This window comes from Petromyzon marinus, chromosome 14, assembly GCF_048934315.1.
Source record: "Petromyzon marinus isolate PM22_M1 ecotype Great Lakes invasive population chromosome 14, UKy_Petmar_22M1.pri1.0, whole genome shotgun sequence".
In the NCBI taxonomy this organism is placed as follows: Eukaryota; Metazoa; Chordata; class Hyperoartia; order Petromyzontiformes; family Petromyzontidae; genus Petromyzon; species Petromyzon marinus.
The window spans coordinates 10958221-11102399 of NC_133680.1; the positions used below are offsets into that span (position 1 = coordinate 10958221).

General features: G+C 42.5%; 2 protein-coding genes across 2 annotated transcripts in view; both read left to right on the plus strand.

The window, feature by feature from the left end:
* Positions 1 to 6525: 6525 nt before the first annotated feature.
* Positions 6526 to 110215, plus strand: WASHC4 (WASH complex subunit 4). Its single transcript, XM_032954049.2, has 34 exons — positions 6526 to 6626; positions 9101 to 9240; positions 10826 to 10879; positions 10984 to 11049; positions 15074 to 15119; positions 15443 to 15510; positions 17644 to 17726; positions 18364 to 18406; positions 19902 to 20005; positions 22280 to 22400; positions 24670 to 24787; positions 26322 to 26449; positions 29206 to 29369; positions 36302 to 36416; positions 37216 to 37341; positions 43077 to 43184; positions 43711 to 43857; positions 44951 to 45030; positions 46598 to 46703; positions 49818 to 49934; positions 54909 to 55077; positions 60829 to 60983; positions 64924 to 64998; positions 76929 to 77033; positions 78434 to 78568; positions 79401 to 79509; positions 83806 to 83872; positions 88850 to 88936; positions 89452 to 89599; positions 92648 to 92744; positions 100158 to 100354; positions 105827 to 105920; positions 106273 to 106329; positions 109147 to 110215. Exons 1-34 carry the CDS (start codon positions 6578 to 6580, stop codon positions 109236 to 109238), a joined length of 3570 nt encoding a protein of 1189 aa, XP_032809940.1. The 5' UTR covers positions 6526 to 6577; the 3' UTR covers positions 109239 to 110215.
* Positions 110216 to 141910: 31695 nt separating this feature from the next.
* LOC116942315 (oxytocin receptor) overlaps positions 141911 to 144179 on the plus strand; it is a 21769-nt gene continuing 19500 nt past the window's right edge. The window contains exon 1 of the mRNA XM_032954048.2: positions 141911 to 142359. The gene's annotated coding sequence lies outside the window, so the exon portion shown is untranslated. The remainder of the gene's footprint in view (positions 142360 to 144179) is intronic.

Genomic DNA, 144179 nt, shown 5'->3' on the forward strand with positions numbered 1-144179 from the left:
ATTGTCCCACTAAAATGGTGCCCATCTTAGTAATGTGCCATTTCTACCACGTGCTCAGATTTATGTACTACCAATAGAGATGAGCCACAACCTAGTGCTGTTTGAATTGGGAGACTTTATCTTAACAATGGACATGTGCTGCATTCACAGCATAACTAAGCTGGCAATTCCCTCGTCGGTTTAACATCTCAGAAATAATCGAACTTTACATACACAGTATAATATATGCACAGAATAAGAAAGACAATGGCAGAATTGTTTAGTGTGGCCGAAACGTCGTGAGAATTTTATTATGTTTTATTTTTTATTACTTTATTATTTTATTATTTCCCTTCTACGTGACTTTACCGAAAGAACCAAGAATAAAAATGACATCCGTATAACTGTTTCAATAACTTTGGGACAGTATAACCCTGCTGCTCTATGGCCATTCAATAACATTTAAAAAGCCAACATGTGCAATGGGCATATTCTGATGGATTTATTCGTAGACTTAAATACATTCTCGTACGATGTATAAAGTTCATGAAATCTATCATGCACGGTTTATGAACAATATATGCCGATTCCTGTATACATCAATGATATAAAAGAGGACAAACATTTAAAAATTAAACAAGATGGCAAAAATGTGTCAAAAAAATAAACGATTTAGTGAATCATAATTTGTCATATTTCTGTAGGGGAGAGGGGGTATAATTGTTGCTCTGTTTGCTTTATATATTGTAGACACTTTATCGGGATGTACATACTAATAATGAACAAGTGCGTTTCTTCCAAGGAACCTTGCAGCATCAACTTATAATATGTTGAACATGTTATTTTGTCTCAGCCTTCACACATTAAGTATTCTTATTTCCTGAGATGAATCTTATCTGTACACAGTTGTGGTCTGTCTATACTCTATACAGTATGTTATCGCCTCTGCTAATCTAATGCCTGAGAGACGCAGGGTTAATTTACAGAGCTCATAACAATGAGAAGCCATTAAAAACCTGGACGGTTGGATGCAGTTGAGTGGATGTACAGTAAGTGAGAAGTCTATGGATATATTGCCTTCCCACCACGTCCAGAAGACACAGCTTCCCACATTCCTTATTACAATTGGTCTGAATTGCAGATGATGGTGGGTGGGTGATAGGTATTGTAATGAATTTATAATCATGAATCATACTCTTTATTTAGATGCTGGTGGGTGTCCGTCTAGGCATTTTTATGTAATACAGGACCACTATACAAACAATTAACTCATTTATGTCAACCAATTAACATGAAAACATGATACGATGTAAAAAATACGATAATTTGACAATAAAATCTGAGTAAATTGATGTGGACTCAAGTATTATTTAAATAATCATTGCTGTACAGTACTTACAAAAAAGGTTAGCTTACAGAATAGCTAAATGAAATATATGTATGACTGTGCTTATAGTGTGCATGCACATTGGCACTGCCATTTAACTGATATACTAACTAATGACAAGGCAATTACATTTTTCAGAGAAGATAATAATAACAACCAGGATATTGCGCTCATTTGTTATTCATAGGATAATAAAATGAGCATCTACACTAATTTAAATGTATATAGCCTCAAAATGGAACTGCGATCTCAAGATGCCAGTGGTCCCCATAGAAATCTTTCGACTTGCAACGGTTTTGCGTAGACTTCCGACGATTGAGTAAGGTGGTGTTGGCTGACGCGCCTATCCCTTGGGAAAACATTTTCAGTCCCTTGCGACCTCTTTTCTGGATTTTGACAGCTTCTTGTCGATGCAGAGTCCCGATCAAAGATAACCTTTAGGACACCCATGAGACTGCTCTAATTTAACTGTTTGCCCATGGGGCTAATGACGGCTTCCACTACTTTTCAAAGGTTGATGGAATTACGATTAGCAGGTCTCCAGTGAGATACATGGCTCATATCTGGGCAAATTTGATTGTGGTTGGTCGCTCATTCGAGGAGCACCTAGACTGGCTGCGCCTTTACAGACATAAATACATAGTATGTGTAGTGGATTCGAATTAGGTGCACACACAACTCCTTGGGAGGCAACACTTATTTTATTAATGAACACAACAGTTAACTCTTACATTTAGCATAGGGTGGTGACCACCGACCTACTCTAGCTAACACACACTTCTCAGATACTCTAGCGTGACCCAGCCAGGTGGGCTACTGGCAGGTCTGCTGACTGGAGGCTTGACTCTTCTTGGCGTCTTCACGATGCATCTTCATTCTTGATACGGGCAGCAGCCTCGAACCTCGTGAGGAGGCTGCTTATATGGGCCTCGGCGTGCCCGGGCCCCGCCCCGGCCACGCCTCCCTTCGAGAACCCTCTCGAAGCCCCCCTGCTGCTCACATGCCCCCCGAGGTGACCCTAGACCCCCGGCCCCCACTGGGGTCCAGTCACGTGTCCAGCCGGGGTCACAGAGAGTGCCACGACCTCACACCACCCTCGTGGCCTCCCGAGTCCAGAACCGGCCCCGACGTCATTCCCGCCTCCAGCCGGGATGACGTCATGTATGTGTGTAGACTCGCGTGGTCATGAGGCTCCCCCGCATAGTGACGTCACACGTGTGCGTGTGTACGCAGTAGTGATGCTACCATCACTACATCTGCACTGACCACGTGGATATACAATAATACTCGCTTCCAATTGAACAGCCATCATGCTAGATGAAGCAATGGATTGAGCAACTGGAGGAATTTAATTAGGATGTTGTTCTTCGCAAGGGTGCCTGCCATTCAAAGGCAGATGCACTCTCGATTAAGCTCCCCGATAGGGTGTGCGTGTATGACAGGATCTTCATGCTGTGAGGAGACTAACCCAGTAGGGGGCTGGGTTATTGCCCCAGTATCAGCGGGGGCCAGAGGAAGACCAGTCGGCCCTTGGGGACTAAAGGTTGTATTACATTAAGGCCAACTGGATTGAAGGTCACAAGGACAATGCATCCTTAAACCCCATTCGGGACTCCATCAATACAAAGAGGCCTGCATCTAGATCGTCGGTTGTGTTGCACTTTTGTCGTTGTGGGGGTCTTCTGATGCATTGGGACGCAATCTCGCAGTTTTTATGCGTTCATTTTCATTCCCAGTCCGTGGCGCAGGAGGTTGCAAGAAGACATGCGGCAGCTCATGCACTTGGGAGACATAAAATCTAGCGCAGTGTTGAAAATCACTTATCCGCCGGGTATGTTTACGAACGTTCATCGCTGGGTAGCAGTGTGTGAGGATTGTCCAAGACGCAGACCACCCCCTTGTACTCTCAAAATTCCCTTGTAATCCATCGCTGTCTCTATGGTAAATTAGTTAGTTGCCCTATACATCCTGGGTCACTTCCCCACGACTCCGCAAGGGAATTGTTATCTGCGGGTCACGGCAAAATACTTGACCCGTTGGCCTATGGTATGGACTCTCCCAGACCAGACGGCACAATCCATCACTGAGGCCTTTATAAATGTGTATGTTGTGGATAAGGCCCCTCCCCCTTCCCGAACTCGTGTTGCCCAACCAAGGTAATTTTTTTTCATTCCAGTTGCTGAAGGAGGTATGCGCTATTTTGGGCACTAAGAAGCTGAGCACCTTGGCTTACCACCCGCAGACAACGAGGATAGTTGATAAGGCTGAATCACACTATTTCGACCATGCTCTGCCAAGTAGTCAATGAATAACAAACTGCTACGAGATTCTCCCCATTCTACTTGATTTCCGGCCAGGAGCCCACACCCCCGACTGAGCATCAGTTGGCAAAAACACCTGCCTGTGCGAGCTCATGGCCGGCGTCTTTCAGCCACAAGTGAACTTCCCTGCAGGAAGTCAGAGAGGCCAGAAGGGCAACCTCTGCTGCCGCCCAGGCCACAGATGAATGGGCTCGGGCAAAGACCGCTATGTGCACTCAGTGGAAAGTAGAGCATTTGGCAAGGCTGCACTGTTCACAAGTATCATTTTGAACGTTTCCAAAGCTGCAGAGACCATGGAAGGGACCTGTCAAGGTCATCCAGGTTCTGCCACCACAATGTGTATATGTTAAATTGGGAAATCACCATTTGAATGTTCTGCCTTCTCGCTTGAAAAACCTTATGTTCATGATTCATATGTCTCTGAACTCATCGTCACCTGCCTTTAGGGCATAGCAACCTTGAAAAGTTCCGGGGTTGCACCCGTCGCACATCCATCTGTTGGCGCGTCGAGTTTAATTGCACCCGCTCGATCCACAGGGCCAACTGTGAGCGACATCCGGCGACCATCCCCGCATCAGTCAGGAAGATCGACCGCATGGTGTGACGGACTCTCCTGGGCATCCTTGGGAAACCCGCCCCCCCTGAAGCTGAGGGGCTCCCCATTAAATATTTGGTTAAGATATTAAGACCCATTACAATGTTGAAGAGGACTTTTTTTCTCTCTCTCTTCATCCCTCATTACTTCTTCCCCTCTTCCAGTTATTATTGTGCAGTACACGCTATCATTGGAATATCTAATGTTTTTGTTTTATTGTACAGCTTTCCTTTTATTGATTGTTATTTGTATTCTATTTTTTCCACGTTAGGGCATTAGTAGGGTTAAATTCTATGGGACGTTATGCTTCAGTGTAGTTATTAGAGGAGCATGGATTGGCAAAGCCGAAGATGGCTTGGTCTCAAGGTAGGTGATGTGAAGATCAGCGGCGGCATACTGAAGTTAGGTGGAGGGAAAAAGGGAAGGATGAAGGCCTGAGAGGCCCACTGAGCCATATTTCTCTTTTTCAGAAGCGACCTGGCCACCAAATGATAGCTCAATGAAGTGGCTTATCACGCGGAAATCTATAGCAGCCAAATATTGTAAAGGCATGTTTCTAAATTTAGAGGGAAAATTGTGGGCCCCAGAGAAAATCCCACGGGTCAGGATCGAATCCACGACCTCCTGTAGACCAGGCAAGGTAGTTCAGTTTCAGTTTTTTTTTTCAGTTTATTTATTTTTATACAGCCCTGGGAGCCATTCGGCTCTTGAATCGGGTGCAACCACAACAAACAAAAAACACGAACAAGAAAAACATCTTAAAGTGACTATGTGACTGTGCAATCAGAAAATCCATGAAAAAAAACAGCCAAATATTCCTGAAAAAAGCACCGTACACCAACGCTATGTGCAAAAAATCCCAGTGGGATGCAAGTCTAACAACAACCGTGGCGAGACAGCCTGAACAAAGAGCGAGGGAGACAGAGTGCTGCATCAGATGTGGTGTCTATTGATGATTCTTGGCATTGGTGAATCGGAGGTGGTGCTATTGACCTAAAACTAAGTGATCATTCTTAGTATCAGTGAATGTGAAATAATATTGGATCGTTTCCTATACTTTGCACTCCTATCGTGTTTGTTGTATTGTTTGTAACGTTCTGACCCGCTCCTACTGTAGATCAGTGTGTAAAAGAGCTTTAGAGCTCATCGGATTCCTCCGGTGTACATTAACGTAGGGGCGGTTGGTCGCGACTCTGCGGGCATATTCGGTGACGTCACAGAGACCTTTGCCTCGCCTATACCTTACCAAGATGGCGGCCCTTCAACGCGGCAGTCACGTGCCGAGATCTACTCCGCACGTGACCACCGTTGGTCTACTCGCACGTGAGAAGGAGAGGCCACGTGCTAGAGTGCTGGTGGAGCGGTTAGCGCTACGAACCTGACCACCCGGGTTCGATTCCTGCTCACGGACAACACCAGCACACTTTGTCAACCCATACGGTTTAGGGGCCGTGACGTCACGCGATTTTGGCCGATTTTTGACCCCCCCCCTCATCACACGGCGTCACAAAAAGTCAGACCCCCCTCAAATATGACGTCACAAAGCTCTGCCCTCCCCCCAATGGCCGTTGGTTTTCATTCCTAATGATGATCGTTTGTGTTATGGTCGAAACGTCGTGAGAATTTTATTGTTTTATATATATTATTATTTTATTGTTTCCCTTCAACGTGACTTGACCGAAAGAGCTAAGAATATGAATTACTGCAGTCACGAAAGCTTTAAATCATTGATATGCTTCACCCACATGTCCCCTTCAATGTCCCTATGATCTGGGCATGATGTCCCCGTGTTAGCCCCCAGGCTATGGAACGTTCTTCCACGAGACATCAGAGTGATCTCTTGAGTCTTAAAAAAACAATTTTGTACAATTTTGTGTTAATTTAGTAAAAAATTTTTTTTTATAAAAATGTATTCGTAATATTATTTTCATGACGAGTGGCTAATGCTGCTCCTGCTGTTGTGTGTCATGTACAGCGCTTCGATATTTTTTTTCCGTATAAAAAGCCACTATAAATGTAATTATTGTTAAAAGCTCCACGGGGTTATCTTTATATTCTTGGTTCTTTCGGTAAAGTCACGTTGAAGGGAAACAATAAAATAATAATATATATAAAACAATAAAATTCTCACGACGTTTCGACTGCAACGCAAACAGTCATCATCAGGGTTATCTTTGTCTCTGGTCACGTGCGACGCGAGTCACGTGGGTCGGGTTAGGGGGCGTCACGTGGGTCGGGGTGGGGGGCGTCACGTGGGTCGGGGGGGGGGCGTCACGTGCTGCTGCTGCGGCGGCGATGGCGGCTGAGGGTTGGGAGTTTGACCGCTTCGATGACGGCTCCGTCAGTGAGTGCCTTTCTCGTCACCTTCTCCGCCCGATCTTCACTCAAACGCCTCGGACTCTCTCGCTCTCGCCCCGTCGCGCCCAGCCACGTGTAGACGTGTAGCAAAACTGCAGCGCGCAAGAGAAGAGAGGAGAGGGCGGGTCGCGGTGCTGGTTCGGCTCGGCCTCAAACGAGTACAAGTTGCGGTGTGTGTGTGTAGTTCAACGGCGCCACTTGGGGGAGACAAAGGCAGCCGGGCCCTTGCGTGCCGGCGTTCATAGGTTGCTCGCTAACAGCACTTGCCCCAACAGTCTGCGAAGGCTACACGGGGTTGTGACGACCACCTTTGCCTCGGCACTTAGTCCGCGCGTTGTAAGATTGCCGCGGTTGCTGAGACTATTGAGGATGATGTCGCGTAGGATGTCGAAGCAAACTGGGTGTTCTCGTTTGCTCGTATTGCTTCACGTTGCTGTCTTCTTGTTTTGTGTGGCGAGGGCAGATTGCCGCTGCCTCGCTTTGTTAGTCGTGGGCACTTTTTTCTTTTGGGGTGGGGGGTCACGTAACCCTGTCATGCGATGTACATACATAGGTAGGTTTGCCTTTTTTTTTAGGCAAGGCAAGCATTATAATTGGCATTGTGTTTGTCTGCTCACATGCATGTAACCCTCATGTCAATCTACCACTGAATGAGAGGAACTCCTCAAGCCCGTGCGTGTGGTCGTGGGGGGGGGGGGCGCTTATTTGACCCCACTTGCATGTGCGTACAGGTTGGTGAAGATGGGGAGCATAGACGTGGGAGCATAGTACAGTGCTGGACACAAATATACTTTGCTGCATGTGTACGCTCCTTACAACGACGCCCGCAGTCCAGGATTAAATACAGGTTGCATAAAGCAGTTTCAATAGGTGGTGGGTGAACGCAGCAATGGACACAAGTTGGAATTAATGTTCCAAGGATGTAGATATTTCAAGTGTTAACTTTGTCATCTTTTAAGGGTCCATACACTTAGTACCAATTTGTAGGAAAGACATAAGTACTGTACCACCCAACGCTTGCTTCAGCAGGAATACTTTTTTTATTACACGCTTTTTATTTAACTCACTCTGTTGTCGTTGTATCCTCAAATCTTGTAACTCCATTTTAACCCACTTCCCAATGCGGCATCGACTGCAAACTTGGTATACTTATGTCATATTGATGACAATACTATATTCTACCATAAAAATAATAAACAATATTTTTTTAACATTGTTTTTTTTATATGTTATGTTTTCGACTTTGGTCTAATTCTCCACGGTCAACTAACGTTGGCTGTAAATGACCACGGTACCTTACGTTATGGAAAGCTTCGGGCCACTTCCTGGATTCGTGGAGTTCTGCCATTGCTACTAGTACAGTACATTTCATAAAAGCGTGTTTAACAAAAAGCTTTTAAAAAGATTACTTATTATTTGACTAGTGGTCAGATATATGGGCACGGTCACCTGCTGTCATCCCATGTATGCAGTGTGGTCCTCATTGTTTTTTTATCATGATACCTATCACTAAAGCAGTAAATATAGATTAGTCCTCATAGTATTAATCGGTTTCTGTTGACATCTCTGGGTGGAGATCGTAATATGCAGGCAGTCTTAATGTTCAAGAGGTGAACCGCTTGACTATCTGTGTTCAAACGTTTACCAAGTAGTGATCTGTGACTAAGAACTTGCTGCTCTTTGTTAATCTTTAGAGACTGCTTACTGTAAGCCTTTTGTAATGTCATTTAAACTTCAAAGTTGAGCAGCCCATCTTCCCATGCCTCACTTGTCAGCTGTACTTTATAAATGAATTAACTTTTGTGCTGTAGCTGTATTAAAGACTTGAAAATTTGAATTTTCATTAGCGTAGTGCAGAGTCCAGATGCTTTATTACAGGCGACACGTTGCTCATTATATAAAAATTGTCTTGAAAAATGACATTTATTTCAAAGCATTACTCTGATTTCCTGAAATACAGTGAATTTGTAAAACTGCAATTCTCCAAATCATGGCTCCCTTGTCCTAAATATGCAATAAACTTAGAATCAGAATTAGTGTTGCACTCTTTTTTATTCGCGTGTATTTATGACTGTAAATGCCTCGTTTGTTAGTTGTGCAATATTCCTTCGGGAACCTGTACTAATTCTCTACAATATTGATGTTTTCTTTTGTTTTTGCTTAGGAGGATAATCCCTGTGCTCAAGCAGTATCGATTTCCCTTGTAAAATACCTGGGAAAGTAACTAAACGTAATCATCTGTGTAACAAATCACATTAATTCTATACTCAAACTGTTCAAAAACGTTGTTTTCAAAAGCCTTTGGCGAATTGATCTAAATGATTCAATTAGCACAAAACAGACTTATTGTGTTTACTAGCTCCTCATAGGCATTGTCATTTATAAAACTGGTGTGGGGTTTTAATGTGAATTCCGGTCTTGTGAGTTTATGGACACGGACTACCTGTTTTGAATACACAGAGGTGCTCGGGGAGGTACAAGTAAAGAAGTTTGGCCGCTTCCTCGAGGACTATGTGTCGCAGCTGAAGGGGATAGAGGATGCCCTGGATGACTCCATCGGTGACTCTTGGGACTTCACACTCGACCCAGTCGCCTTGCAGGTGTGTGGCTATGTGGGCAAGGTTGTCACCAGAGGAGCCATGTTACTGGCAGATGCATTTTTCACGGTTTTGAATCTGATCCAACGAATGAAAGCACACAATGCTATCCAGGTCAGGTCCAATGTGGTTGTACAGGTAGACAAAAGTTGGTTATTGGAAAATTAAACAATACTTTGCTGAGATAAGGATTAGACATCCTGGCAGGGATGAATGCTACGTTTCTGTACCAGCCACACACATGAAGCACCTGAAGAAGAACACTATATTTGACTTCAGGTAAAAACGAAATTACCTGTATACACAGGTCACCAAAGACGATATAGGGCTATTTTTTTTCTAGGTGTTTTCTCTAAAAGTAAATATTAATCTTTCACATATTAAAAAAAAAATGGAGCTTCATCAGATACTGATGTTTTCCAAATATGCTATTAGTCTTTTCGCCAGTGGATTCACACCATCTCATGGAATACCCCTGAAAGTTATCTTGAATCATCCAATGCATACATTTTTATTACATTACAATAATTTAATGAATATTTCAACGAAGGTTATTAATGTTCTAATTGCATACTTTTGAGTCTTTCGGTAAAGTCACGTAGATAGAAAAATAATAAAATAAAATTACGACGTTTCAATCGCAACACAAGCAGTCGTCTTCAGGTGAAAAATACAGCAGGTGAACTGCTGAGGCAGGAAGAAATATAGACGATTGCTTTGTTGCGATTGAAACGTCGAGATTTTTTATTATTTTATTATTTTTCTATCTACGTGACTACCGAAAGACCCAAAGAGTATGAATTCCTGCAGTCACGAAAGCTTTTAGTCAAGTTATAATTGCATGTACAGTAATATCTCACCGAACGTGTGGGTTTATTTCCTGGAAAATGTAGTTTTGGCCAACACCGGATTTAACAAATACGACCTCATGGGAAAAATAGCGTTTTGTTCCTGGGTCTGAAATTTATATCACTCCTATCCTCTTTGCCTAACTTATAATTCTACAAGATTTATCTCGTTATCACACGAAAAAAACTTACATGGTAATTCACTTCATACATACTATATATTCATCCACAGCATCAACAGTACTGTATAAGCGCACCGCACACTACTTGTCACCGCGGAGATTACAATATTAGCAGCGCCAAACCGTTTAGAGCCGAAACTTCACCCCCGTGTTCTGGAAAACGTACCTCAATAAGTAAAAAGTGTATAGCCAACACATTTCGATTGAAAGCTTTCTTGACTGCAGGGATTCATAATCTTGGTTCTTTCGAAAAAGTCACGTAGAATGGAAATAATAAAAAATAATAAAACAATATAATTCTCACGACGGTTTCGATTGCAACACAAGCAATCATCATCAGGTGTGAAAACCAAATTTTCTTGCTGTGATTTTCACACCTGATGATGATTGCTTGTGTTGCAATCGAAACGTCGTGAGAATTTTATTGTTTTATTTTTTGTTATTTCCCTTCTACGTGACTTTACCGAAAGAACCAAGAATATGAAGCCAACACATGTTTGGTATAACAGCGTTAGGCATGATATAACTGTATTTAAATAACATGTGCTGTGTTTGCAGCTTCTTCCATATGAACAAGCATCACTGTTGGAACTTATAAAGACTGACAACAAGGTACGTCGTTTCATATCACCAACGTGTAGCAATTGACAATTATAATTAAGAGTGCGAATAAGTGACAACTTAACAAACTGTTCCTTTCTGCTTGTCTTATTCAGGTTTTGAATAAAGTTATCACAGTATTTGCAGCCATTTGCTGCGAGATTAACAAGTTGAGGCATGAGGTAAGACAATTTATCATTTACCTTCTTTGGTTCTTTCCGTAAAGTCGCGTAGAATGAGAATAAAATAATAAATTAATAAAAGAAAATAACACAATAATTCTCACGACGTTTCGGCCACAACACAAGTGGCCTTCTTCAGGTGAAAGGAACAGACCTGTCGGGACGACAGAAATTTATCATTTACATACATGTTTTTGGTTCGTGGTTTGTTTGACAGCTTGGATAGCTGCATCTTTGCCATTTTATGACATTAATGTTGGTAATATTGAAACACGAGGCACAATGTTAGTTGATGATGAATTTGTCTTTTCTAGAATCTGATTGGTCGTGTATGTGGTCAATGATATAGACCAGGGGTCGGGAACCTTTTTGACTAAGAGAGCCATGAAAGCAAAAAATTTGGAAATTTATTTCAGTGAGAGCCATATAATATATTTTAAAAGTGAATTCAACTAAATGTCAATATAATAAGCCTCTGAATTTATTCTTTTAAATAATGTTGTTATAACACTCACCATTAATGCGACTTCTGGTGCTGCATGGATTTGCTGATGTCTTTGTAGTCGGGTTGGTACTTGGTGAGGTTAAGCTTCATGCAAGCGTTGAGGCTTTCATCCGTTAAACGTGATCGTAGGTTGGACTTGATGTTTTTAAGATGTGAGAATGACTGCTCACATGCATACGTAGATCCAAACATGGTCAATACAGCAATACTCACACGCTGCAGTGTGTGGTATGTGACAGGAAGCGCGTTCCAAGTTTTGAGAATCAGCTGGTCTTCGGGTTGGAGTTTTTTCATTTCTGTCCACATGTGCTTGCTCGCCAACTCCGCTTTCTGTCGTGTGATTCTTTCCAAATCTTCATTCAGTGACTTGAACTTATTCACCCACATGTCTGAGGCCTTCAGGTCAGCCACTTCTGCTTCAAAATCTCTGACGGAGACACCAGGGATGTAATTCAGGTCGGCTGTGTTCAGTGAACACTCGTTTGGATGGGTGATGAACTTAAAAAGACGAGTGTGCTCACGAAATTCTCCAAAGCGTGCTTTGAAGGACTGTAGGAGACTGGATGTGCAGCCAGCTAGCTGGTGGAGATCAAGGTTTTGAATGGGCTCACTTGCTGTGCATGCATCTTTAAATTGGCTCAGTTTTTCAAAATGTAGTAAACGACCTGTTTCAAGATCCGTGATGAAAAGCTCCAGCTTGTTTTCAAAAGCAAATACAGCTTGTTGAAGGGATAACACTGTATTTCCAATGCCTTGCATTTTCACGTTGAGCTGGTTCAGATGTTCAGTCAGATCTACGAGATAGTAAAACTTGAGGAGCCACTCGGTGTCGGCTAGCTCAGGATGCCCGACGCCTTTCATTTCAAGGAAAGTCCGGATTTCGTTCAGGCAAGCCGCAAAACGGCTAAGCACCTTCCCTCTTGACAACCAACGCACATTGCTGTGCAAAAGCAGACCAGGATAGTTATTTACAACTTCATCCAGCAGTGTTTTAAACTGGCGATCATTTAAGGCTCGGGCAACAATAAAGTTGATCACACGAATGACCAGCGACATCACTTCGCCAAACTGCCTGTCACACATCTGAGCACAAAGTGCCTCCTGGTGTATAATGCAATGGAAACTTAGGATGGGTCTATTTTCATGTTCACGGAGAAGCGCCACAAATCCTTTGTTTTTCCCCACCATACACGGAGCACCATCAGTACACACTGAGAGAAGTTTATCCATAGGTAGACTTTTTTCTTGAGCAAACTCCATGAAAGACTTGACTAAATCCTCACCTCTTGTGGACCCTTTTAATGGCAGAACAGCAAGACTTTCTTCGCGCAGTGTGTCACCAACAGCATATCTTGCAATCACGCTGAACTGCGACAAATGGCTCACGTCTGTTGACTCATCCAAAGCCAGAGAAAAGAACGGCGCTGCATTTATGTCCTTCACTTGCGTTTCCTCCACTTTGTTTGCCATCACGATGGTACGATCATGAACAGTTCTTGCCGACAGAGGCATGTCTTGTATCCGTTTGATTATCTTGTCTTTGTTCGGAAGATCATCAAAAAGTTCATTGGCTACATCCAGCATGAACGTTTTAGCATACTCGCCATCTGTGAATGGTTTTCCGTTCCTCACTATTGCTAAAGAACCAGCAAAGCTAGCCGAATTATAGTCACCTTGCCGGGTCCATACGCGGAGTTGCTGCTGGCTAGCTTGCACCCTGCTCAGAAGCTCTTGGCACGCTTTCTTTCTGCTGTCTCCCGCAGGGTATTTTGATGCAAAGGTAGCGTGGCGCGTGTCGAAGTGCCGCTTTACATTCGACCGTTTCAACGATGTAATTTTGTCATTGCAAATTAGACACACCGCAGAACCCGCTCTCTCCACAAAGGCGAATTCTTCGGTCCATTCGTCCTGAAATGTACGATACTCGTCGTCTTTTTTTCTTTTCGCCATCTTCTTCGTCGAAGGGTTAGCTTTGAGCTAATGACCGAGCAGACGCAGTCTCAGACTGATTCAAAAGGGGGCGTTTACCTGTTTTACCCAGCAACGGCAAACGTAGGCCAGTATCATCCAATTAAAATAATGGACAATTGCTCCTGCAGCCCTGAACAGGACATGCGCAGTGAAAAATCGATGGATGGATTAAAACAAGTGAGAATATTTTGTTTTATCTGCGAGCCATATGCAATCATCAAAAGAGCCACATCTGGCTCGCGAGCCATAGGTTCCCGACCCCTGATATAGACAGATACATATCTAAAAAAAGCGTTGTGGTTGATTGGCCTCTAAATTCATAATTCTTCAGTTCTCTTATGATAATTTTAAAATAATATTTTGCAATCTATGTGTATTTAGAGGCGAATGGGTGTGTACATCTCAAATGACATGGGATAAAAGCTGAAAAATATACAAGTTTAATTGAGAACTGCATACTGTGAGTTCAATTGAGAGGCGTAATGAGATACAGATGGATTATGGAACAAGTGCAAATGAAAGCCATAATACTGGCGATTAAGAAAATGTAAGTGAATTTTGACAGGCCACATTCTTAGAAAGGCCGATATCAGATGGACGAGACTAGTCATGGAATGGCAGTGTAATTTGAGAACATGCCTAGGAGGATAATCAATGCATAGATGACGTGGGCAATTTCCCTTCTTCAAAGCACATCAAAGAAGTGCCATTGCCTCAAACATCACGTATATAGATTTCCTTTTAAGGCAGTGTTATTGAGAAATGCGAGTTTTGTTGTTATTGTTTGTGCATCACTGCCAGCGCACCATCACCAAATAAAATAAGTTAACAACTCGGTGGCCTTTACCTGCTTAAATAAATAATTTGGCTTTATTTCTATGTATATGTTTTAATTTATTTCTTTACCTTTCCTATACGTTGCACTCCTCTAGTGTTTTTGTATTGTTGTTGTAACGTTCTGACCCACCCACCCCCCCCCCGACTGGACATCTGTGAAAAAGAGCTTTACAGCCTCATTGGATTCCTCCATTATAAATACATATTCTGAAATAATTTGTTTCATACTGAAGAGATGGATCGATGAGTAGAGGTCATGTTGAGCAGTGAGATTGTGGTATCGCAGGCTCATAGGGAACGATGAAATCATGGTGGGACCTTTTTCCAGCAGTGTTAAGAACTAATTATTATGATAATAAAGTTGCTTGTCAAAAGCAATATGCCTAAATTATCCAGGCTTTGTGGTATAATTAGTGTTGATTGCCGTAAAGCTTGGTTTAGTGTTTTTTAAAAATAATTATGTTTATTGGATCATCAAAATGTAATGTCTTTTAAGGGGAAAAACCATGCTAATTCTAAAATGAAAAGTAACAATTATTTGTAACTGAAAAATTACGTAATACTGGGTTTGAGCATTTAAATACAGTTTATGCTTTTCCTTGAGACATAATTGTTACTTTTGAATTGTACAGTGTGTGTTTGATCTTTATTAAATGGGTGGCAAAACCTTTCATATTTCATAACCTCATTGCCATATATCCTTGTCCATAGGCAGAAACAACATTCTACAATGGACTTCTGTTCTATGGAGAGGGTTGTAAGTGTGTTTTTATTCCATGTAGCATACTTTAAATACAATTGTATAAATCTCGCACGTTCATTTGACATCCCATCATATTTATAGCTGTGATGTATAGAAGTCTAAATAAATTAAAGGTAATTTGTGCTGTATGTTTTTTCTTTACTCCAAAACTACACTTTCATGGGCTAATGTCCACACCATACCAGTTATTCCCACTGAGATCTTAGTCGTTAATACATGGGAAGGTGAACATCATAATGATCATAATGACAGTTGCATACAAATGTGCACAAGAATGCAATGTCTTACAAACAGTGTGCGGTTGTGTTTTTATCAAGGCCCCGAGGGTGGCATGGAAGAAGGAGATGCACAAATCCAAATGGGACGGATGATAGCTTTCCTGCAGGTGAAGCTCATTTGCATACATATTTTGCCATTAATGAAACTTCACTTTGACTGGCGAGATACGTCCACTTGTATTAAGTGGGACGAGTACAGCGCACAGAACGATTCATTGTAGCTACTTCCATGCGGCTCTTTCAAAATCTAAATGAAAATTCAGCTCTGAGATGGTGTATGCAGAACAGTGCAGCCAGAGTACGTACTTAAAGCTTATTTACCATTCTGGATAAGTTTAGTATTTAATTATCCTGCCAGAATTTCCAACAAATGACATGTGTACCTTCTTGTCTTATGCTTAACAAATGAAATATCAGTGTCTGTGCGCTAATGAGAAAAGCTAATCTCTGTTAGCAGCCCCAAGTCTGTGCTGAGAAAACCTATTCTCAGCACAGACAACCATTGTCGATTTCCTACAAATCTACAGATATAAACTGAATTGCTCTTTGCTTTTTTCAGTAAAGTCACGTAGAAATAAGAAATAATAAAATTACATAATAGCATACTACTAATAGCATACTACATAATAGCATATATGACGTTTCATATGCTACTATGTAATTTTATTATTTCTTATTTCTACGTGACTTTACCGAAAAAACCAGAGTAATTCCTGCAGTCATGAAAGCGCCAAATCAAGTATAAACTGAATTGACCACACAGTCTAGTAAATCAATGTGATATAGACCTATGGGCATCTGAATACAGTACTTTTGTACTTTTTCTCGTTTAAAAACGAGAAATATATGTATTTCATATATGTCATCACAAGCAGCTCTTGTGCATCAAAGAATGCTAACCTACCTTACTGTACATTCTCTTTGTGTTTACTGCTTGTGGAAGGTGAAATTAGAGTTTTTGGCTCTTAAGTGGAGCTTGCTGACATACCAGCCATTTGAAGGGAACTTGATCAATCATTACTTCTCAGGAGCACAGGGGCAGAGCGAGCAGCTCGCAATCGGAAGTTTGCAAGTTTAAATCAGGGTTCACTCAGCCTATCATCCCTCTGCAGTCGATAACATGAGTATAACTTCGCGGAAAGTGAACACCGGTTATCCTGTGGATGATCCTCGCTTCTGTCATATGAATGCGGAATTTTCACCACTGGCTCGGGGCTGTCAACAATAGATGAGCACCACCCCGATGCTCATTTCAGAAGGAAATCGCTTTCATGTTTGACTTATCAGTGCAAAAAATGCAGCCACTTGCCTCATTTGGCATTTATAAGCCAGTGTTGTACATTCCATATTCCCGTGGTGAGAGCAATATGTAAATAATTAAAAACTTCCTGCCAATTTTTTCCCTAAAAACAGTAGCTTTTCTTTTTACCGACGTAGTGCGGAAAGCTTATTGCAATATATACACTAGCCAGACTTTAATATTTGTCCTCAAAGTGAGGAATGATGCTGCCCAGCCAGCGAATTTATATTCATTGTGAGTGTATGCAGACATTCCACTTTAGGTCTTTTGATTTTACCATCTGTTTTGTCTCCATGTTTATGTATCTTTAAGCCGGGCTGCGGTGGCGCTCCTGTAATCCAGCGAAAGTTGGTGAATCACAAAAATGTTGTACAACTTCTTTCCTGTGGGTGTCATGGTGCTATACCGTGGCTGGCCAGGAGAATGCAGTACAGCAATAATGTGGACTCCACTTTTGCCATTTGAATGGGATAGTGTTTCTCCAAGTGTGCATGAGTTTTCGCTGGGTGCTACGGTTTCCTCCCACATGTAAACACTCATTAATGGCTGATAACACCTTGATATATAGAGGGCCACAGAGATTGGGGAATATTTGGCACCGGCTCACTGTGTGGCTGCTTTCCTGTTTGTCTGTGGTTCCTCGTGCCTCTTGATTTTTGAGAGCGAATACTTTGCACATGACAAGTTGATATTATCTTTAAAGCCACTGCCTAATATACAAGATATTATTTTCAGCTGTGCGTTATGAAATGTGTTAACGGCATGAAATGTTAACACATTTATGGGTGTTTCTTTGACACGATTTAAACAATGAGTGCCTTATCAGAGGAGACACCCAGCCAATTGTGCACCTCCGATTAGCACGTTTGACTACGTACTGTGCAAAATAAGTTCAACATACATACATAGCATTGCTACACTCACATGTATTTATTCACAGGAGCTGTCCTGCTTTGTGAATCGCTGCTACGAGGTGGTTATGAACGTCGTGCACCAGATGGCATCGTTGTACTCCTACAGCAAGTAAGAGGGCATTTCTTTCAGTGTAGCCCTATATTTGACACGCTGTTATCAGAGGAGGCACCAAGCCAATTATGCACCATTTTCCACATCACTCAGGCTGTCCTAACCAATTGGACATGCTTTACTGGACAGCTCTTGGCATCTGTGCTTGATATTAAATTGTATTTGATTTGATGAAAAATAGTCTTGATAGTGTATTCATGTGCATCATGTGCCAAAATACATACCTGAATGCTCAAACAAGAATGTGACATGCCACATCTATTTTGGCAGTCCTGAGCCCTTGGTTTATATTCCATATTCCAGTGGAAGTGACCAGTCTCTCCCTCACTGAAGGGCAATTCCAGATAACTGCTCATGAAATGGTCATTGTGGTGTACATTTGATCAACCCCAGTGGGATGATGGGCTGAATAAATTCCTCACTGGAATTTGAATTGGCAACTTTCCAAGTTGAGAATACTGCCAAAGAGCCACCTGGCCATATATGTCTGCCTGTATCCTGGAAGGATTGCAACAAAAACTATTTCAGTTAAGTTGATCTGATTATTTATTAGCTTAAAAACACAGAACAACACAAATGTCAGTGATGAGCACTACATGGTGAAGTATTTAATGTTGCTTTGTATGCTTTTCAGAACCGCACCGAAAATAATCAACGTATCATCAGTACACTTTCAGGTATTTTCTCTTCATTAAAATTTATTTCTGAACACAGCTTTTGATTTGTGTTTAGACATTCAGGTCTTTATCTTGGCTAAATTTAGTGCATGACAAATTTGGTCACGTCAACAGTACAAAATATGATTCAAAGTGATAAATTATATTTTCATGTTTGCAAGGTAGCAGGTGACGAGTTCATTTAGTATTGTTCCTGACATGCATCAGAGAATACTCATTATTGTGAGATGCAGTATACAAACTGTTTAAATATACATAATCATTGCAAATAGGCTGGGTTATAATTTAAAATAGAAATGCATCTGTGAGTTTATACATGCTTCATCATCATCAGCCATGGTCAGGATGAAGGTCTTCCGAAGCAGCTGTCACCTCTCATGTTTCTGGGATATAACACCCCATATAGCTTATTCATTTCCAATTTCATCGCTCCACCACTTCTGGATGTCTTATAGGACGTGCTCCATTCTTTGGCTACTCCATTATAATTCTTAACCATCAGCCATCGTCTCTTTTCGCAACCTATCCTTTACAAGCCTACTTTTCTTAACCATTTGAATTTTACCCTGCATATGTTTTCTAAGCCACGTATTCTCTTACTGTCTTTCAATGTAATTCCATATGGTATGTGTCAATTTTTCTTTTTAGTTTTCTTAAACAGGATTGCAATCACAAACCAAATTTAAAATTTTTTAGGGGTCAGTCATTGGTGACTGGATTTAAGACCCTAAACTCGCAATGATTGAGGAACGATGTCGTTAACCTGTGTTTGTTCTCTTTTACACGTGTTCTTCTTCTGTCTCGTGTAATTGCAAACATGCATCTCCACATTCCTGTTTGTACACTTTTCCGTTTTTGTTCTTTATTTTCCATCGACGACCATGTTTTGTATACATGTATAAAAACTTAAAATATAAGCAAAACTTTGAGGCATGATAAGTATTCATAAGAGGTTTGTTTTGGCTTAAAATGCACGATAAGTAATTTAACAGCATAAATAATATCAGCAGAAAAAAAATAGTTTTATAATGTGTAAATAAAACCTGGTATGGAATTAGCACTCAATATCAAGTCACGTAAACTGCCTCGATATCAAAAGAGCTTGGAGCAGCTTTGGGCAGTGTTCATATCGATTTGCTTTCATTAACTTTCGGGTAATAGTTGAATTGAACTTGTTGGTGGAGATGTGAAATGTTTTAAAAAGATGTGAAAGGAATGTTATTTCCAAAGCAAAGCAATGTGTGAGGTTATGAGGCTATACAAATTAGCTTAAACTCGAAGATAGCACACCAATAATGCAAGCACCTTATTTTTTCAGTGCATATTGAGGCTCGAGTTAATGAACCGGACAGAGCAGGAATATGATTAATATGGCTCGAATGAACTTGCACCCAGTTGCAACGTATAGGCAATGCATAACACGTAGTGTCGTAGTGTTATTATTACAATAGATTGAAATCACTGCTTCAACCGAGGCGCCTGTCTTTTGCTGCAGACTGTGTATGAACACCTTGGGGATCTCCTGATGGTGCTCGTCACATTGGATGAAATAATTGAAAATCAGTCAACCTTGAAGGATCACTGGACAATGTACAAAAGGTAATGAATGTTGTCATTTGCACAGATGGCATTTTCACTTTGGTGCACTTATTAAAGTGTAAATCAAATAGAAACCAGCTGCCAGGTCAGTCCGTTAAGGGAGCCGATCATTTATTAGGGGATTTGACTGCAATTTGATTGGACACACTGCAGCATGCAATCCCACTTACGCACCTTAGGTGCACAAGCTTAAAAACACGCAAGGTGTTCCAATGCATGTGGGAAAACTGTGGGTACACAGCACAGTCTAAATTGTCTTAGAAATAATAATCTATTTGGAGGTATTTCTTGGCCACACTTACCCACAATCTAAACAAACCTATGTATCGGTTTTGGTATTTTGTTGTTGTAAGTTTGGCAGTGATGAGAATTTGTTTTTTGTGGGAGAGTTGGCCAAAATACCATCTGGAGGGGCTCTCTAGAGCTCCTTCTAGTAGATGCCCTTTGGTCAGCAGTGACATGAGGAAATAATTACATGGTAGCAATTGCCTGTTTACCTTTGTTACTGTTCATTTATAATTTTATCAGAATTGACCACTATGGAGCAAATGCACTCTGAATTATGAAAGGATTGTTTATTCGTTGAGTGGCTATTGTTGGGTGGTGCAGCGTGACTAGTAGGTTGAATGCTTTTGTCCCTGCTGTAAACTGCACTCGTGGTAGCACCAATACGTATTTTATTATTTTGGTGAGGCTTATATAGTGTGCATTGTTTTATATTTTAATGATAGGGATATATTTTTGTTGACTATCAACATTATTATCAGTTCTTTAACTTCACACGTGTAGTGAGTCACTTCGGAGACACTATTTAGGAGGCAACAACGTTTATTCTACACTACATAACACCTTTACACATTGGACTACGATGCACCTAACTCTTACACTCGTTACATACGGGACTATAACACGCCTATCTCTTGCGCACACGGGGTAACTATAACCGGGTCAGAACTGCCAAAGTGCTGTCTGACCCACGACGTCGGAGACGGAGACGTAGCACTTGGGTTCCACTTCACCTGCAGACAGCCCCGATATTTGATCGGGCTTCCCTTTTATCCCGCTCGGCGTGGCCTAGCTCCACCCTCGGCCACGCTTCCCTCTGGAACATTCCCGGAGGTTCCAGACTACCTTGCACCTCCCACCTGCCTGGCTCCGCCCTTAACCACGCCCCCTTCGGGAACTCTAGACGAGCAAGGCCACCTTGACAGTATAAGAGGGGCCCCTGTAGGGGACCTCGGGGCTGTTGTTGGAGTGAGATCCCCGTCGTGCTGCTGAAGTCTTCGTCACCGTTCTTCTCGTCGTCTTCACCATCCTTCTTGTCATCGTCTTCGTCTTCACCATCTCGGGGCGCCACCAGTCAGGCAGCCTACCAACTGTCCTGGATGAGTAGCGTCGTCGACAATAGATGGATCAATTAATTAATTAATTAGAGTGTTAACCCCCGATGGTGCTTGTTCATAAAGAAGTGCCTCCAAGTCTTATCGTCTCCAAGTTAGTCACTACACGTGTATTTAGAAACGTTTGAGCGACGGTACTTGAGAGCTTTCAGAGATTATTACACTAAAGAAGGGCCATTAGGTAAAATTTTTGCTTTCGGATATATTTTATCTCAGGTGTTGTTTGAGAATAACTAAGTGTTAAAATATGTTTAGCATTTGCTTCTATAGCACTGCCAACACAGACCCTGAAGCTTTTACACTTCCTTTTGCGCTACCTGTGTTCAAAGCTACAAAAGTGGAGCTTTAAAAAAAGGTACGCATTCCTTGAAAAATTGAAAACTGCATAGCTATCCGTTATAAATCAGCCAATGATGATGACCGTGATGATGTGTGCTCGGCCTGCAAGGGAGCTTCTTTACATGCTGCTCGGTGCCATAGCCAAGCGGTAGTACGCTCACCACTTGTTTCAGAGGCTCATGGTTTAAACCCAGTGGCCACCCTCGTTAATACTATTGGTCTAAAAACCATAAACCTATGTGCCAACTACTTCACAGTGCCTTGACATTCGTCGAAAAAGTAGGTAGACCATGTGTGCTGGCATTATGGACCATGCTTTCCAAATATAAAATAAATCTTCAAATTATTTAATTAGGTAAAACCGCACAGCAACATTGCCCTCTACTAGAATTCTATATCCATCCATGAAACGTACCGCCTCTGTGATAGCCTTGTGTCCTAAGATGGCGCGGATAACAAATGTATTACATAAAGTGTTTCATGTCTATCATTCCGGCCTCTTGTGGGCTGCGTGCGCACGTGTTTGGTGGTGCAGGCTGCTCAAGTCCGTGCATCACAACTCGAGCCGCTTTGAGGTGCATGTGGACAAGCTGCGGCCGCTGGAGAAGCTGCTCATGAAGTTGGAGGCACAGCTCCTGGACGGCCTGATCCTGCAGGTGCCCATGTGCCCCTCTCTGCTGCACTATCCGCACCCACCAAAACGTGCACTCTTCCAGGTCATGAGATTTAAGCTAAATGGTAGCACGGTGGAACACCTGGGTGAAACTTTGAGGATGCAGGGTCATTCTTAGGACCAGTGATGTGGTGCTCAAGTGTAGGATGTCTAACAACAAACACTGTTGAGTGGCAACATGAGTTTAGATACATTTTGATGGACTGAAGCCATCGTTACTATAAGGAACACATACATAACGATATTGTATAGGAATGCAAATTGTGCAGCTGCAAATATGGATAATCATGGCATTAATCTGGGGCACACCTAGTTATTAACAAGTGACATGTTTTAACAACCGTCAGGAGCTCATAGTCATCATTCATCTTTAATATCCCCTCTTTGTCATATCACAACGGTGGGGAAATTGGTAACTGATGGTGACCTTGATTACTTGGCTGTCGTCAGAAGATATCACTTATTAAATAAAAGGCTGGTTTGCCCCAAGTCGTTGTAAAGAATATACAAAATGCATTATATTATATATCCGACCAGTGGGTACTGTGGTTTGAGAAACTGACTTACAGTCGTGGTTGCTCATTCACATCCGAGCCAGTGCTTGACTTTGTCTATGGTCGATTAAATTAAGTAGCCTTTAGTAGCAAGTCATCGATGGTGATGCTATGTAGAGACTCGCTTCTAATTTATGTACGCATGATAGATAATTTCTCATTTTTCATTCTAGGCTCAGTGCTGTCCACAGCGATGATCACTCCTCTTTACTAATTCGAGCCGGGAGATAGAGACTGACGTTTCATATTACCTCTGATGGGATCATCATGTATTTCATGCTGTAGAGGGACACCCATCATTAGTTTTTTTATAACGTAAAGAATTGCTTGGCACTCAATGGCTGTAGGTAGTGATGTATAAAGCTCAGCAGGGGTCATCATTGCCTCAGGAATGCAATTCATAATTTCTGTGCAGAGGTGCACCTTTTATTTTAAGGTTGAGTTGTTCATAGTTCAGTGTGAAAGTGCATCCCCATGCTCAAATTACCATTAAGAAGTGGTGACAATTCCACATTCCTATGGGGAGGACTCTCTCACCACAGTTCACTTTTTAAAGAGTGGTACCCATTTTATCAACCACAGTGGGATGGTCAACTGAATCAATCTCTGACATGACTTTGAAGTCACAACCCATTGTGAGGCAATCACTTTGCCATAATTCCCCTGTCCTGATTTGTTAAAATAATGACATTTAAAAATGTGCCCTTGCCAACTATGATGCTGATTAAAATAGCTGTTTTGAGTCTATTTGCTGAAATCCTACTGAAGGTCATTCAGATCTATTGCCTGGCTAAATCCCCCTTTATGGTTAAATTGACGTCAATCATTCTTCTGCATCTGCTGGGCATGCCTTCAACCATTACGGCATGTGTGTAACCAGAATACAGGCCATCTGAACAGCTTTATACAGTAACAATAGATAGTCTGTTGGTCTGTACACATGCTACTGTGTTAGTCTGCATGGGTGTGACAGTACCATAGCTGCCCATGGCAACAGTGCTTTTTGTAACACTTTAAAGTAGAAGTTTAAGACCCTGAAGCATACATTTAACAAGGGCCATAACAGCAGATGAAGAATTTGATTGTCCACCAAGTTTATTCAGTGTGTTTAAATGGCACTTGTGTTTTCATTGTGTGCTTACAATTAAGGATCATGAAGTTGCTTGTGATTATACATTTTCTGCTTTTAATTAGCACCAGGTGATGTTCCCATTGAGATAAAAAAATGTCTGTTTTAAGGAGACCTTTTCAATAGTTTTCTTTATCATAATCGCATCTCAAACATAATAAAATGCATACTCTTGACATCTCTCATGTTTTATTGAAATCAGTCGTTCCCAAAAACTTTGAACTGAGGATCATTTACAGTTGCTACAAAAGGTTTTTCCAATCCCTTTAATAGCAGCAAGGCAGGATTATGGGTCGTGGATGGGTGCTGGTATGGTCCCAGAGTCACTTATCCATGTGAATCCTGTTGCCTTTGTGAACTCTTTAATAATGCATCTTGACAGTCTAGGGATTCCTTAACTGCAGGTCCAAAACCTCAGGACCGTGTACTAAGGAACCAGTAATAATGCATTATTATGCGAGTCCTGCTAAAAGATAGGCATGCTGACTTTAAACATGCTACACTGAGAATGTGCAGATGTATTGTTTTTAAATGAAATGACGTAACAAATGGTGGTATTTTCCTTACAGAACTGCATCGAGCAGCCCTTCGACAATGGGACAGTTCTTGTCTCAAAAAACAGTGCCTTCGCTGAGGAATTCACCCAGAACATTCGGAACATGTTCGCCGCATTGGAGTCGAAGCTTGGTAAACCATATGCTGTTTCACAGATCACACCCATATTGTGGATATAGTGACTGTACATAAAAGGGCATCTTCTGATAATTACTTTACTTACTTTGGCAAGCAGTGGCCTATGGATGTGTCAAAAACCATTGCTCGATCTTCTAAAAGGGCTTGTTCCAACCAGCTTGCTTTGTACTGTTTGGCTGTGCATATCTGTGAGCAGTTCACTGTGACTCCTATGTCAAACAACTTAAAAAATTTGAGCTCAGTCAAATTAAAAGAAGCTGCAAACCAAGAAACAAATAGCTCTTATTTTGTAGATTCCTACATAGTGAGTTCAAGGCTGTCTGTTTCAAACACTGCAGAAGACTTTAAAATTTACAGCCAAGTTTGCCATAAAAGCACACTCTAACGTCATCATTGACTTAAAAGCCGTACTGTTGTCACCATCGTGAGCATCGCTGTCCTATTATAATGAAATGCCTGAGCTTCACTTTTTTGCTGTGATTGTTCCCACCTGATGACGGATGCTTGTGTTGCATCCGAAATGTCGTGATTTAATTTACTTTTATTTTTTTATTTTTTTTTCATTTTTCACCTACGTGACCTTACCGAAAGAACCAAAGTGTATGGATGCTTGCAGTCACGAAAACTTCAAATCTAGAATTAACTTGATAGTCTTCGTTCGCATTAACAGAGTTGTCAACTCATGTCAGGTAGTCCAGAAATGCAGGCTAGGTATGTATCATCATGAGTAGCTATGTTGGGGGTGACATCTTCCTTTAAGTCCAAATGGAAAGCAATGTTTTGTTAAGACATCAATGACTGCCAAAACCATAACGCATTTTTCAGGATGGAAAGTTATTGAGTAATGGATGGCTGGTGAGATTCAAAGCCGGGATATTATTTGTAGCTCATTGTTCCAGCATGAGGAACCTATGCTTCCTGGCCACCTCTACAACACACCCTTCAACTCTGCTGATGACCCGGGGCTTGGGACTTCATTCTGCCAAATTTTTTGCCTCAGTGCATAGGCTTCCGAGTATGCAATGCATCTATAGTTACAAATAGACTACGTTATGAGACCTCCTTTGCCAGAAACAAGATATAAGAATAGATTTTACCCTTTTAACTGGCACAAAAACTGACACCTTTATTCAAGGCATCATGTTTGCAATAACCACAACACAAGCAGTCAAAATGCAAACAAAAAAGACAACTCTGGCAAAGGAGGTCTCATAATGTTAATGCTCACCCTGAGCCCTCAATACTCTGATAGTGCGCTGTTTTTGAGTTGTACGCCTTTTGGCGTCTTCTGGTCCAACACCAATGGAGACTAGGCTCTAAGAAAAGCTGTCTCGGGTGTGGACCAATCAAATTCAAGGACAGTGCATATTACTATCAGAGTTGTCTTTTTTGTTTGCATTTTGACTGCTTGTGTTGTGGTTATTGCAAACATGATGCCTTGAATAAAGGTGTCAGTTTTTGTGCCAGTTAAAAGGGTAAAATCTATTCTTAAATAGACTACGTGTTGTTGTGTTGTCATGTGTTGCAGGTGAGCCCAATGAGATCGATCCGAGGGAGAGGTACGTCGGCACCTGCTGCCTGTTTGTCCTCAACTTCCAGATCTTCAGGACTGTGGACAAGAAGTTTTTCCGGTCCCTGCTGGATGTCTACAAGAAGGTCGCGTAAACAGTACACCAACGGCGCATTTTGATCATACATGTGTAAGGCATGCTGAGAGGCATACCTTATTAAGGAACTATGGGACCCTTTTTGCCGGTATCAAAATTCTGAAAAAAATAAAAGAGTTTACCCTTTCTGGCAATATATTTCCGGAAAGGGCCTGTTCCTGTTTCATCCTGTTAAGTAAATATATAAACAATTGATGCCCACCTGGGTCTAATGACTCGAGTTGAAATAAGTTGCTTGATTCCTATTGGCGACTTGTCACATGGAGAGCTGACGAATTGAGCACACAATTTGATTGGACGGTGGTGAAACACTCAGATCGGATTGGCGCAGAGATTCATTTGGAAAAGCCCAGGAAAAGTGAAGTGTGAACGCGGGGTTGATTGGAGGACTGTTCGGGGAAATTAAGGGGATTAGTGGAAAGACAGACAAAGTTGATAATGGAGGAGGAGAGGATCAAAGGAGCTGGTAAAGGGAGTTTGTGGCACCTGAACAGTAAATACTTGGAGGTTGGTACGTACTGCGGGTTATACGCGTTGAAGAGTAATAAAGAACGAGTGTTACTAGACTAACCTGACTGGAACTCCTTTACACATGTGCGGTGTTCATCTGTATATTAATTGTATATCTTTATTCTATATTTAGTGACTGTTGCACAAGTGGGCCCTATATATTGCATTACCCATTCTGGTAACAACGTGAACATACAGTGAGGGAAAAAGTATTTGATCCCCTGCTGATTGTGTACGTTTGCCCACTGACAAAGAAATGATCAGTCTATAATTTTAATGGTAGCTTTATTTGAACAGTGAGAGACAGAATAACAACAAAAAAATCCAGAAAAACGCACGTCAAAAATGTTATAAATTGATTTGCATTTTAATGAGGGAAATAAGTATTTGACCCCTCTGCAAAACATGACAGTACTTGGTGGCAAAACCCTTGCTGACAATCACAGAGGTCAGACGTTTCTTGTAGTTGGTCACCAGGTTTGCACACATCTCAGGAGGGATTTTGTCCCACTCCTCTTTGCAGATCTTCTCCAAGTCATTAAGGTTTCGAGGCTGACGTTTGGCAACTCGAACCTTCAGCTCCCTCCAGATTTTCTATGGGATTAAGGTCTGGAGACTGGCTCGGCCACTCCAGGACCTTAATGTGCGTCTTCTTGAGCCACTCCTTTGTTGCCTTGGCCGTGTGTTTTGGGTCATTGTCATGCTGGAATACCCATCCACGACCCATTTTCAATGCCCTGGCTGAGGGAAGGAGGTTCTCACCCAAGATTTGACGGTACATGGCCCCGTCCATCGTCCCTTTGATGCGGTGAAATTGTCCTGTCCCCTCAGCAGAAAAACACCCCCAAAGAATAATGTTTCCACCTCCATGTTTGATGGTGGGGATGGTGTTCTTGGGGCCATAGGCAGCATTCCTCCTCCTCCAAACATGGCGAGTTGAGTTGATGCCAAAGAGCTCCATTTTGGTCTCATCTGACCACAACACTTTCACCCAGTTGTCCTCTGAATCATTCAGATGTTCATTGTGCTTTCTTGAGCAGGGGGACCTTGCGGGTGCCGCAGGATTTCAGTCTTTCACGGCGTAGTGTGTTACCAATTGTTTTCTTGGTGACTATGGTCCCAGCTGTCTTGAGATCATTGACAGGATCCTCACGTGTAGTTCTGGGCTGATTCCTCACCATTTTCATGATCATTGCAACTCCACGAGGTGAGATCTTGCATGACGCCCCAGGCCGAGGGAGATTGACAGTTCTTTTGTGTTTCTTCCATTTGCGAATGATCGCACCAACTGTTGTCACCTTCTCACCAAGCTGCTTGGCAATGGTCTTGTAGCCCATTCCAGCCTTGTGTAGGTCTACAATCTTGTCCCTGACATACTTGGAGAGCTCTTTGGTCTTGGCCATGGTGGAGAGTTTGGAATCTAATTGATTGCTTCTGTGGACAGGTGTCTTTTATACAGGTAACAAGCTGAGATTAGGAGCACTCCCTTTTAGAGTGTGCTCCTAATCTCAGCTCGTTACCTGTATAAAAGACACCTGGGAGCCCGAAATTTTTCTGATTGAGAGGGGGTCAAATACTTATTTCCCTCATTAAAATGCAAATCAATTTATAACATTTTTGACATGCGTTTTTCTGGATTTTGTTGTTATTCTGTCTCTCACTGTTCAAATAAACCTACCATTAAAGTTATAGACTGATAATTTCTTTGTCAGTGGGCAAACGTACAAAATCAGCAGGGGATCAAATACTTTTTTACCCTCACTATAAGACTGGCTTAGTAGTCTGACGCTTGTATTTGACCTGCTCTCCCTCCATCCCCTACCATCTGCTTAGACCGTGTTTAACAATAGATACCTGTAAGGGGATCTAAGAGCAATGAGCCTAACAGCTTCCTGAGAGCAAAACAGGATTTTAAGTGTGCTGAATTGATGGAGATGGCCTGGTGACCAAGCAGGCTAAAAGCCATGTGAGCACACTGAACTAGCATTCCTGATTACACTGTTTTTAAGTAGCAATTTAGTGATGTCACTCCAACATCTAGATTGACTCAGCCTTAAATACATACCTGGTGTGGTGTATGAACATGAATGCTCATGAGATATAGGGGTCAATGTATGCTGCTGGTTATTAAACTTCCTTATGTGCCATGTTGGCCTAAGTAGTAAACGTTAGCTAGTCCTTCTGGTCTACTTGGCTGAACAGTGGGAGTTAAAAAAAAATGCTTGTCTCCTGCAGATGCCAGCAGTGACGCTGGTGGCAAACGTGGTGTGGTTTGCGGACAAATTTCTGCTTCTGCGTGTACAACCGGCTGATAAACAGTTGGTGGAGAAAAAAACTCTGCAGGCGGTGCCAGTGCAGAGAGATGCACACCTGCAGCAGAAGGCTCAGACTCTGCCCAAGTACGCAACCCACTGCTTGCTCGACTGCTGATTTCTGCCACCTTGTATTTGATACACTCATTTGTAAAACATTATTTCGTGATGTTTATTTCATTGACAAATGTTTGCATAATCAATAGGATGACTACAAAGCTGGTATATGACCTTCCAGAACACGAATCCTACACGAAAAGAACATCACAATTTTTCCTTTTAATGTTTTGTAGTAAATACATTTGGAATGCGGAGAATGATAATAAATGTGGAACAAGCTGCACTTGACAAATTCTATCTTGTGAAAAGTTACCTCAAATCAAGGAAGATATTGCAAAAACCATACCTTAATCAGCACACATCAATTAAGTTTTGGGTTGGTTGTTAAGAAGAATAAATTCTGTATTGAAAAATGAAAAGCTAACTTATACAAATCGGACAATTTTAATTTTAACTAGCGGGACGTACCCTGCGTTGCCCGGGTCTTAAAAAGATTTCAAAATAACTCGTAAAAATCTAACAGCAGTGCGTAATGACTCTAGTGGTACCTGCTATGATTACAGCAGTGCATACTGTGGTGGTACCTGCTATGATGACAGCAGTGCATACTGTGGTGGTACCTGCTATGATTACAGCAGTGCATACCGACTGTGGTGGTACCTGCTATCACTACAGTAGTACATGCTGACTCTATAACAGTATAAATTTTGATTTAAAGCTTTCGTTACTGCAGGGATTCATATTCTTGGTTCTTTCGGTAAAGTCACGTAGAAGGGAAACAATAAAATAATAAAAAAATATAAAACAATAAAATTCTCACGACGTTTCGACTGCAACACAAGCAATCATCATCAGGTGTGAAAACCACAGCAAGGAAATTTGAAAAAAAGTGGCGGGTTTTTTTTAAACGTTAGCACCACGGAGAGCGATTTAACAGTTTGTTCAGATGGACGAGTCCATCTATGTTCGGAAAAGAGGAGGGGGGAGACGAAAATTAATGGATGCGGTCTGAAAGCCACCTTAAGCGTGATCAATCAAGACCCGAAATGGTTTATCAAATCCTTCCAATGATTGCTAAGGCAGAATCCATCTTCTCGGTTGAAATTGTCTCTGTGTTTTTTTATGTGGATAGCCTCATGAACGAATCTCTCATGTAGTATTTATCGACTCAATAGCACAAAGTACTCACCTGACAGAGTGGCGTGGTGAGGCATAGTCCCGTGCAGAGCCTCCGGCCTCGCCTAGATTGTCCAGCCGGCCGAGGTGGCACCTTGGCGGGCCAGGGCTGGGCTGCTACCCCTGCCACCCCCCCCCCCCCCTTCTCCAGCGACGATCTCCCTGGCCGCTCTGCAGTAATATCTACGGCCTATAGTGGTAGCATCTAACGACTGTATAGTAGTAATAACTGCACGCATCGGGGTGGGCGGGACATCACACAGTGAAGAATTAACGTCGGCGTTTAGTGTATTTTTATAGCATTTTTAACGCGAAAGAGAATGTCCCCCTCACTCCCACCGAAGGCGTACGACTTGGCATGTACCGTCCCCCCCACCAAAGGCGCGTGAGTTGGTATGGTCGTGCATGCGTAATAATTAAATAAATGATTAATGCATAAAAATCGCACTAAATCGCTAATTAAACAAATTAAAAGTTGACGGATGTGAAAAAGGAATAGCGCTTGCTCGCCGCGGGGCTTACGGCTTGGTACTTGGCTATTTTTTTTACGTAAACCCCACCATTGGAGAGGCAAATCGTTCGCAAGCGCGCAAACAGACACAAACCCACAAACAAACCCACAAACAGACAATGTTTTACTTTTTAATATAGATAGGTTGAGTTATTTCTTCTACTTTATGGAAACTCAGTAAACAGTTGCATTTAATCATCAGACCAGTTATATACCGCTGGATGAAACCCTCCCAGTGATGATACCATCCCTCTATGATGGAAAAGTCTATCTCACCCTTCATAAGACCTAATCTCATCACCCCATCTCTGCGGTAGTTTTCCTCTTGGGCATGTTGCCATCTTTGGCTGCCACTCCGTAGGCAGTTTCATCCATCTGATGCCCTTTCTAGCAGTGTGTCCTGCCCAAACCCTTTTTTTTCTAACAGCCATTATGATGTCTTGATTTTCATTGGTTGTCTGATACATACATTCTACTTTCTCAGTGCAATTAAGAGTATCTATCTTTCCATATGTTTTTTGTGAACTGTCCTATTGTTGTTCCATGTTATTTGTTTTGACCATCTTACATGATGCTGTGATGACCTCTTGACATTGACAGTAAAATGTTAAGGCATGTTCACAAGTCATCTCGGGCTATGTGACACTGCATCATTTCCTTTGAGTCCTGGGTGATGAAACTAAATCATAAGAATAATGAATCTATCTTCGTCGGACATTGGCAACTTGTTGTGACCCATTGGCTCTGAAACACCTCGCATTCTCTGTTGTGTATGGAGCGCATGTCTTATATTGAGTACAAAAGGTATCGATGTATGTTGAACTTCTTTCACACCATACGTTTCCAACTGTGCTAATCAGAGGTGCAAAAAGCAATTCTCAAGAAATGCTTTTCACATGTTTAAACTACACATTTTCCACCTTTTCTTATGGTGCCCCCTTATTGACACTGTAAAATCACAATTAAGTTGGTGCTGGTTCATCTTGACTTTTGATACCACATAGCAGGATTCTTTGTAGTTTAGTATGTGTTATGTATCTCTCTAAATGTGTAACCAAAAACAGCATAATTTTCCTGTGGGATAAACTAAAACGTATCCCGAAAAGCATGTTATGGCTCTGAACTCGCATCGTTTTGAGCAGGCTAACAACTTTACTTTGGATTCAAAACTTTCCAGACTCACATTTACCATATGGCTAAAAAACTAAATTGGATTCCTATGCAGAAATACATTCTGTATTCCATCTCAACTTCGCCTGAATATTGTTAAAGCCACCATTTTGCCCATATTTTATTCTAGTGACACCATCTACCGCCAGGTTTATGGATCTACCTAAAAACATCTCATTCCATTATACCACTCTGATCTCCATTTTTTCCCCCTGTAGAACTCATCTTTGCAACCTGTACATTGACTCAGATCTGTCCCTCCTGCACATCCGGAGAGATCTTTATAGGTCAATTACCTAACGGTCTACTTAGTTCATCCTCTTTCCCATAGCCTTAGAAGTGCTTCCGTATTTCTACTAAAATTTCCATTTGCTTAAACTTGTTTGATAAAAAGTCATTTCGCATTACTGCTCCGCGTTTCTGCTCAACTACAGCTTGGTTCCCCCCCCCCTAAACTCTCCCCCTCTTTACTTCCCTATTAAACCAAAGCACAACATACCTGCACCTAACCTGTCCTGGCACCTCTTGCTCCCACATGCTTGCATTGCCTTTTTACATTTTGTGTGTTTATGTGAGACTGAAATATAGAGCTTACGTGTATCTGTACCTAATTTGTTCATACTACACTTGCGCTGTTTTTGATTCTGACCGTCAATTACCTTGGTTGTTCATTGTCTAATATTCCTTAAGGAGAACCTGTGCTCGTTCTGTGCAACATTAACGTTTTTGTTTTGTTGCTGCTGCTGTGCTCACGGACCACGGATCTCTCTTGTAAAATAAACGGGCAACTGGCTGAACAGGATCATTCGTATAACAAGTTATGGTCATCTTTAATGACGCACATAACTGTTACTGTCTGTATGCATTTGTAGTTGAGGTAGAAAAACTTTCATCTGGGTAGAGAGCTCTGTTAAATTACATCTGTAAGAGGATTAAATTAAGTCGGCTATTACATGTTTTCAGAATGTGGCTTGTGAAAAAATGTCCAAGTTAATAACACGCAAAATTTAATTAACCTAATTTTTGTGCGTCACTCTAAGAGTACTTAAATCTAGCCTTTAAAGTGTCTAAGAGTGCATTGTCTGTGTAATGCTATAGAATAGAAACGTCATACCTATTTAAATGTTGCGAGATTATTCTCAAACACAGATATGAGGAGGAATATTGTCTGATTATTCATTTTGTTACTTACATTCTTCACAACGACAGCAATTATTATCTTGTACCAGCAATAGGTTTGTCAGTGTGTTGAAGCAGTAATAAATTGGCACGATTGTTCACGTGACAACGTTATTAATTGGCTTTGTCGAGTGGAAGACAGTACAGTAAAACCTTGGATTGCAAGTAACTTGGTCTGCGAGTGTTTTGCAAGACGAGCAAAAATTTTAAATAAATATTAATTTGATAAACGAGCGAGGTCTTGCAATTACGAGCAGTGTACGTATACGCTTTGTCTGCCGAGCGTCACGTGATCACAACAGATATACGAGTGCTTTGGATTACAAACACGTTTCCGGAACGAATTATGCTCGCAATCCAAGGTTTTACTGTATAACATCGATGATGAACCTGATTGACTTTACCCTATGGCATGAACTCAAACTCCTTCTGCCATCTCTACTCAAATACCCTTTACAATTTTCTCTGCATATATCCATATATTCAACAGTATCAGATAGTGAGCATCGAAATACCTCCTCATGATTATTGGCCCTGGCTGAAAACCTTATCACTGCTGTCTATCCTCTCAATCATTACGTCTTGCCCTTTGCAATGTCGCCTGGCCTTTGTCATGGTTGATTAAATATGATAACGTCACATACCAAGGATTTTTTTAAGTATATCTCAAACTACGCTTTTTTGCAGGATAATGCAAACATTTTTCCCCTAGTGCGTATAAAAACAACATGAAATTACTTTTGCATCTGTTCTGTGATGATTTTCCCTGCTGTAGGTGTTCCCTGACACAAAGTAGTGTTCTGCTTGTGGTGAATATTCCAAATGGAAATTTCCTCGTCTCTTGATTTAATGCAGAGAACACGTTTGGCAGGAGAGGTGTGGCTTTTTTTTACATTCACTTTGTGTGTACAACAAAGAAAAATACCAAAGTAACAGAAGGAAACTTTGAAAAGATCCCCATTCACCACACACTTTCCTTTTGATTTACCACCATTTCAAAAGCGCTTTTTCGCTTGGACGATTTGCAGGAGCAGTGTGAGTTGGTGCATACAATTTTAAATATGAGAATAAAAATGTCAGGTGCATGGGAGGGGTTATATGCCACAGCTACCACTTTGTCCACAGCATGTGCATTGACTTGCAATTGCCTCATTTAAGAAAAACACTTTGTAGTCTTCCATTTGAGGTGCATCTGTTGCCTACGTACATCAAATTAATAATGCCATTGTGAAAATAGCGAGGACTTTGCGGTTGTACAGAATTCCTTGTGAGTGCTAGAATTGATCGGGTTTGTCCTACTTTGCACCATTTAACCTTTTGTACATTTTTTACGGGTGCTGTTTAGGGCAAGCGGCCCAAATTGGTTTTGTCTTTTAGTCCTGGTAAAACTAGTGCTTGGACTATCTACGTATTATTGGAATAATGTATATGTTATTGTTTTTATGTGGCTGAAATTGTAACAATACATTTTAAGGAGGATCACATGTGATTAATATCTTACCAAAGTTTGTGCAAAGATATTAGTAACATCAGTTAAAAAAATGGTGGGAAATGTGTAGTGAGTTCAACTGAGTCGCAGACGTACACTTGGAGGCAACACAATTATTTAACACCAACACAGTGGGTAACTGCCCCTTAACAGAATAACAACCTATGGTGGCGACCACCAGGCTAACTACACTAATCACACCGTAACTCGCTACGTCACCACCAGGCTAACTGCAATAATTACACCGTAACTTGCTACGTCACCACCAGGCTAACTACACTCATCACAACGTAACTAGCTACAACGGACCGGGACCACAGCTCGGGCCCAGTGCCACGTGTTGGAGACTCGGTAGAACGTAGAATGTATACGAAGGTTTCTTCAGGATGAACAACAGCGCCGGCCCCTCTGGGGGACCCGGCTTATATCCTCTGTGGTGCGGCTGGCTCCGCCCTTGTCCATGACCACCTTCCAGAATCCTCGAGTAGGATCTGGACCCCGACCACGTGACCACCCCCAGCCCCCACTTGGGGCCCCTTTGTAGACTTAACCGGTCACTTGTCCTCTCGGGTCAACCAGAGTGCCATGGCCTTTAGTAACCCCTTTTCCTGCGGCCGGTACTCCCACACCCTATCCTGTAGGGCTGGAATTGCATGGCAAGCGTGATGCCATCCAGCGCTATCAATCAGCGCTGACCGAACCCCTCTAGGGCCGGTACTACACCCACACCACTGTGGTATCCACGATATTAATACACCGCACGCCGTGCCTCTCTCGGGCCGGCACTACACAGTGGCATCCCGCGATGTCACTACAAATGTATTGTGCAGTAAATAATAATCCTTGTACAAATGATATACAGTATTGGAGAAATTTTGCAGCCTTTACTAAGTTCTTCAATAATTATCTTTAATTAATCGTGTTACATTTTTATAATGACTGTCATCCGCAAATCTGAGGTGGTTATAATTTTCTGAATGTATGTTTATTTGGAAACAATTTCGCAGTGACCAACTAATGCAAGAGCCTATCTAGTTGCCTTCCTCTTCAGGTTTTTCTTTTTGTTTCTTTCATTATATAATGCGATGAAGCTGTTCCATCTGTGTAAAAAGTTTTTTTTCCATTATATATTTTTTTGGAAATTGCAATGTCATGGGTTGTGTGCTTTAACCACAGTGCTGCACAGCCAGGGAGAGTGTAAATAAATTGAAAAACAATAAAACTGACAACATGGATATATATACATATTTCCTGGGTTTAGCAATAAGTAGCCGATTTCCTTCCTTAAAAGCCTACATACAAGCATATCCTAATTGACACTGTCAGGCTTAATATGCATGAGTGCTTCTTTTTTGAGGTTCATTTAAGGAATAATATTCGTGAGCATGCATGTTTCTATGTGTTTATATGTTGCTGTTGTCCACTGTCTCACAGAGACGTGCAGTCCTACTACTTGATCGTGAGTGCCTGGATGACAAAGATGGAATCGGTCATGAGCAAAGGACAAGTCTCCAGTGATCTGACGAACCGCTGTTCTCTCTTCATCCAGGTAAAGACAAACCATTCATTATAACAGGAGCAACAACATACGGGATCAAGTCATAGTCTCGAAAGTGTCTGCCTGTGGGGAAGTACTCAATTTAATTTACGGTTCTGAGATAGTGGTGGAAATTCCACTTATTGTGGTTAGCCACTTCATTGGATAAGTGTTGCTTATTTTATTTCCACTGGGAAGGCTGATGGGCTGAGTCGATACTGTGACTTTGCAGTGTTCACTAAATCATCTGATTGTGGCTCATACACGTTTTGGTGGCTACATTTATGCACGAATTAAAAAGTGCACGATACGCAGATAACGGTATTAATTTGCCACTTTTTGTGGATTAATTTTATCTACGCAAAGGCTTGGAAATGGCAGATTACAGAATGAAATTGCCTCCGTGGATTGCACAAACAATCATGATTTCATGATTGTGGAAGTGCTTTGTGGAAAATGCCTATACAGTTTGTGTTTGCGTCTTTGCTTCAGCTACAATCCATAAGGATGCAAGCACATTGTCTACGCACATTGCAATGTCTTAAGCAGCCTTGACAGTGAGTCTATAAACTATAACAAACTTTTTTTATTTTACAAGGTAAGATACACTGAGCTATATAGCTCTTTCTCACAAGCGACCTCGTCACAAATTATAGCTCAACGAAGTGGCTTATCGTACGGTAATTTATAGCAGCCAGATACTCTAAACGCATGTTTCTAAATGTGGAGGGAAAAACCGGAGGACCCGGATAAAAATCTTCATGGCCACATCGTGGCGCCCGAGTCAAGCTGTTGTGTTGTTCTTCCTCAGGGGATTCTCTATGCGTTCAACCTGAGCAACATCGTGCGAACCACCATGAATCTGCATGCCACGCTGCAGAAGCCCATGACGAAAACCACTGTGAAGGCTCTGTGTCGGCTTGTGGAGCTCCTGAAGGTGACGTGGACACTGATCTCTTAACGGGAGAGACTCGTGCACTGCTCAGATCGCTTCCATTGAAGCATCAGTCTCAGCAATGTCCAGCTGCATTTCACATGTAAAATCTCAGACAGGGATTTAAACATTCATACTTCACTTCAAAGATTAACATAATTTAGAATGTTAATTCGCACCTCCTATTAGCTCAGTTAGCTACGTGCGGTGCGAAAGAAGTTCAACATGCATTCCAGTGCATGGAATCATGCTTGTGTATAATAATTGATTATATTCAATCCATACATGTGTAGTGAGCGACTTCCGACACACGTCTAGTAGAAGACTTCTTATTTATAAAGAGCACACAGGGGGCGATTCACTTCGTAACGCGGCTACACCTAGGCTGTCCAAACGCGCAACCCATCTCCGTCCTGCGTAGCTACGCTGGCTGGTTGACGAGCGTAGCGGCGGCGACGGAGCTGGTCTTGGAGAAGAACAGCCACGTGGTCGAAGACGGCAGCGACGCAACCAGGACCCAGACCCCACACTAACAGCCCCGAAGCTTTGGTTCGGTGCTCCTTATATCTGCCTAGCGTGGCCAAGCTCTACCTCTGGCCACGCCCCCTTTCTAGAACCTTCTAGAGTCTAGACCCTTCTGGATGGTTCCCGGAGCTTCTTGACTGATTCAGCCCTTCACTTTTACCCCAGATACGCCGCTTCATAATAAGGCATTATGTAATGCAGCTATAACCGTAATTACACCTTCAGGCCAGCAGGTGTGACCGTGTCATTACACATGTAGCTTTTTTCGATTTAAAGCTTTTGTGACTGCAGGGATTCATCTTCTTGGTTCTTTCGGTAAAGTCACGTAGAATGGAAATAAAATAATTAAAATAAAACAATAAAATAAAATTCTCACGACGTTTCGGCCACAACACAAGTAGCCTTCTTCAGGTGAAGGAACAGAACTGTCGGGACGACAGCGCTCCTTATTTATTAAGAGCACACGGGCGATTGAAGCGCTGTTGTCCCGACAGTTCTGTTCCTTTAGCTGAAGAAGGCTACTTGTGTTGTGGCCGAAACGTCGTGATAATTTTATTTTATTATGTTTTATTTGTGTTATTTTATTTCCCTTCTTTCGTGACTTTACCGAAAGAACCAAGAAGATGTAGCTTTTTGTTAAATTTTCTTTGTCTGTGTAAATGTTGTTGATTCGTATGTTGAAGAAGATAATGTGCACTTTTAAAAACATTTCCTATGTACATTAATATGTTACTTTTCAATACCAATTTCAGTTTTATAACATCACTTTATTTTATCATGTTGATTCTGGTCTTACTTCAATAATTGCCATCGGTATATATGCTCGTTAGTCTTTCCCAATTGTTTCCTCCAACAAATGTGTTCGTTAAAAGACATTGAATAGTGCACAACGAAGTATTGAGCGATGTATGATTAAAATTATAGCTGAGAGATACAAAGTGAAACAAGTGGATCAGAGAACAAATTCAAATTAGAAACATTGATTGTTTAAGTGAGTGTACTTGGGTAGGACACATCACTGGAAGGGATAATGGCCGATGGTTAAATAAGCCTTGAGAGTGGCAGTCACAGGAGAGTACGTGTCTGAGAGGACAAGTCCCATGGAGATGGAGCAATGGTGCACAACGAGGAATGTCTGACTTATTATCTAGCAGTGGACAGATTATGATTGATTATGATGCTAGAGTTCCATAACAGAGATTTTATAGATTCTAAACCTATCATATATGTATGTTGAACGTCTTTCACACCATATGTAGCCAACCGTGCTAATCGGAGGTGCAGGGGAAGGATAAACTTAACGGAAAAAGTAGTTCCATAGGATTTAAAATATTGAAAGGAAGAGCGTTCCGCATGGCCGAAGAAGCGCATGTCAAAGCGCACAATGCAATGACCGTCTTTGTTCGATGGTTGGCCAAAAGCTGCTGCGATTTGATCAATAATAATTGGGTTCCTACACTTGTGAAACACGCATCAAGTTGTACTTGTAAACATTGATTGTGGTGCACCAAAATTATGGAATGCCTTGCCACTTAAAATCAGGCAATCAAGAGTCGGTAAATACATATATAAGTCTGATTTGAAAACCCATCTCTTTAAACTGGCCTTCCCTCTTTTTAGTTTCGTCGGTTGCCCTGGTTCTGTTTTTGTTTTCTGCTTTTCATGCATTGCTTATTGGGATTCTAGGATGGAATGCGCATGATAAATTTGAATTATTATTGTATGATGGTTATATCTCTTGTTTCATTTTGGCAAATGGAGTGAACAAAACTACACAGACAGGAAAAAAATGAGAAAATTACAGAAGAGAGCGGTTCAACACATCCCAACTCTGGACTGAATTTGGCATTCATTTTCTCATCAAGACAGTTAGACTTGCTTGAACCAATGTTGGTGAACTGCCAGTAGTTTTAAGGCAAGGACCCAGTTAGAATGGATTTGCTTATAAGTAACAAAGTATTAATATCCAGCAGTTGACTAGCATTGCTTCAAGCAGAGATGAAGTAAAATTTTGATTTAAAGCTTTCGTGACTACAGGGATTCATATTCTTGGTTCTTTCGGTAAAGTCACGTAGAAGGGAAACAATAAAATAATAAAAATATAAAACAATAAAATTCTCACGACGTTTCGACTGCAACACAAGCAATCATCATCAGGTGTGAAAACCACAACAAGAAAATTTGAAAAAAGTGTTGTGGTTTTCACACCTGATGATGATTGCTTGTGTTGCAGTCGAAACGTCGTGAGAATTTTATTGTTTATATTTTTATTATTTTGTTGTTTCCCTTCGTGACTTTACCGAAAGAACCAAGAATATAAAGATAAAGTTGTTGATGAGATGGTGAATGTCAAAACCGGTCCAGAGTTTCCTTGTGTTAAACCAATGCTGCTAAAATTATGCACTCTTAGAAGGCCACGTGGCTGATGAGATGTGTAAAAATACTTTTATATGGACGGACCGATATGAGCAGATGCATATTGTCTGATTATTTATTTTATTACTTATCTTTTCCACAACGACAGCAATTATTATCTTGTCCCAGTAATCGGTGTTTTTGCTTGTAAACCTGACTATAATGCACCTCTGGGGTAATTGTGCCGTGTTATGAATCATGAAGGTGTGAAGACAACATGCTTGCTTCAGATATTTACAACAGTGACAATTGCTTTTGCACTTCCTGGCGCAGTGGAATGTAACAATGCTCGATGCTTTATGAACATCAGAAGAATGACAAACAAATGGTGTTAATCACCATTCATTTCAAGCTCAATCAACTGATTTTTGTCATTCACTTTCATCAAGATCTATTAGAGTGGCCTCCATAACATGTTTTTAATTAAAATCGCCCCAATCTTATTCACCTGCATATTTTATTGCAATTAAGAGACCTCCACATGATTCTAAAATTGATTGTTCAGTAACCCTAGTGGTTAGAGTCAGCATCAATTAAAATGTCATCACAGCCAATGCCACTGATGCCACCTCAACTCACTTTCACTTAAATTTTGATTTAAAGCTTTCTTGACTGCAGGGATTCATATTCTTGGTTCTTTCGGTAAAGTCAGAAGGGAAATAATAAAATAAGAAAAATATAAAAAAAACAATACAATTCTCACGACGTTTCGACTGCAACACAAGCAATCATCAGGTGTGAAAACCACAGCAAGAAAATTTGAAAAAAGTGGCCGTTTTGATTTAAAGCTTTCGTGACTGCAGTAATTCATATTGTTAGTTCTTTCGGTAAAGTCACGTGACTTTACCGAAAGAACTAAGAATATAGTGGCGGTTTTTTCAAAATTTCTTGCTGAGGTTTTCACACCTGATGATGATTGCTTGTGTTGCAGTCGAAACGTCATGATAATTTTATTGGTTTTTATATTTTTATTATTTGATTGTTTCCCTTCTACGTCACTTTCACTTGCCAATGAAAGATCATCCAGCTATTGCACAGTCAGTAGTCAACTTTCAAGATCTAGTCCTAGAATCCCATTATCATCATCATGTAGGCCTTTGCTCTGGGGACCAACCACTGCGTGCCATTCCAGTGGCTGCCTTAGTCATCTTCCCTCTTCCATGCTGCGCAAATGCCTCTTACATCACAATAATTTCTTCCTGGCTATTTATGGGAAAGTGTGTTGTGGCAGGATGTTAACTACTTCGCCTGGTATACAGGCGGTCATGGGTTCGATCCCGACCCTGACGCATGTGTATTTGGAGTTTGCATGTTCTCTCTTCCCTTGGTCGTGTGGATTTTTCTCGGAGTCCTCCGGTTTTTCCCTCCACGTTTATAAACATGGCTGTTATAAATTTCTGTACGATAAGCCACTTCGTTGAGCTATTATTTGTGGCCAGGTCGCTTCTGAAAAAGAGCTATATAGCTCAGTGGGCCTTACCTGGTAAAAAATAAATAATACAAAAGTTTTAGTATAGTTTTAAATTGTTATCAGTTGAAGTAAATGGGAGTCATTTTTACTTGTGTCTGAAAGTGAGTGGAGAATGGTCTCGACAAATTCAGCAGCCTTGCAAATACGTCACTTACTAGTGATGCATATGTCCACTTGTGTACTCACTTAATGACCTGACCCAAGGTCTTATGCCATTTGAGTTTCAAACCGCAAAGTGGTCTTGCTTTCCTATAGATTAAGCAAAGTCTCGGATTTGTCATGTTATCAATATTTTCAAAAGCATCGACTGCAACCCCGTTATTCTTTCCGACTTCACACTTCCGAGTCTATTGATTCTTGAAGCTTTGTTCGCATTTAATGCTTCACTGATTATATCCAGAATCGAATTGATGACGTCCATTTTGCTTAGATGACGATATTAGTTGTGTTTAAGGTAACGTGAGAAGGTGTAGCAAGTGGACCACAAGAAGGCTACCATCTTCTACACATGGCAAAACAACACAACTCTCTCCCGAAGCCCTCTCCTGGCTAGCAGACCTCGACGTGGCATTTATCTCCTGAACATGTTGCCATGTGCAAGAATAGAATTAAATCCGTATTTAAAAATCATACTTTAGACGTTGAAGCCCATACCCCTAACTATATAATATTTTTATGTTATAAATCATTCATTAACCCCACCCCCCCCACTTCGCACGACAAGGGCTCACAAGTTACGTAATCACATCTATCCCTCGATTTAAGGAACGAAACAGGAGTATTTCTACACAAATCTGGCTGCCGTCTGATGGTGCCGGTTGTAATTACTGACGAAACATCGTACTCAGGTGGTAAATGTTGTGGGTTTACTCTCCAACACACCGGTGTGCCATACGAGTAAAGAAATGGCATGTTTTGTTTACGTGACAAACCTTACTAATTGGCTGTGTCGGGTGGTGGCAGGTTTAACGACGCATTTATATTTACGTGATCGAATCCCAAAAAAAAGACCTGTTATGGATGATAAATTACCTTGGATAATCTAACAATGTATGTGGAACAATCGCTTATCCTGCATTCAAATGGTAACATGTGCTTTCTTGATTGATCGTGGTTTATCGGTAATTTTGAAACAGGGCTACTCGTAACATTGAATAGAGATTCAGAATGCTGAAGCAGTCGAGTTTTCCTGATTGAGCAAATGCTCCTTTAAATTTATGATCGATGGTTTATATTTTATGTGAGAAACATGACCTTTGTTTACTTATTTTATTACCCTGGGCAATCATAGTTGTTCTTAAATAAATGTTTGATCGTTCCTCTACAGGCCATAGAGTTCACCTTTCACCGGCGGACAATGATGGTGGCTGAGTGCGTGTCGCATATAACCCAACACCTGCAGTACCAAGCCCTCACTGCCATTGCGTCTGCTAAGGTACATCTTTACGACGACAACAACAAAAGCCCGCACGTACATCGTAATGCGCGACTGCATAGAAATATTCAGGCATTACGTTGGCAGTGATGTGAATAGAATTTAAATTGTTGCCCTTTTCTCAGCCCTAGAGAAAGGCTGTTGGCCCCAACATGTTAGCTTGATGTACTGAATGTTTTTGAAATGTTTCAAATGTGCTCATTATGAATGTATGCAAGCGTCTTCCCATAGCTGTTCAAAAAGTTCCTTAGTGTCAATCAAAACTGAGGAACATACTTAAAATATAAATCAATTTAACCACTGACGTAAAACTTTGCAATATGATTATTCGTGGCTTGTGCATATTATGTTCGGTTTGACTATTAACCGAATAAGTAATTTGTGCTTAAGCACCGATGCACTCTGCTCACTGCGGTAATGCACTTTTAAATCAAACATCGTTATCATTAACTGCTCTCTCCCGGAATTGGTGATAAATTAGACGATCAGGAAGCACCCCTCTGCATTGACGCCCCCTCGTCTGTAGAAACGCGTCGTCTCGGACAAGAAGTACAGCGAGCGCCGTCTAGACGTCCTGTCGGCGCTCGTCCTTGCAGAAAATGCCCTCAATGGCCCGGGCACCAAGGAGCGACGCCTCATCACTGCGCTGGCTCTGAGCATTGGCACACAGATGGTACGTGCTCACTTTTTAGTGCACCTAATGTTTGGCAGGGCTGGTCAGCCATTGCATTGACACAGTTGGAAGAGTAGTGGCAAGAGTGTCAGAATGTGGGAGTGATGGCCATGGGTTAAGAACATTTGTTGTAAAATGTAATAAGTCAAACGTGTCTCCATGCAATCTGTACCTCCGATTAGTGCAAAAGAAGTTCAACATACATATTGTGTTTATTTTGTTGTCCTTCCCCCGCACCTCTGATTAGCATGGTTAGCTACGTACAGTGCAAAAGAAGTTCAGCAAACATACATACATGCACTGTGAGTCCAAAACCATTATAGAGAAAAAAAATAAAAAGCAAAAAACTGGCCTTAACACCCACTACAGGAAGTCTGGGTGATGCCTAGGTCACCGATATTAATATCGATCGATATTAGTGGCACATGTTCTTGCCCCTTGAGAGATGATGGGTTCAGTCGACCTTTAACCAGCATTTGAATGGTGGACGTTTATTATTAGAATGGAACCCTGCCAAAGTGCTTATCAGCTGGATCCTATGCAGAAAATATGCATTGAGTCGGGTAGAAAAAGCTTTGAACGTAGCTAGCCGTGGAGGATACCAAAATGGTGTACTGTAATTTGGTGAAGAATGCTGAAAGTATTGTATGGGATAAGCAACTGCAAATTTCAGAATACACTGTGGCAGGAAAGTACCATTAAGAGCAGGGTTGCAATGGTGCAGGATCGAGGAAAGCAGGTTCCCAACACACACACTGAGTGGCATCGAGCAAGGGAAATACCTAAAATCACATGTTGGTAGATTTTAAGAGCAGGTTTGGGAGGTCTGGTGTCTCCTGTGCAACAATTTAAAGGATGGCAAAGTATGTGGTGGTATCAAATATTGGGTAGGTGTGGTGGTATCAGTAACAAATTCTCATCAGTCTTTCCCACTGAAAACGTATTTCAAGCTTGCACATCTTCAACAGGAAAACCCAGCTCTCAGAATAAAGCACCAAGAATATAATCAGTAGGATATAGTCAACGTATGCATGTGATGTGATTATTCAGGCATTTGTGTCACGTGTTAACGAGTTTCCAATTTATCTTGTAGAAAATTTTCCGGGAAGATGAGCTGTTGTCCCTGCAGCTTGTGATGAAAAAACTGGATTTGATCAGTGATCTGCGGGAGAGGTAAGGACACATGCCACTCATCGGTCGTGGGGGAACTCTTGCAAATGTTTATTGCTGCGGAGTTGCATTAACACATACCTTCTGTAGTAAACCATGCTTCAAGAGTCTCTGCCCACCCACCACTGGTCACCTAGCCTTGCACATGCGCCTTGGTGACATTACTCTACCAATTAGTGGCAAACGGTGGTTGTTGCTTTTACGTGCTTTTATGTGTTTTTGTCGCGAAGTCGTATTGTTGAGCAGGTTTGGGACGTCTAGTGTCTCCTGTGCAGTCACTCGGTGAAACCCTTGTAATTCACAGTCAATGTGCCCTTAGGGATTGCAGCTTTTTAAACTTTTTTTTTACATTCAAGCTGCAAATTTTAAGTTTTTTTTAAACTGGTTTCTAACCATTAACAGCATCCTTGGGTTTTTTTTATTCCGGAAAACAAAAATATTGTGGGTTCAGTTTTTAGTTTTCACTTGGAAAAAATGACAAAACAAGTTTTTCACTTCATTTTTTGCCTCTGTTCTATTCATGGTTGAAAACTTTGTTGACTAGAAAAGTTTAAAAATGCTTCAGTGATGTTATTGTGCATCACTCCAGGGATATTTTAAGAAATACAGAGGTAACAGAATAACAACACCGGCACACTCGCAGGTCACTTAAAGACACGTTTTCTCATTGACCAGAAAGGCCGAGATATACAAACCTAGGTATATAATAAGAAGACAACAGTTGGTTTCATTTTTTTGGGTTGCAGCTTCCATTTAAAATAATAACATGAATCACCTTTAACTCACGAGGCTACTGCTGAGGAAGGTCCATCTTTGTGTTGTTTCACCAAATCAACCTAAAGTGGCACTTAAAATCCAGTAAAATGTTAATACATATATTAATAGACATTAGGCAGGCGGGCAGGCGGCGGTGGAGTGGACTATGAACATGGCCACCCAAGTTTAAATTCCTGACAACGGCTAAAATCAATGGCAAGTGATATCTGAGCTGGTGTACCCCCCCCACTGCTTCAACAGTCTGCACTACCAGGGGCGTGGAGCGTGATCACACAACTCCCATGATAGAAAAGGCATTCAAGCAGCAGTTGATTGACAAAGGTTGTAAATGCTTAATTACGATTAATAATAATATTTAAAAAATGTACCATGTTACAACTACTCTATGGGTTGGTCAACCACCTGCTGGTCAAGCAAGCATGGTGATCCTCAGCCCATGGTGAAAATTCCACAGTCTTTTTGATCGGGACCAGTTTATTCATGGGCACAACCATTGTGGACTTGCACAATGTGGTACTCGTTTCAAGAGGCCCAGTCATTATGTCAGCACCTCTTCACTAAAGGCAGCAGTTGAATACAAACCATCGTTTTCAGTATTTTCTCTTTCATGATGTGTCTAATCTCAGGCCTGATCATTTGAAAATTAATTTAGAAAGATTTTGGATAAAATGTCTGTTATTTGGCTTAATTGGTTCACAATTCAGATAATTGCAATACTCATGTCCTTGAGATTTCCCTGTTTGAAATTCACAGTGCTTGGAATATATTAACGCATGCTGCTCTCTCCCTTCAGGCTTCATTCACTCTGCGACTGCAGCTTCCTGTACTGGCACAGAAGTGTGATTCCTATCTATCTGGACGACGTGTTTGATGGCGCGAGTGATTCATCGCGTATGCACGTACGTTATAGTAATAATTTTCTAGTGGCTGGATGACTCAATGGGCTCATGCACTTGTCAGAACACAATAAAAACCGCTTAGGATCCTGGGTTACAATTTGAGCAGTAATGTGATTATATAACGTTCTCAGGTCTGATTAGTTGATGGTCTCATCCTGGTCATCAATGGCTGTACAACAAAAAGTCTTCAATTATTTTTTCCCATCTTATTATTTCAGCTCTGAGATGTGATATTTTTATTTGATTGATATGTGACAAAAACAGTCTTTGCAGAGAACACGGTTGTGCTCCATAGCTCTGGGATGTGTCTTCAGGTTGTACTGTGGCTGGGTGTATGGAGGTGGAAAAGGATGGCAAGTTACCATTCTTGAATGTTTTAATCGAAAAGAGACTGAATGGCTCAATGGGACACTGTCTACAGGAAAGCCACCAATACGGATGCCTACCTAAAACCTGACTCCCACCACCATCCATCCCAGAAGAATTCCTTCATCAAAACTCTACACCATAGAGCTCGATGTATTTCCGATCGTCATCACCTGGCCAGTGAACTGGAACACGTACACCAAGCTCTCAAGATGAATGGATATTCAGACTACACAATCCGTAAAGCTATCACCCCAACCGTTGGGAAAGAACCATCTGAGGACCCAATCAAAACCATCACCTTGCCCATACATAGCAGGGGTCACTAAAAATATTTCCAAAATCATGAGCAAACACAAGATCCAGGTTCGCTTTAATACAGTACATAAAATTCGTGATCTGATCCCATCTGTGAAGGGCAAGATTCCTGACATGCAATATCCCGGCAGCAGTTACATTGGGGAAACTAAGCAACGTGTCTTGGACCATGTTTGTGAGCATAAGGCAGATCTGAAACATGGTCGGACCAATACCTCGGCCGTGGCTGATCATTGTTTTAATACGGTGGGCTCACGAAATTGATTTCTCCAAGATGACGGTACTTTGCAAGCCCACTGGCTATCAACAAAGATTCGTTCATGAAGCCATCCATATATATGGACACAGACACAATATAAACCGAGAAGATGGGTACAAACTGAGCAATCATTGTAAGGAGGTTATCAACCAGTTTGTCATAATTGGCTATAATGTCCCCATCCTACCACTTTCCGATGTTAGTTGTGCTTTACGGCCATTTCAAACTTGCGCTGTCACAGTCACTTCACGCGCCGACCCCTTGGTTGTGGCTCTGCGATCTCCCTTTAACATGCTAATCTCTCTTTAACATGCTCATCTCGCTTTAACATGCTAATCTCTCTTTAACATGCTCATCTCGCTTTAACATGCTAATCTCGCTTTAACATGCTAATCTCTCTTTAACATGCTAATCTCTCTTTAACATGCTCATCTCGCTTTAACATGCTAATCTCGCTTTAACACGCTAATCTCTCTTTAACATGCTAATCTCTCTTTAACATGCTCATCTCGCTTTAACATGCTAATCTCGCTTTAACATGCTAATCTCGCTTTAACACGCTAATCTCTCTTTAACATGCTAATCTCCCATTAACATGCTAATCTCTCTTTAACATGCTAATCTCGCTTTAACATGCTAATCTCTCTTTAACATGCTAATCTCTCTTTAACATGCTCATCTCGCTTTAACATGCTAATCTCTCTTTAACATGCTAATCTCTCTTTAACATGCTAATCTCGCTTTAACATGCTCATCTCCCATTAACATGCTAATCTCTCTTTAACATGCTCATGTCGCTTTAACATGCTAATCTCCCATTAACATGCTAATCTCGCTTTAACATGCTCATCTCCCATTAACATGCTCATCTCTCATTAACATGCTCATCTCCCATTAACATGCTACTCTCTCTTTAACATGCTCATCTCGCTTTAACATGCTCATCTCGCTTTAACATGCGAATCTTCCATTAACATGCTAATCTCTCTTTAACATGCTCATCTCCCATTAACATGCTCATCTCTCATTAACATGCTCATCTCCCATTAACATGCTACTCTCTCTTTAACATGCTCATCTCGCTTTAACATGCTAATCTCTCTTTAACATGCTCATCTCCCATTAACATGCTAATCTCTCTTTAACATGCTAATCTCTCTTTAACATGCTAATCTCCCATTAACATGCTAATCTCCCATTAACATGCTAATCTCTCTTTAACATGCTCATCTCGCTTTAACATGCTAATCTTCCATTAACATGATAATCTTCCATTAACATGCTAATCTCTCTTTAACATGCTCATCTCCCATTAACATGCTTATCCCACATTAGCATGCTAATCTCTTGATTTGAAGCTTTCGCGACTGCAGGAATCCGTAATCTTTGGTTCTTTCGGTAAAGTCACGTTATACCTACGTGACTTTGCCGAAAGAACCTAAGAGTATGCTAATCTCTCTTTAACATGCTAATTTTTACCTGGCAGCCCTTTGATTGGTGGAAAACCAACCACCGTCGGGTTGGCTGTCCACCACTTACATTATCATTGGCTGCTGATATTTGGACTACGCCCTATTCAAACCTTTATAAACAGTTTGCCTTAGAAGCTAACCCCTCTTTTCCTGAAGACGACCGCTTGTGTTGCGATCAAAACGTCGTAGTTTTTTGTTATTTTTTGTTATTTTCTTTGAACCTATCTACGTGACTTTACCGAAAGACCCAAGAATATAAACTATTTTAATTTGTTCAAGGCAAGGCCCACTGAGCGATATAGCTTTTTTTCACAAGTGACCTGGCCACAAATGATATCTCAAGAATGATCTCTCAGCAGCCAAATACTCTAAGATGCATGTTTCTGAATGTGGAGGGGAAAAAATGGAGGACACCGAGAAAAATCCACACCACCACGGGGAGAGAGACATGCAAACTCCAAATATACAGGTGTCTGGGTTGGGATTGAACCCACAATCTCCTCCATACCAGGCGAGGAATTTAACACCTTGCCACCGCGGCTCCCCATCATCAGCCATGATCAATCCACTGCTGGATGAAGTCCTCCCAAAGCCCTTGCCACTTTTCACTGTCCTGCATTACAATAATCCATCCATCACCCATACATGAACTGATCTCATCACTCAGTCTCCCTGGTGGATATCCTTTTTTTGTTGCAGTACATGTTTGCAGCTCTGAGAGACTGCGTACCGCCCATGACGTACATCCGTCACCTGGACTCCCCCCAGCCGCTCCTGGACGCCTTCAACAAGGAGATCACCCAAGTCTTCAAGGAGGTAGCTTTGCTTGCATGGTGCCCTGAAAAGTGGAATCCGCATCTTAATGCAATTCTAATCAAATAAATACACAAATAAATAAATAATGGTTGCTGTGTTCAAATCAGCATTCGGAGTATGGCATTGATCCTTAATTGGTTTCTTTTGGTTAGATCGTGTAGGTATTATGTCACTTAGAGATATGCAACCATCACTACCCAACAAAGCCACGCAAATAAAGTTGTCGTATGGGCAAATGTCCCAATTGAATGTGTTTTTCAGCAAGCCTGTCATGTTGAAAAGCAAGTATAAGATTTTACATTTTTTTGTTTCATTAGCAATTAAAACAATCATCATCAGGTGTTAGCAACAGCTCAGATCTTGAGCGAAAGCACTTATTAATGTAGGTCTCTAAGTATATAATTTTACTGTGGTGAGTGGTATTTGAGCACTTAACTAACTTTGTGGTATTTTTGGATTCATATTGTTTGGTTACATGTTTGGGTTTGGCTGAAGCAATCAGTAACTTGGCTGTATGTGTGGATTGTAATATTGTCATCATATTATAACCAATTTCTTTTTAATTATCTGACCAGGTGGTGCTGTGATTACAGTGCCTGTGATGCTTACAGAGTTGAAAATTAATATCCTGGTCAGGGATTGACTTAGCCAACCATCCTTCCTATGTGAGCAAACTGAATACCACTTTCTACGAGGTCAAAGGTAACGTTAGTTAAAGATGCATCCCTGCAATTGCTTATTCACTCCACTGCAGGCAGAAGGGCCTCCACTAGAGGGAGCTCTAAAGAGCCTCTCGAGAACATATTTTGGCCTACTCTTCTACACTTGCCAGATGTCTTGGAAGAGATCGGAGTACCCCCAATCAATGCTCCGGTGTACCCATTTATACTGCTGGGTGTACAGAGATGGCAGAATTTTAACGCGCAAAGTATTCTCTCGTGCTCGTGGAGAGAGAACGACTTAAGGAACATGAGGATTCACAGATTAGGAGGAAGCTAGTCACGCGATGAGCCGGCACCAATAATTGTCCGAGCTCTGCGTTCCTCCTATATTAAGTTATTATCGGCCAATTAATGGGTATTTACATGCGGGAGGAAACAGGAAGACCCGGAGAAAACCCACGCATGTGAGAGGGCAGTACTACCCCATACACACAGAATAGGTGGAGTCCCCATTTGTGCGCTGTTGCATCCTAAAAAGCCAGGATATGGCACCTTGATGTCGACGGGAAGGAAGTTTAGCAACAGTTGTGTGAATTACCAACCCTTGCGCCTCCATTGTACTGGATTACAGACGTGCACCACCACCACTGGGCTTAGTTTTAGTATATTAATTTGTTGCTATTTATTTTATTCGGTGATTTGCTTACCTTTCCTACACTCTGCACACCTGTCGTGTTTTGTATTGACTCGCTCCTACTAGACATCTGTGAAAAAAATTGCTTCATAGTTCATCGGATTTCTCCAGGATAAGTAAAGATTCTCATGCCGATATTATTGTTATCTCTGTTTGGAGACACTGGATCCTGACCTTTTATTTCACAAAAATCTTGAATGAAGATACCTTTCTGAGCCGATACACAGTTAATTTCTTAAAAAAACACATTCCAATGTAAAGTTATTTAATCCTACTATAGCATTTACTGGCAAATGAGTGATTTAATTTGAATTTCCGAAACTCTCCTATGGGTTGTTCACCTCTCGTGTATGCTGGAAATTAGAGCTCAAATTTGCTTTACGTACATACAGGCTAGACGTTTTTTTTGTAATATGCTTACATTATAGCACAGGCATATGTAGCTTATTTTAAATGTGAAAATTATAGTCATGTGGAACACCTCCAGTGATTTCCACTCCTTGCAAATGATCACCTTACATATTACACACAATTCCTTCATTTCTGTGGCACAAAGTACTTTGATCTGTAGGATGCACTCTATCATTAAAATAAACCCTTGGGCTAGCTTTGAGCGAACATTTTAAAACGTAACTCAAAACATATTGAATCCTTCCTGAAATGGAAGTGGTAGAGAGAAACTAAGCTCATTAAGCAATTCCTATCAAACTATTGAAGATGTTTCAAGCCATTGTATATTGCCTGTTAGGATATGGATGTATTGGCAGTACACCGGTGCAGCATAACACTGGTTCTCATAAAACAGTCTTAAAATAAAAATATGAACTAACATTTGTCTTCCGACTGCTTCGACATCACGCAAACTGATTTTAACGCATCTACAAGATTTACTGACCAGGGTTGCTAATCGTGTGAAAATAAATCATTATTGCACAAAAATGTGTTTTTATATTGTGCAAAAATGTGTTTTTATACCGGTGTATCGCCAATACGTTCATATATATGAATCAGAATCATGGATGATTGCAAAAAAAATAGGAAAAATTTACAAATGAGGGTGGAGAGGTACATGCTTGGAATTAAAACTGAGAAACTAGAAGAGGAAAACTTGTAATAGAGCATATCCGCAAGTTAAAGCCGGTGCCGTGGCGTTCTTTTCTTCAAATTTTTCAAAACAACGTTGAAGTGAATCAATGCATACTAAATGAGATGATGTTCCATAATTCGTTGGTGATGTTATAGTGAAACAAGATAAAGAGCAGCAATATAAATTGAGGACTTGCTGTTTGATAGCCACGGCTGACACAGTGGCAAATTATATCTGAATCGGTCCTGGTGCCCTCTCTTCAATAGCCCACACTGACCAGTGTGTTGAAGTAATGTCAAGCTACCTCTATGATCGACGTGGCGTGGGGAGGCCTTCACCCAACAGAGAATTGACATAGTGCTGCAAATTATTAATTTGAAGGTTCTATTCATATAACTTCAAAAGTAGTGCTGTGTTGTCATATTCCAGGGGCTAAAATACATTACAATTTTTTATTTATACAACATCTAAATGCAAATGCATTGTAGGATGCTGTACAGAAAGTGTGGCATGCATCACAAGGGTAAAAGTGAGGTGTTTATATTTTAAAATCGCGGTTTGATGGAAATCACTTAAGTGTGTCCCACAGGCCACATGGTAGTAATAATAGTTGATATTTCTGCTTTGGCTTTCATAAAAAAAACACTGTGAACTGCTATAAAACACCATACACAAAGAGCGCCCACAAACTGAAAAGGTCATACTTTGCAATTGAGAAGGGGTGGGAGGGGGGACAAGCATTTTGACGCACAGCACAACTAACCCAATAATGACTCAACCCTTAACCAGTATTAAGCCTTTCCGCTGACCCGAACCCCAAGTCTCTCCCTGGTTATTTACCAGAATCCCAGTTGTGTCCTTTTTCAGTTTTGGTGTGAACATCACCCTTATTGTAAGATAGTGTAAGATACATCCGAGTGCTTCGCTCCTGGGGACATAGTTTCCGCCATTGGCTCATGGGCCACCAATGAAGATGACCACCACCCAGAACTCTGTTGAATATTGAGTGAAAGCCTGATGAATCTCACTCCACCCCTAACGCCCCCCCCCCCCCCCCCCTTCGACACCATTGATTCAGTTATCATAATTAGAAGTAACAATTCAATTCAGTAATTTGTTTACATTTTTGTCTTGATTTCACTGCCTTGTTTGTCTTATTAACCCATGTTTATGTCTTGTTTTTATTTGCTTAAACATATAATTCGCATACAATTTGCATAAATGATAATACCTTTCATGCACAAATTGATGCATGTATTGTGAATATAAGGCATTCACACTTATTTCTGTCAGTCTCAGTGCTGGAATTTCACTAAATTAAGTGCAGAACCACATTTAATATGATTGGATTTTTGTGCAATCATTGGTGACCGGGCTGAAACCATCAATTTGCTATGTTTCAGAACCCAGTATAATCATAGGTTCTAGTTGTTCGTGCTTGCGTGTCAATTACTTGACGCATACCCGATGCATAATGTGTCGCTACCGATGCATTATGTGTCGCATACTGATGCATTGTGTGTCACGTAGTCATCTCTGCCGTATCCCCACTCCTCTCGGTCCACATACATCCCTTCACACATCAGGTCATCGTGACTGGCTCATTTTTTAACACTGTCCGACATTAACGTTTTTGACAATAAATATTTGTCAGTGTGTCCCCTTTCCCAAAGAGCATGTGACAGTATTGGCAGGCAGCCTTAGTGGGAGTCTAAAAAAGCTACGGCAAGGGCCATTCGAATAACATTTATCCATCTTAACACAAAGACTTTTGCGACCAATGTCATTCGTAATAAAGGTTTTTTGTGGGGTTATATCACCTAAATATAAATGTGTTGTTAACCCACCACCACCCAGCCAATTAGCAAGGTTTGTCACGTGCCACTTATTTACTACTTCAGGACACTGGTGTAATGGAGAGTAAACCCATAACATGTACAATAATGGGCATGTCTTGTTTACGTGACGAACCTTATTTATGGGGTCGGGTAGTGGTGGGTTCATCTTCTTTGGTTCTTTCGGTAAAGTCACGTAGAATGAGAATAAAATAATAAAATAAAACAATAAAATTCTCACGACGTTTCGGCCACAACACAAGTAGCCTTCTTCAGGTAAAGGAACAAAACTGTCGGGACGACAGAGCTTTAATGAGCTTTAATGACAGTTTTGTTCCTTCACCTGAAGAAGGCTACTTGTGTTGTGGCCGAAACGTCGTGAGAATGTTATTGTTTTATTTTATTATTTTATTCTCATTCTACATGACTTTACCGAAAGAACCAAAGAAGATGAATCCTTGCAGTCACGAAAGCTTTAAATCGAAATTTAGTGGTGGGTTAACGACATTTATATTTACTAAATATAACCTAAAAAAAAGTCACGAATTTAGCCATCTGTTGTTTTCTTTTCTTACAACACAATGTTAAGAATTTGTTTGGCTTGGTGTTCTTACTCTGCTGAGATTTTCATTGAAACAGGTGGATAATTTCGTGTTACGTTATAATGCATGTGCTTCCTAATACATCTGCCCACAGCACTTGCTGGACAAGCTGTGCAAGGAAATAGAGAAGGACCTCCGACTGTCCGTGCATACACACCTCAAACTGGACGACCGCAACCCCTTCAAGGTGGGAATGAAGGACCTGGTGCCCTTCCTGGACATCAGGCCCGTGCGCTTCTTTAACCACTTCATCAACATCAAAGGTAGGACTCGTCATCTACTGCATTCATAGCATCGCATCCACACCCAGTGCATGGTGCTGTGGTTATAAACAATGTCATGGAAGTGAAAGTGGGGGCTGATGGCAGTTGGTGGGTTTTTGGTATTTATGTCTCGTCAATTCCATTGATTTGTTTGTGTCTCTCCCCATGTATCTACCACTCCATGTGCTTCTGTGTCTGTGTGTTTCTTTCTGTTTCTATCTTAATTCTTCCTCCCATCTTACGATGGCTATGCGTAGGATGCAAGGGTATTTGTAAAGAGCAGCCCAGATGTGTATAATTGTATGGTGGTGTTGGCAATTTCATGGCTATGCCAAGGCTCTGCCGCTCAAGCGGTCTTTGAAAGAAACTGAGTGAGCAGCTTCACGGCCTAGCTGAGCCGCCGCATTTGATGTCAAGCCAGAGCCTAGGCCAGACTCAGAATACAGTCTGGAGGTAGACAGACTCATCAGTTACTTTTTTTAAAGGGAACAAAAAAGGTTTAAAAATAAGTATATTTTGGTTCTAAACATTAATATTCACAGGAAACGTAAACACGGTGTTTAGTGTTTATCGGAAAAGTAAATAGTGCTGTTTGGTGCACCCCTAATTACCGTATTTTCCTGCATATAGCCCACATACGCATATACCCCGCAAAAATAGCGTTTTGTGTAAAACAAATTTCAGATAGCCCGCATGCCTCCATATACCCCGCATGCATTCATATCTTTAACGTCGTTACCGCAGCTTAATTCCATCATATTAATACGAAGTTTACATTTGTAATACATTCCACTATCAATTGTTAGCATTAAAATCATAACGTGCACAAAGAAAGCAAACTAACCGGAAATGAGTGAACTTAAAACAGTAAATAAGTAACAAAAGTAAATATACAATAAATAAGTAACACATAACTGGTAAATAAGTAAGTACAGTTTTAGCACTGGTAGATTGCGCACTGCGCATACAATAGCGGCACTACGGTAACGCCGTTGCCTCGCCCCCAACCCCCCACCTCTCCCTCCCCCCAGCTCTCCCGTCACCGTGCCCGCTTCAAACATTGTCGTTTCATTGTACAAACAATTCAAATCATGTAAAACGTGATAACATGTGCAATTTTAGTGTGAGTGGTTTATTCAGCAGTGCTTTAATCAAAGGTAAGTGTTGCATAGTGGATAGTCCTACCATGAAAACATTAAACGAGTTATGACATTCTTGGTTCTTTTGTTAAAGTCACGTAGAAGGGATACAATAAAATAATAAAAATATAAAACAATAAAATTATCACGACGTTTCGACTGCAACACAAGCAATCATCATCAGGTGTGAAAACCACAGCAAGAAAATTTGAAAAAAGTGGCGTTTTTTTAACGTTAGTACCACGGACAGCGATTTTGGCAGTTGTTCAGATGGACGAGTCCATCTATGTTCTGAAAAGAGGAGGGGGGAGAGGAAGATAATGGGATGCGGTCTGAAAGTCACCATAAGCGTGAACACAATCAATTAAGACCCGAAATGGTTTATCAAATCCTTCCAATGATTGCTAAGGCAGAATCCATCTTCTCGGTTGAAATTGTCTCTGTGTTTGTATATGTGGATAGCCTCATGAACGAATCTCTCATGGTAGCCAGATGGCTACCATGAGATAGCCCGCACCTCCATATACCCCGCATGGTCTTGTTTTGTTTGTAAAAAGTGGTATACTCCGTGGGTTATTTGTGGGAACATACGGTAATATCACTTTGTAGGATGGTATATAATCTTATTTGGAGAGACTGGCTCCCAAAATCGGAAAGTATATTTTTCCATTTCAGACAAAAGGGCTGCAAATGAAAGATGATTGCCGCTCCATGCCTTTTTAAGCCATGGAGACATTTACATTTAACTCAAGAGATAATAAATCCATAAGATAAAAAAAAACTCGAGGAAAACAAGAACAGGATAATGACTCAAAGTAGAAAAAAAAGTAAATCTGTCCGTTCATATCTTGGCTACAAACAATGGGGCAATCTGCGCTCACCATTGCCTGCCTCTTGTTAAGCTTCTGTGAACTCATTCACCTTGCAGCTAGATGGATAAAAGTATAAGCTGCCTCAGGAAATAATGGGTGGGGGTGGGGTGGAAAGGTAACTCTTGTAAACATTAACCTATAGGGGCTTACGCTACGGAAAACCAGCCGCCATTGATAAGTTGCCCAAAACCTGGAAACAACCAACGCTAACATTGCCTCAGCATATTTTTCATGTCTTCCCCCCTCCCCTCTCAATTAGATCATTGTGTGTGATTTGACCTGCTAATAATACAGCATTCATAACATCAACACCATCAACAATGATCTTCCCAATGCAGGATCCGATCCATTTGTTTTATAGTGGCCTACAGATGTACTGCTTCCCGAGCGCTTGGTGCAAATGAAACAGTTATCATTGTGCGGTGAAATACTTCCTAGCACATATGTTGGAAAGATTTATATAATCCTTGCATATGTCTACTCTTTCTCCCTTGTATTGTTTTCTCCTCTGTGTCCTTGGAGCAGCACAACATTAATGGTCACGTGCTATTGTGAGTTAGTCATGCAAGTCCATCCCCAATGCAACCAAATCATCCCCTAATAGAGTAATTAGATGACTCTCACTGTTACTGTTTTTTTACTGATTTTAAATTCCATTGTGTTTTTTTTACGTGTCATAAAAAATATTTTTGTTCATTATAATTTATAATGCTTCATAGAATATGAATTCGTGTTCATATTTTGTCTTAATTATACATTCTGTACTGGTCATTGCATATATTGTTTTAATCATTTATCGTATTGTATATGTCGTGTATTGTATGTACTTTTATTACTGGATTTATTATGTATTGTGTGTCAACGATTAGGTCTTGCATTTATTATCTACTGTTTTTCTTAATGTGTATTGAGCATGGTATGGGTTGTGTAGTGTATGCATTGTATGTTAAATATTGGATGTTTTGCTCATTTAGTCTAATGAGCAAAACATACAATACACAATGCAATAATTCTAATTATTTCATCATGAATTTTATGTTATGTATTGTTAGGTGACTTGTGATCGGTCAATATCTATCAACTGCTGAATTAAGGCCTTCCAAATTTGTCACTTAACCTCAGTCTTGGGATCCAATAACTCCATCTAGTTCCTACACATGACCTAATATGATCACTCCATCTCCTTGTTGGCATCCTCTAAGGCATATTCCCCCTCCCCTTGGCTGCCGCTTCGTCTTTTGTAACACAAGGCAACTCCCCCCCCCCCCCCCAAGAGCCAATCTCGACAAGCCTAGTGTCTCCATGTTCCAATGAAGTGTGAGGGAGTGCTTTTCTCTACGAGTACCCCTGAGCCAGTTGTGAAGATTCAAGATTTCCATTTGCAGAGGGGCGAGTCTCTCCAGAGGACAACCACTGTTGAAGTTCCACACAGTGATACTCGTTTCAACAAACCGGGGTGATGAGAGACTGATTAAGCACCCGGTCATAATTAAAATGTGATAAAAAATAATTGCACCTTTCACCGAAGAGCTCAAAGTGCTGTATAAGATACGCCAGCAAACGCTCAGTATAAAACAACTCGTGAAAAAAACTAAAATTCCCCCAAAATAAAATAAATGTTTAAAAGTCATTTACTGAATTTACTAATGGTTGAATAAACAGAAGTGTGTAAATAAGGCTCAGAGATTCTGATATCTCATGGAAGATAATTTTAGAGTCTGAGGGCTACACGCCTATCCACTGAAGCAGATAAGATTTGCATTCCGAGATCTTGGAGACCTTGAGGGGACGTATGGGTACAGCATGTCTCTAAGGTCGGCTGGGGCACGGTGGTTCAGAGCTTTGTAGGTTAGTAATACGATTTTAAACTGATCTTACGTGAATTTGGAAGCCAGTGCAGAGAGGCCAACATGGGCGTAATGTGATCTGAAGGTGTTCTGGTTAACACCCAAGCAGCCGCATTCTGAACACGCTGCAGATTGTTAAGCACATTCTAAGCCACACCAGGGAGCAAGACATTGCAGTAGTCGATGCGAGATTAAATAAAGGCATGGACCAGCTTCTCTGCATCCAAAGCAGATAGAGGGCATCAGATTTGGGAGATATTCCTCGGATGGATAAAAATACTTTTTTTAATGTTTTTAATATGAGCCTTTGAAGGACAAGCATGCAATCACAGATAACCCCTAGATTTTTGACTTCCTGTGCCAAACCGATTACCTGGCCATCAATCATAATGTTGAAGGGTGCTGCTTTTTGAATTGGTTCGTGGGACCCAAAGAGCATCAACTCCCATCCTGACACCATTTAATTGGAGGAAGTTTTATTGCATCCAACTTTTCATGGAAGCCAGCAACGAAGTGCGCGTTGAGCAGATTAAGGGAGCTTAGACTCGGTGAGCATGGAAATGTATTTGTTATCCGCAAAGACAATGACACTTTAAGCCAAGATGTCCGTATGCATGTGTCGATATAGTACAGTATGTGCAACTGTGTTTGTCTTTGTCTCATTGTGTGTTTGTGTATGGTAAATATATTACAGCATTGTAATGCATCTAATGTATGTGTGTGATTATGTCTGTCTGTGGGGAGCGGTAGTGCTGTGCGACGAACCTGGCGAACAGAGTTTGATTTCTGCTCACAACCAATAAGAATGACAATAATCTGAACCAGTTCTGGGTCTCCCCTAGGTTGACTTGGCCTCACATCAGTACCTGGTGTGATGTGTAAACATCACCACTAGGGAGACAAAGGCGGTCGAGCGTGATGCTAGCCAACCACACGCTCGTGTGCCGTGCCGCTCTTCATAGGTGCTCGCTAACAGCACTTGCCCCAACAGTCTGTTAAGGCTATACGGAGTTTCTTGGTGTGTATTTATGTACGTGTGTGTAAAAAGCATGTGCAAATATGTGCGTGTGTCTGTGTGAAGGTGTGAAATTGTGAAAATAAATATAAGCGTGTATATGTCTTTGTGTATGCGGTCCTGGTATTTATGTGTGATGACCGGCCAGGAGAAATAGGTTGAGTTTTTGATAGTCTTTAAAGCAATAAAAAAACAATAAAAAACTGATCACAAAATATTTATTGATATTAACTTAAAAACTTTGATGGAAATTAAAATATGGCTATAAATGTAACTAGAATCATTTTTTAAAGTCAAAATAATAGGAAACAAACACTGTTAAAATAACAATATTTTAATATTTCCAGGTAAAACCTGGAAATATTAAAATAACAATATTTTAATATTTCCAGGTAAAACCTGGCCACAAAAGATCGCTCAACGAAGTGGCTTATCATGTGGAAAATTATAGCAGCCAAATACTCTAAACGCATGTTTCAAAATGTAGAGGGAAAAACTGGAGGACCCGAAGAAATGCCAAACAACACGCAGTATTACCAAAGGCACATTGGGGAGCTATATACTCTTTGCAGAGAAAATAAAAAGCGTGTACCTAATTCCACGCAACGACAGGGACAACATGCAAACTCCAGACATACAGGCGTCAGGGTCGGGATTAAACCCACGACCTCCTGTATATATGGTGCCCAAGGAGCGGTGACGTTTCCCTCATCCCCTGCTGGATTTCTAAGGGCAAAGCATATGAATTAACCTTGCAGTTGTGCATCAAACACTTTAACCATTGTGCATCTCACTAATGAATCAAACCTTTCACCTAACCGGTATGGAGCTGATACCGAGTTTCACCGTGTCTCACTTTATGTTTTTCCACGCCATAGCGTACGTGACGCACTACCTGGACAAGACATTCTACAACCTCAACACAGTGGCGCTGCATGACTGGGCCACCTATAGCAAGATGCGCAATTTGGCCACGCAGCGCTACGGTCTGGATATGGCTGAACCACACCTCCCCAGCCAAACATTGGAACAGGTATTGCTTATCTTTGTCAAGCCCCAGTGTCTCCCTACTTGAACAAGGCTGGAGCTGTGCTTATCTCCATTGGGCACATTGAGCCAAAAGTGGAAATCCCACATTTTTACGGCTATGCTCACTTTCTACATAAGACATTCAATTGAATGTGTCTTAATGTTAAAATGAGCAATGGAACGGTGCCGATTTTCATCGGTGGCCTGTTTCCATGACAGCGACATTTTTAAAGCAACTGACCCATAGCAGCCAGCTTCCTGACAGTGGAAATGTTAGCATTCACAGAAGTCCACAGTTATGCCAGCCTTGTCACCACACCAAAGATTACTGGTCTTGGTGGAAAGGCAGAATTTGTCGTCGGCATTGGTGTCTGTGCCCTAATCTAGGCTCAATAATAATTTACATTTCTTTGGAGAATTTCATCCGTAGATCCCAATGCGCCGTGTATGAAAAGCAGGAAATAAACAGAACCAAGGTAAACGGTCATAACTAGGGAGTAATTGCCAATTTAAAGATGAAAGTTGAGTTTTCAAAGCAGACTTAAAAAGCTCTTAACTACTCTGTCTGATTAATTACCAAAGGCAATGCGTTACATCGTTTGGGAGCTGCACTCTCAAAAGCTGATCACTCCAGGAAATTAACCTTGACCTCGGAGTACTTAGAAGAAGGCGATCCGAATAGCTCGGATACCTCGTTGGCAGCGTAAACACGGATCGCTTCCTGCAAATATTGTAGGGCTAACCCATTGAGAGCCTTGTAGATCAGCATTAGGATCTTATCGTCCCCTCGATACTTGACTGGTAGCCAGTGCAATGGCAAGAGAGCGAGGTGTGATGTGCTCGCAAAACAGTGTGGGCGTAAACAGTCTAGCAGACCAGCGGATTGAGAAACAAACGCAATGAACAGGCCGGAGTGTACCCAGCACCGTACTCGGAATCCTGAACAGTAACGCTTTGCGGTAATCAAATCGGGATAACACAAAAACAAGGACCAGTCTCTCTCTAAGTCATGCCTATGATTGACTGCCTATATCTAAACTAAATATTCCCACTGTTTTTGTACAGATGCATTTGCATGCAATTTAAATCCAATGTCCATTGTATTAGAAAGACAATGGACTGATGCTAATCTTGTGATTTTGATTCAAGGACATCCCTGTAAATGAGGCAGTTGCCTCAATTGTCTCCATATGGCAAAATCAATAGTGATGCATCTGAGCCACATTTATAGGATGGTGGATTTCTCCTGTGAATAAAGTATTTTACGTACAGTTAATTGTGAATGGCTGGTTCATTTTTAACATGTAGGCTTTCGCGACCAATATTATTCATAATAAAGGTTTTTGGGTTAGATCGCGTTTATTTATAAATGTGTCGTAACCCTCCAATCAGCAAAAAAAGTGTCATGTTGACAAAAGACAAATAATTCACTACTTTAGCCCACCGGTGTGTTGAAGAGTGAATCCACATTTACAGTTTGAGTACGACGTTTCGCTGGTAAATACATCCAGCATCATCGGGCAATTCGCCAGAATGGTAAAGCCCTCGCTTGCTCCCGGTTTTATATAGAGTAGCAGGGTGACGTCATCACTTAACTCATATCAGGTGCAGTGATTAGAGGCGGAGGGGGGGGTATTGTAATTATATAATCGATTAGTAATCAGTCATTGGTTATGATTAGTAATGAGTTGTAGATTAGTAATTCTTTAAATCAAAATGTAATGTGTATTATTTAATAATGCGCTTCCAGGCTGCACTAAGCCTGTAGCTGTCAGAGCGATTAAAGTTATTCTTGTTCCTCTCAATTTCAATGGATTCTCTAATTAGTCTTTGCCAGTAATAATTAGTTTTACACACCACTGCAACATTGTCAAAATCAATTGAGTGTCCTTGTTGACAAGCATGTTCTGCCACTGCCGAGAGTTGTGTTTGAGATAATTTAATATTTCTCTGATGTTCTTTTAGTCTTACGCTGATGTTACGTCCCGTCTGCCCAATGTAGCAGCTTCCACATAAACAATTAATCCGATATACACCTTCTGTTGATAATTTAGGTAATGCGTCTTTAGTGCAAGATACTAGTTTTTGAATTTTGTGTACTGTACCAAATCTTACTGTAATGTTTTGCTTTTGCAAAACACGGGCTAATTTGTCAGTTACTCCTGAGATATATGGAATTTTTATTGTTTTAACAATCTGCTCGCTTTCAGCAGTATTGCTTTGCGATCGTGATTTGGCATTCAGTGCTCTGTTAATTTGAGCATTATTGTAGCCATTCTGTCGTAGTGCGTCTTTAACGTGTTTACACTAGTAAAGAATACCGGTTTACCAAAAGATATTCCGAAACTTGCTGGCCATTGTTTAAATAACACTTACTTCTTATGGAGAGGGGATTTCTTTAAACAAAAGGAAGGAGCAGCAATGGGTTCTCCTTTATCCCCTGCTATAGCAAATTTGTACATGGAAAACTTTGAAATAAGAGCACTTGCCTCGAGCACATTAAAACCATCCTTTTGGTTTAGATATGTGGATGACACTTTGGTTATCTGGCCACATGGTAAAGATACACTTAATGATTTTCTAAATCATCTCAATGCACAAAACTCGTCCATCCAGTTCACCATGGAAATGGAGGTGAATAACACACTCCCATTCCTAGATATTTTGCTTGGACATGGCCTAAACGGTAAAATAACACACAGCGTTTACAGAAAGCAAACGCACACTGAATCCTATCTGAATGCAGAATCACATCATCATCCAGCTCAGAAATCCTCTCTTATCAAGACGCTCATACATCGGGCTAAAACAGTGTCAGATGGTGAGAGTCTAGTGAGAGAGAGTGAGAGAGAGTGGATTCACTCTAGTGAGAGAGAGTGAGAGAGAGTGGATTCACTCTTCAACACACCGGTGGGCTAAAGTAGTGAATTATTTGTCTTTTGTCAACGTGACACTTTTTTTGCTGATTGGCCGTGTCGGGTGGTGGAGGGTTACGACACATTTATAAATAAACGCGATCTAACCCAAAAACCTTTATTATGGTTCATTTTTATTGGTTTATAAGTTATAAGCATCCGTGCTCACTGCTACTTTCAGTGGTATCCCTCTCACACGCATCTCCGGCTCTGAAGTAGCTACTTGGATAAATAAAGCTCCTCATAAATTCTCAAGAGGCACACACGTATTTGAAACCTTGGCCATTCAAACATATACCGTCGAATTCAATACACAGTAAAAGGACTAGACTGGTGACAGATGGGCTGTCTTTCTTACAACAATCATGCGATTGTGTTTTCACGAGAGCCAGTCGGCACAGGCTGTCTTTTATACATCATCCTTCCCCTTGCCGACGTTTCCACAATCACTTAACCGCAGCTGCCACGTTAATAGGGCTCAGCGGATAAAGAAAACCCTAACCTGTTTGGTGGTATTGTGCCACTCCAGGAGTTTGCTATCAAGCACTATTTGGGCAGTCCTTGTCGTGCATTGTTCAACGTTTCTCGAGCGCACAGTCGGCACATGCTGTTTTCGCTTACAAAGTGGCTAATGCAGGCATTTCGTGCCAGCTCACAGCTGAGCTTTCAATTGCCGCTGCAATTGCGCTGCTACAATGCATGCACGTTGTCGGTGGGATATCACCCTTTGACCCAGTGTTCTTTAGATTAATATTTCTGTAAACATAATTGCAGGATGTCCAAACTGTCATAAAATGTCACTGAGAATGCCCTTACGGCATTCCTGGGTAGCTGCAGAATTGAAATTATTGATCCAGTGTTGATTGCCTGAGTGGCCGGTATGGTACCCACAAGGGTATCAGACCACTACCTGGTATTGAGCAGTGGCAGGTACTGGTAGCAGGTATAATAAACGAAGAGTGTATTTATTGTGTGGTGCAATATTTATGAAAGTGCATGGTATTACGTGAATGTTTGTTTTAATTGCAGGGACTCGATGTTCTGGAGATCATGCGAAACATTCACATCTTTGTGTCCAAGTATCTCTACAACCTCAACAATCAGGTGAAGTGTTTTACATTTCAGTTTTTTTTTACCTGCGGTGATCAAAATTGTGTTGGAGAATAGATGTTAAAAGGGATACGTGCAAACATATAAAATAATTTCTCAGCGTAGTAACTTCTGAACATCAATACATATTTTCTGTAATATAATGCATCATTCTGACTCATAATCTTATCCTGTCAGTGCAACATCTTTTTTGTGCTGTACATTCAAAGCTTTGACTGCCCTTCATGGACATACCGTTGATACTTTAATGTCATAGAGTTGGCTTGGTATATCACGCACAAATTGACCATATGTGAGCTACCTACCTGCAAGACAATGAAGCGGTATAGCAGATAGATGTATGGCTGATGTGTGTAGGTTTTCTCTGGGCCCTTGTCTAATGGCCAGCTATTCCCGTGCCTCCTTATTAGGGTTGTGATGAATTTTTGCGCTCCAGAGACGTTGACCTATTGTGGACGTGTAAATCAATGCACGCACTTCGTCGGCCGCCCCACACGCATCATGGATCAGGTTGCCACTGTAAGGTTACGTCCCAACTTGTTGGCCCAAGTCCTCTGTTCCTCACTACCACTGCCCACATTGATGTACCTAACCCTCATGCTGTCACTGTCATGCCACCTGTCATTCATAATACCATCTTCGATCACATTTTACCAATTAACTTTACAAGAACAAATCTCACCCAGAAAATCTCATCGCCTAATTCCTTACAACATACTTCTATCCTTGATGACTCTCAGTTAATCCTGGGAATGGATGCTTTTCTCATTAATGCCAGATTTTCAGCTAGGCATGCTATCTCTTTATCAGAAAAAAAACAAGGAGCTGAAACCCCAATTTCCCTGCCTGACAGAGACCTAGTTTCATAAGTCATCCATTCCAGACATAGTAAACCACCTTCCCCATGGTTATAAAATGTACCTAGTGAATAGACTCTCAAAACGTGGTAGTGGTGTGGCTGTCATTTTTCAGTATCATTAGCACTGCATCTGTAGGCCTGCCATTTATTTCAAGTCCTTAGCATATCTATGTTCATTGCTGGTTTGAGAACAATTACTCCTTTAAACTGTCCATTGTTTATCATCCCCCTGGTTCAGATTCTGATTGGTTGGATGACATTTTTGAGCTGAGTATATGACCCTGTCACTGGAGTCCCCTTTCTCCCTGATACTGGGGAATTTCAGTGCCTGGGCCAACACTCCCCATGACAAGTTCGCCTGCAAGTTCACAGACATGTTCTTTGGTTCTTTCGGTAAAGTCACGTAGAATGAGAATAAAATAATAAAATGACACAATAAAATTCTCACGACGTTTCGGCCACAACGCAAGCGGCCGTCTTCAGGTGAAAGGAACAGACCTGTCGGGACGACAGAGCTTCATTGACGACAGAACTTCATTGACGACGTCCCGACAGGTCTGTTCCTTTCACCTGAAGACGGCCGCTTGCGTTGTGGCTGAAACGTCGTGAGAATTTTATTGTGTTATTTTATTATTTAATTCTCATTCTACGTGACTTTACCGAAAGAACCAAAGAAGATGAATCCTTGCAGTCACGAAAGCTTTAAATCGAAATTCACAGACATGCTTAGCCTAAACCAGGGGTTGGCAAGCAAAATAACAAGAAGAGCCATTTTTCGAATTCATTAAAAAAACTCTTTCAAGAGCCGCAATGCACGTAGTGAATACGAGACGGTGGTCCTTATTACATAATGTCACAAAATAGTGCTTAAAGAGCTGCATACGGCTTCAGAGGCTCAGGTTGCCAACCCCTGGCCTAGACTATATGCAAGCTGTCAATAGTCCAAGCCATTGAGCTGGACATACACTGAACGTAATTTTTTTGCACAGATCACAATTTTCTATTTTGTAAATGATTCAGGTCCACCGGTCGGATAATTTTCTGATTTAATTTTAACTTAACATAAAAGCTCGTTTTCATCCTCATATGAAAAAATAAAGCATTCTAATTAGACCTGATGAATTATTAACCACTGATAACCTGACACCATTTCTGCAGGAGGAACTGCGGACTATTAACTCCACAGTTCACCTTGCCAAGTTAATAAACCTGTGTAACGTTTCACTCGCCAACGTTCTTGACTCAATGGCTCCAAAAATATGATTTTGCCTTACGCGTTTGCCCCCTCAACCCCCGTTCACACAAAACTTGATTATTCTCAGAAGGCAATTGCGCTCAGCTGAACGCCGTTGGTGTAAAACCAGCCTGCTCGCTGACACTTTTTCACTCAAACTGATTAGGAAACATGAGACCTCCTTTGCCAGTAACAAGATATAGGAATAGGTTTTACCCTTTTAGCTGGCACAAAAACTGACACCTTTATTCAAGGCATCATATTTGCAATAACCACAACACAAGCAGTCAAAATGCAAACAAAAAAGACAACTCTGATAATAATATGCACTGTCCTTGAATTTGATTGGTCCACACCCAAGACAGCTTTTCTTAGAGCCTAGTCTCCATTGGTGTTGGACCAGAAGACGCCAAAAGGCGTACAACTCAAAAACAGCGCACTATCAGAGTATTGAGGGCTCGGGGTGAGCATTTACATTATGAGACCTCCTTTGCCAGTAACAAGATATAGGAATAGGTTTTACCCTTGTAGCTGGCACAAAAACTGACACCTTTATTCAAGGCATCATGTTTGCAATAACCACAACACAAGCAGTCAAAATGCAAAACAAAGAGACTAGGCTCTAAGAAAAGCTGTCTCGGGTGTGGACCAATCAAATTCAAGGACAGTGCATATTATTATCAGAGTTGTCTTTTTTGTTTGCATTTTGACTGCTTGTGTTGTGGTTATTGCAAACATGATGCCTTGAATAAAGGTGTCAGTTTTTGTGCCAGCTAAAAGGGTAAAACCTATTCCTGATTAGGAAACAATATCACCAAGAAATCGTTGATGCCAAGTAAACGTATTCTGCAAATAGGATTGAAACAAGAGTCGACCTCAGCATTTATTCAAAGTTGTCAGTGGAAACCTGTCATGCCTTTGAATATTTTTTTCAAACAAAATTCATCATATGCTTAGTTTTTTCGGTAAAGTCACGTTGAAGGGAAACAACAAAATAATAAAATATATATAAAACAATAAAAAATTATCACGACGTTTCGACCATAACTCAAACGGTCGTCTTCAGGTGTGTTGGTTTGCATAAATTTATTTTTAAACGGCGCATTTATTTATTTATAAAAAACGTTAGCACCACGCGCAACGATTTGGCAGTTTATTTAGGACTAGTCCATCTATATTCTGAAAAGAGGAGGGGGAGACGAAATTTTTTTATAATGTATGCTGTCTGAATATCCATTCCCAATACCGTCGGTTCAGCCCCCTCTAGTCCTCAGGTGAGAGACTCTGTGGCTCCCTGTTTACATGAGTTCAGACAAGTCCCTATGTCCGATCTCACAGAAATCCTAACAAAGATGAAGCCAACTTTTTGTGACAGTGATCCATATCTCTCATTACTGGGCAAACAGAGCCTTCACATTTTGGGTGCTATCCTGCTAAAAATCGTCAATCATTCAGTCAGGGTGTATTTCCTCATGACTTGAAACTTGCGTCTGTTGAAACATTACTAAAGAAACCAAACCTGGGCCATAATTATTGTAATAACTATCAGCCTATATGAATTCTACAATTTTTAAGCAAACTCATAAAAAAACATGCTGCTATGCAGTTACAGGACCATTTGTTATCTGGCAGACTTTTTGACACCAACCAGTCTGGATTTCAACCCTTTCATAGCACTGAGACTTGGGTATTGTCGATGAGTTACACCATGTGCTAGATAAAGAGGGATCAACTATGTTAGTCTTGTTAGACTTCTCAGCAGGGTTTGCCATAATAGACCATGCTCTTTTATTGCAAAGGCTAGAACAGAATGTGAGAATCTATGGGACTGTACTCAATTGGTTAAGGTCATTGTTGATCAAGCACTCCCAAAATATAAATAATGGGCTCTCATTCCCCTTCAGCCCAGCCAATCACGTGTGGAGTCCCACAGGGGTTGATATTATCACTCCTACTGTTCGGATAAGCAGAACTTTACTACCCTGTCTGCTTGTCTGTCAGATATCGACAGTTGGTTGTCTAACAACTGACTGAAACTCAATCCGAACAAGTCAGATTATTTGCTGTTTGAACTGCGAGTCTAAACTTGTTGACCAGAGGCCCATGGCAGCGTCTTTAACTGTCAGTAGAACCTCACTGCATCATTGGATGCTATGAACATGTGAACTTGGACCCGCACTGGGTCACACGGGGAGACGAGATGGAGACAAGGTGGTGCGTGTATTCTTTCGCGGCAGTATCATCGCAAGCATTACCCTTACAATGCATGCAGGAATCTTGCAGTCAACTGCGAATGGTCGAGCCACAGGGGCATGATCATTGAACTAAACATAATTATACTTGGCTTGAAGTGAAATTCGTGATTGGGAAAACCCAGGTCAAGGTGTTGGTGTATGCAGAAACTATCAATCCACTGCTTACTTATGTGGTCACATCTGGTGTGGCAGCTTGTTAAAATATGTTTGCATTTATGATTATAGCTGTCAGCTAATATGCAATTTCCAGTTTATAGCAGTCTAGTTTGGCTGTATTTTTTATTATTGGAAATCAATTTGTTTCTGAATAAGTTCTACTTGGAATAAGTTTATAATTTTCAAGAGCAATTATATATGTAGCCTCGTATATTTGCAGTTTTGCATTTCGCAATTATGACTTTTTTTTTCACTAAAACCAATGTTTTGCTACATTTGTAATGGGTTCTATTGAGGTGCGTTTTACTGGTAGGAACGAAGTTGTAAACTGAGTGTACCAGCCTGCAATAGATGAATGTGTCCGTCCGTCCGTCCCCTTTCAATACTTTAACGAAGTGAAATCTCGTGCTGTTGGGTGTAAAAGCAGCAATAGACAGCGCAGAGACTTGATATGTCTTATTGCACCCAACATTTGGAAATCACATTATCTCATTTGCGAACTTCGCTTTTGGGGATGTGGCAAATTCACACACAGCCCACAGCCGAATACCATTTGCGAGGCGAAGTTCGAAGGCACCGTGACGTTACTTTGCCAATGTTCCTACCAGCCCACCCTGCAGGGACCTGTTATTAACTAACACAACAGGTAACTCTTAACTTCAACAGGATAATGACATAGGGTGGTAACTAACTATATACACTTTGAGGTATGACTTTACATATTGGATGGGACAACTACTAAATCGGACCTGGACAGCCAACACTCTGCCTGGTCCACGTACGCGAATACCGGAGACCGAAGACCCACGAAGACGGAGGATTTCTTCCCAGGGATGAATAACCCCGATCCCCGCCGGGACTCGGCTTTTATCCGCTGCGACGTGGCCAGGCCCCGCTCTTGGCCACGCCCCTTTTCCAGATCCTTCTCGACGACTCAGGACCCACATCACGTGTTCCTCTCGCCTCCTCCCTGGTCCTCGTTACCACCTTATCTGGTCACGTGCCCTCTCGGGTTCACCCAGACTGTCATCACCTCACCCGACCTGTTCCCTTTTATACTCACTCAAGTGCCAGGAAGAGAGTCTCCGCCCATACAGTACCACTCACTCCGTACTGTCGTTACACTATAGTGCCATCATGTATGACACTGCACATTCATTGGTTCATAACATTTTAAAAGCTTTGTAGTCAGTGTCTTAGTAGAAATTGGGAATGCTATATATTATATACTAGCTTTACTACCCGGCTTCACCCGAGACTTGGATTCTTCGATTTAAAGCTTTCGTGACTGCAGGGATTCATCTTCTTGGTTCTTTCGGTAAAGTAACGTAAAATGGAAATAAAATAATAAAATAAAACAATAAAATGCTTTATTTTTTAATAAAATAATAAAAATAAATAAGAAATATTGTTTTATTAAAATATTTTTATTATTTTATTTCCATTTTACTTGATTACCGAGAGAACCAAGAAGGCTTGGATTCTTGTCTTGGATTAATACACGGCCTACGCGGAGGGTGGGGGGGAGATGCGTGACGTCAGCGGGCACACTGTAACGCTGCCGCATGCGGGTGACATCACAGATGTGACGTCACCGCTCACTTGTCCATTATTGCGCCCCCAAAATACAAAGTCTATTTTTATAATAATAGGGTTTTTCCCCCTTTTTTCTGGCAACAAAACTGAAACCTTTTTTATAAGGAATCATGTGTGCATTAACCACAATACTTATGGTCCAAATGCAAACAAAAAGCACTCTGATAATATATTATAAAATAGATAATCTATTTTTATACTTTTTGCATTGTGTACAGTCTGGAAGCTTAACCACATGCCACATTTCAAGTTTGTTGCATGTCGGGAAGTATTCTAAACATTTTCAACAGACACACATTCACAAATTTCCCTTTTATATATATAGATGATTAAACTGTTCACACAATGCAATACAATTTAGATGTCTAGCGTACCAAAATGTGAGTATCCAAAACGTATTTGGCCACAACCAGAACTAATATGCAACACAGAAAGCCTAAGTCTACAGACTCCAGCAGGGGAGTCTTATATTGCCTTGCATTCACCATTTCATAAATTATAAATCCATTTTTGCCCATCCTTTCCAAATAGAAATCATTTGGATTTATCGCAATGTGCACTTTCAATTATTCTTTGCTTCTTTCGGTAAGAATCAAAGAATAATTCCTGCAGTCACGAAAGCTCCAAATCAAGTGTGCACTTTCAATGTTTGTCATATTGTACCACTATTTAACCCCGGTTCTCTTTAACTTAACAGACGTGTCAGAAATGTTACACTTTAAGAATACGAGATGTTACTGCTGCAACATATTGTACATAGAATAATGGAAATGAAAAAAACATGGTTTCGTTCAGTGACTCATCCGAGATATCACTTCACTTAAGTGGTTGCTGCCTGGCAACGTATGTGGTGTCCTGACTTTAAATATTGAATTTATTCCAGAAAGCCTAAGTCTACAGACTCAAGCAGGGGAGTCTTATATTGCCTTGCATTCGCCATTTCATTTTAAAGGAATGTTTTACAAGTGGGAGGAAGCCAGAGTACATGCGTGAAACTCACTCACATGAAAAGACAGACCTCTCACAAACCCTGGGAGCTTTATTTTCTACTTGACCATGATGCTGGCCTGTTGATTTGAGTCTTCCAACACATTACAATCCCTCTGTCTCTTTTGTATGGCAGAGGGAAAAGGTACAGTTTAAAAACATTTGATTGTTGAATGGTAAGTTATTTCAACCAATCCAAGGAGGCAGTCAACACTATATGGATTGAAGTGACACTGCCAGGATGTGTACGGATGGTGCATTAGCCAGTGATGTGGTTTGATGGTTTGGATTCACCACAGTCCCAGTTTAGCGATTTTTTTATATTCCTTTTGTGGAAGGTATACGCGCATTTCCCATGTTGAGTTCGAGTGTGGTTGATTTTAAATCTAGATTGAAAACTATTTTTTAGAACTACTTTTTATGTTTACTTTGTTGTCTTTCCCCCGCGCCTCTGATTCGCACGGTTGGATGCGTACGGTCCGAAAGAAGTTCAGCATACATTAGAGACGTCCATGATTGTCGTAGGAGGGAGAAGCCTGGTCCTTCAACAGTTGTGTACTCAATTACTTTTTTGATTGCCACATCCAAAGTCACACCCCACGATTTCATTCAACTTTTACACGTGCCCGCAAATTTCTGCAATATGATCACTCGTGGTTTTGTTTTCTTTCTGGCTTGTCCGAGGTGGTGGCGATAGATGAGCATCTGGTCGAGAGTAACTCCTAAGTAGCGGGGGTGGTGGTCGTGTATTAGCAGTGTTCCACAGAAGTTGACATTGGATATTTTCGTATATATATTGGCCGTTGTTCAGGTAGAAAACGGATAGGATGCTCTTGGAAGTGTTCGGCTTAAGCCTCCAATTCTTAAAGTCCCCTTGTAAGGTCTTTTTATCTTTTTCGATGATCTTTCCAGTGTCCTGTTTTGTCTGTGCTTTGGTTTTCAGCGAGATGCCATCTCCGCTTGTGAACTTGCGGGAGGATGTTGCCTGATGGTTGCTGCTGTAGAGATTGAATAGCTCTGGGGCAAGAATGGATCCCGGCAGGAGTCGATTGTCAAACCTTAATGGGCTTCTGGCAGCTTCACCAAGGTGGATGGTGAACCATCAGCAGCTCAGAATTGCTGTTATGAGTCTTGTCGGGTGGCAAGGCACGGCTGTCGGAATATTTGGCAGGAGACCCTTCCGCCATACGGTATTGTATCCCGAGGGGAGGTCGATGACTGCCGTTGCTGTTTTGAGCGGACGTTCGAAGCCTGCCTCAGCGTGACTTGTTAAATAAAGCACTTTATCGCAAAAGTTTGGGCCCATTTTGTACCCGGCTAGTTCCCTGCGGACTACATCCTTGAGCGTAGGCTTCCACCTTTGAAGCAGGAGTCGCTCCCTTAGCTCCTAGAATGACGCTGGGGAAGGAAATTGGGCGGTAAATTTTAGCATCCGATGCGTTCTTGCCAGGTTTAAAAATGGCTACAATCTTCGCTGCTTTCCACCCCTTTGGTACTACAACTAAGCAGGGGATGTCGTTGAAGAAAGTGGCCAGCTATTTCCTCGCTTGTGGTCCCAAGTTCTTCTTACCCTGATTCGGGATAAATCCCATTGAGGCCTGTGGCTTTGCCGGATTTCATCTAAGCAATACCAGAGTCTACTCCCCCCCCCCCCATTGAGAAAGCACTGGAGAATGCCGAGTTTTGTTGTAAGCGGTCGAGAGTGCGGTAGAGGGTTTTTTTGTAATATTTACGTGTTGTGTTTTTTGTCAATTGGCGCTCGTGAATTTCTGATTAGCTTTCCAGCAATGTCATCAGGGCTGACTCGGGAAAGTTTGTAATCTGGAGTCGCTGCTGTATGAGGCCTCTGCTGTTTTGTGCCACCTGTCTGCTTACCAAGCTCAGTGACTCGAGCAAGGCTTTTGCAGTGTCCTTTTTTCTGTTTGATATTGAATTGTTGTATGTGAACATATCCTTGGCCTTGGCCACAGTTGACTCAAACTTAATGATGGCCTGTTTACGATGTGTCAACATCAGTGCTAGGAAACAAAGGTGACCAAGAATGAGTGATGCCCGTTAGATTTGCACATTGTTTAAAATTTCTGGCCAAAATGTGTGTAGTGAGTCCAACTGAGTCGCAGACGTTGTTCTTTAGAGGCAACACATTTATTCGTAACATCAACACGTAACACAAAGGGGTAACTGCCCCTTCACCAAATACAGTCTAGGGTGGTGGCCACCCAGCTAACTACCCTATACGGAGGGGTTACAGCTACGAAGAGTCTGACCCTCACTCGGGTCCCGACCACGTGTTGATGCCTGTAGAGCTTCCAGCTTGTAGGACGTAGAGCTTCAGCATGTAGGTGTTGAGCTTCCAGCTTGTAGAATGCAGCCTCCCCGGTCCCTCTCAGGGACCCACCTTATATCCCCCTGGGTCGGGGCTGCTCCTCCCAGGCCCCACCCGCCTTCTCGAGCGTTCCAGCTCTCTCTCGATCCCTCTCGAGAGCTCTCCCTGGACACGTGATCACCCCCTAGCCCCCCCCCCCCCCCACCTGGGGGCCTCTCTGTGGACACTCCGGATCACGTGTCTACGGGGTCAACCCGAGTGCCATAACCCGGGGCAACCCTGCCCCTGGGCTGACACTCTTCCACTCCCCCTTGTGAGAGCCCGCATGACACGTTATGCGTGGTGCACACGCTATATCCCAGCGCACGCCAAGCCCCGCTAGGGCTGGTACTACACCTGCCTATGGGGTGTACGCGATGACGGTGCATCGCGCGCCACGGTCCTCTCGGGCCGGCACCATACAGTGACATCCCCGATGTCACTGTATGGTGCTCACCAACTGTGTTTGTCCCTATCAATGAGGCTAAATGCGGGGATTTTTTTTTATTTATTGCCCGTGTGTAATTTTTATATAATGGAAAAAAAATTCTAAATCCTATGCATGGGTTGAGTCCTACAAAACATTCCACGGAGTTTACCGTGACTGTTCTAATGGGAGTTTCAAAAGGATTCTGAAATTCTGAGGGTTCGTTATTAATTTTACAGAGTGACCAAGAGGTCGCTGCAATTGCTCACTGTTCATAATCCAGGCTAAGAATCTCCGAGTCACCTCCTGAGGCTTAATGAGAATGTCACTACGCTTTGCCATATAAAACTGGCGTGCCAGCTTGGTTGATGTTATATCTTAAGGCAAATGATCATAATGGTGTCGGATTGACATCTGTGTAGCTATAGAGCACCTTTCCATCACAGACAATAGAATGCCATTGATGAGGAACTAGGAGCTTGGCTTTGACTCATGCAGGTGATGTTCTCTACCGGATTGTATCCATTTGATTTGTTGTGGAGCAGAGCCTTGTCCAGAAATACCAATAGCATAAATTAGCCCATGCAAGTGGTGCACATACAACAGTTGAGTTTGTTGTATTGCAGTGCAGGATGCTTATTCCATTGATGCTTCACGTGTATTATTCTTGTTTTGTTTTCCATTGTAAATGTGTTTTTGTGTTGTAACGTTGTGCCCGGCTGTACAGTACTGCAAATGAGGTGATGATGAAATGTGACACTGATAAAAAAGCTAAGTGCACTATTGTACGGAGCCATGAGTTTAGCTAAGCATATTTGACCCTGAGAGTAGGTCCTTACTGTCGGCATAGATGGAAATATTTGGCTTTTGGTGTCACTTTTAACCCCGTTTATTTGAATGCACGTGGCTGCTTGCATTCTCACACATACAGAGAAGAATACTCTGACGATAACTGCAACTGCTGATAGCTTTCAAGTTTCAGAGACATTTCATGCATTCATTGCGTTTTTTGTATTATCTTGTTTAAAGAACGGGGCTTTCATTGTGTGTTGTCTTTGTTTCTGATGTGGCTTTTTTATAGACTCTATCTTTGTATGTGTGCATGTGTGTATGTATGTATGAGGAGCAGTAGCCAGCATTCTTGATTCTTGGTCATGTAATAATATTTGAGTGTTAAGACTTTTTAAAAGGGTCCTTCATTTGGTTGTTTGGTAACCTCCATTTAATGAGTGTTTGGCATGCGAGTAGAAACAGGAACTCAACGTACGTGATGGAATATAAACACTGAAAAGCTTCGCATACATACATTCAGTCCACACGGACTCAAATCAGTGAGTTGAACAAATCTATCGGGATGTCTGCCAGTTTTGTACTGGCACCTCGCAGCCCTCAGCGATACGCCTACAACACCTATACACTTGTGATCAACCAACCAAGCACAAACCAGGCTCAACTTCATTGCTGGCATGGTCCAATGAGATTTGGGGCATTCAGCGTGATTTTATACGTACGTGTACATACATCGACGCACACGTACGTCGTCAGAACAGAGCCGGAATAAAAACTAGATTGAAATAACTTTACCGGTGCCGAGGCTCCTGCAAGGCCATGTGGTAGGGCAAGTTGCACAGTTTTACGCAAGCTTATCATAGAGTGCGGCCGTGTCGTTACGGTTCTCTGCGGCGAGTACAATGTCTTGAAATGCTGCAGCGCTACGCCTCTCCTTTTAAAATGTACGTAAAACCGCTTGCGCATTTCGAGATTCAGGGGTGAACAGGACCCACCCTGCAACTTGCAGTCTCGGAATGGGAAAGGGTCATTATCTGACCTATTCTGCACCTCCTTTATTGAGGACCATGTAAAGTTAGTACCATGCGAAGTGTATGAACATCACCGCCTGGGAGACAGAGAGAAGTGGTGCTAGCCACATCATTCCACCATGTTGCTGTGCTTGTCTTAATAGGTGCTTGCAAACGGCTCATTTGTCCTTATGGTGTCTAAGGCTAAATGGGGAATGTGTGTGCATTTTGTGTATTTTTTTGCAGATTTTCATTGAGCGATCCAGCAACAACAAGCACCTGAATACAATCAACATCCGGCACATTGCCAACTCCATCCGAACCCACGGCACGGGCATCATGAATACTACGGTGTGGGGCAATCATTCACACTCTCCCTCTTTGTTAAAGAAAAACTAAAGAGAAAACACATTGCTCTTATGGATGCACATGGGCTACCTGACACATTGCTGTATCCCTGTGTCATTACGGCACACTGTAATGTCACTTTGAAATCCTTTTGCCATTATTGATTCGTAAAATGCAGGTCAGATTGGTCACATAACCCGTGTGCCAGTTCACACAATCTATGTGGTGTATATACAGGGCACGCACTCTGTGTTTGGTAGCATCTGCCTTTAAAATGCTTTTTCATAAAATTGCATTGGGTGTGTGGCGTGGCAACTTCCCCAAAACGCAACACTTCTCCCAGTCATTCGCTTCACACATAGAATTTTTTCCACCAATACACACGTATAGTCAGTTTTTACTCGTGTGACACTGTTAGCCTTTTCCGGCTGTGGTTATCCCTATGCTGATTACTTTACCACTGCGATTCTCGCTATATGTCTGCATGCTACTTTGTGGTTTCTTTGAAATTAGGTATGCGCCTGTGATACGTCAATTCCACTTTTGTGAAAATCACTCCGCTCTGTGGGTGGACATATATTCCGTGTTTTCAATGGTGTGGGCCTCTTCCTCAATAGGACAATGATTGGTCTCCTACAAATTGGTACCAACTTTATCGATCCTGTAGAGATGATGGGCTGAGTTGACTCCCAAACTGTGATTTTAACTCTCACAACCTTCTGATTGTGACTCAATAATTCTTACCAAAATAAATTTTAACATACGCAAATATTTTCCGTATTTTGTTCAGATGATTGGTCCCACTTATTTAATAATGTTCACAATTTCACAATCTGCTCCAATAACCTTTAATCATACTGTGAAGGGCAGCGTATACATCAGGCATAATATATTCCACTTCCTGCTCTTCATCTGAGAAACAATTTTTTCGTATTGCATGAAACAACAGAGAAGGCAATTGAAGGAAGAGGAGAGTTACAAAAGAGATAGAGATGCATAGTAAGACATTGAATACATTTTTATAACTCTATAAATTGATTCAGAAAATAATTATGAAATAAATCGGAGACCACAACACAAAATAATTGAAGATGATGTCATACCAATTAATTGGGTGTATGATGATATCAGAAAAATAAGGTTGATGATTGAGAGTTCACAGATGGTAGATGCTCTTAAAGGACACAAGAGATATAATCTTAAAATGAATGGAAGAACCGTATGTAGATCTTAGCAAAAAATATTTCTGTTTCTGAAATCAAATCATTTTTCAAAACGCACTTATGTCAATTTAGTTTAAAATGAAATTCCAGAAAAATTCAATGATTTAATGTTTGGAGTGTTTGATCTCGCTCTGCAATCACCTTCATTTGCCGAAGCTGTGTTCCGGTGTCGCTCCGCAGGTGAACTTCACGTACCAGTTCTTGAGGAAGAAGTTCTTCATTTTCAGCCAGTTCATGTACGACGAGCACATCAAGTCGCGGCTTATCAAGGACATTCGTTTCTTTAAGGAGACCAAGGACCAGAGCAACCCAAAGGTGACCTCAGCATAATTATCGCTGCTTGTAACAATCTCAGCCCAATCATGGATGACTGCACAAAATATGCCATTACATTTGGTTTTGCACTTGGTTTGGCTAAATTCTGCTTCTTAGAATTAAAAAAATATAGTTTTACTGCCATGTGACAAAACAGTCCTTTTGGATAGTATATGGGAAGGTGTGCCCCCTATTGTGTCAAGGGTTAAAGAGCACTTTAAGGATTTTTGTGAGAATTGTGAAATTCCCACCATAGGAATGTAGAATTTTCACCATAGGATTCAGTGCAACTTACCAATGGCATTGCAGACTTTACGAACGAGTTGAAAACCTCCCTATTGCTCATTTCAGCAGACGTATGATTAACTATTCACATAGTGGAAAATAGTCTAGCATAAACTCTTTCTAAAACATAAATATAGTGTCTATGCATCATGGATATTGATTCACGCATATATGCATGCACATATATAAATAAATAAAACGGTGTTAAATTGAATCACTCCTTGCACTAACATTCACAGCATATGTAGGCTTTTAAGAAAATACCTGGAAAAGTGCTATGGAAAAATGATTGTTTTGTGGTCATAATACAAATTACCTATGAGGTGTTGATTAATGTAATTTGGAAATACTATCAAATTTGCATATGCTGTATGACAATTGCGTCAAAGTAACTATCTTATTTGGTAGTTTAGTCAAATGTACATTAACACATTTAAAATCACAAAATGAGTTGATTAGGAGAGATTAGTATACATTTTCACACCCTTACAGCTTGTGTGATGGTCATGGTTCTATGATTTACAATTCTGCTTCCTCGTGATGACAGTACCCGTTTGAACGTGCGGACAAGTTCAACCGCGGCATTCGCAAGCTTGGAGTGAGCTCGGATGGACAGAGCTACCTGGACCAGTTCCGGCAGCTCATCAGTCAGATCGGTAAGGTTGTGTCCTTTTTACGTTGGTGGTCTTACCTCGAATAGGCACAATGACGTATTTGTCCGACCTTTTTCGCCTCTTGCTGGAGGGAGGAAGAGGTTAAATATTTAATTAAAATAACATATTGAAAATTAGGTTTTGTATTCTGGTAAAAACGTGTTCCTCTTGTCCCACACTGCTGGCCACACCGGTCCAGTGTTATCAAAACATTGCAGATGAGGTTTGTAAAAGCAGGCACTAAGTGCCCTCTCCAACCATATTCGCACTTCCCCATCGCATAACCCATGAGCATCACTATTAGTAGCAAAGCACTCTCCCAGTAGGTGGACACACAAATATTGAAACACTTTCTTTCCACGGACACAAACAATAGACGGACTTTGACTTCTATATTTTTGGGGGGGTGGTTCCTTTTGTCTCACATTAGAAATCGCCGGTGCATATAAATTATTGTCTTTTTAATCTTAATTGTAGACTACTGAAAATCGATTAATAATGGCGGAAAATTCGGGGGGGAGGGTTACTGTGGGGCTGTGCCCCCGCCCCAAACGTCATCCATGGACACAACTTAGGCCATGTAGAGAAGAGGGGGAGAAGTGAGAAGTCTGACATTGAACAGAGCACAAGGAGTGGAGACTCCTCATATTGAAAGTGTAAGTATACTGAAAGGAGGCTATGGATACAGACAAAGCTCATATGTGCCATTTACCTCTACATCGAAAGATGAATCCTGGCAGACTCACCCAATGATCGCGAGAAGTAGCCATTTGCGGGGATGCATGGGTGGGGAACTGGCGGCCAGCAGTATGGACTAGCGAACGAGTTTTTACCAAGGTACCATACCTCTTTCTCATCATCATATACAGCCGGCCACCGGTCCAATGTTATTTGTAACATTCAGCAACCATAGCAGAGCTGGTACCTGGAGGAGGTAGAGGCCACTCATTAGATGGCAGCAGACAACGTTGCTCTTCCGAAGAAGGCCTCTTGCGAATCCAAGGTGTCCAGTCTGTCATGCCTGACAACTGTGTGTGTGGCGACCTCCAAGTCGCCGCCTTGCAAATGACATCCACTGACACGACACGTTGGATGCCCTGGCCCATGAAATCGCCACTGGCCTAGTGGAATGGGCCATCAACCCCACTTGGGGGTTCCTTCCTAATGCACTCCTTTGGCCACACGGAATTACAGGAGGAACAGCTACTGCGATTTCCGCCAGCCCGCTGTCCTCTGGAGATAGAATTCGAATGCTCTCACCACATCTAAAGTGTGGAGCGCTCTCTTATCCAAAGTGAACGGCGCAGGACACGTCAAATGCAGTTCTTGCTGCAAATGAAAGGTTGAGGCCACTTTTCGACCAAAAATTGAGGAGCAATCCTCAACGCAACCTTGTCCAACTGGAAGTGCACAAAGCGGTATGGACCGACAATGCCTGCAGTTCTCCCGCCCTTCTGGCCGTTCATGATGGCCATCAAAAAGACGTTTTTTTTTTAACCCTTTCCCATTCCGATGACGTACTTCATTGAAATGGAATCGGAAGTAAAAGGCCACGTTGGAGGGCGTGTGGCACAGTTTGGCACCAACTATCATAGGGTGTGGTCATGTCACTACAATTCTCTGCGGTGAGTACAATGTCTTTAAAAACAGCGGCACTTCCGCCTCTCTAAAGTTAACGCTAACCATCTTCTTTGGGTCTTTCGGTAAAGTCACGTAGAATGAGAATAAAATAATAAAATAACACAATAAAATTCTCACAACGTTTCGGCCGTCTTCAGGTGAAAGGTAAACCTTTAGCTATTTCAATGCTAAATTACTAGTCGCCTCTGTGGATGTGTAGGTTTTGACTTTAACATAGCCATTTCCCTGACCATTCACAAGCTAATCCCTCAGCTATTTGCACAAGCTAATCTCTTAGCTATTTCAATGCTAAATTACTAGTTGCCTCTGTGGATGTGTAGGTTTTGACTTTAACATAGCCATTCCTGTGACCAGTCACAAGCTAATCCCTTAGCTATTTCAATGCTAAATTACTAGTTGCCTCTGTGGATGTGTAGGTTTTGACTTTAACATAGCCATTCCTGTGACCAGTCACAAGCTAATCCCTTAGCTATTTCAATGCTAAATTACTAGTTGCATCTGTGGATGTGTAGGTTTTGACTTTAACATAGCCATTTCCGTGACCAGTCCCAAGCTAATCCCTAAGCTATTGATATGTAAACCCCTTTGTCAAGGTGCCTCACTTCTCCCAACCAGCTTAAAAGTCGCTACGAATCTTAACATCGTTCATTGAAGCTCTGTCGTCCCGACAGTTCTGTACCTTTCACCTGAAGACGGCCGCTTGCGTTGTGGCCGAGATGTCGCGAGAATTTTATTGTGTTATTTTATTATTGTATTCTCATTCTACGTGACTTTACCGAAAGAACCAAAGAAGATGAATCCTTGCAGTCACGAAAGCTTCAAATCGAAATTTAACGCTAACCACTTACACATTCCGAGATTCAGCAGTGAATGGGACCCACCCTGCAACTTACAGACGTCTCAGAATGGGAAAGGGTTAAGGTCACTAACAACTCTGAAACCGTAGCCATCGGTTCAAATGGGGGAGGGGGGGGCACATGAGAGTATCCAGCTTAAACCCCAAGGGGCCACCAATGCTGGCCGCCTCGTAGGGCTCCCCAGAGCCGAGGCTCTCAGGAGCCGAGACAGCACTGACGAAGAACCCACCGGGACTCCGAGCACACGTTCGGGAAAGTCAGAAATAGCCGAAAGGTGAACCTCTATGGACGCTGTCGACCTGCCACTTAACAACTGTTATATCCGCCTGGAGATTGACAGATGGAAACAGTGGCACATTTCTAAAGTCAGGGCAATTTGGGTTATAAGCAGAGGCAGGAAGGAGGTGTGTAGAATGAGAGGCTGGAGATGCATGGAGCAAGAGAGGCAGAGTGTGGTACAGTCGAAGAGATGAATGCAATGAGAGAAACTGAGAGAAATTGCAGGTTATGGAGTGCAAAGAGCAGAGACATGACATGGAAATATATTGAGAGATAAGCAGACGGCATGAGAGAGGTAATGCAGTGAGAAACTGTATAGAGAGATATAAAGCATCAGAGTTGCAGTTAGCGTGGGAGAGAGAAGCAGAGTATGAGAAACATCGTGTGTAATGCGTGACTTTTATAGCAGAAAATGTAATTCCCTGAATCATGGATTTAATCAATTGTTATAATGCCCTGTAAAAACATTACACTATTTCACTGTATTATTCCATCGTGTAGAATTGTTTTTGGCAAAGCTCATTGCACCAGGTGTCAAGTGTAGTAGGTTGATGGTTTCAGCCTGGTCATCAATGACATAAAAAGCACCATTACATTTCTAAATCATATTTGACTAAATTACAGCAGCGAGAATTAAAATATCAGTTTATCGTGTGATGAGCATTCCTGTTTGCAGCAAAGCAGATGAGAAATCGCTGCTCCCTCGTGTGGATAAGAGGTCTTTTGAAGGGATCTCAGAAGTAGGTTTGTGTTATCTACTTCCACAGACCGTTCGCCAACATGCAGTTGGATTTTCTCACAACATGACGCCGATAGCACACTCGATACCTTTGTGAAACAACAACAAAATCCTTGAAAAAGTATTTACGGTTTGTGTCATTCTAATTGAGTAATGTATTGTTGGACAAATCCCACTATGACGCATTGGTTAAATATGGAAGCTTGTAATTAGCAGATAGCCATTCAAATCACACTAGGGTGAAAAAATTCATGGGACGTCAACAGCGGTTGACCTATGGAAGAGACTTCCACCGACGCATAGGAATATGGAATTCACTTACTCTTGATCATTGTAAAATGGAGATTGCCACCATCCCATGTTCATTTGGACAGGAAATCACTGTAGGCATGTTTGTTGTTGCAAAAAATGAATCGCAAATATGTTTAATTACACACATGTAAACGATCGAGCAACATTTTAAGTTAATTCACTTTTATTTAGGTATTTTCAATTACACATCCATATGCCTGGGTGTGCAGTTATTGCTTGAAATTATGCGAAATACAGGTGGCCACAGTACTTTGAACCAATGGCATGTATTTTTAACACGTAATACACTCGCAGTAATAACCAGGTCGGCCTGCTGGATTTGAACCACAAACACTTGAGCCATGCCACTGCCTCTTTGGCAAAGCATCCCAAGCCAAGACCCTCCTGAAGCTGCTTGGGGGCTCAATGAGGTTTTTTGTTTGATAAAATTAACACGTATGAAATGTATGTCTTTTCTACACGGATATGCAGGGAATGCCATGGGCTACGTGCGTATGATCCGGTCTGGAGGACTCCACTGCTGCAGCAATGCGATCAGGTTTGCCCATTTTTTCAGTTCCACTATGCGTGTTAAGATAGTATGTGATTATATTGCATTTAGGCTAATTCAATGAACAGAATTATACAAACGAAACGGTGGGAAAAACATAAGCATTGAAAATGAGACAGTGAATATTACACGAAAAAATCCATTTGGCTCAATTGCCATATGATATATGATGAACTAATATGCTCCTTCATCCTATCAGGATAATGCCTTTAATATGAATATCTTTTCATTCATTGCTGGTTTTGCTGTCGACTTTATAGAGCAGCAAGTGTAAAGTATCATCTGCAACTCTTACACCATTCAATCAGGCGGTCATCTCTGTCCTTTGAAGAACATCAACTGCACAGAAGAAGAGGCTGATATAGAGTGTTCCTTTATACTGTAGTGGTAATGACAGCGATGGTGAGGTTTTTTGTGCTTGTGAATCGCCTCTCAATCAGCCACCCAGTAATTTGCGCATTGAATTACCATAGTACGCTGCTTTCTCTCATATGGAAATTAAAAGACCCTGTGACATCAACATCGTCAATGAGAATGGTACACAAGTGTGCTGTTTTATTTTACAACACATGGTTCATTTGCAATGTCGAGTGTAAACACTGTAAACTTGCCCTACAAAATGCTGGATACCCATGTCTCCTGCAAAATAGGGAATGCATATAAGTGGGCTTTCAACTCGCAAAGTGCAGGACATCAGTTAAGAAACTAATCTCGAAAGCAAACAATATGCTATTTGAAAAGGACACTTGCCAGTTGTGCCGCGGTGTTGTGTTATCTCCATATATATAAAAGGCAAAGTTGTGAATGTGTGTCTGTTCAAAACGTTTAGCGTACTTCCCGACATGCAACAAACTGCAAATTTGCCACGTGGGTACTTTCCAGACTGTACACCATGCAAAAATTATAAAAATACACTTTTTTTGGGGGGGGGGGGGAGCTCTATACATGTTTTTTGCACGGCAAGTGAGCTGTGACGTCAAATCTGTCACGTGATCCGCGCATGTGGAAGCGTTGTAGTGTAGTGGTGAGCGCTATGCTGCGCTACGAACCCAGCGACCCGGCGACCCGAGTTCGATTACCGCTCACGGCCACCACCAGTCACGATTATTTGAACTGGTCCTGGGCCTCCCCTAGGTCGACTCAGCCTCAAGCGAGTAACTGCTGTGGTGTGTGAACATGGCCACTGGGGAGACAAAGGCGGCCGGGCGTGCTGCTGTCACCCACCCCCTCGTGTGCCGTGCCGGCCTTCATAGGTGCTCGCTAACAGCACTTGCCCCTACAGTCTGTTAAAGCTATATGGGGGATCTTTGTCCTTGGAGCGGTAGTGTAGTGGTTAGCGCTACGCTGCGCTATGAACCGGGCGACCCATGTTCGATTCCCGCTCACGGCCACCACCGGCGACGATTATTTGAACCGGTCCTGGGCCTCCCCTAGGTCGACTCAGCCTCAAACGAGTAGCTGCTGTGGTGTCTGAACATCACCACTGGGGAGACAAAGGCGGCCGGGCGTGGTGAATCCAAGTCCCGGGCGATGCCGGGTTGGAAAGCTAGTAATCTACAGTGAGGGGAAAAAAGTATTTGATCCCCTACTGATTTTGTACGTTCAGTCTATAATTCAGTTTATAATTTTAATGGTATGTTTATTTGAACAGTGAGAGACAGAATAACAACAACAAAAAATCCAGAAAAACGCATGTCAAAAATGTTATAAATTTTGATTTAAAGCTTTCGTGACTGCAGGGATTCATATTCTTGGTTCTTTCGGTAAAGTCACGTAAGTATTTGGCCCCCTCTCAATCAGAAAGATTTCTGGCTCCCAGGTGTCTTTTATACAGGTAACGAGCTGAGATTAGGAGTACACTCGCAAAGGGAGTGCTCCTAATCTCAGCTTGTTACCTGTATAAAAGACACCTGTCCACAGAAGCAATCAATCACATTCCAAACTCTCCACCATGGCCAAGACCAGAGCTCTCCAAGGATGTCAGGGACAAGATTGTAGACATACACAATGCTGGAATGGGCTACAAGACCATTGCCAAGCAGCTTGGTGAGAAGGTGACAACAATTGGTGCTATTATTCGCAAATGGAAGAAACACAAAAGAACTGTCAATTTCCCTCGGCCTGGGGCTCCATGCAAGATCTCACCTCGTGGAGTTGCAATGATCATGAGAACGGTGAGGAATCAGCCCAGAACTACACGGGAGGATCTTGTCAATGATCTCAAGGCAGCTGGGACTATGGTCACCAAGAAAACAATTGGTAACACACTACGCCGTGAAGGACTGAAATCCTGCAGCCCCCGCAAGGTCCCCCTGCTCAAGAAAGCACATATACATGCCCGTCTGAAGTTTGCCAATGAACATCTGAATGATTCTGAGGACAACTGGGTGAAAGTGTTGTGGTCAGATGAGACCAAAATGGCGCTCTTTAGCATCAACTCAACTCGCCGTGTTTGGAGGAGGAGGAATGCTGCCTATGACCCCAAGAACACCATCCCCACCGTCAAACATGGAGGTGGAAACATTATGCTTTGGGGGTGTTTTTCTGCTAAGGGGACAGGACAACTTAACCGCATCAAAGGGACGATGGACGGGGCCATGTACCGTCAAATCTTGGGTGAGAACCTCCTTCCCTCAGCCAGGGCATTGAAAATGTGTCGTGGATGGGTAGTCCAGCATGCCAATGACCCAAAACACACGGCCAAGGCAACAAAGGAGTGGCTCAAGAAGAAGCACCATTAAGGTCCTGGAGTGGCCTAGCCAGTCTCCAGACCTTAATCCCATAGAAAATCTGTTGAGGGAGCTGAAGGTTCGAGTTGCCAAATGTCAGCCTCGAAACCTTAATGACTTGGAGAAGATCTGCAAAGAGGAGTGGGACAAAATCCCTCCTGAGATGTGTGCAAACCTGGTGGCCAACTACAAGAAATATCTGACCTCTGTGATTGCCAGCAAGGGTTTTGCCACCAAGTACTAAGTCATGTTTTGCAGAGGGGTCAAATACTTATTTCCCTCATTAAAATGCAAATCAATTTATAACATTTTTGACATGCGTTTTTCTGGATTTTGTTGTTATTCTGTCTCTCACTGTTCAAATAAATCTACCATTAAAATTATAGACTGATCATTTATTTGTCAGTGGGCAAACGTACAAAATGAGCAGGGGATCAAATACTTTTTTTTCCCTCACTGTATATTTTTTGGGTCTTTCGGTAAAGCCACGTAGATAGAAAACAATTTAAATAATGAGAATAGGTCTTCCCCTTCCTTGCAACAAAACAGGTATTAAGATGTTAAAACACCAAACTGAAACCTTTTACAAGGAATCATGTCTGCATTAACCACAATACTTGTGATCAGAATGCGAACAAAAAACATACTCTGATAATATATGCATTGTCTTTCAAACTGATTGGTCCACACCAGACAGCTTTCTTTTAAACCTAGTCTCAAACTGGTGTTAGACCAGAGGATGCCAAAAGGCGTATAAAAATAATAACAATAATATCACGACGTTTCGATCGCAACACAAGCAATCGTCATCAGGTGAAAAAATATAGCGGGAGAGCTGCTGAGGCAGGAAAAATATATGGTGGGAGAGCTGCTAAGGCAGGATGTTATAAAGATCTGAGATGGGTGTAGCCCAAGGGTAAATGGGTGGGGCTGGAGATTAAATTTGCATGTAAATGTAAGATCGGAGAGCTGAGCCATACCCACGATGGCGAATCAGTGGGGGTGGCCATTGTATTGTGAGAGATTAGCATGTCAATGTAAGAAATTTGCATGCAAATGTAAAATCGGAGAGAGCTCGTTAAGAGCCACTGCCACATCGAGGAAAACGAGCAACGGTAGCTGTGTTAGTGAATGTAACTCAGAGAGTCGAAAATAATTGCTAAATATAGTCAGGTATGAAGGGAACAATACAGTTATGACCTAAACTGGTTAATAACTTCCTTCAAATGATTGCTCAGTTTGTACCCATCTTCTCGGTTGAAATTGTGTCTGTGTTTATATATCTGGATGGCTTCATGATTGAATCTTTGCTGATAGCCAGTGGGTTTGCAGAGTACCTTCGTCTTGGCAAAATAAGTTTTGTGTGTGCCCACAGTGTTAAAACAATGATCAGCCACGGCTGAGGTATTGGTCCTACCGTGTTTCAGATCTGCCTTATGTTCACGAACCCGGTCCGAGACATCTCGCTTAGTTTCCCCAATGTAACTGATGCCGCAGACACAGCTTAGTTTATATACAGGGATCACATCCTTCACAGATGGGATCAGATCACGGATTTTATGTACTGTGTTGAATCGAACCTGGATCTAGTGTTTGCTCATGATTTTGGAAATCTTTTTGGTGACCCCTGCTATGTATGGCAAGGTGATGGTTTTGATTGGGTCCTCAGATGGTTCTTTCCCAGTGGTTGGGGTGATAGCTTTACGGATTGTGTAGTCTGAATTCATCTTGAGGGCTTGGTGTACGTGCTCCAGTTCGTGGTGATGGTCGGAAATACAACGAGCTCTATGGTGTAGAGTTATGATGAGGGAATTCTTCTGGGATGGATGGTGGTGGGAGTCAGGTTTTAGGTAGGCATCCGTATGGGTGGCTTTCCTGTAGACAGTGTCCCATTGAGCCATCAGGTTTTTCAATTAAAACATCCAAGAATGGTAAATTGCCATCCTTTTCCACCTCCATGGTGAATTTGATGGCTGGGTGTATGGAATTGATGTGGTTGAAGAATTGGTCAAGAGCTGGTAGGCCATGTGGCCAGATGACGAACGTGTCATCTACGTCGTGATATTATTTTATTTTTTATCTATGTGGCTTTACCGAAAGACCCAAAGAATATGAATTCCTGCAGTCACGAAAGCTTTAAGTGAAGTGTTATAATCTATTTCACACATTAGGGGTGGATGTCAATTTGACTCCCAGTTGGCACTGTGGATCACTCACTGTTTGTAAACTCCCACAGATTTGTTCCTGACCTTGAGGACATTGTGAACTTTGAGGAATTGGTGAAAGAAGATGGCCTTTCAGCGGAGGCCATAGCAGCTGCCAAGTGAGTTCAGCGTTTTGTTCAGGTTTTAGCTCTGCAGAGCATTGTGATTTCATTTCATAATTTAATTGCTCAGACATAATAATGCAAAATATAAAATAATAAAAAGATTTTAACGATTGAAAGAGATTGAGAGGGCAAATTAATAATGAAAAGCTATTCATTTGTCCTGGTCAAATGCCTCCGACGGCAACTTCCCACTTAATTGGCACATGAAATGCTAGATATTGAATTCAGGCAGTCACTCGTATTAAAATCTCATTTTTTATTGGAGTGAGTTGATGTTACTCAACCTGTTAAACAAACTCTCATTTGAGTCGAGTGTTTTTTGGAGCCCAGCTCAGCTCTGGTACCTAAAATGAAATGGGATTTTGCCAGGCTGGTTATAGGTTTGAAAAATGTTCCATCCTATTTTCTTGAGAGATAATAACTGAAATATGAAGCTTGAATTAAAATACATTTTCACCCCATTGTCAACATGGTCTTTGTGTGTGTCCCTTTTAAATGTTCCTGGGCAGGCACCTAGATGCAGTTCTGGGAACCCTGACAAGGAACTTTGCAGAGGGAACTGAGTACTTTAAGATGTTGGTGGATGTCTTTGCTCCCGAGTTCCGCAGCTCCAAGAATATGCATCTCCGAAATTTCTATATCATCGTCCCTCCACTGGTAAAGGAATAAACATGTCAGCTCTCGGATTGCACATCTAACAATAACATTTCTGCTTAAGATGTTTGGCCATTTTTTTTGTAAGTGAGAAAACCAACATGTGAGAAAATAGCACTGAGGAATTTCGATCAACTGGTTCATGAACCTATGTGCTGAAGTGTCATCGTCTGGCCACCTAGCAGGCCATTGGGTTGGAAGTTAAGTAGAATATGATTGTGTGATCCCCACCAATCTTGCCTCAAGAGTACTTGAGTATAGTCAGTAGCTGGGCATTTTTTTCACGAATGCACCACGCATTAAGGTTTTAATGTCTCACTTGACATTTTAATTCGTGAAACTTCCTGAAAGGTTTTATCAAGAAGGTTTGGCATAAGTTGCAATTGCTTCCATCGGAACATTTTGTATGTTGCTCTTGAGTTACGTTCTGCCCAAATTGAAATAATTGGTGCTCTTTCCATCCCAGTGATTACCGTGTTTCATGGTACGGTGTTATGCCCTCCGTGGATTTGCCCCAAACACTACGCTGAATATAAAGTGTTGGCTCCCACATATGGCTTGCTGGGCTTACCTCTTATGCGTTTGTCTGAAGTACAGGGGTTGACATATTTTGGATTGTAGGCAGTTTATTTGGACAAGTGGTGAGAGATTAAGATGTAATCTGGAAAAGTTTTAAATGGCACTATTCTGTATGTGGATGACTAACTTTAATTCATAGTTGGCTCAAATATCAGATTTACAGTCCCCTATACAGTGAGGGAAAAAAGTATTTGATCCCCTGCTGATTTTGTACGTTTGCCCACTGACAAAGAAATGATCGGTCTATAATTTTAATGGTAGGTTTATTTGAACAGTGAGAGACAGAATAACAACAAAAAATCCAGAAAAACGCATGTCAAAAATGTTATAAATTGATTTGCATTTTAATGAGGGAAATAAGTATTTGACCCCCTCTCAATTAGAAAGATTTCTGGTTCCCAGGTGTCTTTTATACAGGTAACGAGCTGAGATTAGGAGCACACTCTTAAAGGGAGTGCTCCTAATCTCAGCTTGTTACCTCTATAAAAGACACCTGTCCACCCAATCAATCAATCAGATTCCAAACTCTCCACCATGGCCAAGACCAAAGAGCTCTCCAAGGATGTCAGGGACAAGAATGTAGACCTACACAAGGCTGGAATGGGCAACAAGACCATTGCCAAGCAGCTTGGTGAGAAGGTGACAACAGTTGGTGCGATTATTCGCAAATGGAAGAAACACAAAATAACTGTCAATCTCCCTCGGCCTGGGGCTCCATGTAAGATCTCACCTCGTGGAGTTGCAATGATCATGAGAACGGTGAGGAATCCGCCCAGAACTACACGGGAGGATCTTGGCAATGATCTCAAGGCAGCTGGGACCATAGTCACCAAGAAAACATATGGTAATACACTACGCCATGAAGGACTGAAATCCTGCAGCGCCCGCAAGGTCCCCCTGCTCAAGAAAGCACATATACATGCCCGTCTGAAGTTTGCCAATGAACATAATGATTCAGAGGACAACTGGGTGAAAGTGTTGTGGTCAAATGAGACCAAAATGGAGCTCTTTGGCATCAACTCAACTCGCCGTGTTTGGAGGAGGAGGAATGCTGCCTATGACCCCAAGAACACCATCCCCACCGTCAAACATGGAGGTGGAAACATTATGCTTTGGGGGTGTTTTTCTGCTAAGGGGACAGGACAACTTAACCGCATCAAAGGGACGATGGACGGGGCCATGTACCGTCAAATCTTGGGTGAGAACCTCCTTCCCTCAGCCAGGGCATTGAAAATGGGTCGTGGATGGGCATTCCAGCATGACAATGACCCAAAACACACGGCCAAGGCAACAAAGGAGTGGCTCAAAAAGAAGCACATTAAGGTCCTGGAGTGGCCTAGCCAGTCTCCAGACCTTTATCCCATAGAAAATCTGTTGAGGGAGCTGAAGGTTCGAGTTGCCAAACGTCAGCCTCGAAACCTTAATGACTTGGAGAAGATCTGCAAAGAGGAGTGGGACAAAATCCCTCCTGAGATGTGTGCAAACCTGGTGGCCAACTCCAAGAAACGTCTGACCTCTGTGATTGCCAACAAGGGTTTTGCCACCAAGTACTAAGTCATGTTTTGCAGAGGGGTCAAATACTTATTTCGCTCATTAAAATGCAAATGAATTTATAACATTTTTGACATGCGTTTTTCTTGATTTTTTTGTTGTTATTCTGTCTCTCATTGTTCAAATAAACCTACCATTAAAATTATAGACTGATCATTTCTTTGTCAGTGGGCAAACGTACAAAATCAGCAGGGTATCAAATACTTTTTTCCCTCCACTGTAAGTGCTTGTTTGCCTTACAATGTAATCTGTAGCTTGTGCATTCAAATCCTGGTTGGATGGTGACTGAGCAAAATGTTCCTCCAGGGTTGTTAAAATCAATACAACTTCGTGGGAAGTCAACAATGATCATCCTACGGAGATATTGGTCCCCACCATAGGAATGTGGAATTAGCATTTTAGGCAAAGGGCCAACAACAAAGATCACTTGAATCAAGTGGTTCTTTGCATGAAGTTCAGCAATTTTTTGCGAAAATGAGGAAAATTAGACTTTTGAAGAGCTAGCATCATCAAGAATGTCTATCTTTCATAACCATCAAACTGTTATACATTACCCTAAGCATGTGCATCTCTCCATGAATATAATTCAAAGTCTAATTAAGGTGTATCTCTTCTTAATTAAGAACATACGTAACACTCATCTATTTCTGTTGGCTGTGGGAGACCCTGAGCCAGCAACGAAATGCCATTATTGAAATAGTGGGGGACCGGTTTCCTGGCAAGACAACCGCTGTTGACTTCTCACAAAGTGGTACACATTCTCAGCACTTTGGTGACATCATGGGCTTGCCTTGGCTACCAACCGGTGATTTGAGCTGGTACCTTTTCTCTCAACAGTGCCGGTCATAGTAAACGTTGCATTGTTGGTTCACGACTGCTGTATTATTGATCTTATTATTTTTTGCCATTGTCTTTTTTTAGACACTAAACTTTGTGGAGCATTCCATCAGCTGCAAGGACAAGCTGAACAAGAAAAATAAAGTGGGTGCTGCCTTCACCGATGATGGCTTTGCTATGGGTGAGCTGTATTTATTGAATACAATTGTAAACTTCAAAGCGATGCTTTGGAGGACAAAACACATCCACACACCTCGCTTTGAAAAATGTGCTTGTGCAGCTGAAAAGGTTATTGCGATAGCAGGTTTGAGGATATTTGGTGCTGTTATTTTTGATAGCGCACTTTGCATGATGTTACATTCCAAGCTGACTGCGTAGTTGGAGAATGTAGAAATGTATCCTCCGATGAAATTGACAATATCAGTGACTAAAAACACGTTTTCTCAGAGAGGTGACCAGGTGATTTAGGGCTCAGAGCACCAAGCCACCACTGCTGAGATCCACGATTAATATCCAGGTTCCCATACCTGTGTATTCTCAAATGTAGCATAACCAATAGCTGCCCAAAACGAATATCACGTTGATTATTTATTTACTTAATCTTGCCAAATTCCAGTTCTGAATGAAAACAAGCAAGCCTTTTGACTGCTATGTCTCTATCTAGATTTGAATCTTTCGTGACTGCAGGAATCCATACTCTATGGTTCTTTTGATTAAGTCACGTAGGTAGAAAATAAAATAAATCACGGCGTTTCGGGCACAACACAAGCATCTGTCATCAGGTGGTCTACTGTTTTACAGTCTGCCTCAGCAGCAGGAACATGCGTTCCACTTGATGACGGACGCTTGTGTTGCGCCTGAAACGTCGTGATTTATTTTATTTTATACCTACGTGACTTTACCGTGCGTTGCCTGGTGTGTGGATTAACGTGGTCACTTGAAGGAATTTCACAAGAAGTTCTATAAAATTGCCTTCTTTCTGGGTAATAGGCTGCTCTGTGAGCGTTTCAAATGGGTACCTCATTTCATGGTGTGACACAGATAACACAAGTGGGATAAAATTTTGTATAAAGCAAACAAAATGAGCAATCAATGGTGGCTTTCCACGTAAATTGCATTTCATATTTAGTTTTTTTCAACACTACACATTTTCAAAGTATTTTATCATGAAATGTGCAATGGCTTCATACAGAGTTATGTCCTTAGATGTTGCGAGGTGACACCAGACTTTGCAATGACGTTTTCACATATATAGACATTTTGTCAATTATTTTTATAGTTGAAAACTTAATTACAAAGGACTAAAAGTGCTGTATTTAAAAGTATATAAATAGCAACCCACACATCCTTTGGATGCGACTGTCCATCCGTCCGTCCCTCCCAACTTAAATAGTGCCCTGTCTCTCTCCACCTTTCCCTTGCCTTCTCTGTGCCATGTATCACAATTTGTCCTGATTATCTCATATTGCTTCTATCTGTTTCTCAATGCTGTCCCCTCTCCTCCCTTCACGGTATGTCACCCACTTTCCTCCCCCTTATTTCTCCGTTTATCTCTCACCTATCACTCTCCTTATTCCCACCTCTCCCTTTCTCATCTCAATCTCTCTTGCCTCTCCCTAGCCTCTTTCCGACTGCTCGCAACGTTCCCTCTCTGTCCTCTTTCCGTTTTGCTCTCTTTCTACTCCGTTACATGCCCTTTCACTCTCCCCCTGCCCCTCTCCTCGCCATCTCTCCCTCTATCCCTATTCTCTCTTCCTAATCTTCCTCTATATCCCTCCTCTGTCTCTCATCCACACCTTCCTCTATCTCCCTCCCTCACCTCCCTCCTGCACCTTCCTCTGTCTCTCTCCTCTCTTGCATTTGTGGGGGATACATGTCTGGGGTGGAAGGTGGGTTGGGAGGAAGACGTGACGTCAGCATGCAGTAATCAGTCTCAAAGCTGTGGAATGCGGGTGATGTCATCCCGCCGATGTGCGTGATAACACCACTTCGCATGTGCACTTGGGAGCATGGCATCCAGCATGACAGGTATCCACCCAGGCTCTCCAGCTATCAAACGTCTCGTATAATATGAAAAAAAAGTCTTTGCAATACGCATTAACTGCAGAAATGTATAATGTTAATATATTCAAAACTGCACAGTGACATGCACATTTACAATGCGAAAGCAGATTTTCTTGGTTTGGTGATAAACACCCAGAGTTTTGTAGGCATGGCCAATACTGAGCAGTGCTCATCTCAACTGGGAGGCCTCAGCCATTGGTGGAAATTCCATTTGTCTATGGAGGGGACATAGGACAACTTTTTCTAGCAAGTCAAGCACTAAACACAATACCACTTGGCTAAACCATGATCAACATTGTCTTCAACATATTCAATGTGTTGTACTGCTGTGAATAAAATTGCCATGCTGTTCAACTGTTTTTTATTTAAAATGCAGTTTGAAAGAGCTCAAGCAGTCATGATTTGCAATGTTTAAGTGTGCAGTTGATATGTTTGCAGATAAAAATTAATATCAATCATGAGATGAATGAAAATTCTTATTAGTTTTGGTTGCTGTGGTATTTGCAATTGCATATAAATTCAATCCTGCTGTTTAAACAGCATTACAGCACCGTCCAGCTCCACAATAACACAGACCCATACAGCTTTGTCAGCTCTGAGAAGCAATTATCTATACTCCCTTTCATCAAGATTACTTACTCAAATTAGTTTTACCTGCTGTGACTTGAAAATTTAAAGTTTCTTAAGAAGTGGGATGGCTGTTAAAAAAATAATGAAAAAGATGCCAAATGTGGTCCTGCCTGCCTCTTGACTATTACTGTCACCATGCTTTTTCATTTCCTTTCGGTTGCTGGTTCCTGATTAACACATAGACAGCTGTGTAGCTTAACAATTCACGATGGAATCATGTGCATTAGCACATTTACGCCATCGTCGATTTGAGATGCTGTGCCGGTAGGCTGTGCTCGTGTAATTGTACGGTCCAGGAATCACAAAACAGACCACCTGTTTCACTGCGCCATGACTTCCAGACTGTACACCTCTTAACCTTCAGCATAAGTGTGTGCTACATTCCTGCGATTTCTGGCAAGCAGATTAAGTCCAGGGCATCTCGCTTCTTCTCCCAGTGTGTCACGATCCAATGGACTTCGTGGGCTTAACCCAGCCTGCTCCATCTCCTCCGTTAACCTCCCACTTCTTATCCTTTATGGCCAAGGGGGAAGCAATTGCAAAAACAAAGAAGAACAATCGTCCATGTGCATGGATTCTGTGACGCTTTCAATTGACATGACAAAACAAAAGTCACACACTGACACCATGGTGGGCGAGCACACTGTGCAATGTCAACACGTTGGCCGAGAAGGCTCTTGATTAATTCCCGAATAGCAACACTTTTTTATTATAACATTTAATTTACATTCAATTATCATGAGTTATCATGGCCTCCAATGTTACAGACAGCCAATGCATTTGTAGTGTGTAATTACTGAGGAGCACACACTTTTTAGCGGAGGCAATGCGTTTAATAAACAACTCAGTGATCGATGTATTCTCTTGTTAAGTGTGGCTATACTGTCCTAGACTGTTCACTGTGTGTGTGTGTGAGAGAGCTCGCGAACGGGTCTGTAGCACACATGCTACCGGACCCACGATTCCCAGCTAAACCTACACGATGAACGAAGAGCGGGCAGCGAAGAGCGAAGTCCTTTTCAGTTGATCCCCAACACGAGCCCCGAATCCCCTCGGCGCTCCCCCTTTATCCCCTGGCCGCCGCCTCGCGCCGCCCTCGGCCACGCCCCCTCCTGTATCCAGACCAGAGCTCCCCGCTCCCGGTCATGTGTCCGTCAGTCCTCCAGTGGAGGCTCCTGGTGCTCAGCGTGGCTGGCGCAACAGCGTAGAGATCTCTTTGTGTGTATCTACACATTTATGCATTCAAGCTTCGTCTGAAAGTGTTTAAAAGGTTTTTTTTTATATCCGGGTTACATGCGTCGAGAAATCTGCAAGCTAATATCTCTTATTATTTTCCGCTGTGACTCCTTATTTTGACTCTCGAAACTTTAGACACTTTCATTGACCCGGAATGCCCCAGTCATATAAGAAAACAAATGAATGCATTATAAAGAAAATGTACCATTATAGTTCATACTGGTACATTATTGTATATATTGGTACATTATCGTATATACTGGTATATTATAGAATATACTCCCTGCTCTTTATTTCCACCTCTCCTGTCTGTCTCTCTTGCCTCTTCCTAATCCTGCCTCCTACTTAATGTGCTTTCCCTTGCGCTCCTCTTTATGTTTTGTTCTCTTTCCTCTCCGTTTAATGCGCTGTCAGCCTCTTAACTCCCCTCTCCATTCCTGTATCTTCCTCCCTCTGACTCCCACACTTTCTGATTCTATCTATCTCCCTCCCTCTCCCCCCTCACCTATATCTCCCGGCCTCACCTTCCTCTATATCCCTCCCTCCCCTCCGTCTATCTCTCTCCCTCACCTCCCTCTATCTCCCTCGATGCCTTCTGTCTCCCTCTCGAAAACTCCATCCATCTTACTCACCTCCCTCCTCTTTAACCCTCTATTATTCCTCCCTCACCTCTTTCTCTCTCCCTTCCTCACCTCCCTTAGCACGCACGAACCCGATTCAATGCTGTGGGATCCAGGTGATGTCATCGTGCAAATTCACGTGGTGACGTCACCACTGCGCACGAGCACTTGGGCGTGCGACACCCAGGCAGACGGGAATTAATTCCACCAAGTCTTTAAATAGTTTCGTTAGTTGTCCTTCCCCTGCACCTCCAATCATCACGGTTGGCTATGTACGGTGCGAAAGAAGTTCTACATACATACTGAAAACATTTTTGCATTATGATCACTCCTGTGTGCAATAACATGGAAGTTCTATTATGACTAAATATATATTTCAAACAATTTGCATTTAAATATTAAGCACTTATGCCAATAAATTATTAAAATTATCATTCAAATACATTTTTCAATCCATTTCACCGTGCTGGCCAGTGCAGGTTTGTGAATGGTGTGGTGGGGTAGCCCCCACATGGTTAGATATCACTTGCCACTGAAGTATGCTCTGGCCGGAAATCAAACCAGTGTCCTAGCCATTGCGCCACCACTTAACTCCTCTTCACAGTCATTATTATTTAATGAAGTAATTAATATGAGGCAGTAAAATAGAACTCATCATGCTATTAACCCTTCAGATTGGAAGCTTTAAATGAAAGTATAGTTGTAGTGAGAAGAAATTAACTAAACAATTTTCATAGATGCTTTTCAGATTCGGAATTTGCAAATATTGTATTTGTAGCCAAGCACAATGTTTGTGTATATATTTCTACTTAGCTTTAACCTTTGTTTTGTATACAAAGCTCTCGTTACGGTGGCTACATTCTGATATAGCAATAGAGCTTTGTGGTATGTGTATTTACATGCGTAGTGGCGTAACACGAGCATGGTTTGCAAACAGCAGTGGCATTCATGTACGGGGTTGCAAACAGTGAGGTCAGGTCAGGAAGAGCAGGTGGAGCAGGTGCAAGCGTGAGGCCTGGGAGGCAGCAGACAGAGAGATGCCAGCAATTAGGGAAAGAGGCAGTGATTGGCTGGCTGCAAATGCAAACATGGCGTAGGCGTCAAGAAGGCGAGAGATAGAAGCGATAAGGGGGTGGGGGGGGGGCACGTGCAGGAGACGCCGGAAGGATGCCGGCTTAACGAGGGCCGAGGACACTTAATGAGGAGGAGGATATAAGGGGATGTGTGAAGCAACGGGAGTTGAGTTGGTTTATGTGACTTTCAATGTACGCGACTTTCTATCTACGTGACTCTCTGTCTATGTGACTTTATATCGGAGATGAAGAAGTGAAGAAGTCAATACAAGAGAAGTCCGGGATCTCGCCCTCCACACCTCGTCCTCCCCAGCGGTGTTGGCTGAACCCCCGCTGGGGGCACGGGCGAGGTTGGAGGTGTGGGTGTAGTAACAGGCTAGTGGGGGAGAGGCTAGCGGAATCCTTAGTGTGAGTGTGATAGGCTAGTGGAGAATAGGCTAGCGGGACATTCAGTGAGAGGTTAGCAGGGTGATAAGCTAGTGGAGTATACAGTAAGTGGCTAGCGGAGAACAGGCTAGCGGAATCCTTAGTGTAAGTGTGATAGGCTAGCGGAGAATAGGCTAGCGGGATATTCAGTGAGAGGTTAGCGGGGTGAGAAGCAAGCGGAGTATACAGTAAGAGACTAGCGGAGAACAGGCTAGCGGGGCCAGAGAGTGAGAGCGTCCATGACAGGCTAGAGGAGTGCAGAGTAAACAGGCTCGCGGAGCAAGAGAGGGAGAGTTCGTGAGAGAAGTAGCTGGTGTTGAACGTGAGGAGCACCCGTGTGGGATGCTTAGAATAAAGTGACATGTTTGGACTTTACAATTTGTATTTAAGTATGCAAGTATCTAAAAATGACATATACACTGACAGTGCTGAACATGATACTATTGTTTAATTGTCAATCTGGGTGGTTATAAACCTATTGGAAAGAGTAGTGAATTTCTGAAAATTGGTCATGTTATTAGACTGAACAGTTGGTGATGTGTGTGTGTCATTATTTTTCACGGTAACTCCTGGCCGAAATTAAACACGAGAGGCAGGGTTATTAGGTTGGTTAGATGTGCATGAAATATACGAGCCACCAGACTACGAGGCAGTTGGCATATGGCAGGACAACAAGTTCTATGGGGAGATATCTGACCACCATATAAATACATGAATGTAGAATTTCAACTACTAGATCAAGATACCCCAGGTATTCTGCTCTCCCAACTCATCCGTGGAGAGAGGTTACTTTGTTCCTTATAAGCACATCATGTGTTAACTTGTGCACTTAGTGTATTTACTTGTGTAGTGGCATAGAATAGTAGTGTGGCAGCATAGCACTGGCTGCTGGCAGGAAAGGGGATCTGCGGCTTACGGCAGCCCAGACGTCAGCAGGCCAGGTTAAACACCAGAGGGCGGTCTAGGGGAAAAGTCACAGAAGGCGCACACCAAGAACCCGCTGGTAGGTTCTAGAAAGGGGGCGTGGCCGGGGGCGTAGCCAGGCCACGCTGACAGTATAAGAAGGGCCCGTGTAAGGGACCTCGGGGCTGTTGTTGAAGTGGGATCCCCGTCGTGCTGCTGCAGTCTTTCTTCTCGTCGTCTTCACCATTCTTCATGTCATCTTCTTCGTCTTCACAATCTCGGGGTGACACCAGTCAGGCAGCCTACCAACTGTCCTGACTGAGTAGCGTCGCCGACAATAGACGGACTAATTATTAAGAGTGTTAACCCCGATGGTGCTTGTTAATAAAGAAGTGCCTCCAACTTTTATCGTCTCCGAGTTAGTCACTTCACTTGTAAACATGGAGGTTATTTCACATGCAAACATGCTCATTGAGCGGTTGGCCAAATGTCCCAAGCATTACGCTCAATAAAAAAAAATCCTTGATACGCAAGTGAGTTTTCTTGGATGAATACATGACTGTTGTCATTATTCAAAGGCATTTCTTGGAATGCTTCTGTCTCCTGTTTTTTCTCCCTCCTGTCCCCGGGCTTGAATTACAGGTGTGGCGTACATCCTGAAGCTGCTGGATCAGTACCAGGAGTTGGACTCGCTGCACTGGTTCCAGTCGGTGCGTGAGAAGTACCAGCGTGAGAAGCAGGCAGCATCCAAGCAGCAGAAATCGACCACCGGCTCTCAGGATGAGAAGCTCATGCAGACCATGAACCTCACCCAGAAGCGTCTCGACGTGTACATGCAGGTAACCGGTGGATTGGGCACATTTTTTATGGCGTCTTTTGAAGGCTAAAGAGTGCAAGTGGAAATCCAGGACAGCAGTTCACTCGGCATGTTTTCTTCCCATGTTCGATCAAATGCGTGTCACATGGTGGGAAGTAACCAATGGTCGGTCACCTTTTAACTTGACTAGCCCTCGCCATGGGTATGTGGGAATTCCAACATTTGCTCAGGGACTCCATTGTAGATGACCATCACCATATTGCTCATTTGTACTGGAAGACAATATAGCTTTGACAAGTAATATTGCAGGGTTTACCATGTAATGAAAATGGTAAGATATGCTATTTCTCAGCATACAGCTTTGCTGGCAAAATACAAAGAGCAAACTGTCTCCTGCGAGTGTGTGGTGTTGTTTATCTGTACTGTTGATCAGTCTATGTAATACATTTTGATTTAAAGCTTTCGTGACTGCAGGGATTCATATTCTTGGTTCTTTCGGTAAAGTCATGTAGAAGGGAAACAAAATAATAAAAATATAAAACAATAAAATTCTCACGACGTTTCGACTGCAACACAAGCAATCATCATCAGTCTATGTAATGGTTGCATTTTATTCTTTTTTCAATCAATCCAAGGAGGAAGTAGCCACTATGCATTGCAGCAACACTGCTGGGATGCGCATGAATGGCTCATTCATAAGTGATGTGTTTTATGGTTTGGACTTCAGCACAGTCACAGTTTGGCCATTTTTTTTAATCCTCCATTTGTGGAAGGTGTACGTGCATCTCCCACGTTGCATTCAAGCGACGTTTCGCAAGGTCCATCTTGGTCATGGGAGAGAGGAGCCTGGTACTTCCACTCTCGGGTGCTCAATGAGGTTATTGTTTTTTGCGATATCCATCGCCACCCATGATTCCGTCCACCGAGTGTTTTATTTTCAGCTGATAGAATGGAGGCACGCATCCTGTAAGGTTTTCTGAATTTCAGCCGGTGGCGTGGGGGGTTCTTTATTTGGCCTCGCTGGAGCGGCAGAGCGATGTCGTCCATTATCTTGTGGTTACCCCTGGGTCGTCGCAGCATTGCGTTGGATGTTGGCCAGGGCGAGGTTCGCAAGGAGAAGGGCGGCACGGGAGTGGTGTGGACTTGAGGGCGGTGTCGCCAATGATCCGAAGTGCGGTGTTGATTTAAGTATCGACGAGGTTTGTGTGAGAGCTGGCACTCCAGACTGGGGCCCAGTAGGACTCCGTGGTGGAGTGGACCACGGCTTGCATCAATATCTTCCACGTGCGGGTGTTGCTTCCCCACGTTGTTGCTGAATGTTTCTGAAAAACGATCACCCGTGTTTTTGTTTCCTTTTTGGCTTGTATGAGGTGATGTCGGTAGGCGAGCGTCTGATTTAGAGTAACTTCGTAAGTAGCGGGGGTGTTGGCGGTGTGTTCGCGGTGTTCCTCAGATGTTGACGTTTACTGTTTTCGTGGCTTGTTCAGGTGAAACACAGAGGTGATGCTCTTGGAGGTGTTTAGCTGAAGGCCAATTCTTGAAGTGAGCTTTTCGGGTCTTTAGATGTTTTTCAAGGACTTATTCCGATGTCCTCTTGTCCATGCTTAGGTGAGCAATGCGAAGTCATCCACATACATTAACTCGTGGGAGAATGTCGCAGGATTGTCACTTGTTATAGGGATTGAACAACAACTGGGGCAAGGACGGATCCATGCAGGAATCCATTGTTCAACCTTCATGGGCTTCTGGCAGCCTCATCAAGATGGATGGTGAACCATCGGTAGCTCAGAATGTCTGTGATGAGTCTGATTGTCAGGAAGCAGGGCACAGCTGTTGCAAGCATTAGTCGGAGGCCCTTCCACCATAACAGTATCGCAGAAAGTTTTACGGTCTTATGCTTCATAGGGCAGGTGCCAGTCTTTTGCCACTGCCCAGGAGGATGTCAGTTGTTCACCTGTTCGATGGTTGGCATTGTAGCCTCACAAGGTGTGGTGGCTATTGAAGCTGCCAACATGAATGGTATTGTGGCGCGGCGGTCGCAGCGCTGGCAACGGCCAATTCCATTCGTGGAAGCTTGTAGGTGCTCACCAATGTTAAGTAATTGAAGTTGGTGGTAAATGTAGTAGGGGTGAGTTGTTGGGCACAACCTGTATATCGAGTCCTTCAGGTCAGTCTTTACACATATTTGAGGCCACATTACGGATAACGGTTGTGGAAACGAGGGTGTAAACATTTAAATCCGAGCGAGGCACCCTAGGTCCAGATGGGTTTCTTCCAGCTCGAGGAAATCAGTGTCTTTAAACTTGAGGAGCTATGCGATACAATCGCATTTTGCACCAGAGTGCCCTCTGTTCAGCTGTATTATTCTCAGCGACGGGGACCAATGTTCACAATTCTTTGGCCTTGGGAAAGGTAATTGTTACTATTACTTACGAGGCCGGGATAACTTGGGCATTTAGCCACCTCTATGATGACATTCGTTGGGCTTTCACATGTAGCAGGGAAGACCGCAATGCAGGTCGTCATCTTCTCCATCCTTGAGTCAGTGTTATTATTCTCATGGGAGTCTTCTGCTTGCCACTCTCATGTTGATAATGTTCCTACTCTATAACAAACATCAGCATCAGAGTGTTTCCCTGCTCCGACGTACATGGGGTGCTGTTGACATCTCCTTTGGCAGGCCTGTCTGTGCCAGTGGCGGAAATTCCACATGTTTACAGAATCGAATAAGCTGATGGTTTCCAAATTGAGATCCAGGCCATGATTGGGAAGTCTAGAACGTTTGTCCTTTAGAGAGGCCGGCCCTCTTTAAGAAATGTATTCTTTGCTTGATTGGAATATTCATGAAATTCCAGCACATATTAACCTCACAGTTAAGAATGTAGATGTGTTGCTTTTAGCGGATCTGGGGGGACACGAACTGTCGTGTTTTGCAAATTGATATTGTCAGCCTGGTCTTGTCACAAGGGGTCTGGGTGATTGGAGTGTGTTGTTTGGTGGTTTTTGTAAATAGTCACGATTGTATTATATTGTCTCCTGAAATGTTAAGCAGTTCATTAAAATTAGTCTGATGCGAGGGATACAAAGCAAAACAGAACGAATCGGACGAATCCACCAATCAACAGACAGCCCAACCCTCCCACAATATTCTGTTTCACTCGTACTCCAATCAGTATAATTACAGACACTTCTTAATTACATTTCAGTGTGAATTCCAGACCAAGTAATGTTTGATGTAATAATTCAGTGTTCTGTTTCTGTAATCTGGCTTCAAAGTACGCTCTGACACCAGTTAAATGTATCTTTGAACACAAATGGGCTTCAATAAGCCACGGCCTATAAGTATACCCCGTAACAGTCTTAAAATACATTTTGTTCTTTTGCCGTATACTGTGTATGTGCTTTGTAAAATTTGCTTTAGAAAGTGCACGAGTGAGTCCGTGCTTAAGTGAACAAATAGGCGGCTGGTGGGGGCCGGTTTAGACGTCCACTTTTTGACCACCACAGAAGTGGCACTCGTTCGATTTAACAATTCATACCAAAGGCGTTGAATCCTCGGTCTTCACACCTGCATATAAATTAGGTAATGTGCAAATGAGTATAACTTTATGACATATAAGACATTTAAATCATCATTACATTACATCATAATCGTAGGGGTTAATAGTAGGGGTTTTCTGAATGTGTGCTGTGTGCCATGAGTTAATTTGGTTGCAGCAGTGCAGTACAGACTTTTGTTAATCTGTTGCTGAATGAAGGCCTCCCCCATGCTATGTCAGTCATGGGGGGGGGGTTCTTTGACTATTCTTCACCATGCTGGTCAGTGACCATGTAACAATGCGTTGCAACATGTAAAAATACATGCACAACTTGATTCTTACATCTGCATTTTTAATGTTTTTCTCTCCCAAAGTCTCTCTTGCAAAATACATCGGTATCTCCTTACACTCTCACCTGATTAAAAACACTTCACAAAATGTAATTTGTTCCAGACTCAAAGTAGACTGTAGAGGATATACACTCATGGCAATGTTAATACATACTATGTTGATGAATAATATCAATGTTGATACATACGAGGAATAAGGAACATGAACACAGGATGTAAACTTTGTAACTAGCTCCATGGTGCTGCTGGTTGAATCATACAAGGGCACAGGTTCAAATCATGATCACTGGTCAATTCAACCTTCTTCCCCTCCTGGACCAATAAGATGTGTACCGCTTTGCAGGAAGTCAGTAGTAGTGATATTTCAAAGGAGAAAATGGTACCTGCCATGGAATTGTGGAATAATTACCATCATAGGCTCAGGGTGAACAAGGGAGATCAGTGTTGCTTCATTGATTGCTATTTTGACTCAAGGGTTGGTGGATCTCACAAATGTTGTGAAACTCCCTTTTCATCGGTCTCGAGGTGCCCGAACCCCTGGCTAGCCAGCAGAAGGTGGTTTGGCAAGTATGGACTCCACCTGCTTCAGCTGTATGGAAATAGTGTTGTCCCCTCTGCATGCGTGGGTTTCTCTGGGTGCTACAGCTTCCTCTCAAATGTAAACACTCATTGACCTTCACATATCATAGCCATCAACCCATATACCCTAATTCTTGAAGAGGGAAATTGAGTTTTCAGATCCATACGGCATACAGCTGTTTCAATACAGGCAAAAAAAATGTCTATTTGTTTGTTTCTCTTTTGTGATGGGACTTTGTAGGATGAACGTTGAGATTTATAATTCAGATCGATAAGGTCTGAATTGATCTGTAATAAGGTAGGCACTGATAAGGGGTTGACAGGTATGAATTATATATTGAGGACCGCAAAGCTTGGGGGGAATTTGGCACAGGCTTGCCACCAGGCTGCCCACTTGTCTGTGGTTCCTTGTACCTCTGAGTCGTTCTCTCTCTTTGAGCGTGAACAAATAATGCGTGTGTTACAAGTTTAAACTATTATTCATGTTAGAATCTACATTATACGTTGTTTTATTCTTTTCCTTTTCCCATTTAATTTCAAATGCGCGATTGGCATAATCTGACGAGATAAAAAAAAATATTGAATTCTTCCAGAGGGGAGTGTGTCCCATGTCTGAGAACAGGTGTGGGAGAGACTTCTGAGAAATCTTTCCAGCGACCTTTTGGGTTCTTTACACAACAGAGATTATTTATTCCCATACACTCGACAATGAGATTGTCGTACGGCTATCGAACTGACATTTAATTCTCACATCTTAAATTCAGCCGTGTGAAGTGCAAAACCGTATTTTATTTAGTTGTTTTTTTATGCATTCTTTTGGCAGCTGCTCTGAGACCGTCACCTCGTTGCACCTGTGAACCCGGTTTATTTATTCGTCGGTGGCTGCTGGGATGCGAACCCAAGCATCTCAGCGATGCCAACTCAGTGCCCCAATCTCTGAGATACTCAGCCACCTCATATGTCCTCTTTAATGACAAAATGAAATATGATAAGTTACCATCGGCCGTGTGGTGTTTTGTTTTGCAGGAGTTTGACTTGCTCTACTACTCCCTGAGCAGCGCGAGAATTTTCTTCCGAGCTGACAAAACGGCAGCCGAAGAGAGCCAGGAGAAGAAGGATGGTAACTATTAATTTACCTCCTCCACACCACCGTGGCAAGTCAGCGCTGGCAATTTGGAATAACCTGTCAAAATAAATTCTGCAAGTGATTACAATATCACACTGTTGTGACACATCGGAACGGCATATCAAACTGCATTGTTTGAACAAAGTAGTTAAATGTTTAGTTTTAATTGTAAAAGCTATCCATCTTGTTGGGCAGATATATTGGACAGCACTGGCATGTGACCTTTAAACCTTGCACAACTAATCTATGCTCAATTGCAATTAACCTTTCGAATAGATTTTTCGCCTGCTTTGTATTGTAGTGTGTAGTAAGACTGATGTCTGACCGACATTGACTTTTATTTCAGACGAAGCCATTAAGAATGGTGCTGGTGACAGTGTTCCAACGTCTGCGGCTACCACCGGTATTTAATAAACACGAATGAGAACATTAGTCGCGACCACGGTAACAAATATTGCAGAACGGGAACATGAATAGTTTACACGTCAGCCTCAATGTGTCTCTGCTCAACCATGCACTGGGCGACGATCACCTTAACTGGCAATCCAGATTAACGGAAATTCTACGTTCTTTTGGCAAGGACAAGTATGGCCCGTAGTACAATCACTGTTTATGTTTTACCAAGTGGCACATATTTGCCAGATAGTGCTCATTTTAACAAATAGAGAGGGATAATGACCATGATTAGCTAAGTCAGCCTTGGGTGGTCTCTTGACGAGAAACCCTGGGGCTCTAACAAGTGAACTAAATTTTAGACACTAATAGACATTCACATTAAATCCTCCCTAAATAAATGCACTTGATTGCAGCTTTCGTGGGAAATTGAAATAATAAGTAGCATATTAGTTTATTTTAAAAAAATCAGGACAGGCAAACCCTGACTTACGAACGGGTTCCTTTGCTGAGACTCATTTGTAAGTCGAACGGTTTGTAAGTCGGAACACAATAATGTACTATTGCACTTTATTTAAATTCCCATATGGTCAGTGATTTAAAATGTGTCACGGTTCAACAAAAAAGCGAAGCATTAAACTCATAAACAAATATACATTTTCATGTAATACAGTGATAAAAACTGGATAGTATATATAACGTAACATAAAATAACATGAAAAGAGAAAAATCTGTTTTATTTTCACTTGAGTCATGATGCTGGCTTTCTTGTCGGAAGGGGCGTCTTGAGTTTTCACAATTACACACACATACGGCGGCACGTGCACACACAACAACAACAACGCGCACACACAACAACAACGCGCACGCACAACAACAACGATCCCCGGTATAGCCTGAACAAACTGTTGCGGCAAGCGCTGTTAGCGAGTACCTATGAAGGCCGGCACAGCACACGAGGGAGGTCAGTGGCCAGGACCAACCCAGGCCGCCTTTGACTCCCCAATGGCGATGTTTACACACCGCACCAGATACTCATTTGAGGCTGAGGTGACCTTGGAAAGGCCCAGTACCAGTTCAAATAATCGTCACTGGTGTTGGTCGTGACCAGGAATCGAACTCGGGTCGCCGGGTTTGTAGCGCAGCGCGGTGATCATTGCACTACCGCTCCTCACGCACAAACGGGGGCACGCGCGTGCACACACACACGCACACACCCTCTCACACACACTCACTTACACATACACACTTTCACACACACACACGTGCGTGCGTGCGTGCACACACACGCACACAAACACTCATTCCGGACGGGATTGCGGGGTCTCATTACATTTCGCGGAGAATCACTCCGCTGAACAAAATAGTTCCGTGGTTCGATTCTCAAGTGCGTTGACAAGTCTGATGGTTAGAAAATAAAATAAATATCTTATGGAAGCTCGTTCGTAAGTCGGTGGCTGCCTGTACTTAGTCTCAAAATATAGATTTGTGGCTTTTTTCCCCCAATGATATTCCAGTGAACAAGGAGTATGACGTCAAATACATTCCAGTCTCAACTCATCAAATAGCCATTGCATACCCTGTAAGAATCTCACTGGAGGATAATGTCACGTTAATACTTATAAGTAACATAATTCTTTCTGCAGTCACTTAAAAATATATTTTTACACATGCGACACACCCTTTATATGCTGTGCAAAAGAGTGTTTGTCACACAAAGTCGTTTCATTTTTGGAGATGAAACACTGTACTCTAAATGAACTGGGACATTTAATACTGTGGGTTTTATTCTGCAGTAATTGATGACAGCTGAGATCATGATTTACTGCCCTTCATTACCCTGTTTAAACATGGGTGGCTGAGACCCAGATACAGTATTACAGCCGTGCCGGCTCAAAGTTCTGGCTTCTGAGCCCCAAGCCCTCTTTTGATATTAATTTGAGCAACACTGCAATGGCAAGATTCGTGAACAGAGAGAGAATACTTGAAAGGAAGACTATTATCTACCTTATAATTTAGAGTACCATTTTTAGCATTAAATCCTTTCCAATGTATTTTTGCATCGCAGGGCATGTATTATGTTTAAATACAATGTCCTTAAACTACCGTTTGTAATAATACATTATTTGGTTTTTATATTGCGCCCTTCACGCTGGGGTGTCTCAGAGAGCGCTTTCTCCGTCATAAGTGACTTACATCACATCTCATCTTAAACATTTGAAAGGGCCTCCGCAGTGGCAGCTGTCTCTTTGCAGCACAATGTAACTCAGCACCTGGCCTACAATCAGGCATTAGTCTAGGGGCCAATGATTACTCTGTGTTAAGGATTTGAGTAAATTGCAATTCCTTCAAATTTGGCAATTTTGGACCATAATGCTAGCACACAATGTAAACTGCAGTTTCTCTCTTAAGTATCGCTTGGTGACTTCCACAATTTTGCGTACACAACTCGCCACAATTGCTCTTGCTCCATACAACAAAGGAAATAATGAAGTGGAAAGAAATAAACTACGAGAATTGGGTACATTGTTGTCATGTTGTGCAGTACAACCTTCTCAAGCCTCTTCTGCTGCACAATTGCAAATATAAAACGTTGTTCTGAAACACCCAGTGGCTTCATTCTTCATACTGTGAAAAAGTTTTGTTTTAGGACCATGCATATAAATATATTGATAAAGTTGTAAAGCAGAAATATAGATGAGAAACATCTGTTGCAGCCCTCAGCTTTGTTTGTATAATTTCTCAAAATATTTAAACAAAAGCGATTTTGTTTACAGTTACTGTGCAGTGTGCATTTTTTTTTCAACTGCCCTTTGTATTTGTACAGGTGAGGTGGTACCCACTGCTGCACGTCTTACCTCAATGGGGCCTGCAGTACCAGGTGGCCCACCGCCACCGCCACCACTTCCTCCAATGTGAAGTTCTTCCCACTCGACGATAGCTTTCACACCTCCAATTAGCACTGTTGGCTACGTACGGTGCGGAAGAAGTCCCAAGAAAATACATAAATACATGCTGCCCAGACACCCTATATATTTTAAATTCTTGACTGGATCTGTACACAAAGGTATAAGTATAATTAAAATTGATTTGGCACCCAAATGTTATGAGCATCTCAATTTGCTTTACAGGGCATGTTGAATAAACAACACAGAGACAGAATACATTCTCATGCAAAATTGTAACTAACAACTATTCGAAAAACCATTTCCATTAAGGCACATTTTTTTATTGTTAATATTTTTTTCTCCCTTTCTGCTGCCAGGCAGTTGCGATTAGAGTATTCAAATGTTGAGATTTCACATCCGACTTAGGGGCTTGAATGAGCTCATTCTCCCTCTGCAATCAATAAAATTAATTATTTCTTTAAAAGTGAGCACACCGTATTGCTCGTTTGGTCAGGGAGACACAATGACCTTCCTCTTTTGAACACATTTTTCCACCATTGAGAGTTCTTCACCAATTGATGCACTTTCCATTTTATAATCGAATCTGCTGAAAGCAGTGCTGCATATTGGTTTTTGCTGACATTTGAATACATGCAGTACTACCCTGTGTGCTCAACAGTGCTATTGTATTCATTTTCCTTTTTTCCATGTGCATGACACGTGTGCAATTCTCGCTTATAAATTAGCATAAACCAATGTCACACAACGGTTGTATATTTAACATTGAATTATGCGTGACTTGATTAGCTGTTTTGTGGTCGTTGTGGCTTTAGGTTAAAAGGGTAATTTAAACCAAATATGAAGCCTATACATATATTAATCCCTGTACAATAATAGTGCAACGATACACCTATAATATTCAAATGTTTGCATTTATGATTCGAAATAATGCTTGGCAAGTTGATCTCAATGTTAAAGTGTATGGATAATAAAAGTATAAAAAGGTAATGTTTAATTTGAATTTTTTTACGACAACAAAGAGATAAATTACAGTTGGCAATCTCTGTTTACTGCCCGTTTGATGTGCCAGTTAATTTTCCAAAGGTAACGAGTGGCGAAATGTGATTGGTCATTTTACAGCCATTCCAACTGAATTCCTGAAATAGGCAAAAATGTGTGAATTCCTAAGGCAGTGAACGTAAATTCCAATTAATGGGCCTTTCAGATCCTAATACTGATTAAATAAGGTAATCCCGGACCTGTCTGCCATGAGCATCCTCAGTCTCATGAACAAGGTACAATAGGCTAAACCGATGGAACTTGGTAACTACATATTGGTAAAATTTTGATTTAAAGCTTTCGTGACTGCAGGGATTCATATTCTTGGTTCTTTCGGTAAAGTCACGTAGAAGGGAAACAAATAATAAAAATATAAAACAATAAAATTCTCACGACGTTTCGACAGCAACACAAGCAAATCATCATCAGGTGTGAAAACCACAACAAGAAAATTTGAAAAAAGTGGCGGGTTTTTTTTATAGTTAGCACCACGGAGAGTGATTTGGCAGTTATTCAGATGTACAAGTCGATCTATGTTCGGAAAAGAGGAGGGGGGAGACGAAAAATAATGGATGCGGTCTGAAAGCCACCTTAAGCGTGATCAATCAATTAAGACCCGAAATGGTTTATCAAATCCTTCCAATGATTGCTAAGCCAGAATCCATCTTCTTGGTTGAAATTGTCTCTGTGTTTGTATATGTGGATAGCCTCATGAACGAATCTCTCATGGTAGCCAGATGGCTTGCAAAAGCTAGACATGAACAAATTCGTAATTAATCGCAGTAACAGTTCTATTTCCGATGGTCGGAAATCCGTTTTAGCTAAAGGGCTAAACTTTGCAGTCACACCTAAACACATACCAGTTAATGATATCATTGCCCAAATAGACGTGGCTCTCAAGAGCCTGGGTCACATTGCTGCAGACGTAGCAAGATCAGAAATCGCTGCAACCCTCAAAAACGCTAAGATGCCAGCTAGCAACCTCAGCAAAGATGAGCATTTTGAATTATATAAATTAAAAAAGAGGGATGACATTGTCATCCTTTCAGCCGACAAGGGCAATGCCACTGTCATCATGGATAAATAGAATATAACAACAAAATTCAAGAATTACTCAACGATGGCAGCTATACAAAAATAAAAAGAGATCCCACCAACAGCCTCGTCATGAAAACCAACAAAATCATTTCTGATTCAACCACATTAATTGATCAAACCAAACAGTTCTCGTTGAAACCTGCTGCCAGGCCACCAAGATACTGCTTACCAAAAATACATAAAGTAGATACACCCCTTCGTCCCATTGCCTCTACTATCAACTCCCCCACCTACAAACTGGCTCGTTTTCTGTCAGAAATCCTGTGGCCTTTCACTGGAAAAAAACACCTCTGCGGTGCAGAATTCTACTCGCCTGTTATCGACAATCAAGGGTATTTCCCTGTCCCCAGACGACCTGCTTGTCAGTATTGATGTATCTTCTTTGGTTCTTTCGGTAAAGTCACGTAGAATGAGAATAAAATAATAAATTGATAAAATAAAATAACAATAATATTCTCACGACGTTTCGGCCACAACACAAGCGGCCTTCATCAGGTGAAGGGGGCGAGACTGTCTGGTAGGACAGCGCTGGAGTGAAAGAGCCACGTTCAGATCACGGCCTTTAAGCCTCAAATTTTGCTGAAATTTGAGGCTTAAAGGCCGTGATCTGAACGTGAAATTTGAGGCTTAAAGGCCGTGATCTGAACGTGGCTCTTTCACTCCAGCGCTGTCCTACCAGACAGTCTCGCCCCCTTCACCTGATGAAGGCCGCTTGTGTTGTGGCCGAAACGTCGTGAGAATATTATTGTGTTATTTTATTTTATCCATTTATTATTTTATTCTCATTCTACGTGACTTTACCGAAAGAACCAAAGAAGATGAATCATTGCAGTCTCGAAAGCTTTAAATCGAAGTATTGATGTAGTTTCGTTATTCACCAAAAGTTCCTGTACCTGACACCATCGCAATCATTGAAGACTTGGTTCATCAAGGACAAAAATACTGAGGTACCCCCCCCCTGGTGAGACACTGCTTAGCCAATACATACTTCACTTGGAATGGAACTTTCTACAAACAGAGGGCACCCCAATGGGCTCCCCCCTTTCTCCGGTTGTAGCCAACATTTTCATGGAGAAATTTGAAACTGACGCCATCCAGACTGCCACTCTGCGCCCAACCTTATGGAAGAGGTACGTGGATGACACGTTTGTCATCTGGCCACATGGCTGGCCTGCTCTCGACCAATTCTTCGACCACATCAATTCCATACACCCAGCCATCAGATTTACCATGGAAGTTGAAAAAGATGGCAAGCTACCTTTTTTGGATGTCCTAATAAAAAAGAGACCTGATGGTTCAATGAGCCTCTCTGTCTACAGAGAGATACCCATACGGATGCTTACATGAAACCGGATTCCCACCACCATCCATCCCAGAAGAATTCCCTCATCAAGACTCTGCACCATACAGCCCAATGCATATTCGACCAGGAACACATAGCCAGTGAACTCAAGCACGTACACCAAGCTTTTAAAACTAATGGTTATTCCAACTACACAATCCATAAAGCTATCACTCCAACCATGAATAAGGACCCTCTTGAGGATCCTTTCAAAACCATCACTTTATGCTACATTGCGGGGATCACAAAAAATATATCCAAAATCTTGAATAAACACAAGATCCAGGTCTGATTCAACACATTACATAAAATGCGTGATTTGGTTTCGTCTGTAAAAGATATGATTCCAGACATACAGTACCCTGGCGTCTACAAACTACGTTGCCTCTTTGGTAGTAGTTACATTGGAGAAACCAAACGACATGTCTCGGACTGCATTCGTGAACACAAAGCAGACCTGAAACATGGTAGGACCAACACCTCGGCCGTGGCAGATCACTGTTATTATTCAGTAGGCTCACATGACATTGACTTCTCTAAGACAGAGGTTCTTTGCAAGCCATCTGGCTACCATGAGAGATTCGTTCATGAGGCTATCCACATACAAACACAGAGACAATTTCAACCGAGAAGATGGATTCTGGCTTAGCAATTATTGGAAGGATTTGATAAACCATTTCTGGTCCGAATTGATTGATCACGCTTAAGGTGGCTTTCAGACCACATCCATTATTTTTCGTCTCCCCACTCCTCTTTTTCGAACATAGATGGACTCGTCCATCTGAATAACTGCCAAATCGCTCTCCGTGGTGCTAACGTTAAAAAACCGCCACTTTTTTCAAATGTTCTTGCTGTGGTTTTCTCACCTGATGATGATTGCTTGTGTTGCAGTCGAAACGTCGTGAGAATTTTTTAATTGTTTTATTGTTTCCCTTCTACGTTACTTTACCGAAAGAACCAAGAATATACATATTGGTAACTACACCAGCCATGCGAAAGAAGAAGTCTACATGTTATGGTGACCAAGTAGTCCTGATATTAAGCCACTCGGTAGCATTGCTCGAACATGAAAACAGATGCATAATTTTATCACCACTATTCTGTACGTAGAATTATTCATATGCACCCTAAACAAAATACTGTGTTCTAGCCTTACATGGTCACACCTGTATTCATCGCTTTGGAGGAAGGCATCAATGGATCATTCTGATTTCTCAACTTTCCAAACCTACTGCACTGAGGTGAGTGGGAGATAGCAGTACAGCAAGTGGGTGTCTTGTCCGTTTATAACCTCATTCAACAATTTCCTGTGGGTGTTCTGGTTTTTTTGGACAAAAAACATCCCAATGAAGGACGCTCCTGAAAAATCAAGCCTTGAGAGTGATTAAGGCCTTCCTGCGTTGTTGAAATTGTTTTACTATCATCGGTGATATTACATAGCAACACAAATCTTGAAGCACAACCAGTGCATTCCTATGTGTGATGAACAACATGGAACAGGCACATTTAAGATTGCGAAGGTTCAATTTGCTGTTTGGTGAAGCTCAGAGACCCTGACTAATGACGTCCCTAACATAGGGACAAACTGCTTTTGCTTAAGGATTGCTGTGATTAATTGTTCATGCCTATATTTAGAGCTAATTTTAAGAACCCCAATTATAAAATCAAGTGTACACTACATCTTAAAAATACAGCATTCTTTAATTAAGACGAGTGCCGTTAAATGTAGAATGATTTTTTCACTTAACAGCTTGCAAGTGTTCTGTTACCATTCGCCCCCAAAATGTCCAATATTAATTTATTTTAAATACACTTCTAAAATCAGATATTGTCGATTGCTATGTTCTGAGGATCTGAAGTGATGTGCTTAAGGCACCTTGATTGATGGTAGTGTAGATTGTATTATTTGCCACTGTCTCGTGGTTTAATTTACATACAGTAAGTACATGTGTGGGATATTAATGTTTGATCACTGTGTTGTCCTTCATAATTTTTCTTTCCTGTGGCTGTGAATTTCAATATATATCAACTCGGATGGCATTAACATTCCAAGTGCAACTATGTAACATTGCTTCTTTAGAGCTCGTGTAAACAGCTACAAAGTGTAGTTTTCAAAAGACATTATTTTGCTCAAAGGATTTCAGATGACAGAAACATTTGGGTGATGGATCATTTAATGTTGTGCATGCTGGGAATTAAACCAATTAAGATACTGCAGGTCACAAGAACACAAAGACAAAGATCCCCCGTATAGTCCTACCAGACTTGGGGCAAGTGCTGTTAGCGAGCACCTATGAAGGGAGGCACGGCACACGAGGGGCTGGGTGGCCAGCAACGCACCCGATCGTCTTTGTCTCTATAATGGTGATGTTTACACACCGCACAAGGTACTCATTTGAGGCTGAGTCGACCTAAGGGAGGCCCAGGACCGGTTCAGATGTCATCGTCACAGGAGTTGGCCGTGAGCAGGAATCGAACTCGGGCCCTCCGGGGTTCGTAACGCATAGCTATAACCGCTGTGCCACCACTCCCCACACTCGCTGGCTCGTACAAGAACATCACAATCCTCGCTCTGTATTTGGGATGTTGCCGATTTGTGGTCGGGCTCTTGAGGTGACGATTCGCTGCCAGCCCCCTGCCGAGACCTTGGTTGTGCTGTTTTTACTTTTGTAATGGTCGTGCGTGGTACGTCCGATTAGCACGGTTGGCTACGTACGAAGTTCAACATACATATGAAGATAAGTGGCAGTTATGAACAATTAGACGGAGAGTAAGTTGCGTAACATTCCAGAGAGTTCAGGGAGAGGAATATAAAGGGTGGTGTGTGTTGTGTCCTCGGGAGAGAAGGCTTACTGTGTGTACACGCGTGATATCGAGTAGATGTGGGGTGAAGAACAGAATAAAGCCTTCGCCTTACAAAGGGGACTTCCATTGCATGGACTCCCTTTCATCTGCTGACAGCGTTGGTGGGGTCCATCATTCCGGAATCCAGGGACGCAAGTGAGGAGGGAGACGAGTGAGGGAGATGGGTCGGCCACCTTGGGCCAATAGCGCCAGATGTTATCTCCCTCGCCTGGTATGCAGGAGGTCGTGGGTTCAATTCCGACTCTGACGCCTGTATATTTCGAGTTTGCATGTTCTCCCCTTGGCCGTGTGGATTTTTCTCCGGCTTTTCCCCCTCCACATTTAGAATCAACGTGCGTTTTGAGTATTTGGCTGCTGTAAATTTCCACGCGATAAGCCACTGTTGAGAGATCATTTGTGGCCAGGTCGCTTCTGAAAAAGAGCTGTATAGCTCAGTGGGCCTTCCCTGGTACAATAAAAACGTTTTAAATAGTTTGATAGCGGGAGACCGCCCCTTCCTCCCTGCGGGGTTCCTGAGCCCAGAGGTGGCGTTGGTAATGCTGGAGACGAGGGTGGACCGCCTGGTGGATGCGGTCGACCCCTTTGGGAGGATAAGGACAACGGGCCTTTCTGCAAATGGAGGAGTCCGCACTGGACTCGGTGGTGGTGGTGGAAGGCAACCATGCAGAATCAGAAAATGTATACTGGAGGAATCCGATGGGCTATAAAGCTATTTTTACACATGTCCAGTAGGGTCACATATGTCCAGGAGGTGACGCCTAGCCAGAAGAAACTCACGTGTGACGGGGCAACACTCTCCCAAACGCCACCACCTTCTTGGCAAGCCAGAAGATGGCACCTCGACGCCCGTGGGAAGGGAGTTTAACAATGTGTGTTCGTTGTCCTCGTTTGCCAGTCCAAAACTCATCGACAATGCACGTTTTCACGGTGCACGAAATGCATTATCGACGTCTTAATGCTGTTTTCACACATTTGGGCAGCGTGAATCAGTGTGGCGTATATCTCAGCAGTCTTGCCTGATTTCACCAAAAATGTGATCGCAGGTTTTTTTTATTGATGCTGACAATACAATAAGATGCGTTTCTGCTTGAACAGCGTCCACAACTACTGCAGTGCCAGCGTTTTGCCATGGCATCGCACTACAGTGTGAAAAGCAATGGAGTAACAGCACATTTGTCATCATAGAGGACTTTCATATATAAATTACATTGAAAATACACACGTGGCACACCACGGGGAGGAGAGTAGAGTCAATGATATGTATGTAAAATGGGAAATTAATGGGAAAAAAAGGAACAAAGGGTTCGGAAAGATGAGAATAGACAATGTTTGACCAGAGTTTCCCACGGGTGAAGACCGGGCTCCATCGGATAACTCCAGGATACGAGAGTAGTGCCGGGCATTAATGTTATTAGGGGGAGAAGGAATGACCGGGCCAATATGTTGGTGGGGGGGGGGTGATCGGTTGCTAAGAGGGGAGAGGAGGCGAAAGGAGCAAGCAGTTTTGCGCTACGTGGAGCAGCGCCTGTTTTCGTAGGGGGTGGAGAAAAGGGAGGGATTCAGAGTGGTGGTGGTGGCCACACTTGAGTCACGTGTAATACGGGAGGCCTGAACTGATTTAAATAAACGCCTTGGTTCTTTCGGTAAAGTCACGTGACTTTACCGAAAGAACCACAGAGTATGGATTCCTGCAGTCGCGAAAGCTTCAAATCATGATTTAAATACATCGATGCATTAAACTTCACGTGGTTGGCTACGTACGGTGCCAAAGAAGTTCAACAACATAATATTAGAATTTCCAAAAATCTCATTCCTCATGACCGGCCAAGGTATTTTTGCCGAGTTTACCAAATTGTGTCCATTGCACGCTACACACAACTGGAATAATGCTTAACATTAACCCCTCGTGTAGAGAGCATGAACTCACAAGTACTGCCTGTGTACGTAACCCGAGGTGCCCCGTGGCTCCCTTCCTGGCCGTTACCTCGCCGAAACAACAGGATCACGGTTAATAAAAGTCGAAATGTTTCCGTGCATTATATTCTGCTCCCCTGAGTACATGCGTCGCGCAAAGGATTCGAGAGGTGGCGATGAACCATGAAGCCTGCAACCAACAGAAGCCTGAAACACAACCAACAGAAGCCTGCAACACTATGGATGCAGTAATGGCTCTCAGCCTTTTGCACCTGGCGACTCCACTCTCTGCTCAGAACGACACGTGAATCTCACCCGCGACAAGCAACACCCATTATATTTACACTAATTGGATACTGGATACAAAATATATATTATTGATCTGCAACACTGCTAAGTACTCTCAGTCAATTCTGTAATTTCAAGGATGTACGTGACAGACGTATTCTGCCTTCAGTATGAAATAGATTTCCCATCCCAGCAAGTTGTGGAAATTCCACTTTTCATGGCAATGTGGCATTTATTTGATTGACTCCTCAGGAATGGTGCGGTTGAGCCACTAACCAGGATTTGAACTCGCAACTTTTCGGAGGTAGTCCACTCACAACAAGCATACAATCAAATTTTGATTTAAAGCTTTCGTGACTGCAGGAATTCATATTCTTGGTTCTTTCGGTAAAGTCACGTAGAAGGGAAACAATAAAATAATAAAAATATAAAACAATAAAATTCTCACGAGGTTTCGACTGCAACACAAGCATGATGATGATTGCTTGTGTTGCAGTCGAAACGTCGTGAGAATTTTATTGTTTTATATTTTTATTATTTTATTGTTTCCCTTCTACGTGACTTTACCGAAAGAACCAACAATAAGCATACCATCACTTTCAGAGCATTAAGGAATTGGAGTGTGCAATTTGTGACGTCCTATTGTGGGCCTGTGGCATTTTTGTGACGTAAAAATCCATTCTAGTGAGGCTCTTTAGATGCTGGTTCTCCATTTAAAAAACAATGTCTTGCATACAAAGCACGACATATTTTTTAACTCTCTGTATAGAATTGCATCTTAACAGATATATACAATTGTGTACCTATGTATGGTTTTGTAATTGTAACCATGCTTGTTATAATAGTAAAACATTGGCATTATACCGACACAATACAGACCAAAATAAACTAATTATGAACCATGATTGTATTCATAGACTAAGATCTAAACTAGTTTGTTTAGAATTTGTTTACCATTCTGCTGAACATTTTACGAAACAAGTTAAAATAAACATCCTATTCACTGTGGAAGAGAGGGTTGTTAGATCGCACAAATGTTGTAAAAACCCATGCCGTAGAAGTAGAGGTGCCGTACAATTTGTAGGTTATGAGCCCCCAGAAATGTTCCATGTTAAATTAAGCCCTTACAGTATCTCAAGCGATTCACCAATGGCCATATAAATAAGCCCATCTTATTAAATTTAGGTTTGCATTTCATTTTCACAATTTAAATGGGGAAAGTGTGACCCCTATTGTGTAAAGGATAAACCGATCACTTAAAGGATGTCAGAATAATTCCTGTGAAAAATAACCTTCCATAACCATCCTTTGACATTCGCCATGGGTGTCATATAATGGCTGAGATTTCCCAATGAAATTATGCGAACCTGGGTTCTGTCAATTTTTAAAGGGAAGTAACATATCCATATGTATCTGGTTGAATGTGTCTCTCCTCCTACATGGCCAGTGGGGTTGCGGTTTGTGGTCTTCAAGCAGGTGATGTAACTGTTAAGTTTCTACTTCGGGAGCAAGTATCTCCACATGATAACCCACTGTTGACTTTATATAAAGTGTTACAAATTGTATTGACCCCAGTGGGATAATGAGCTAAGTGAATCCTGCAACTGTAGTGCTGATCAGCACAATTATTTTCTGCAGCGATAACGTTTTGTTACTTAATTTTTCAAGCATCGGTCACTTTCAATTTACATGTACTTATTTTAGACGAACGTTCAACATTTGAAAGACATTGGGAAAACAAAATAATCTGACGTTGCAAGGAATACCGCATTTTACATACAGGTATATACAGTGAGGGAAAAAGTATTTGATCGCCTGCTGATTTTGGACGTTTGCCCACTGACAAAGAAATGATCAGTCTATAATTTTAATGGTAGGTTTATTTGAACAGTGAGAGACAGAATAACGACAAAAAATCCAGAAAAACGCATGTCAAAAATATTAGAAATTGATTTGCATTTTAATGAGGGAAATAAGTATTTGACCCCTCTGCAAAACATGACTTAGTACTTGGTGGCAAAACCCTTGTTGGCAATCACAGAGGTTAGACGTTTCTTGTAGTTGGCCACCAAGTTTGCACACATCTCAGGAGGGATTTTGTCCCACTCCTCTTTGCAGATCTTCTCCAAGTCATTAAGGTTTCGAGGCTGACGTTTGGCAACTCAAACCTTCAGCTCCCTCCACAGATTTTCTATGGGATAAAGGTCTGGAGACTGGCTAGGCTACTCCAGGACCTTAATGTGCTTCTTCTTGAGCCACTCCTTTGTTGCCTTGGCCGTGTGTTTTTGGTCATTGTCATGCTGGAATACCCATCCAAGACCCATTTTCAATGCCCTGGCTGAGGGAAGGAGATTCTCACCCAAGATTTGACGGTACATGGCCCCGTCCATCGTCCCTTTGATGCGGTGAAGTTGTCCTGTCCCCTTAACAGAAAAACACCCTCAAAGCATAATGTTTCCACCTTCATGTTTGATGGTGGGGATGGTGTTCTTGGGGTCATAGGTAGCATTCCTCCTCCTCCAAACACGGCGAGTTGAGTTGATGCCAAAGAGCTCAATTTTGGTCTCATCTGACCACAACACTTTCACCCAGTTGTCCTCTGAATCATTCAGATGTTCATTGGCAAACTTCAGACGGGCATGTATATGTGCTTTCTTGAGCAGGGGGACCTTGCGGGCGCTGCAGGATTTCAGTCCTTCACGGCGTAGTGTGTTACCAATTGTTTTCTTGGTGACTATGGTCCCAGCTGCCTTGAGATCATTGACAAGATCCTCGCGTGTAGTTCTGGGCTGATTCCTCACCGTTATCATGATCATTGCAACTCCACGAGGTGAGATCTTGCATGGAGCCCCAGGCCGAGGGAAATTGACAGTTCTTTTGTGTTTCTTCCATTTGCGAATAATAGCACCAATTGTTGTCACCTTCTCACCAAGCTGCTTGGCAATGGTCTCGTAGCCCATTCCAGCATTGTGTATGTCTACAATCTTGTCCCTGACATCCTTGGAGAGCTCTTTGGTCTTGGCCATGGTGGAGAGTTTGGAATCTGATTGATTGCTTCTGTGGACAGGTGTCTTTTATACAGGTAACAAGCTGAGATTAGGAGCACTCCCTTTAAGAGTGTACTCCTAATCTCAGCTCGTTACCTGTATAAAAGACACCTGGGAGCCAGAAATCTTTCTGATTGAGAGGGGGTCAAATACTTATTTCCTTCATTAAAATGCAAATCAATTTATAACATTTTTGACATGCGTTTTTCTGGATTTTGTTGTTGTTATTCTGTCTGTCACTGTTCAAATAAACCTACCATTAAAATTATAGACTGATAATTTCTTTGTCAGTGGGCAAACGTACAAAACCAGCAGAGGATCAAATACTTTTTTCCTTACGCGATTTAACCCAAAAACTTTTATTATGGACTGTAACACTGTACCTAAATCTACTAAGACTAAAACAATGTCACCGATGCCAAACTAAACACGGTATCACAAGGTCAATGCTAGACTCGACATTGTACAATTAAGTAGATGCAGATTAAACGTTGCACTATCTCGAAGTAAAAGCTTGGCTGAACATTGCACAGTGTTGATAAATACACGCTAAGAGAGACACTGTGTTAAACCGAGTGTTCGCTGGAGCTGACAAGGTTGTGCACTCGGTGGTTGTATAAAGTGGAACACTCTCTCTTGTGTGTGTGTGTGGCCAAGGTGAATGTTGGGAATGTGTCCTGCATTCACAGTCGCCATCAGTGAGCTTCCTCCGGCAGTAGGGGCTACGTTGGCTGAGTCATGTAGCCCCGCATGGCCAAGCAACTTCTGTTTCGCCGCATAGAGGGGGGACTAAACGGGCTTCTGGACAAGAGATGGAGCTGATGCGGTACGGGAGGATGTGGAGCTGACTGGAGTTGCCGACGACTGATACCAGCAGCGATGTCAAGAGCGGCCTCTGTGGAGGAGGCTCGTGAAGGACGCCACTGGGCAGTTGGAGCAGTCGCCCTTCAGCAACATCGGAGTGACGCTCACAACAATGAGTGGAGCACCGGGTGAATAAAGCGCAGCGAGTTGGCACAGTGGTGGGGGGGGGGGGGGGGGGTACAGCTGGTAGCATCTACCGGTCATCTCAAAAGTCAGCCAACCCATGGCACATGGCACCACCTGCTATTTCTGTCCCGTGAACCTCCTGCCAGCAGTAAGCCTTCGACACCTCACGTGGCCTCAAAGTGTACCGAGCCTGGCACAGACGCCGTGGTGACATCAACACCACTTAGTGGCGAATGGCTGCTGCGTTTGGTATTGGCCAAGGTGAATTTTGGTTCGAGCCTCCCACTGGCCAAGTTGCGGCCATGTTGCAGCCAAGGTGTGCGAGGCCCTCTCCAGTCTTTTGCCAGTCAATTTAACACGTCGGCTTTCGCGACCAATATTATTCACAATAGAGGTGTTTGGGTTAGATCGCGTAAGGTTGCGCACTCGATGGTTGTAAGAGGTGGAAGTCTCTCTCTCTCTCTTGTGTGTGTGGCCAAGGTGATGTTGGGTTCAATGATGACGTCGTCCTGCTCTATTTAAGACTGGAAGCAGGTGGATTGCTTCAATATTCTGGCAAATCGCTCTGATGCTGGATGAAATTACCAGCGAAACGTTGTACTCAGATTGTAAACGTTGGGGATTCACTCTTCAACACACCGGTGGGCTGAAGTAGTAACTATTTGGCGTTTTGTTTACGTGACAAATCCCTTACTGATTGGCCGTGTCGGGTGGTGGAGTGTTTTGACACAGTTGTTCTTACGCGATCTAACCTAAAAACCTCTATTTTGCCAGTCAACGTCGGCAATCCGCTCTCCTCAAGGTTCACTGGCAAGCTCACCAAGTTCTCACAGATAGTCGAGGCCAGGTGTCCTGGGTTCTCTGTGATTCCTAGTTTCAGAAGTCTGTGCCTCTCCCCTCTCCTGCCCCCTCTGCCCCATGGGAGGGTTACATTTGGCGGTCAATTCGGGTTGAGCAACCGCTACATTCACGCATACAAGCAAAGATCCCCCGTGGAGCCTTGAGACATACTGTTGAGGCATGTGCACCTATGAAGGTCGGCATGTCGTCCCCAGTGCCGACATTTACGCATCGCACTCATTTTAGGCCGAGTCGACCCAGGGGGAGGCCCAGGCCCCGTTCAGATAACCGCCACCGCCCCTGGTGGCCGCGAACGGGGATGGAACCCTGGATTCACCGGGTTCGTAGCGCCGCTAACCGGTACACCGCCGCTCCCCACATGTCACTCACACACGCGAAGGACAAGTCCTCAGCCACTCCAAACGTCATCAGCACCCGTTCAGATCTTCCCCGAGTGGGACTCAACATTTCATAGGCGCCTGGGGGGGATGGGGGGGGGGTGATGTGAGCACTTCATCGGCACAAGGTGGTTGGTGGCGTCGGTTTGGTGGATTGAGTTTGGTGGATCTTCACCGTTAATTATTGCTGTCATCGTCTCTGTTCACTGCATTATCAAATTCAACGTGATCATTTATCTTCAGCAGCAGCAGCAGCATTCGTTTGTAAGGCAGCACCTAGGCCCATCTTTGGCTGAGTGCTACAATTCCATGCCTCGGTGGAGGGCTGGGTAACACGTGAACTCGGGAGGGCTGGGTAACACACATGAACACTGGAGAGAAGGGTAACACACATGAACACTGTAGAGAAGGGTAACACACATGAACACTGGAGAGAAGGGTAACACACATGAACACTGGAGAGAAGGGTAACACGCATGAACATTGGAGAGAAGGCTAACACACATTAACTCTGGAGAGAAGGGTAACACGTGAACACTGGAGAGAAGGGTAACACACATGAACATTGGAGAGAAGGGTAACACGTGAACACTGGAGAGAAGGGTAACACACATGAACACTGGAGAGAAGGGTAACACACATGAACTCTGGAGAGAAGGGTAACACACATGAACTCTGGAGAGAAGGATAACACACATGAACTCTGGAGAGAAGGGTAACACACATGAACACTGGAGAGAATGGTAACACATATGAACTCTGGAGAGAAGGGTAACACACATGAACACTGGAGAGAAGGGTAACACACATGAACACTGGATGGCAGGGTAACACACATGAACTCTGAAGAGAAGGGTAACACACATGAACACTGGAGAAAAGGGTAACACACATGAACACTGGAGAGAAGGGTAACACACATGAACACTGGAGAGAAGGGTAACACACATGAACTCTCGAGAGAAGGGTAACACACATGAACACTGGAGAGAAGGGTAACACACATGAACACTGGAGAGAAGGGTAACACACATGAACACTGGAGAGCAGGGTAACACACATGAACTCTGGAGAGAAGGGTAACACACATGAACTCTGGAGAGAATGGTAACACACATGAACTCTGGAGAGAAGGGTAACACACATGAACACTGGAGAGAAGGGTAACACACATGAACACTGGAGAGAAGGGTAACACACATGAACTCGGGAGGGCAAGGTAACACACATGAACTCTGGAGAGAAGGGTAACACACGTTAACTCTGGAGAGAAGGGTAACACACATGAACACTGGGGAGAAGGGTAACACACATGAACTTTGGAGAGAAGGGTAATACACATGAACACTGGGGAGAAGGGTAACACACATGAACACTGGAGAGCAGGGTAACACACATGAACTCTGGAGAGAAGGGTAACACACATGAACTCTGTAGAGAAGGGTAACACATGAACTCTGGAGAGAAGGGTAACACACATGAACTCTGGAGAGAAGGGTAACACACATGAAACTCTGGAGAGAAGGGTAACACACATGAAATCTGTAGAGAAGGGTAACACACATGAACTCTGGAGAGAAGGGTAACACACATGAACACTGGAGAGAAGGGTAACACACATGAACTCTGGAGAGAAGGGTAACACACATGAACACTGGAGAGAAGGGTAACACACATTAACTCTGGAGAGAAGGGTAACACACATGAACACTGGAGAGAAGGGTAACACACATGAACACTGGAGAGAAGGGTAACACACATGAACTCTGGAGAGAAGGGTAACACACATGAACACTGTAGAGAAGGGTAACACACATGAACTCTGGAGAGAAGGGTAACACACATGCACACTGGAGAGAAGGGTAACACATGAACTCTGGAGAGAAGGGTAACACACATGAACTCTGTAGAGAAGGGTAACACATGAACTCTGGAGAGAAGGGTAACACACATGAACACTGGAGAGAAGGGTAACACACATGAACACTGGGGAGAAGGGTAACACATGAACTCTGGAGAGAAGGGTAACACACATGAACTCTGGAGAGAAGGGTAACACACATGAACTCTGTAGAGAAGGGTAACACACATGAACACTGGAGAGAAGGGTAACACACATGAACTCTGGAGAGAAGGGTAACACACATGAACTCTGGAGAGAAGGGTAACACATGAACTCTGGAGATAAGGGTAACACATGAACTCTGGAGAGAATGGTAACACACATGAACTCTGGAGAGAAGGGTAACACACATGAACACTGGAGAGAAGGGTAACACACATGAACTCTGGAGAGAATGGTAACACACATGAACTCTGGAGAGAAGGGTAACACACATGAACTCTGGAGAGAATGGTAACACACATGAACTCTGGAGAGAAGGGTAACACACATGAACACTGGAGAGAAGGGTAACACGTGAACACTGGAGAGAAGGGTAACACACATGAACTCTGTAGAGAAGGGTAACACATGAACTCTGGAGAGAAGGGTAACACATATGAACTCTGTAGAGAATGGTAACACACATGAACACTGGAGAGAAGGGTAACACACATGAACACTGGAGAGAAGGGTAACACACATGAACTCTGGAGAGAAGGGTAACACACATGAACTCTGGAGAGAAGGGTAACACACATGAACTCTGTAGAGAAGGGTAACACACATGAACACTGGAGAGAAGGGTAACACACATGAACTCTGGAGAGAAGGGTAACACACATGAACTCTGGAGAGAAGGGTAACACATGAACTCTGGAGATAAGGGTAACACATGAACTCTGGAGAGAATGGTAACACACATGAACTCTGGAGAGAAGGGTAACACACATGAACACTGGAGAGAAGGGTAACACACATGAACTCTGGAGAGAATGGTAACACACATGAACTCTAGAGAGAAGGGTAACACACATGAACTCTGGAGAGAATGGTAACACACATGAACTCTGGAGAGAAGGGTAACACACATGAACACTGGAGAGAAGGGTAACACGTGAACACTGGAGAGAAGGGTAACACACATGAACTCTGTAGAGAAGGGTAACACATGAACTCTGGAGAGAAGGGTAACACATATGAACTCTGTAGAGAAGGGTAACACACATGAACACTGGAGAGAAGGGTAACACACATGAACACTGGAGAGAAGGGTAACACACATGAACTCTGGAGAGAAGGGTAACACACATGAACTCTGGAGAGAAGGGTAACACACATGAACTCTGGAGATAAGGGTAACACACATGAACTCTGTAGAGAAGGGTAACACACATGAACACTGGAGAGAAGGGTAACACACATGAACTCTGGAGAGAAGGGTAACACACATGAACTCTGGAGAGAAGGGTAACACATGAACTCTGGAGATAAGGGTAACACATGAACTCTGGAGAGAATGGTAACACACATGAACTCTGGAGAGAAGGGTAACACACATGAACACTGGAGAGAAGGGTAACACACATGAACTCTGGAGAGAATGGTAACACACATGAACTCTGGAGAGAAGGGTAACACAGATGAACTCTGGAGAGAATGGTAACACACATGAACTCTGGAGAGAAGGGTAACACACATGAACACTGGAGAGAAGGGTAACACGTGAACACTGGAGAGAAGGGTAACACACATGAACTCTGTAGAGAAGGGTAACACATGAACTCTGGAGAGAAGGGTAACACATATGAACTCTGTAGAGAAGGGTAACACACATGAACACTGGAGAGAAGGGTAACACACATGAACACTGGAGAGAAGGGTAACACACATGAACTCTGGAGAGAAGGGTAACAAACATGAACTCTGGAGAGAAGGGTAACACACATGAACTCTGTAGAGAAGGGTAACACACATGAACACTGGAGAGAAGGGTAACACACATGAACTCTGGAGAGAAGGGTAACACACATGAACTCTGGAGAGAAGGGTAACACATGAACTCTGGAGATAAGGGTAACACATGAACTCTGGAGAGAATGGTAACACACATGAACTCTGGAGAGAAGGGTAACACACATGAACACTGGAGAGAAGGGTAACACACATGAACTCTGGAGAGAATGGTAACACACATGAACTCTAGAGAGAAGGGTAACACACATGAACTCTGGAGAGAATGGTAACACACATGAACTCTGGAGAGAAGGGTAACACACATGAACACTGGAGAGAAGGGTAACACGTGAACACTGGAGAGAAGGGTAACACACATGAACTCTGTAGAGAAGGGTAACACATGAACTCTGGAGAGAAGGGTAACACATATGAACTCTGTAGAGAAGGGTGACACACATGAACACTGGAGAGAAGGGTAACACACATGAACACTGGAGAGAAGGGTAACACACATGAACTCTGGAGAGAAGGGTAACACACATGAACTCTGGAGAGAAGGGTAACACACATGAACTCTGGAGATAAGGGTAACACACATGAACTCTGGAGAGAAGGGTAACACACATGAACACTGGAGAGAAGGGTAACACACATGAACTCTGGAGAGAAGGGTAACACACATGAACTCTGGAGAGCAGGGTAACACACATGAACTCTGGAGAGAAAGGTAACACACATAAACACTGGAGAGAAGGGTAACACACATGAACTCTGGAGAGAAGGGTAACACACATGAACTCTGGAGAGAAGGGTAACACATGAACTCTGTAGAGAAGGGTAACACATGAACTCTGGAGAGAAGGGTAACACATGAACTCTGGAGAGAAGGGTAACACATGAACTCTGGAGAGAAGGGTAACACATGAACTCTGGAGAGAAGGGTAACACACATGAACTCTAGATGGCAGGGTAACACACATGAACTCTGTAGAGAAGGGTAACACACATGAACTCTGGAGAGAAGGGTAACACAAGTGCGTTCACGGGTGAAATGGACGGCACCTGATTTCAATTCCGTTGACACTGCCCGATTCCCCCTTGGCACTCCTCCAGCTGTCGATTGGTTACTGGATTGTGCGTGGAATTTGGCATCACACCCATTCTGTGCATCAAATCTGACAAAAACAACTATTGGACATGAATTTGGCGTGTTCACGTTTTTGGAATTGAACTTCCACATATTTAATATAGGAATGAAACATAGCACATTGATTTTTTTTGCAGCCAAAATTATTTTCAAGATTGATATTTGGTGCTAGGCCATGTAATTATCAGGCCATATTTCTGTCATCAGACGCTCCACAACCCGACAGAGCCAAACAAATTAAATGTTCACGTGTCATAATAAAAGGCAGTAATTTATTCTGATTTCATTGCTTTTCCGAAAGATGCTTGATGTAGTTTGAAGGTAAACACCGTATATTGCTGGTAAATTTAGTTGTGAGACTTGTCCTTGAACCGAACGGTGAGCTCAAATAATAATTGGAGTGTTAAAAGCTTGTACACTCGATTGATTGCATTTGTTTGGCTATGTCCGATGATGTAGGACCTTAAAATTTTTAAAAAAATTGTGATCGATCATTTACATGACCTAACCCAAATATAACTTATAAGTCATAAATAGAACTGGTGAAAACGTGTATTGTTGGTCTTTTGAACATTGTGTATTGAGATCCAACACTGATCCAACCCCATCACATTCGTAGGCAAAGCATTCGGGGGCATTTCAGATATGTCATGTAAAAAAAGTTCGCGTGTTCTAAATTGGAGATATTTAGGCTATAGAAAATGTCACGAGAAAGAACTTTGATCTTTGTTCTTTCTCTTAACATCTTGCTCTGAGATACGCAGATGAATCGTGCCTGACGACAAAGACGTCCATGGGAAAGGAGTGCACACAGGACTAGGTGGAAAAAATCGACAGGCGAAATTTCCCCCTTTGAATACCCAATGCTTCTGGAAAGATTGCTTTGACAAGTAGTGCTTATTTTGCAAGAGTGCCACATGTGGACGTTTAAAACTACAATCTTGATTTGAAGTTTTCGTGACTGCAGGAATCCACACTCTTTGGTTCTTTCGATAAAGTCATGTATGCATAAAATAAAATAAATCACGACGTTTCGGGCGCAACACAAGCGTCCATCATCAGGTGGGAAAGTTTGGAATTATAGTTAAAATTGTATTTAAAAATATATTTCTACTTAGCAATTTGTATGTTTCAAATGAGCGGTGAAAAATGTGGAATCTATCACTAATCTGGCATGCACTTTCATACGTATTCACACATTGATCTGGCTTTAAGTACTGTAATCATATTTGCTGAATAGATTAATGTGTGGATTCAGTAGTATTTATATTGTATTTCTAAAGCATATCTACGACTGTAAGCCAACGTGTGATTATTCATAATGTGTGATTATACACAGTGCTAGATTATATTAGCTGGGCACTGGGCCGAACCTGTGGTGAATGCATGCCGTGCACACTGTGTGTGTATATATATACAGCCATCAGATGTACCATGGAGGTCGAAAAAGATGGCAAGCTACCCTTTTTGGATGTCTTAATTAAAAGGAGACCTGATGGTTCAATGAGCCACTCTGTCTACAGGAAAGCTACCCATACAGATGTTTACTTTCAACGGGATTCCCACCACCATCCATCCCAGAAGAACTCCCTCATCAAGACTCGATGCCATAGAGCCCAATGCATTTCCGACCAGGAACACATTGCCAGTGAACTCAAGCACGTACACCAGGCTCTCAGGCTAATGGTTACTCCGACTACACAATCCGCAAAGCCATCACTCCAGTCATGAAGAAGGATCCTCTTGAGAAGCCACTCAAAACCATCACCTTACCCTACATTGCAGGGGTCACTAAAAACATCTCCAAAATCCTGAATAAACACAAGATCCAGGTCCGATTCAACACAGTACATAAAATCCGTGATCTGGTTCTATCTGTAAAAGGTGCTGTTCCAGACATACAGTACCTGGGCGTTTAGAAACTAAAGTGCCTCAGTAGTAGCAGCTAGATTGGAGAAACCAAACGACATATCTCGGACCGCATCCGCAAACATAAAGCAGACTTTAAACACGGTAGGACGAACTCCTCTGCCGTGGCAGATCACTGTTATAATTCAGTGGGCACACATGACATTGACTTCTCCACGACGGAGGTTCTTTGCAAGCCAACCAGCTACCATGAGAGATTCGTTCATGAGGCCATCCACATTTACAAGCACAGATACAATTTCAACCGAGAAGATGGATTCTGGCTTAGTAACCATTGGAAATATGTTTTAAAACATTTCGTTTCTTAATTAATTGTATTTTACGGTGACCTTCAGACCGCAGCTCTTTCGCTGGCATCGCCTCTTAATACCTCTCACACCACGGTTAATGGTATGGTTTATAACATGGAGTATAACAGCGCATCGTGGCTGTTTCTCTCCCCCCTCCTCCGTTCCGAGCATGGATGGACTCGTCCATCTGAACGGGGCTCGTCGCTGTCCGTGGTGCTGACGTTGAGGGGAAGAAACCGCCGCCCATTTTTTCGCCATATGGCATTGTGATATATAACGACTTATTGTTGGTGGCTCAGCTGATTGGAGAGTATATAGAGTTTATTGATAACATTGAGGTAGTTTATATTTTAGTTTTTTTATTGGTTTACTATATGGTATTCATTATATAGTGTAGTGTATACCCAGTTGCTTTGTGTTAATAGCTCAGCTTATTGATGAAAATATTGAGTACATTTATTATGTTGATGTAATTTATACTTGTTTTTTTCACATCGGTTTACTATATGATAGTTGGGTAGTTGCAGCCCTTTAGCGTCCATACACTAAATGCCTCTGTTGATATGTAAACTTTGACTTTAACATAGCTATTTCTGTGACCAGTCACAAGATAATCCCTCAGCTATTTCAATGCTAAATTCTCCTGTTTGATATGTAAACTCCTTTGTCAAGGCGCTTCACTTCTCTCACCTAGCTTAAAAGACGCTACGAATCTCAGCAGCGTTCATTGAAGCGCTGTCTTCCCGACAGTTCTGTTCCTTCACCTGAAGAAGGCTACTTGTGTTGTGGCCGAAACGTCGTGAGAATTTTATTTTTTTATATTTATTACTTTGTTTCCATTCTACGTGACTTTACCGAAAGAACCAAGAAGATGTGAGAAGTGGTAACAAAGTGGTTCGCACAGACTGCTTTGAACGCGGCGACCTAAGATCTATTTCTGAGCATGGCTAACATGAGCGACCAGTGACATCTGAACCTGTCGTTGGCCACTCCTCCGTAAGTGGTGGCAAAGGTGGCCCAGCGTGGATGGTACTGGCCACACCATCCCTTCGTGTGCCATGCCACCCTAAGTAGGTGCTCGCTCAAGAGCACGTGCCCATACGTCTATAAGGCGAAATGGGGAAAATTAATGTTTGTTACGCATGTGTTTAGTTTATACAGTATGTTTATGGTGCACAGTATATATTGTATAGAAAGTGGTTTGCAAGCTCAACATTATGACTTTCGCAGGTACATTATTGAACATTTGGGCCAATAAAAGTGAGTGCAATACTGTCCAACATATATCTTTATTCACCTACCTCTATACATGAAGGATAACATGCATGTAATCAATGGCTACGGAAAGCTGAGGGTCACAAGGATAATAATTGCGTTGGTTTTTACGAATTTGGCAAGTGGGCAAAGGCCAATTGAGAAGGTCAGAGAGAGGGAAGAATTTAATTTTGTGGATGAAAATTGGTCCTCTCATAAGAACACAACCCTTGTATGGATATGTAAATATATGACGATGAGCAGTGTGAGCAGAGGCAAGGCATGGCGAGCACGCCAGAGATGTGTGCACAGTCCGGAAGGTGCTAGAGGAGGACCGATTAGTCACTGCTGTCAAAGGCAGCCGTGAGGTCTGTGAGAATAAAGAGGTGGATAACGTCGCGATCAATGGAGAAAGTGAGGTCAGTTTCGGTGGAATCACCAGAGCTGAAACAATTTGACCCGATCATGTAGGCCTCGGGAGAGGTGAGAGAAAATTACCCTTTCAGGGATAGCTTTTTTTTTCTTCCAATGAAAGGAAGGTTTAACATGGGGTTGAAATTATTTGGTCGGCTGGCGGGTTTTCGTTGTGCTGAGGTAACTGCAGTGGCAATTTTGAGAGCAAAGGAAAACCAAATCACAAGCGATGGAGGCATTGACCGCGGGTGTGATGTGGGAGACGAGAGTTGGTGGGCATTGTTCATGGAAGGATTCTCCCCGCTCTTGAGTCGATGAATAAAAAAAAATGTATGGTCGTGCTTTTATTTAAGAACCGATATATTAAGGTTTGCATTGTTTTAAATGTAATACCTCTATAGTGGTTACAGGGATTACGTGAATAAATTGCATACAACATATGTGAATAGATTTTAATTAACGAATCAGTGCATCGCTCTATGCCTAGTCAATGATCAGTTTTACGTGTGGTGGGATTGGATCCTTATTTTCTTTATACAGCGTGCACAACTATAAAACAAGATGTCAAAGTAGACTTACCAAAGAACTACTGTACTGCACGTGGCAGGAGTGGTGGGACTGCGTTTTGCGCATTGCTCTACGAACCCAGTGAGCCAATTTTGCTAGCCTGCTACGGCTGACACTAGTAGTGCGTGATATCTGAGATGGTGCAAGAACCCCCCACACACACACACTGACTAGGGTGGTGAAGTATGGTCAATAAAGTTCGGCGAGGCCTTCACCAAGCAGTGGATTTACAAAGGGCTGAATGATGATGATTGTGATTATTATGCGTACCGCACATAATCTTTATTCACCATGAGGCAAGGCGTACCATGTCTTTTTTTGGGGTCATGCGAGCTTTTGGTCAGCCGTGTTCATCAGACGTCGCTTACACATGGTGCACGAAGCAGTCAACACGGATGCCAATGGATGATGATTACTGTAGAATACCTGGGAATCTGCTTGTTAGAGCACCAGCTGCTTATATCACCCAGTTTGGCACGTAGCGCCAACGACTGCAATTCAGAGCAACTGCTGAATTTTAATTCCTCTGGAGAAAAAAAAAACGAGGAATGAACTACATCTTTGCTCTAATTAGCAACACAAGTGTGCAACAATGGAGATAGACGAGTGGCTCAGGGGAGGATCTTAATTGCTCGGTGAGAACACGAAGACCCTGGATTCAAATCTGGGGTTCAGCCCCCTGTAGTGGATCAATAGAACAGTGCTGTCAAGTGGAGTGAGTTGGTGGTCTCTGTCCATTGAAATGTGACTACACAATAAGCCATAATGAAATAAAATAATATCACTTTGTGATGCTGCACATGTCAATAGCACAGTGGCCTTAAAAAGTATGTAATCGACAACAATTCAGGCAATGGCTCTTCTTCACATTGCACAGAGAGCCCAGACTGCAGATAAGAGTCAGAGACTGCACGTTACACTCCAGGATATAAAGGCAATTACATTTTTAAACGCTTTCCTGATAAACGCTTTTTTAACAGATATGTGAAAAGTTACCTATTAGTAGCTGTTACATTTGTTACTTTTTGCATTATTAAACATACTGTTATGAGTTTAAAAAAATTAAGTATCACTCTTTGGTTCTTTCGGTAAAGTCACGTAGAAATAAAATCAATTCAATAATAGAATACGACGTTTCGATTGCAACATAAGCAGTCGTCATCAGGTAGAACTAAATTTGAGAGAGAGACAAAACACAGACACGGGGACACACACAGACAGACACACAAGCAGAGAGAGAGACAACACAGAGACACACACACACAGAGAGAGACAACACAGAGACACACAGAAAGATACTTATGTGACTTCACCGAAAGAACCACATTAACATACAGTGAGGGAAAAAAAATATTTGATCCCCTGCTGATTTTGGAGACTATGGTCCCAGCTGCCTTGAGATCATTGACAAGATCTTCCCGTGTAGTTCTGGGTTGATTCCTCACCGTTCTCATGATCATTGCAATTCCACGAGGCGAGATCTTGCATGGAGCCCCAGGCCGAGGGAGATTGACAGTTATTTTGTGTTTCTTCCATTTGCGAATAATCGCACCAACTGTTGTCACCTTCTCACCAAGCTGCTTGGAAATGGTCTTGTAGCCCATTCCAGCCTTGTGTAGGTCTACAATCCTGTCCCTGACATCCTTGGAGAGCTCTTTGGTCTTCGCCATGGTGGAGAGTTTGGAATCTGATTGATTGATTGCTTCTGTGGACAGGTGTCTTTTATACAGGTAACAAGCTGAGATTAGGAGCACTCCCTTTAAGAGTGTGCTCCTAATCTCAGCTCGTTACCTGTATAAAAGACACCTGGGAGCCAGAAATCTTTCTGATTGAGAGGGGGTCAAATACTTATTTCCCTCATTAAAATGCGAATCAATTTATAACATTTTTGACATGCGCTTTTCTGGATTTTGTTGTTGTTATTCTCTCTCACTGTTCAAATAAACCTACCATTAAAATTATAGACTGATCATTTCTTTGTCAGTGGACATTCGTACAAAACCAGCAGGGGATCAAATACTTTTTTCCCTCACTGTAGCCACTTCCGTGCCCTCGTCGAGGAGGCCACTCTCCTATCTTACAGTCACGTGATAATTTCTCACATTAACATCACTAGACCCTTGGGCTACACCCATTTCAAACGTTTTTCAAACAGTCTGCCTCAGCAGCAGGACCACGCTTTCCCACCTGATGACGGACGCTTGGTGTTGCGCCCGAAACGTCGTGATTTATTTTATTGTATACCTACGTGACTTCACCGAAAGAACCAAAGAGTATTTGGGGAGTGATGCTGCATGTTAATCATAATTATATTGATAACGATCACGTGAAAATTGCATTTCACAATTGCTGATGGACCAGGCAAGCTGGATGGCAGCCGGGCAGTGAGCTGGCACCAACACTTGCCGAAGATCTGCAGTCTTCTACATATGAAGATGTTTCCAGCGAATCAATGAGTTTATACATGTGGGAGGAAACCGGAGCACCCTCAGAAAACCCACATTACTATGGGACACATAATTGCCCGCACTTTACTGTACCTTCTCCTGGTAAGCCAGGATACAGCACCTCAATTCATTATTGTCACTCAAACCTGGATAAAGACAGCCCCCCTCCCAGGTTTAGAAGGCAACACGTAAAGCTAATTCCTCAGGGCCGCCACTCTCTGACACATTCACTATTATTACATGCTTATCCATGAGAGCCTCCCTGAGTCTGAAGACTCTTTTTTTTCTCAGGAAGATCCTGAAAAGTCCGTTTCGAGGCAGCCTTCGGAGCCCTCGACTCAACGGAGGGCACTGACGCTGGCCGTTTTCTCTGCCTCTCCGGCCGCCAAAAAATGAGTACCGCGCTACAGGCCAGGCCATCCACAAGGAGACAGCGAATCGCAAGCGTTTTGGAGCACACTGCTGGTGCTCGCTCATGCAGTGGGCCAACCGTGTCCGGCCGGACGAGTCGGCGCTGCATTCGCTGGTGGCGGGGCGAGCGACCTCTGGGGCTTGGCGCATCAGGCGAGGGTAGTGGTGCTTCCGGTAGCTGAGGATGAGATGCGCAACATAGCTCTGGATCGCTAAGAACATTCGTGCTCTTGAAAGGGGGGGGGGGGGGGGGACAAGGCCATCTTTGTGGTAGCCCAAGTGGCGGAACAGCCTGGTTGATGTGGACAAGGGGACGCCAGAGGGAGGGCAAGTTAAAATACCGTCAGAGTCGCAGGGTGCAGTGGCTGGCATCGGGAGAGGATTCGGGGATTATCGTGACTGGCATCCGATAATTGCCCGATCTACAAATACAAAGGAGGCATCACAGCGATACATTTCGCTGCTCATGACGCGGTGATCTGGCTGGACCATCCTGAATGTGAAATTGTAGTTGTTGCTCTGCATATCTACAGCAGCCATACGAAAGAAGAAGATCAGCTGTCCATGGAGACACTCTACAGCACCCAGGGTGATCTGTCATCGCTGTGGCCAGCGATGTCAGATCGCACGGGGGCCGTTGCAGCGAAGCAGTTCCACGAGGAACTCCTCCACGCGGGCTCCTACCAGCTCGAGAAGAGCGCTTCACTCGTTCACATCCACAACAGTCACAGCTGTATCTTTTCCCACCCCCACCCCGCCAGCATCGTGTCCACCATCTCAGGAGTGCCGAGCAGTTGCCCGTTCAGTGGCCTGACTCGGTCATGGGATGGGGGTGCAAGCTGGCTAGACGTGTGGTGGCGGCCACGGCGGGGGATGTCTGTGTTAGTGGGTGCCATAGCCGGCACAAATGTAGTGGATAGGGGCGCTTCTGCAACTAATATGTCCACCCATGTTCTTGACACGCTCCTGGCGGGATGTTCTCGATTGTACCTGTGAGCAGGCGCGATATATAGCGGCGAATAGGAGCAGCAATGGGTATATTGGAGCAGGTTAATATCGTTGTGTGTATTGGGGAATTATCTTTTGTAGTGCCCATCGTGGTTTTTGGTGCCCCAACATTGGATGCTGAGTAAATTGCTGCCATTAAACTTTTTTTCAAAATCACAATTGTTATGTAATTGTAACTCAAAGGGTGTACAAACAATACTGATTGATTTAACACGGCTGCAAGATCAATACGGTACAGGAATGCACCACATGATTGTGAAATACAAACAATCTGTGCAAACCAATCCACTAATGAATCCTTTGTTGTCACATTGTGTGTCGAACGGATTAGCTTTGTGCATAAATACATGCACAGGTCGATGACCAAGGGGAAGACCTAAATCCAGACGATGGTAATGGGAATGTAAGAGCAGTCCTTGTTTGAGGTAAAATGTCATGATCTGTTAAAAATAAGGACGCTATGGTTAGGTGTCGTGGTATCAGTGGCATTGGCTGTGATGATCTTTTGATCCTGATCAGGGTGCATTAATAAAAGGTCCAACTCCTTTGGGAGAGCCATTTCCGTTACATAAAAAAAAAATCACAATATAAGAAATTGCCAATTATCTACTTTGTCTTTATTTCAGAAATGAGGGTGAAAATGGTCAGTAAAAATAATTTTACTGCAGTCCTTGGGAAAATTAGACATCAATAGATAGCATTTGAAATTAACAGTACCAAAAGGAACGAACACAATTACGTATATATGTCTATACACAGATAATTTGAGATCTAAACTTATAGCTAGCTGATTGCAAGCACCTCTTAAAACTGACAATGAACGTGGAGATATCATAGTCAGCATCACATATTCCTAGTCACCATTGTCTCCTCCTGCCGATCTTCATACACCACACCAGGTACACATTTCAGGCTGTGTTGACCTATGAGAGGCCCAATCTTCATTCAGATACCATTTGCCACCGGTGATTTGCATAGCCAGTAACATAACCCAGGTCACCCGGATCATAATCTAGTGAGAAAACCAAGATGACACCAGCCCCATTGCACGCACACACTATAAAAACAACAAAAACAAATGCTGGGAATAGGTTTTCCCCTTTTTTTTCTGGCAACAAAACAGCTGTGTTAAGATGTTAAAACACCAAACTGAAACCTTTTACAAGGAATCATGTCTGCATTAACCACAATACTTGTGGTCAAAATGCAAACAACAAAAAAATACTCTGATAATTTCTGCATTGTCTGATTGAAACTGATTGGTCCACACCAGAGACAGCTGGAGCCTCGTCTTTGGTGTTAGACCAGAGGACGTCTTTTGGCGTCCTCTGGTCTAACACCGTTTGAGACTCGGCTCCAAAGAAAGCTGTCTCTGGTGTGGACCAATCAGTTCAAAGACAATGCATCATATATTATCAGAGTTTGTTTTTGTTTGCATTCTGACCACAAGTATTGTGATGAATGCAAACATGATTCCTTGTAAAAGGTTTCAGTTTGGTGTTTTAACATCTTAACACCTGTTTTGTTGCCAGAAAAAAGGGGAAAACCTATTCTCATATTTTGGTACTGGCAAAGGAGGTCCCATGATGTAAAAAAAATGCTATTTGTGACTAAAGTAGCAGTGATATCATCACACTACTTGGATCAGGCTAGGTGCACTTTCAGGACCATGTAATGTGCCAGAGGCTTTCTTGCATTAAGTCATGGGAAAGACCCAGGTGTTATAGATATTATAACTGAGATGATTGGTGGATGCACCACCTATGCTCCCCACTACAAAATTGTGTTTGGCCACCTGACACTGCTCATATCCTTTACGCTTCATTGTCGTTAGAGGTCTCCAACGACCCAAGAGCATCTATCAAAAGCCTACTTCACAGAGGCCAATTTGACATTGCTCGTAGCAAACTCTTGTACACACATCAGCCCATCGCTTCTCTGGATCATGCGGCACCCATTTAGCCCCCGCTATCTGGCGAAAAAAAGCTGTTTGAGCATGCATTGCCTGGGCTTCCCTCACACAATGCAGTCTGGCTAAACCCAGGATGGATAGTTGGCAGGCCAACCTGAGCGTTTGAACCCAGTGCGAGTGTTTCTGTAAAGGGGTCCAAATATCGTAAGCATAGAAAAGAGGTACGGTAGTGACTGACCAGGCAGCTTCAATACAGCATTACATAGCCAATGAAAAGAATATTATACCCAAAGGTTTAAATTTTTATTTTGAAAGTAATATCGCCCTCACTCAAGGGGGTGTCAAAACATTGTATCACCAATTTGAAATGTAAAAATTAGGTAAGATGCAGAACCATACAACGTACTTAAGGGAAAGCGATGAGGAAGTCGTGAGTCTTGCATTCCCTCCTAAACAAAATGAGACTTCGAGAAGGCCCGGCCGCCCATCATCGGGTGCAAGATCCGTGGCTGGGAGAGTCGGCCCTGCCGACTACATAGGTCCGTACCGAATTTTATAGAGCAAAATAGCCCGCTTGTACTGGATATTTCAAAACATACCGGAAGCCAAGTGCAGATTGCGGAGAGTTCGAGTAATTTTCTGGAAGCGGGCTACGCGCCTCAAAATTCGAGCGAAGGTGTTCTGTACTGGCTGAAGCTACCGCAACCAGGACACATGGGAGGTCTGCATAAAAGGATTACCACAGTCGATATGCGTCGATATAAAGACACGGGTCAATGATTTGAGGTCGCGAACAGGAAATGGAGCAAACCACGGAGTTGGCGAAGATAAAGCAAGATGGGGTTGACCACAGCCGCCACCTGGGCACACATGTTCAGGTCGCGGTGAAATAAAACACCCAGGTTTTAGACTTTGACACAAGGTGCATAGCCAGACCCCGATTCTAAGCAAAAGTTTGACGTCACCCTGGTCCAACCTGGATCTAGCATCAGAGGCCATGATCATTACCTCCGTCTTGTCAGGATTTAGCTTTAGCCAATGTTGCTTCAGATACACGACTGACACCTCGGACAAACGGTCAGACATTGCAAACTGATGCTCAGGTGTGCCGGTAAATGAGACATAGATCGGTGTTATGAGCATACTGTAGTTATGGCAGGACAGACCATGCCACCGGATGATGCTCCCCAGTGGCCAAACATACTCGCTGACAAGTCCCTGCGGGGCCCCAAACAGGACAGGCCCCTCAGGTGACACGGGGGGAGCCTAAGGACACTCTGAGGGACCTACCTGACAAATAAGGTGATTAACTTTTAGATGGTTCTGACAATCACTGCTAAGGCATGGTTTCCAAATTGCAGGTGATCCCATTTATCCCGGGAGCAAGTGTTGTGAGGATCGGGGTGAGACACCTGGGGCGAGCCCCTCTAAGAAGAGAGGAGCCTCTGTAGTGAACTTGACCGTGGGACAAACTGTAAGGCAGATCGCCTTATGGGCGAGAGAGATAGTGTTGGTGAAAAACGAAGGGAAATCTCTTGCTTCAGGATGTAGCAGACTGTCAACCATCCAGGAAGAGCCGAGCAGGGCAGTTTCTTGCTGAACCGATCTTCCTGGCGACAATTTTTTTTTTGTCAGGAAGGCTGCCTCAAGGTACTCGGCGTTGGCAGACTACAAGGACTGCCCGGTCAATGTCACGGTGAGCTATACGCCAACGTAGAGAATCTGCTGTGCCTATTGGATAATACAACCCTGGGGGGGGGGCAGGGGGGGGGGTGGAAAGCTAAGTGCCCTAAGTGTTATGCCCTGAGAAAAGATTCGGTCAAATATATGGCCATGATCATGAGTTGCACTACAGACAGACTGGGTAAAGCCCATGGACCCCATTGTGTCCAATACATATGTGGTAAGTTCATCCATGGGATCACCAACCAAAGATTTGAAATCCCACAGCACAATAGCGCGTGGAAATTCCAAAATCAGCATAGAGAACCCCCTGATAAATTCTGCACAAAATTCCACCTGTAACCAGCCTGTATATTATACCAAGAGACCAGCATATATGATTTGGTTACCAGTAGGGAATAATCCCTTAACTGCATCTGAGTATGAATGAAGCTTCCATTGTATTAGGTATCAATATCAGATCGAAATTCAACTTACACAGGTTTGGAAGCTTTTTGAAGCACGTTGTAAAAAATATGTTAAATAGAGCAAAAGCCAGAGGACATCGCTATCACCCCAAGGTGAACAGGTCCACTCTCATGAAGGTCCGTACTGATCATGAGCAGAGGGTCAGAGATGCTGAAAGCATGAAGAACCACCAAGAGCAATGGTCTCTTGATCGCATTATAGACCTTAACTAGGTATATAAAGCAGGGGAGTGGTTATACAATCAGTGCAGTCCTCCTTATATTGGAGGACCACTAGGGCATCCTTACAATCCTTTCGAGACTCATCCTGTGGCCCAGGTATTTGTAAGGCAACCCTGCACACAATTGCCACCTTCCACCAGGAATTTGTTCGCTAACCACTGCGCCACCACTCCCCACACAAACACCCACAGACACACACAAACACCCGATAATACAAACCGCATTAGTTGTAATGGACCTTTCTTTACGATGTGCATCAACGATTCCATAATTTGACCTTGGTGTCTGTAAAGCAGGATGAATGGAAGAACATTTACTTATTGACTTTTATTAAATTAAGTGTTCATTTATACGCATGGTAAAAAAATTTACGTACTATCATTTAGTAATTACAATCGTGCTGCTACAGCTGATATTGCTATACCTCAATTGCAACTGAATTATTAGTGTTTAATGAACATTATATAATAAGCATCGACTTTACCGATGAAATTGAACGGGTTTGTCTGCTGAAATAATTATCCCGCTCTAACCTCACACCCATCAGACAAGGCCACCGCAGACCAACCAGGACATCAACCATGGTATAAACACTTTATAAGTGTCTTACGCATTTTTAAGTTTAAATTCACAAGGTAATCAAACCCACTTGAACCTAATTTCAGCCAATCAGCGTCGAGGTGTCGATTGGCAGGTCAATAAATAAACTGAGCTTTGTTTAGTGATTTTATATGTATTGTTTTTTAAAGTTGCTTCATGCAGTGGCGCGCTTGGTTGATATCAAATGTTATTATCAGTATTATATGCTTTATTATGTTATTAATCATATCGATGAGCGAGCATAGGTGTTAAATACGAGTTCAGATCATGCTCAAGTGTCAACTAAGCCCATTATCGCTCCGTGGTCAATAAAAGCAGCACTGCTTTGTAAGAAGTCAACAGGTGGTTTCGTTTGACGAAGAGTCTGATCGTCCCGACGCAGCCAATTAGTAAGGTTTGTCACGTAAACAAAACATGCCAATTCGTTACTAGTTCAGCACACTGGTGTGTTGGAGAGCGACATTTACATTTAGAATACGAAGCTTCGCCCGTAATTACAACCAGCCTCATCAGGCGACGGCCAGAGTTGTGGAGAAATCCTCCTCCTGTTTCGCTTTTAAATAGGTCTGATCGTCCTCGCCGGAACGTGGAATTTCCACCGCCCACTCAGCGAGGCCGCTGATGTACAGAAGAGGTTCTACCTCTCGGCGAGCGGGGGGGGGGGGGGGGGTAAATTTACGACGTCTGACTGTCAGTACTAACAAGGTGATAACGGTACTGATATACAAGTCATTTGGTGGCATTCAAATACGTTTAGACCCATTGGGTCAATGTGCGTCAAGGGGCGCCTGCCTCGGTTCCTGGCCCAGCCGTGCAGATGCAGCAGTGTGGGTGGTGCCGGTTGCGAGACCGGGGAGCGACAAGAGGCTGTTGGTGGGGGGAGCTGTCGCCGGGCATGGATTGGGAAGCGCGGATGCACGCGCACGCCCCGAGTATTTAAGTGGCTGCTCGGGAAGCTTTAGATCCAGTGGAACTGGGAAAAAACATGAAGAGAGAGAGAGAGAGCGCGTTCATCCTCTAAGCCACATCCAATCCCCCAAGAAGTCTCAATCACCCCCACCAGAGGAGGGAATCACGCAGGACCACCAGCAATAATGCACTGCCCATAGGAGGAGGAAGGTAAAGTTGCTGCGTATACTCTATAAGGCGATATAATGTAGACTTGCTTTTATTGTTTGCTTGCTTTGTCGTACATAAACATCGTGTTATATGTATTGTGTTATTAATATTGAATATATTCTGCTATAGGGCACTGTATATATAGTTAATATACAACCGAATTGATAATTAATCAAATGCTTAGATGAATGTGGTTTTTATGTATATCAATATTGGTTATCCTATGTGTGAACTGGCTCATGTCATATGAATGTGGAATTTCCATGCTGGTTTAGCCTTGGGGTTTAGACGCATACGTGTAACATGTTTAAACACAACTGTTGTGAATAATGGCATAGATAAAATGTACAGTCAATTATTAAAAAAATGCCTCTAGGTTTTAAATAAACTTCTAATCGATGTTTCAATTATTCTAAAAACGTTAACACAAAAGTGGGTTACAGTAAGATTTGTTATCCATGTTATTTTTTATTGGTTGGACGTATGCTTGGGATTAGCATGGCAGGACTGTGTGGAATGACCTTCATTCAGCAATATGTAGATCATGGCCAGTAATGATATGGTGATACCTGTATTCAGATGGCCAGTGATTTAGCCTATAATTTGGACACCAAAGTATACCAGCCACATGTATTTTTAGGGGATAACATGCAGCATTACCTACATGTAAGCAAATTCTGAGAAATACGACAAAATCTGTAATACTAACTGTAGGGTGTAACCATTTGTTGGAGCCTTACATTTTAACTGCAATGTTATTTTGTAAATAACGTACAAAATATAAATCGGTACTAATGTAAAAAACAAAAAAGATGTGGTCTTAGAAATCTGAGATTTCCAATGAGAACCTCCAAAAAAAATTGTCCAAAACACAGTAATCATAAAATAAACTACGACACATGGTGAACACCGTTTTGAAATACGAGTGAAATATTACATTGTTTAGGTAGTGGAGAATGCTCTACCAACATAGTGGACCTAAACCAGTGGTGGGAATCTAGATTTGAAGTTTTCGTGACTGCAGGGATCCATACTCTTTGGTTATTTCGGTAAAGTCACGTAGGTAGAAAATAAAATAAATCACGACGTTTCGATCGCAACACAAGCGTCCTCCCCCCTCTCTATCTCTCCTCCCTGGCTCCTCCTCCCTCTATTACCTATACAGCCTCTTGTTACAGCAGCCCCGTATGCCCACTTCAGCAATTGTTTCTTGCTGTGGTTGTCCCACCTGATGACGGACGCTTGTGTTGCGCCCGAAATGGCGTGATTTAATTTATTGTATTTTATACCTACGTGACTTTACCGAAAGAACCAAAGAGTACAGTGTTGTGAAATCTACATTACTACTGGAAGGGACCACCAGTCTCCTAATGAGACAACCCAGTGCTGGCTTCTTCATTAATCAGTGCAACCTCAGTAGGTTACGTTAATTTTATCTCAGGCGGAGGGATAATAAAAACAATAATGTCATACGTGGCCTTTACTTACCCATATTTTACCCTGTGCCCTGGACTTTTCAGCCTCCTTTTTTAAAGTATTTTCTAACAACTCCTTCAGTTCATTCCGATTACACGTTCTGATTTATGTTTTGAACAGATCGTTGCTTTCACCACCCTCATAGAAGCCGGTTTCCAGCGTTAACAGAAAACTGACCAAAGCAACGATTGACCTCGCTGTGGCCTATGCCAGTTTGGCGCCGTGGCCTGCTACTGAAAGTTGGCCAAAATCATCAGATGTCGTTCTACTGTACACTTAATTGACGTGATGCTCGGCAACCAGTGCCAGATTATCCTCGTAGCAAAAGTAGCAGCTGATCCTTA

Excerpts from the sequence above, each read along its gene's own strand:
- WASHC4 (XM_032954049.2), top strand. The coding sequence starts at position 6,578 with ATGGCGGCTGAGGGTTGGGAGTTTGACCGCTTCGATGACGGCTCCGTC. Across the intron at positions 43,185-43,710 it reads CTGCCATTGCGTCTGCTAAG|AAACGCGTCGTCTCGGACAA; the intron begins GTACATCTTTAC and ends CCTCGTCTGTAG. Across the intron at positions 79,510-83,805 it reads GCAGCTCATCAGTCAGATCG|GGAATGCCATGGGCTACGTG; the intron begins GTAAGGTTGTGT and ends ACGGATATGCAG.